This window comes from Acomys russatus, chromosome 21, assembly GCF_903995435.1.
Source record: "Acomys russatus chromosome 21, mAcoRus1.1, whole genome shotgun sequence".
NCBI lineage: Eukaryota > Metazoa > Chordata > Mammalia > Rodentia > Muridae > Acomys > Acomys russatus.
Window position 1 is genome coordinate 24,734,579 of NC_067157.1, and position 144,179 is coordinate 24,878,757.

General features: G+C 41.4%; 2 protein-coding genes across 3 annotated transcripts; both read left to right on the top strand.

Annotated features, from left to right (window-relative positions):
• The first annotated feature begins 1,091 nt into the window (after positions 1 to 1,091).
• Positions 1,092 to 10,546, top strand: Hint3 (histidine triad nucleotide binding protein 3). The gene is made up of 5 exons (XM_051164042.1): positions 1,092 to 1,394; positions 4,363 to 4,480; positions 6,926 to 6,995; positions 8,905 to 9,031; positions 9,829 to 10,546. The coding sequence occupies exons 1-5, from the start codon at positions 1,215 to 1,217 to the stop codon at positions 9,862 to 9,864; spliced, it is 531 nt and encodes a 176-aa protein (XP_051019999.1). The 5' UTR covers positions 1,092 to 1,214; the 3' UTR covers positions 9,865 to 10,546.
• A 5,069-nt stretch (positions 10,547 to 15,615) lies between these two features.
• Trmt11 (tRNA methyltransferase 11 homolog) lies at positions 15,616 to 59,825 on the top strand. 2 transcript variants are annotated; one of them, XM_051164041.1, is made up of 13 exons: positions 15,616 to 15,738; positions 18,098 to 18,163; positions 21,530 to 21,603; positions 23,673 to 23,754; positions 23,829 to 23,921; positions 24,167 to 24,301; positions 25,039 to 25,195; positions 32,952 to 33,032; positions 36,347 to 36,511; positions 38,096 to 38,168; positions 38,288 to 38,419; positions 46,552 to 46,672; positions 59,256 to 59,825. In XM_051164041.1, exons 1-13 carry the CDS (start codon positions 15,667 to 15,669, stop codon positions 59,385 to 59,387), a joined length of 1,383 nt encoding a protein of 460 aa, XP_051019998.1. In that variant the 5' UTR covers positions 15,616 to 15,666; the 3' UTR covers positions 59,388 to 59,825. The 2 variants fall into 2 exon arrangements, with proteins under 2 accessions (XP_051019998.1, XP_051019997.1); XM_051164040.1 differs by lacking the exons at positions 15,616 to 15,738; positions 18,098 to 18,163; positions 23,673 to 23,754 and having other exon boundaries at positions 21,520 to 21,603.
• Positions 59,826 to 144,179: the final 84,354 nt, after the last annotated feature.

Genomic DNA, 144,179 nt, shown 5'->3' on the forward strand with positions numbered 1-144,179 from the left:
AAGTCACATTAAGTAAGTGTTATTATTAAATCAGCAACGCCAATGTCACAACTATTATAATAAATGGTTCCATGTACAGTTTCAGCACTTTAAAAAAAAGCATGGCTGGCAGTGCTAGGAGGCTTGAGGCAATTCCCAGGTGAGGCTAACCTAGGGTACACAACAAGAATCCATCTCAAAACAAACCAGTGCAAACAAACAAACAAAAAACCAAAACCAAAAAAAAAAAAAAAAAAAAAAAAAAAAAAGCGCTATAAATTCTAGAGCTTGACATTTATTTAAACTTTGTCACCATTTAGGTGATTAGTAAGAAAAAAAAAGTCTAAATCTGTTTCTGTCGAGTTGTAATAAAAAAAAAATCAATCTTAGGTGGCTTCACAATTAGAGAAACATAAAGTGCGTATTTGGTGCTCAGCAAATGCCATGTATTGTAAAGAGCTGAGCTCAAATAATACCTAATTTAAGAACTGGTACTTTTTCCTCCGGCATGATTGTTCCCAAAGGGTAACCCCGGCCCCACCTCTCCCCAGTAGCAGGGAAAACAAGAGAAAATTGTTGCAATGAACCAGCTGAGACATTCCCAAGAGCTGGCAGGGAATGTCTCAAGCACTGTTTTTTCTTCGTATATGGCGTACTGTGATAGTAGAAACCATATTTTGATTCACATTGTTATTAACAACAAAAAGTATACAGTTTGGCCATTTTCTGTTTCAGACCCTAAAATCACTGAGGCTGAACAAGTACACAGAAAGCACGATAAATTCATTTTGCCAAACAAGCTCCATAAATAATTTTAGCCATCCTCTCAAACCCTTAAAAACTAAAACTTTTATACTTTTTTTTTATATATATATATAATGACATACACATAGAGAAGCAGATACAATGTCCTTCGTATTTTATACCAAGGTTAACAACAACTCCCTGCATTCAGGTCAGGAAACAGGCAGGAAACGCCGGTTTGAGCGGCGGGCTCCCGCGGCTGCGCAAACGTCATCACCGGCGCGACGCGCGGTGGGGGGCGGGGCAAAGCCCTTTGACGTCCTCGCTCGCCCTCTAACGGCCGCATTTTTCGAGCCCGCGCTTGGTAGCCTGGCTCCCTCTCCCGGAGTCTGGCGGTGCGCGTGCGCCAATTTGCTGTAGCAAGGAGGACGGATCAGGGGCGGTGACTCCTCGCGGAGCCCCGCTGATCCTGAGGTAGCCTCTCTGCCGCCATGGCTGAGAAAGTGGAGGGCTTCTCCCGAGAACCGGATCCCGACCTTGAGGCAGCCGCCAAAGTAGGACCTGAGGTGTCCTCCGCCGGGACCTCGGAGTCGAGGAACTATGACAGCAACTGCGTGTTCTGCCGCATCGCGGCGGGCCAGGAGCCCGACACTAAGCTTTTGCACTGCGAGGTGCGCGGCGACAGGCCGGGGTGGGTGGGGGACACGCTCTCCTGTCCCTGCTCGGGAGCCTGTTGCTGTGTGAGGACTAGCTGGACCTAGAGGGTGACAGACTTCTCTCCGGGACCCAGAGGTCTCCAGCGGCCCCCAGCGGCGCCTTTGCTGCTCGGTAGGGACAGATGGTCCCATAGAGCCAGGCACCCTCTGCGTGCGTATAGGACACAACAGCGCTCCTGGCCGTTGCTCTTTACGTAGGGGAATCTTGCTCTTTCCTAGGCAGTAATTTTAAATTCTGCATACTTCCGGTGTCGGTGGAGAGGGGACGACTGGTAGCAAACAGATCGTGGGCGTGGTGAAGTGTGAATTTGGTTGGAAGTGGGCTGGGTGGGGTTTCAGGACGAGGTCTGTTGCTTAACAGCTCTTTGGTTGGTGGCTTGTAAGTGGTTACACCGCTGAAGAAAATGTCTGCGCTCCTCCTCCATCACCTGTGAGGGCCTCGTGAACTCCTCGTTGCATTACAATATATCGACTGGTTCACTCCTGTGCAGATCAAGAGCAAGTCATCTTAGCTGCTGCGAGTTCGAGAGTGCAGCAGCCGTGCCATACTGGAAATCATTGCTCCACAAAACTCCGCCTTTCCCCTTGCACTATTAACATTCTTTATATCCCATCATCGCTCATAAAGAGTTAATCTTCTTAGAGGGATCAATCATCTTGCATTTAAAATTCTCATTACACACCTGTTTGTTGTAAATGCCTGAACCGATTGGACTTATATAAGGTGTGCTTTACTTATATAGTTAAGCGCAGTGGAAGTTATTTGATTTTGAATCATGAAGAATTTGAGGAACCTTTCCAACAAAAGGCAGAGAAAATTCTTTACCTCGCAGAGCTCTGTATAGTTTTCTTATTGTATTTTTCAGAATTCATTTAAGCAAAGGATATACCACATATTCTAAATATGGGACCAGTTCCAAGGGCAGTGTCTTATTTTTTGTGTATGAGGCACAGGTATACATAGGATACATGAATACCTTTGAAAATTATTTGTTAGAAAAAATATAGGAAGAACAGGATAAGCAGATTCTAGAATAGTCTTTAAGAATTACAACCAGAAGCACATGATAGAATGTTACACAAGATAGCATTTCTGCTCCTTGCTTTAAAAGGTTAGATGCTATCCTAGAAATACTTCCAGAGCTATGTGGAGATCCTTTACATCCCCTTTAAGGACTATTCAGCACTTTGTTGTGTGGTTTTACCAACATTGTCATTTAGTTATGGGCAATTAGCTCCTTTTCAGTTTTTTGCTCTGGGAAGTCATATTGTAAAAAAAGAACAACTGTAGCCTGCCAGAGGTGGCACACAGTTTTAGCCCCAGCACTTGGGAGACAGACAGTCGGAGCTCTGTGAGTCCAAGGCTAGCCTGGTGTACAGAGAGAGGGAGAAGGAGAAGAGGGGAGGGGAGGGGAGGGGAGGGGAGGAGAGGGGAGGGGAGGGGAGGGGAGGGGAGAAGGAGGTAGTTCCTAGTTCCAGGACAGCCAAGGCTACACAGAGAAATCTCGTCTTTAAAAAAAAAAAAAGAAAAGAAAAAAAGAAAAAGAAAGGAAAAAAAGAAAAAGAAAAAAAAAAAAAAACCCTGTGACTTAGTGGCAGAACTTGTCATGTGTGTAAACAGGTATGGCTGTGATTTGGTTACCAGTACTACAAAAAAGAAAAAGAATAAAAGTTCATGTCTGTATATAGATACACACATAATTTCATATTTTTGGCAACTCATCCTTACAATCAGATTTTTTTTTCAATAATGGTTGGTTCAGTAGTAGCAATTGAAGACTATTATGTGCAGAACTTATGTCAGTATTTTAAAAGCTTAGTGGAAATGCAATCAACAGCTAACTGAAATACCAAGTTTCTTTGCCTTTAAATTAAAAAAACAGTTCATCTGTCATGTTGGTATGTGGTATGCATGCACATGTATATTTCTAGAGGCCAGACAGGAGTGGCTATCTTTTCCTGTTGCTGTTCACTTGGTTGCCTGAGATAGTCTCTCACTGATCTGAGGCCTGTAGATTGCCTACACTCAGTGGCTGAGCAGAGCCCTCCCTGTGGAGCACTGCCGCACCTGTGGTGTTGGGGCTCTAAAGGAAGGTTTGCAGCCTGTGCAGCTGCTCTTTACCCACTGGCTCATCTCCCTAGCCCAGGGTTCGGTGGTTTTATCTTAACCTTTTAAAAACATTCTATCAACATTAATGTTTATATCTGCTGCTTAGAAAGGCTGTAATACAGTGGGTCAAAATGTAATGTTTGTGCTTGTAATCTTAGAAAACTAAGGCCCACAGTACGGGTATGCAGTTCTCGCGATACTGAATTCTGGATCTTGGGATAGAGAATTGAGGGATAACAGTGCATCCACAGAATTTTGCTGAGAAAACCTATGTTTATTGGTTTAACTGCTGATTTTGAGTGAAGAAAGCCTAAAGTAGGGAATGGTTAATATATAATGAAATTTAAAAGTGAGATTTCTTTTTCTTTTTTGGTTTTTTTCTTTGTAGGGTTTCCTTGTGTAGTGCTGGCTGTTCTGGAACTGTCTCTGTAGAACAGGCTGGCCTTGAACTCTCAGAGATCTGCCTGTCTCTGCCTTCCTAGTGTTGGGATTAAGGGTGTGCACACCCCCCCATCCCACCTAACTGCCACTCCCCCCCCATGCTGTTAAAACTGAGATTTCTGGTAAGAAAGTTTTAATGAGCTTTACTCATAATTGTTCCTTGAAATTGACTTAATATAATAAATAACTCATGACAGATGATAAAATTTTTTTGTGACTTTAAGTAAGGCAGTCATGAAATTTCTCATCAGGCCTAAATTGTAACATGAACACCATTCCCTTCCATAGATCTGTAGTGCTTACGTCACAGCCGAGCAGGATAATGTTGGGATTTTTTTTTTTTTTAACTAATAAATATGACTTTCCCTTTAGAATGAAGACCTAGTTTGTTTCAAAGATATCAAACCAGCCGCATTTCATCATTATCTTGTGGTACCAAAGAAGCATATTAGAAACTGCAAGGATCTAAGTAGAGATCACATAGAAATGGGTAAGAGAAGACAGTATCCCTGTGCTATATCACATTGAATTGCCTTTAAATATGGCAGTGACCACTAAAGAGGTCTAGTCAAATGATCAAAAAGAAAGTATGAATTCTTCAACCATTCTATTTTTTTTAAAACCAAATAGAAATATAAAAATAACAGTATAACGCCCATGTATTTGTCACACTAACTTTAATTTGTAACATGGCAATGTTATTTATTTATCTATTTATTTCATATATTAACCTGCCACAGTGGGTTTGAAGTAAATTTCAGATATGGTAATATTTAATTTTTAAAATCTTTTAAGAGATAATGGGATTCTTTTTTAAAAAAATGTTTTATGTACATTTGTTGTTTTGCCTTTGTGTATGTCTGTGTGAGGGTGTCAGATCTTGAAGTTACAGACATTTGTGAACTGCCATGTGGATGCTGGGAGTTAAACCTGGGTCCTCTGAAAGAGCAGTCAGTGCTCTTAACTGCTGAGCCATCTCTCCAGCCCTGATAATAGGGCTATTTATACTGGATTATGCTCTTTTTAAGACAAGCTGTCAGTATTTTGGTTTGAGCTGGCATTGAACTCACAGAGATTGCTTGCCTTTGCCTCGAGCATTCTGGAGTAAAGGCCTGCATGTGCCACCGTGTCAGGCTTCACTTTGTGCTTTTTTAAATGATGGTTTTCTTGACTTTGAATTGAAGATGGTATGAAAAATTATAAACAAGCTATGCTGTATTATGAGTTTATGTTGCTGATAGTTTCAGATGCAGATAAATCAGCACCAGAGTTCCCTTACGAGGTTTCGCTTTTGAACTTACAGCCTCTGAAAAGGAGATATGAATTCTGTTTGTTTCAGAATATCCCTGTATCAGAATATCAATGCTTTCTTTGACTTTTTAAAAAATGATAGTTTTCCTAAAACATTTTTCAGTTTGTTTCAAATCTTTTAGTAGCCTTTCTCACTAGGGTCTGGAACTATTTGGCTGTACTCTATGATAGCCTACCACACAGTTAACTCGGCAGACGTTTTAGAGGTGAGTGAGAAAACTCACAGGAAATCTTGGTGTAGTATTATTGTTCATGACCCTGTAGGTGACTGAATCTCCAGCTTGAAACTTGTTTCTAAATACTAGAAATACCTTAGTTATCTGCGGTTCTAACCATGCAGTTTAGAATATATATGATTTATTACCACAAGGTAACATTTTCACTTATAAATATATATTTAATTTATGGCTGATTGATTATGTATATGCTACTAAACATTTCTATTTCATTCTTTAGCTATTTCTTAGAGACCATATAACCTCTTAGGAAGTTTTGTTTTATCTTCCAGGTAGAGCTAACTTTATGGAGATTAGAAGCTGCTGTAGTTACTAGCTACTATTGCTGATGCATATCAGATATTGTAAATATTGAAGCTGATTGCATTTGGAATTTCATTATATTTCCCCTTCTCTACTTTTATTTGAATACTTTCATATTAGAATCTTAAAGTTGTTGCATTTAACTTTTATGTAATTTATAAAGTAAGAGAAATAATATGTACATGGAAGGATGTGGTAACAGTGTCAAGTCCACCTACTGTTCTTGATACTTGTAAAATTCCACTTACTTGCAGAGAGCATTGGGTTTTTTTGTTTGGTTTGATTTTTTTTGTTCCTCTTCCAGAGGATCCCAGTTCAATTCCCAGCACCCAACATGGCAGCTCACAACATATATGCAAGCAAAACACCAATGCATGTAAAATAAAAATAAACAGGTCATTTAAAAAATAAAAGTTGTAGACTATAGCTAAAGTGCCTAGAAGGAAATTCAAATGTTAATATTAGAAAATACATTTTAAGGAGCTGGAGTGGTAGCTCAGTACTTAACAGTGCTTCTTGCTCTTCCAGAGGGCTTGTTTTTTTCTAACATCAATTTTGGATGCTCACAATTACCTATAACTCTAGTTCCAGGGGGTTTGACACTCTTTTCTGGCCTCTGTGAGCATCTTCACTCATGTGGTATACACACACACACACACACACACACACACACACACACACACTAAACAAATCTTTTTTAAAAAGAAAAGAAAGTGAGTTTCAAAATCAGTAACTTCAGTTTCTGCTTTAAGATACTAGAGCACAGGGGGGCTGAAGAGATGGATCAGAGGCTGAGAACATTGACTGCTCTTCCAGAGAACCCTGGTTTGGTTCCCAGCACCTACATGGCAGCTCAGTTCCATGGTATCTGACACCTGTTCTGACCTCTGTAGGGTTTTACATGGTGCACAGACATACATTCACACACACACATACACACAAAGTAATTAACTAAAACAAACAAACAAACAAATGAAGGAACAGAAAAAGGTAAGTAAAGATAAAGTAAATGTCCAAAAAGAAGCAAACTTTTAGTGAGCTTACTGTGTATTGTAGTATAATATAATTTCTTTCCTGTCTTACAGTTGAGAGCATGGTAACTGTTGGAAAAGCCATTCTTCAAGAGAATAATTTCACCGATTTAACAGATGTGAGGTATGTATGTCTGGGGTAGAAAAGCTTTTTATGAAAGGTAAGCAGCAGTGGCAGTTTGTGCTTCAGGTGCAGTCTTCCTGGGAGTGAGGAATTGACCATATACATTTAAGTATGTCATCTAAATTTAATACATTTCATTATACTTCAGTAATTTCATTGATAATATAATTTTAGTAACCCTTCTTTTTATGCCTCAGCATCTTACAAAAAAAGCCTCCCATGTAGTTTGGACAGATAAGCATATATAACCAATAGGTAACTGAAAGAGTTATAGTCCTACCTTCTGTTAATTCCTATAAAACTGGGTAAAGCGAGTTTACTTATACAGATTTAATCTGTATGGTTTAAAAATACAATGTTGGGAATAAGGGGATGGTTTGGTGAGTGCTTGCAATACATGCCTAAGGGCTCCATTTGTGTTCCTGGAATTCAAGTCAAAAGGTAGGCATTGCTGTGTACTTACCCGCTGTCCACACAGGGCTGGGAGCAGGGCCAGAGCATCTGTGTTGGGGGATGATCTGATGTATTTTGATTTTTTATTAATAAAAAGCCATCCCACCTGGGCAGGCCAGATGAGATAGGTGTGGCTAAGGTTCCTGGGCTTGGAGAGAGAGAGGAATTCTGGGAAGAAGAAGGAGGAGGAGGAAAGACCCGAGGGTCCCGAGAAGGGAAGCAAAGAAGGCCATCATGGGTTAGATGGAAGAGAAGCACATGGCCGGCATGGGCCGGATGGGGATTAGGCCCAGAAGAAGAATATTAACAAGTATTTGGGATTAAGGATGGGAGGTAGCTTGTTAGAAATTATTAGGAGCAGATAGCATGGGATTGTAGTATACAAGATTAATGTCTGCCCTGTCCCAGGTTAACTAAGGCTATTTTAAAATATAACAAGTGCCCGTGTCTTAATTGATTGCTAGCAGACTGATAATATTGGTAAATTAAAAACAACACATCTGGGCTTGCTGGCTTCTGGTCTCGCTCCAGGTTCAGAGAAAAGTCCTGTCTCAAGACAGGTGGTAGATCATGATGCCCAGCCACACAAGTACACACATATGTACTATTACTAGGCTTCTTGCATAAAGTTAACTTTAATTTATTGCTTATTGAGCTGAACTCTAACATTTAACAAAGTTTTAACAAAAACCCATAGTGTTCACTTGATTTTTAAGAGTTAAAATAGAAGTTCTTTTCTATTTAAAAGAATGATCTTACATATCTTTTATAAGTTAAGAAATTAGGGACAAATATCATCTAAATTGTTTTTAGTATTTAACAAGAACCTTATCTGGTGACAAAAGATTGGGTTTTTTGTTGTTGTTATTTTTGTTTTTGCTAATAATGATTGATTGGTCTTACTACAGAAATGTTTTTTATTAAAAGCAAAAGCCTGCCATCTACTGGCTATGTCTTTATTTTATTTTATTTTTGGTTTTTTGAGACATTTCTCTGTGTAGCCTTGGCTGTCCTGGACTTGCTCTGTAGACCAGGCTGGCCTTGAACCTACAACAGTCTGCTTGCCTCTGCCTCCAGAGTGCTAGGATTAAAGGCATGCACCACCATACCAGGCTTACTGGCTATGTCTTAAAGGAACACTATCTGTGTCTAGTACATTTGCTTTGAGGTTCATTATAGGAGCATATCTTTGCAGGATGAAACTTGTTGTGAAGTCCTGAAGTGACTGGTAATAATGCAGCCTAACTTTCTAGAGGGTCTATGGGGCTTTGATAAATGGTGTGACTTGTCTATGAATTTCATCATGAAGGACTGTGGGACTACTCGAGCATAAAGAAAACAAGAAAAGATCTAGGGATGGGAATTTGCTCACCTTCGGATAATTTTAATGTTATATGATTTAAAAGTAATTTCAAATACTTAAGAAGTGACTTGTCAATAATCTCTTCCATTTCAGAATGGGTTTTCATGTGCCACCATTCTGTTCCATTTCCCATCTGCACCTTCATGTTATAGCACCAGTCAAAGAGTTTGGCTTCTTATCAAAACTGATTTACAGGCCAGGTTCTTATTGGTTTGTCACAGTAAGTAATACTGTTACACCAGCACATGCCAGTGTATTTAAAGTGTTTGTCCCTTTTGTTTTTCTTTTCCTGATAGCACTAGACAGATAGAAAGTTCTGTTTATCTTGACCATTTATTTTAACAAACTGCTCCCTAAAATGGTATATCCAAAAAAATGTATTTATTTATTTTGCATTGATGAGTATTGAACTAAGGACTTATGCTAACAGGCAACATTTTTTCTATTGATATATCTCAGTCACTGATCTTTTTAATGTCTCCAAAATGCAGAATTACCCTCCCCCCTCACCCCTTCTTTTTAGTTTGTTTTTTGACACAGGGTCTCACTATGGAGCTCTGGCTGACCTAGAATTTAAAACGAGCTGGCCTCAAACTCACAGAGATTACATGCCTCTACCTCGGAAGTGCTGGAGTTAAGATTTTTTCCACTCCACTGGGCCTTCAGATTTTCTTATAACTGGAATCTCACAGGATATAATCTTTTCAGAATAACCTATTCAATTTAGTAATGTGTACTTGTTTCTTATATATCTAATTTAAGAAATCTTTACTATTGCATTTATTTTTCTTTTCTCATAGAAACTTTTTAATATTTAATATCACTTCCAATCTGGCTGTTTTTCATAGAGTACCTTTACTGTAGCTTATAAAACTATTGTATTTTCTTTTGTGAGATAAAAAATATGTAGTTTCTTGCATGTTGTATCAAAGGGACAATTATCTAGCAGCAGCAGTGATAACTAGACTAACCATATATTCATGTTTGATCTTTATTTAATTGTTTATTTATTTACAGGTTGATCGTTTGCTTGAAAATCTAAGAAAGATGTGAACCATGGACAGGTTCCCTAACTTGCCCCAGGATGACCTACTGTTTTGCTCTTTTTGAAGGCTAATTACAGTGTGAAGGTTTGCTGGATTATAGCCAATGCTACCACTGATAGCCTTACATTTATTTCTCTCATCTGTCATATAGTTATCTGGGAACTTTTTCACTGACTTCTTTGTTTTAATGCTCATTTACGTAAGGTCTTATGCTAAGATACCATAGCCAAAAGTCCATTTAATACAAATTCTATTAATCAAGATACATCCTATATTTTTTTAAAGTTAAGGTTTCATTAATGGTCTTAATATTAATGATATTAATAATAATTTGTGATGAATAAACTGGCAATAAAAATTAGAACTTTTTTTACAGTAAAGGAGAAAAAGAAATTAGCCATTTTATAATAGTTTTACAGTCTTACACATAGAATTTCAAAATAAAGGGTGCCATGCTACCAGTATTCTCTGATCTTGATGATAGAAACAGTTATACGTGTCACTCTGTATTGGTTTCACACAACACACACACACACGTTTCCCCTTAGCCATAGGGAAGATATTCTCTGAATCTCTCAGTGATTACCTGAATTCCACAAATCCCATAATATATATCTTGTGCTTTTTCATTATGTACATACCTTAGGTAAATAGTTTATAACAGGCATAGCAAGAGATTAATGACAATGTGAATAAAACAGAACATTTTTACGGTATACAATTAAAGTACTGCCGATCTTCATGACTGTGCTTTGTTGCCATATTAAGTGGAAGACAACTGCTGTGATGCTATGACAGTTAATCTCATAACTGAGGTGGCTGCTATAAGTGGGTAGTATATACACACAGTGTGGATGATTCTTGCCCATGTGGGATAGAGTGGGATGGTGTGAGGTTTTATTTTGCTATGCAGCATTGCATGTAATTTAATATGTATGAATTGTTTATTTCTGGCAGTATTTGTTTTTTTCAAGACAGGGTTTCTCTGTGTAGCCTTGGCTGTCCTAGACTCACTTTGTAGACTAGGCTGGCCTCGAACTCACGGTGATCTGCCTGCCTCTGCCTCTGCCTCCCGAGAGCTGGGATTAAAGGCATGCACCACCATGCCTGGCTGGCACTTCCATTAGTAGTGTGGGTTAACCATAGGTAACTGACAGTATAAAGGATAGGTCATAGAAGGTGAAGCTTTAGATAAGAGGCAACTACTTTAATATAATTTTAAATGAATATTTATAGGAGCTAGCAATATGGTTATCTTAACAAAATTCTGTGCAATTTTACCTGCCAGGAGATAAGGAAGAAACACAAATTAGTAATGTATGAAAACTGACAGAAATTATTGTCATATGGTATGCTTTTCTATCAAAGGAAAATGAATGAAAATAGTGCTTAGACCCAGTCTTAATGTGAAAATGACTAGATTTGAAAGTAGACAGAGAAGTAGATAAAGAAGTTTTCTTGCTAACATAGTGCTAATGCTATTGGCTTATCATTTAGTAAAGAGTGTTTATTGGGTGTTGTCCTTTGGAGGTGTCTACACACACACACACACACACACACACACACACACACACACATGGGACTGAAGGGAGATGAGGTGTTAAAAGCTGACTCTACATGTGCCAGTGTCTAATAGTGTTATGAATGCAAGCAGCGAGAAAGAAACATAAGCGTTACTGCACTGTAGAAACGCGCTGAGATTTCCAGCTTTTGTTCCTTGTTTAGGGATGATACTGTGCAGTTTTACATAGCTGGCCACTTACTGCCGTGCATGCTCACATACCTGGAGTCAAGTGTTCTCTAGTATGATTAAAATTCATTAATCCAGCACATAATTTTTACTATTTAATGTACTAAACACCACTGGATCCAGAACTAAAGAAGTGATAGCCGCTAGTTTGCATTCAGCTGCCAATGCAATGGGAGTAAGACAGAATTGATTAGCTGGATGTTAGTGTGCTAAGTGTGGTAGAGTCTAGAGAAGAGGCCACAAAGGGAGCTCACTGACGAGAATAGGATGTAGGTAGCAAAGACTCTGTTAGGCAGATGATGGGAAAGCTGGGAGCCTTGAGTTCTGTTTCCAATGTTAATTTATACAAAGGTCTGAATTTTAGCATATTCACTAGAGATGGATGAAGGGATTTGCATGTAGGGGCTATGGGCTTTCAAATTTAGATTTATAGCACTGCCTGTGTAATAGCGTTCTGATTATTTGTGTACTTAATAACCACATTTTTTTTTTTTTTTTGTATACCAGTAAAACCATGAGAAACTTCAGGAAAAGTACAACCTTTGAATGTTTTATCCTGAACTTGCAGCGATGTAATTGACCACATTAATGATAGTACATGATCAGTGGTTAAGGCGTTTTTCAGATACCTTTAGGGACCTTTAAAATATCATTAGCTGGTTGATTCTGCTTGTATAGGTTTATATCCTCTCTCAGGGGCTCAGTGGATAACAGTGCTTACTGCCTGATGATAAAGCCCTGAGCACCTGTGTTGAATTCTGACCCTGTGTAAAAGTGGCAAAGAGAAGAGAGAACTCTACAGAGTTGTCTTCTGACCTGCACACATGACTTCTATGGCTCCCCCATCCTTTATAAATGCACCCATACAGTGATGATAACAAAATTAAATTAGTGTACACTTTATTTATAAAGATGAATAATCAAATTGCAATTACAATCTACTTAGCCTTTTTGGTAGTTTTCAGTTACTTGTTACCTATCCACAACATGAGTTCAAAGCAAAGCTAGTTAATAATGTCTTTTATTCACTGTTCTATTGCCATGAAGAGACACTGACTAAAGTAACCCTTATAAGAGAAAGCTTTTAATTGGGGGCTTTCCGTACAGTTTTAGAGGGTAGTTATTGGTGTGGTGGCATGCAGGCAGGCAGAGCAGTAGCTGAGAGCTGCATCCTGATCCACAGGCAGAAAGAGAGACAGTGGACCTGGTGGTCGGATTCTGAAACCTCAAAGCCCACACCCAGTGACACACTTCCACCAACAGGCCACACCTAATGTTACTAACCCTTCTCAAACAGTTCTAGTCCTTAATGACTAAGCTTTCAGAGACATGAGCCTATGGGCCATTTTTGTTCAAACCACCACATAATTTGTCTCTAAAATGTTTAAAATAAGGCAGATGGTGGTGGTACCCACCTTTAATCCCAGCACTTGTGAGACAGAGGCAGGCAGATCTCTGTGAGTTCTAGGACAGCCAGGGCTACACAGAGAACCATGTCTCGAGAGAAAAAAAACAAAGTTTAAAACAGTATTGAGAACATTATGCATGATGTGATACTAATGTATAAATGTGAAATTCTGATAAAGTAACTAGAAGCAAATGAAAATAAAAAAAGCAATATGTCAAATTTTGCTCCTCTGGACTCCCTTAATATCACTAAAATCCAGAATTCAAATTGAATATTTCCTATTAGTTTCATACCTAAAGTGGAATGTTATAATCACAACACAAAGCTGGGCATGGTGGCGCACCCCTGTAATCCCAGCACTCTTGGCGAGGAAGAGGTAGGCGGATCTCAGTGAGACTAGCCAAGGCTACACAAAGAAATGTTGTCTCAAAAAAAAAAAAAAAAAAAAAAAAAAAAATCAAAAAATAGCCTGGTGTGGTGGTACACGCCTTTAATCCTAGCACTCCGGAGGCAGAGGCTGGCAGATCTCTGAGTTCAAGGCCAGCCTGATCTACAAAGAAAGTTCCAGAACAGCCAGGCTGAGAAATCCTGTCTCAAAAAACCAAAACAAACAAACAAACAAACAAACCAAAACCAACAACAACCACAACACAAAATGCCTCTATCCAATTCCTGGCCTAAGCTTGCTTCCCAGAAATGGCCTCTGAGTGCTTAATAGGCAGTTGTGCCAGGATCATCACTACTTGTAGAATATCAATCTTGAAGAAGGAATCCAATTTCTAAGAGGCCTGCTGTATCATTCTGGTCTTAACTGGTTTAGGACACAAAGCCCTTGTGTAATAACTAATTTGGGACTTGAGACTGCCACCTTTTTCTAATCCTGATAACAGTCACGTAGCAGATTACGTATAACTACAACTCTGAGACAGGCAAGTGCCAGCCACCAGCTCTGGTCGAGAGGCCCTCATGATTCCTGATGGTCTGTGACTGATACTCTTAAGCACACCTCAACCTTCTAGTGAAAAGTGGACCAGAACAATGTGTCCTACACTGGAGTCCTGGCAAACCCAGGCAGAGTTGTATGATACTGGGGAAACCTGGGTCACCTCTTAAAGTTCTTGGCCTTGTTAATAAAAGAATTGAAGAACAGAGAAAAATGTAAAGAAGCACGATAATTTATTCAAGTTTCAAAGAAAACTCCGGACCAGGTAAACTGGAAGTCTTGAAGCTGGGCAGATGGGAAGGGAGGTCAGCCACACCGAGGCTGCCTGCTTGTGGAGGGGAGCATTAGGAAAAAGAGCAAGACCTGAAAGGGCGGGAGAGAACACTGAGGTCCTTCTGTGTCAGAACTTAGGAAGGCAGATAGACCCAGCAGAAGGTTCTTGTAGCTGGTTGGTAGGAACTGTACCAGTGAGTGGGGGTTCTGGGATGCTGAGTACATCTATCTCTTTGGCTACAGGTAATCCCTCATCCCTGCTGGGTAAAAGCTTTTCAGGTATAGCCTGTTGAGGTAGCAGCACCTGTAGCTATGTGCGTAAACCCTCACCCATACTTTGGAAGGAAACCCAATAAACTCACTAGTTCCTAAGAGTAAATTTTAGTGATACTGTGCCTTGGTTTGCTTTTGGGACTTTGTGAGACTGGATAGCTAGCTGTTGCTTACATCACACATGCATAGGCTATATACACTGAAGTGTGAATATTATTACACCTAGTCCTTGTAACAAGCGTCTGTAGGAGAGAATGTTCCAGTTTTTATAAAAAAAAAAACCTGAGGCTCCCAGATGGCACGTGTTCGCTGAGAGCATGGGTATAATGAGTGGTGGGACTGAGGTTTCAGTTATGAAGATTACCACTGTTTACATGCTGACTCTTGATCACGACCACAGGCTTCAGCCATGGTTCTGGCACACGGTGCTAGGGAGAAGGAGGCTCCCTTTATGTGTTGTGTAGTCTCAGGGTATAATGCAACTTCCCCAAGGGTTCAGTATAACTAATGACACTTGTAGAATCTATGTATAGGCAGCTGTGTATCTTATAAATTTTTATGGTATTAGGCCCATCTGTAATTAGGGCAATCCACAATGTTTCAAACCTACGATTGGCTGTGGATTGACTGTGTGCCTGTAACGACATAGCACTAATTACAGTGTGCTGGTCTGAGGAAGGTTTTAGTTGGCTTCTGTACGGAGCAAACCACGGTCACAGGTCCTTGGTGACTCTTGAAAAGTTTTTGAAAAATCACAAAACTACACTCAGTGTTACAGTCTGGTGTAAGTGCGGCCTGGAATCGTGGATGGTTAGGAGTCTACACCGAATACTGAACTTTTGGTCCAGTTTTGAGTTGAGCTGCGGCAGGAGTCGAAGTACCCTCCAACTGGAGTATCACTGGGCAACTCTGCGGGATTATTGCAGTGTGCCCCTTAAAACAACGCACCTCACAAGGGGCGCTTGCCGGGATAGCCATGGCCTCTGGGAACAACAGAGTCTCGCCTTGCTCCTCCCTCTTGCTTCCCAGGAGGTGTATCAGGCAGGAGCGCTCGAGGCCGAGCTTCCGTTTCCGCCCGAGATGAGCCTCAGCGGAAGCTTGTTTCCTGGGAGGAGAAAAGGACGGGACGCTGAGGTCGCGCAGGCGCACGGTAGCAGCCGCAATGGCGCTGCCGGGCTCCTTGAATCGGTATCTGCTGCTCATGGCACAGGAGCACCTGGAGTTCCGCCTGCCGGTGAGCCGTCCTGGGGTGCTTGACGCAGAGGCCCGCACTCCGCACGCGCCGGCTTGGGGGGCTCTGCGGGCAGCCGCGCTCGCCTGGACTGCGGCGCGGGGTGAGGCCGCTGGCGGGACGGAGATGTTTCTAGCAGCCCGTTCGCCAGGACCGAGCGAGCCTTGCCATTCAGCCTCAGCACGTGCGCCAGGTTCCGCAGTAAAGCAGGGGAACCTGACCAGGCCCTCCAGGACCCTGCGTCCATCGGAGGACAGTGACATCTACCGGGGCGCTCAGTGGAGTGTGTGAGAAGTGTCCAAATATGAGGTTTAGGCATGGTGGAAGGCTTGGGGGTGCTACTTGATGAAGTTGGGGAAAAGCGTTTTACTCAAGAAGCGTTTTCTACAATGTCTGTAATCGCGTGCACCCCACGCTGAGGATGCGCTGACAGCTAAGCTCTAGCAGACACATAAACATAGTCATAACGTTGTGACGTGCACTGGTGGGGTGCCTCACCAAGTATGGGAGCTTTAAAAAGAGAATTCTACTCATTGAGGGACGAGGGGTGCTGGCGTTCAAGGTGGCTTTTGTGTGTGGATAGCATATGAACATATTAGTTAGCTGGGCCAAAGAAATAAGTACATTAGAAGTATAAACAGTTGTTCATTGCTGGTCACCAATTATGTGGCCGAGGGTGGTAAGGACAGAGAAGTAGGCTGATGGACCAGAGAGAACAGACTTGAGGACTCTGTAGATTGGAAGAGGAATCACACAGTTTAGAAGTAAAGGCATACAAGTAGATTGTTTTTAATAGAAAGAGGAACGGAGGATGAACTTGAGAGGAATAAGCCCGGAGTTGAGAGTGTTTAAGAACTGGTTGGAATGTTAAATGAGTAAGAAACTAACCTAGTGTGAGCAGTAAGCGGATAGAGTGGCAGTGCAGCAGAAGAGAACGAATCGAGACCTGTGATGTGTTTATAATTGTCCTTCATAAGAAAACCAGGAAGAGATGAGATTTCTTCAAGTTTAAGTTCAAAAGGTGGTGAGCCAATGGGGCTGAAGAGATGGCTCACTGGTTAAGAGCACTCACTGCTCTTCCAGAGGCCTGCAGCACTCCTGTCAGGGAACTGTTACAACCCCTGCTCCTGGGGGACCCCACTCTCTGGCCTCCAGAGACACCAGGCCTCCCCCCCTTTTTTGAGTATACACACAGGTGTAAAAGAAAAGTGGGAGGCCAAATGCAGATGCTTGGAGGCATTGGTATCCAAGGAAAACAGAAGAGGAGACATACAACACATCAGACATGAGTGCCTCAGATGAGAGAGACAGAGGGAGGGCTGGGGGGAGGGAGAGGGGGTGGTTCAGCAAGCAGAAAGGAACAGTAGTGAATATGAGTGCTTTGTGGTTAAGATGAAGGCTACTCTCTGAGGAGATAAAAATGAGTAAGGGGCAAAAAGGTAGAGTCTTCTTAATCAGAACAGAAGGGAACAGAGAAGATCAGTTACAGTGAGGGGAGCAGACCTTAGGAGAGGACTGAGCCCCGGTCACACCACCTTGATTGCCATATGTCGCTGATCTTCGTATGTACAAATATCCTACCCCATCTGGGAGCTGTGATCGCTTATGTGTAAAGGAGTAGAGAGTCTTATTCACTAATCTGCAGCATCTGTAAAAGGTTTTTTGTTTTTGTTTTTGTTTTTTTTTTTACCTCTCCAATCAAGAGAGGACAGATTCTGGGGAAATCCCTTCACAGCCCCTGTATAAACTTTATCAGAGTTGCTTAATCATGGTTAGGATCATAGAACTCTCAGCACGCACACTGTAGCTGCCACCTAAGCGCCTCAGGCCGGTATCAGCCTACTCTTCTGTTTCTGTTATTAGACCCATTTTTTTTTTTTTTTTTTTATTAGCAGACGGAGTTTAAAGTGTTTAAAATGGCCCATTAGTCACTGCTCTTGTGGTGTGACAAAATAGGTGACAGACGTAAGGCAGGGGAGCAGAGCTTTGTGTCAGAGAGCGTAGTTGGAGGCGCAGTGGAGTGAGTGGCTTAGTCTGTGAATGGGTTATGAGGAAGCTGCGTGTTCACCTGACACACACCAAGAAACGGGTGTGGGAGGGCAGTTGGAATCCTGGGACTAATCCTCAAAACCCACCTCTCAGGGATGGGCTTAGCCAAGCCTCACCCCCTAAATGCTTCCCAGCTAAACACTGAAATGAAAAACATAAGGAGGAATGGGAGGATACAAGTGATGGGAAAACAATTGAGTTGTAATCTGAATAAATTAATTAAGTTAAAAAACATAAAAGAAAAACATGAGTCCTGGGGAACATTTCTGACTTAGACCATAACAAATTATATTTCTCTATATTTTCAATACAGGAAATAAAGTCTTTGCTATCACTGTTTGGAGGCCAGCTCACTTACAGCCAGGAAACTTATGGAAAGGTAAAATGACATATGTTCGTTCGTTCTTTCTTTCTTTCTTTCTGGAATAGGAGGTAGTTTATTTTGGAGCTGTTTTGAAAAACCGTGGCCTGGGAACACAGATTTAGGCTACCCCAAAATTCAGTGTTCCAGTGTGGCAGTTTCATGGTCATACACAACAAAATAAGTCATAAATCAAGGCAAGGTGAAATATTTTTGTCAGTCCATCAGAGAGGCGCTTACAGCAAGATGGAGTAGGTTTCTCTATAGGCCCAAGATGCTATCTGATGACATTCTTAGCTTTTACGTTGGTGGAAGCCAGGCTGCGAAGTTAAAGGATTTCTAAGGGTTTGTACCTATTAGTCAGCGGTGTTAGTCGTGACACAGGGGCAGGCAGGGGGCTAAAGCTAGCCAAGGTGCTGCAGGTCTAATCAGTCAGCTGGTCTCTGCAGACAGTAGCTTCTTTCTGGAGTTCTCCTTCGCACTTGCCCCTGTTGGCCAAGCCTCACATTTTGTGCATGTAGGGGTGGGTGGGTGGCGTGGGGGTGCAGATATGTTATTTATAAGGTCCTTTGTAGGTAGGAAGGCTTGTTCCTACTCTGTTACAGGGGAGTAGTGAGCAGGGCAGCAGTCTTCAAGAGAGAGGAATACATTAAGAAAGACACCTGTGGATTGTATCAGAACTATAAATCATCACGGTCTGGGTCTGAAGTGTTTTCTTTTAGTCGTTCTGCATCTCATACAACATTTACATGCAGCATATAGTAGGGTTTATATACCTAAAATTAAGTAATTAACAGCACAGTTTGGCCTAATGGAGTGAAGGTAACAGATGAAGGAAGATGTATTTAAAATACCTAGAATGTACATATTTTCAACAAGATTGACTATTTATAGTTATTTGTGCTCTATGAACTGTCTTGTATATATTTCAGTGGATAGAAATGGGACTTTGGAAGGAGTCACGGTAATAATGTACCCCCTTTTTATACAAATGTTGTATAACTAAATTTTAATCTCTGCTAAATGTAAGGTAGGGCATTTTGGAGAATAATGCAGTCAAGAACCAGCAGCCCTTGATATTCTTAGAGATCGGTGTCTTTTGTATAACTAGGCTATGAAGAGGTAGCCCAAGTTTTTAAATATTTCTAGCTAGAGTAAATGGAGTTAAAGTTAATAACTAGTTTTTTAAAAATCCAAATTATACTGAGTTATGTGAATTCATATGTATGTGTGTATGTGTATATGTGTGTGTTTATATACACATACACACATATAGTGGAAACACTTGAATCTTTTAAACACTAGTTTTAATAAGGTAAGGGGTTTGGGGTAAACTAAAATTCACCACAAAAAGACATGATCAAGTGAAAAGATATGATACTTATAGCTTCATAAAAACCAATATTTGCATTATTTTATCACTTAGAAAAATATACCAAGAGCCAGGCATGGTGGCACGCACCTTTAATCCCAGCACGTAGGAGACAAAGGCTGGAGAATTTCCGAGTTCAAGACCAGCCTGGTCTATATAGTGAATTTCAGAACAGCCACAGCTTGAAGCGTAGCCCTGTCTCACCCCTTTCCCCAAGGAAAGGGTGTGGGGTTAAATATCATAAACAATTTTTTTAAACTGGATATCTTAAAACCAAGTTCTAAAGAAACAGAACATGAGAGAAATGCTTAGTCACTCTGGCACTCCACTGTCAGTGGCATTCAAGATGAGTGTCACCCAGCATTTTGAAGGACACATGAATGTGCTCTCTCAGATGGTGTGGGGAAGTTCAGGTACAGTGAGTTTATATTAGACCGTACGTGGTTTGTAACCTCAACTTTTTGGTTGTGAGGCTAGTGTTTAATGACTGAGCCGTCTCGCCAGCCCTACATACACAACTGTAAAAGGCTAAGATGGTTTATTTTGTTTGCATTATTTTGGATTTTTCTGTGGTGTGGTATCATTAGCGGAAGAAGAGAGATGGAGTAGATGTCTTTCTCTGAAAGAAAAAGATGAGAGGGCACTGAAGCGCTTTGTTGTTGGCTTCTTGCTCCAAGGCGACTCACTGTGAGAGGAAGGGCAGAGGGGAGCATGTGGCTGTGGGGTGCGAGGTGAGCTGAGGGCACAACACTGCTGTGCCTGCCCAGATTCTGGCAAGGGGTTGTGTGGGTGGAGCTCAGGAGCCTGCTCTTCTTGGGTGCAAGGATAGATACATCTGAAGCTTTCTGCCCTAAATAAGATGCTAAAATAACTCAGGTTAACAGCAACGGCGCACACCATGGCTTTACATCATTGCTGATTCACAGGACGCCTCAGGCCACACGTATCCAGAGGGTGAGAGGCCTGGCTGGGCATGGTAACACACCCTTGTAATTCAGTCACTTGGGAACTTAAGAAAGGCAGATGGCACTGAGCCTAGCCTCGATGGTTTAGTGAGTGTATTTTTGAGGGGGTTGACACAGTGTGGTTTCTGTTGTGGTAGTACACACCAGAACCAAAAACAGTTTATGGAGGAAAGGATTTGTTTGGCTTGCATAGCCTGATCCTAGTCGGCCATGAAGGGCAGTCAGGGCAGGGACCTGGAGGCAGGAGCTGAGCCACATCGTGGGGGAGTGCTCCTTACTGGCTTGCTCAGGCCTGCCTGCCCAGGCAGGACACAACTCCCAGGGGGCAGGGCCTTCCATAGCAATCAGTTGTCAAGAGAATGTCCTGGAGACCTCCCCACGGGCCAATCTGAAGGAGGCTGGCCCTCCTCTAAGCCTGTCAAGTAACAACAACCCCCTATGGAGAGCAAGGAAAGAGAGGGAAGGGGGAGGGGGAAAAAGAAGAGGAGGGATTTAGTAATTTAAGAAATCAGTCGCAGTGTAGTACTTGGGAGTTAAACTAATGACATTACAAGAAATGGTGAGTAATAAAAATTCCAGGAATATATTGTCATATATGCATTAGCTTCCAGTCAAGCTTCATAAAGGCAAATGAAAAGTCATCTTGAAGTGGATGTGTTGTGCACAGGCCTATAGTCTCAGCACTTGGGCGGTGGGGAGAGGGGCATCTTGACACATTGACTTTGAGACCAGCCTGGACACCTGAAAACTAGTGGGTTTTTTTTATTTGTTTTGTTTCTTTTTTTTTTTTTAAGTAGCTTTAAAATGTACTTTCCTGTTATTTTCATTTATGGACTCATTTATGAAAGTGTTCTTACCTGTTAGTATATTATCCTATCAAGTTATCTATCACAACAATTTACCTTTTTATTATCAGAATGATTTTTATTTTGAATAGAGATCAGGCATGTTTACAAGGCAAATAAAAATTTCTTGGAGTTGACTTGAATCAAAGCACAGTAGACCTTGGAGCCTGTTAGCAGTAACTTTATGCCTTTTTCCTTTCAGTCTCCATTTTGGGTTCTGAGCATCCCGTCTGAAGATATTGCTAGAAGCTTAATGAAACGGACCGTGTGCGCCAAGTAAGAGACTCAGCATGTAGTGGGCAGGCATGCCCATGGTCTCATGACCACTGTGTGCTGCTTCTGCGGTGGAAGTTGGAGGCTGACAGGGTGGGAGCGGAGAGGAGGCGGCCACAGCGTTAGGTGGACTCACCATTGGATGGTGAGGAGCCGAGGGGACAGGCACTTCCGTGTTTGCAGGAGGATGGTATACAATGAAATGACACATTCCTACAGAGACAGAGTGCCTCATTGTGACCAAGTTTTACAAAACCTAATACTGCTTTTCTCGTTGTTGATTTTTAATTGAATAATCAGGTTAGTAAATATGTGGGAACTGTCAAACAGACAAAACGTCAGAGAAATGACTTCTAAGAAGTGTATTTTTGAATAAATTGTTCATCGCTTATTCTTGTTTCGAGATTTTTATCATTAACCTTCTTTTTCTTCTCTTTAATTTTTTTATTTATACTTAGTCACTTTTCCCTCTGAATAAATGGCAGATTATTGAAAATATTTTTTTCTTTACATATTGTTTTTAATAATGGAATGAAAATAAGGGAAAAATATACATATTTACTCTGGTTACCAGTATTTTGCAATGTGGTAAGACTGTCACCTTCTTATTTATCTAACTTGTGCTATTGAGAAAATATGTTCAATTCTGAATCTAATTTCTTAAGCTGCAGCTTGTCAGTGATCCTGCTATTAACTGCAAATGAGTAGAAAATGAGAACAACAAAAAAACGAAAACTACTCATTGTATAATTAATTTTCATGTTAAAATGTATGGCTATTTGAGGTGTTTGAATTCTATAAGTCAGGGATATTGGGTTTTAAATAGTCACTTGTGTACTCTGAACTTACATGTTAAAGTTTGTGTCTTGATACATATGGTTGATCAGGAGTAAAATTAATAACTATATAGTATTGGAAAAGCCAATGATTTGCTTCTGTTGTTTTTCATCTCTGTGGCCAGGGTATCCCAGCCTAATGAGAGCAATGCTAATGAGAGTAGCATTACTTACTCACTCTAAACTCAGTATAGGACCAGTTCACTTCCAAGGAGAGGATGTGCAACCTATAGATAATTAAAATCGACTTTAAGGACATACTGAAAAGTCACTCAGAATTTTCTGTGGTTGAAGTAGGCTTAAAATTAATTTAGTACAGTTTTAGTATGGAGTTCTAAAAGATTTACTTTTATATTTTTATTTTATATGCATATCCGTGTGCCTAAGTGTCAATATATGTACATGTGTGCAGATGTCCTCAGAGGCCAGCAGGTGGAGTCGGAATTTGTGGAACTGTTTTAATGGTGTTTGTCAGCTGCCTGGTATGGGTGCTGGGAACCAAATTGGATTCTCTGCAAGACTAGCAAGACCTCTTACCCACTGAGCAGTCTCTGTAGTTCCTTCAGTATGGATTTTTCCCCCTCTGGAGACAGGGTTTCTTCATATATCATTGGCTACCTTTGCAGACCAGGCTGGCCTTGAACTCTGTGTTGGGATTAAAGTTGTGCGCCACCACACCCAGTGGGATATTTTGTACAAACACAAACCTGGGTACTCAAGAGCTTAACATTTTAAACAGCTTAATACATTTTACCAAATAATAGCTATATAGTAATAATAGGGTTTCTGTCCTTTCCTCTTTTTAATGGGGAAGTAATTGAGGAAAAATTCGATTTTCTGCAGCTTTCCTTAAAATACCATGTGATTTTATTGCATTGTTGGATCTAGTGTAATGTGCAATAATAAGGTAATGAGGTATAGCCCCATAGTAGATAGGGTGCCCATTGGCACACATGCGACGCAGGACCAAGCTCTAGCCCCTTCAAATACATGCACACATATCTTTGCAGTTGTGTATGTACTCTACCTTAATATTGCATTTCCGACCTTTTATGTAAAGTTCTATTTCTCTGTGTGTTAATATTTGTTTCCAGTATACATATTTCTCAAAAGTAGATTAAAGCATAGCCAGTGACTGTTTTATTGGGGCAGGCATAAAGAACTAGTAAGTAGCTACTATGTATTGCTCTAAACTAAGTTCCTTACTGAGGTTAGTACCAATCATTTATCTCCTAGGTCTATATTTGAACTATGGGGTCATGGAAAATCTCCCGAGGAGCTGTATTCTTCTCTTAAAAATTACCCTGTGGAGAAGATGGTGCGTAGTGAACTGTGAGCCTACATATTTGGTGCAATTCATAAGCCTAAAAAACTTACCTGTTTCTGTTTTAGGTTCCGTTTCTACATTCAGACTCCACATATAAAATAAAGATCCACACGTTTAATAAAACACTGACTCAAGAAGAGAAAGTCAAGCGGATCGATGTAAGTGCCATTAGCTAAACCAAGGCCTGTAGGGTTGGTGCACGCCAGCTGTTGGTGTATATGGACCCACATGCTCGCTCAGCACTTCCTGGGCTTCTGTGTGTTGATCTGATTTAATTCTGACACCAAATTCCTCTCACAGTCCACATTACTAGAAGAGCAGTGGTTTCTATGAATCGTTTTGTAAACTTTTTAGTACATTGGAATTACATTTTTACTTTTTTAAAATTTTTTTATTTTTTTAGGCACTCGAATTTCTTCCATTTGAAGGAAAAGTGAATTTAAAGAAACCACAACATATATTCTCTGTTTTGGAGGACTATGGTTTGGACCCAAACCGCATTCCTGAGAATCCACATAATGTTTATTTTGGTAGATGGGTGAGCAAGTTCTTTCTACTTATCTCACTTTTTTTTTTAAATAGAAGGTAAATGCAGATGTAAGTCAGTGGTGGAGCACTGGCCGAGCGTTCAGGAGGCCAAGAGCAAACAAAGCAGCTGCAGCTGTGCTGTACTTGATGTTTTCATGTGTAAAAGCAACTTAAGAGGTAGAAGTGCTGTGTGGATTAGCATTGCCGAAAAGCATGGGATTATGGTTTGTATGTTTTAGAGATTCCTGTGAAACATCAGGACTTTGTTAGATGCAAGAGCTGGGAGAAAGGTCACGTGATAACGGGAAACAAGGTTTCCAGAGCGTCAGGGCAGTAGAGAGAGGGCGGGGTGCGGTGCCTCAGTGGTGGCCTCAAACCCCAGGCCTCCATTCTGAGAGGAAGTGGAATCATAGCGCGTTCTGCTCCCTTCCATGAGCTTGTAGTAGGTGGATGGGAGCCAAGACCCATGTTATAGAAATGAGAATACTCAAGGCCACTTCTTAGAACAATTCTACTTAAAATTGATTCCTACTGAGTTTGCAAGCACAGAGTTGGTGGGAAGGCATTAAAGAAGTAAAAATATTTGACTGTGCCAGTCTCAGTCCTGAGATTTTTAAGGGACTAAGCCTGGAGCAGTAATAAGTGGGAAGAGGTTCTCAGTATCAAGCTGCTATAATTTTATTGTGAATAATTATCTTGAATCGGCTCTATACAGCTAAACTAATTTGAAAAATATCTCTGCTCTAGATTGCAGATGGGCAAAGAGAGCTAATTGAGTCATACAGTGTCAAAAAGAGACACTTTATTGGGAATACAAGTATGGATGCTGGTTTATCATTCATCATGGCCAACCATGCGAGGGTGAAGGAAAACGATGTTGTCTTTGATCCATTTGTTGGAACAGGTATAATAAACTCACTTGTTGCATATTCATAGAAATTGCTTATTTGTAGCTATGATGGTCACAGTGTGTTTTGAATGTGAGTTTGAATTGACAAACTCATCTTTTCTTTCTTTCTTTTTGTTTTTGTTTTTTTCAAGACAAGGTTTCATTGTGTGGCCTTGGCTGTCTTGGACTCAGTTGGTAGACCAGGCTGGCCTTGAACCCGCAGCGGTCTGCCTGTCTCTGCCTCCCAAGTACTGGGACTAAAGGCATTCGCCACCATGCCTGGCTCCTAATCTTTTCTTGTATAATTATAACACAGTCACTTGATGGACTAGGATTTTGTGGGTTTTATTCCAAGTAAGCCACTGGGGGGAGCCTTAGTCTTATTTTTTCACAGATATTTTGTAGTATTTCATACATTGTAGAAATGTTATACAATTATATTATTTATTTAATTAGGAAAACTTGTATGGGAAGAATAAAAAAAAAAACCAAGAGAAAATATTCATGATTTTAAATAAATAGCCATATGTTTGAGTAGAGGAAAAACATATCTTTGGTTCTGTTTGTGGGAGTTTTTAAGTAAGCGTGAAACCGAAGGAGACCACATAGCTGTGGACTTGAGTCTGCCTGCTGATAGCACAGGTCTGTGTGACTTCCCTGCGACGCTCCCCTGATTAAGTCTGTGGAAAGCCTGGGATTCCAAGTTGACTTCATCTGGTTCTGACGTTTTTCTTTTCTCAGGTTGCTTTCTTGCTTGTTGGAGTCCTTGGTCAGGCAGTACTCTCATTTAATTTTTGTCTGACTAACTCTATTGTTCTTGTTTAGTGAGTGGCTCTGTAGTTTTCTGTCTAAGGAGCAGTGATGGTGCGAGGCAGTAGGTGTGTGAGCTACTATACTGGGCACTCCAGCTCTCATGACAACTAACAGGAAGATATTTACAAACCTTCCTGAAGAAATCACGGCACAAGGAGCATTAAGTGGCTTGGCCAGGGTTGCAGTCTGTCAGTTTGGCAGTTTCCAACGCCAGCAGTCTGACTGCAGTTCCCGTGTTCATTGCTTCCACGGAGCTTTCTCTCTGCTTAGGTTTTCCTGGCCGCTCCTTGCACCTGACTGAGCTTTCAGGAGTGTGACCAGCTGTGCGTGGGGAGAGGTAGCATCTGGCCCAGAATCCCCCGATGGCGAAGGGGTGTTTTGCATAGTGTTGAGCTAATTGCCAGTGAGCTTTCTGCTGGGTCTCCACGGATCGCGCTCTCAGCATACTAGCTTGTTCTTTCCTGTAATCATCATTTACCTAAACACTTTCTCTACATTTTGAGCTTGTTATTGGAACTAATATCAAGTTTATTTAAAAGTTCTGAATATCCACATATCCAATCCCAGAGTAAACCTTTGTTTACATTTGGCTTCCTTTACCATATCATTTTATTTATTTATTTCCCCTGAATCACCTGAGGATTATATCTATTACATTCTTCTCTCTAAAAAACATCAGTGTACATCTCTTAAGAATAAGTATACACACACACACACACACACACACACACACACACACATTTATATATATTTAGTTCTGTGCTTGGATGTTGTGTTTTACTGTTAATGCTGATTTGATTTGGAACATTACTGAAGCTTTTAAGTATATTGTTTGCACTTGAGTTGTCTGAGTCTTTCTCATTAGCAAAATGGGTTGTACCTTCCCAGCTGGACTTTGACACTAGAGGTGTTCCTTCTCAAGGCTTCCCTATCGCTTCTCTGCCGCTTGGTGTAATGCCAATCTGTATCAGCATGGTTCTAATATCACTCGGTTTTCCGCTGTGAGATGGTGCCTGCTCTGTTCTGTGTTCCTGCAGTGAGTATGAAGCACCTGTGGGGAGGCACACTAAGACTGTGACGTGTGCTGCTCCTACCCAGCTGTCTCCTCATCTGACAAGTCAAGGGTAGAGTCCACTGGCAGGGTTCTTGTTCCAGCCAGTCTTTCCTTTGATGATGTTTCCACTCTAGCACTTCTGTCCCTGATCTACATTCATTTGAGTTAGAAACCTTCACTTCCTGTGACTAGTCTCACTTAGTCTTAGCATGAACTACTAAGTTCCCTGTGTTCTCTGCTGATGTATCAGTCCTGTTAGGCCTTAGTTAGTCTCTTCTTCAAATTAGTGCAGTTTAACTAGGCCTTTCACATTGAAACTGTCTTTGTGATCCATCATTCTTTTTTTTTTCCTTAGAGAAATTTTCAAGGTTCTGGGTTATCTTTTACATGCCAAAGCCCTGGCAGCAATCATCGTTTCTCCCAGTAACCCTTGTTTCTTTTAGTGGGGAGACAGTATCAGAAACCAAGATCTGGGTTCTAAAACTTCTCAGAGGGTAGGCAGGGAAATATACATGTGCATACACACAACATCCATGTGAGGGAAATGGAAATCCTCATGCATATACACACAAACCTACCCAGACTTAATTAGAAATCATGGGTTTACACGTGGACCAGCGGTTGATTATCACAGATTTATTCCCTCCCTGTGTCATCTTTGTTCTGGTGTTCTGTATACCTTTCTCTGCACTGAGGACCCTGGTTCTTAGGTTCAGCGTGTTTGCTCTTTTGCTCAGTTCTAGAATTACTCCAAATAGTCAAAATTGCTTTGCCTGTGCTGTGGGGGGGGGGGTGGGGGGAGACTCCTAATGTATTAGTTTTCTGTTGCTGTGATAAAGGTATCATGACCAAGGCAAATTATAGAAGAGGGTTTGTTTGCACCTGCGGTTCTAGAGGGATAGGAGTCTATAATGTTGGAGTAGCGTGGCAGGAACAGAGATGCTGAGAGTTCATGCCTTTTACTACACACACCAGGCAAAAGAACAAACTAGATATTGGCAAGACCTTTCCCCCCAAACTCTGGGCCCAGTGACATCCTTCCTTAAAGAAACTGCTCCTCCTAAACATCCCCAGACATCACCACCAACTGGGGACCAAGTGCTCAGTATCTGAGCCTGTTGTCATTCAAGCCACCATACCTCTATAAATAAGTTAAGACTTACTTTTAATTCTGCCCCTGCTTAAGGAGCAACACCGGCAAATGCTGGGCTTGCTTTCCTCTCCATTTGAAAATCCTATGGTCTCATTTGCTGTAGTTCACTCAGCTTTAGATTTCTGTCCTCTGCCATCATTTATTGTTTATTATGTTAACTTTGCATATGCAGAAGGTTAGCTCCCATCCATGCGTCACAGACACAGTGAGGTGCTCTCCCTTTTGTCCACTCCATTGGTGGCCAACCTTGTTTCTAGTTGATTTTTCTAGTAATAGGCTCAGTTTCCTGGTTTGATACTCTGTATGGTGTGTGTGTGTGTGTGTGTGTGTGTGTGTGTGTGTGTGTGTGTGTGTGTGTTTCCAGTTAACAATATTTCTGAGAAGTGTCTTCCTGTTCCGAGATTGTCCTCGTTCTTCTGTTGTTGTTTTGGTGCTGGAGTTAACCCAGGTACTCCGTCACTGAGATGCAGTCCAGCCTCTCTTCATTCTCCTCTGTAGACTTAATCCATAATGCATTACATAGTTTGTTCAAATAGTTCCTATACATGGATGGTACTGGTAGTTTCCAGTTATCATACTTAAAAAAGTTAGTGCTTACAGTGGACAGTCGTATGAGTAGATGCCTATGTAACCCTGGCAGTAGAGCACTGGTATGGATCCCTGGAAGTAGCATAGCTACATTAAAGAGAATATGGAGTTTTGCTAGACGCTGCTAAATAAATTCTCCTGTCTTATTCAGCTTTGCATTTCTGCAGCCATCTAAGGGAGTTTTTGCTCTGCAGTTTTACTAAAAATATATTGTCAAGCCTTTGAAGTTTTCCTGATTTGTTCAGTGAAAATGGTATCTAAATCTAGTGTTAATTTATATCTGACTATAGGTCAAGTCTTGGCTCTTTTTTTTAAAGGGCCATCATACGGCATATTTTTAAATAGACGCTCATGTCTTTTTTTCACCTGCCTCTTACAAAAATGCTTTCGTAGCGATATTAGCACATCCCCTTCTAGTGTTTCTGTAGTAAGTGGCAAATATTTCCTTTCTAGTTATCAGTTATCATTTGACTTTGATAGTATTTGCTTTCTTGCCACTTAAAAGTTTTTCTTATACTGAAATTATAAGGGACATGTCTATATTTTCTTTAGAACTCTCATCCTTTGGAGTTTATTCTCTTGGATGATGTGATGAATGGCTATTATTTATCTTTCTCTAGAAGGTCAGCTCTTCCTGTTTAATATTGTTCTTAAGCTTTAAAAATGCATTGTGATGCATGCATGCGCGGTGCCTGTGACTGGGTACAGGCTTGCCGCTGTAGATGTGCGGAAATCAGGGGACAGCTCTGCGGAGTTCGTTCTCCTTACGCCTTTATTGGCTCTAGGGACTCAACTCAGGCCACCAGCCTTCTACCACCAGCACTTCACCCACTAAGACATCCGCTCGGTTCATCCTTAACCTTAAAAACAAACAAGCAGGCAAACAAAACCCTTCTATGAAGTTCAAACAGTTCTTTGGAATTATGTAATATTCATGTACAAAGTGACGAGTGTGCACACTTAGGTTAGACCTCAGAGTTTAAAACTAGCATTGTCATAATAGGGCAGGAAAGGAAGTATGCTGCCCTTGGTGCAGTTGAGCCTAGGCATATGGTGAGGTTCCAGGCTCACAGCAGTTGCGGTGCTGACTGCCTTATGCATGGTGAGGGGTAAGATAGCTGAGTGTGTTTGTTGTGGTGGCTCCCTGCAACTGACAGCCTTGATCATCTCACAGTTCACATAGAAGAGTGAGGTCAAGTGACTGGTGAATCTTTGCAGGAGATGCCACTAAAATATAGTCTCATAATTTGTGTTTGTGGTGTAAGTTTGGCTTTAGGATGTATGTCAGTTTTTGACACTTTGAAACTGGTTGTAACCCCTAAAGTTGTTCAGGGTGATAGGTCTTCTCACTGCGCTCCTGTTTCAGAGGCAGCTCGTTCCTTGGAAAGGACTAGAGAAGGAAGTTGGCCACGCCTTCTCCATGGCCGTAGGTTTTCACGTCTTGGTTGATGATGTTTTCACCCTTGACTTCGGTATATTGTGGTTTTCCTTAGTTCAGGTGCATCCCTTTTAATGATCCAAACTGAAATGGAGAAAGTTCCCAAATACCTTAGCACTGACCTAGTGACGACTTGTGGTTTTTTCAAGGTCGCAGAGTAGGTTGAGATCTTTTCTTGTATAAACATCTTTTTTTTTTTTTTAAAAGATATTTTGCTGCCACTTAGAATTATTTTATACTTTCCTTGCAGTTTTGGCAAATATGTTCTCATTTTAATCACTTTTAAAAATACTGCTTTTTTTTTTTTTCTTCTCACTTTCCAAGTAGGGAAGAAACATCCTGTTGGGTCAACTCTCAACAGTGAGGACGCATTACTGCTGAGGTTTAGCATGAACATAAACACCTGTGTTGATGTGACCTCTTGGTAACTGGGTGCAGAGTTTTACTTAATTTACTTAGTAACAGAATTTGCTCCTATTTTACCGAGTTGGTATGCTAGTAAACTTTCTGCTCTTATGCAAAATTCACAAAATAATTGACAAAAAAAAAAGGGGGTTTATTTTAAGTTTCACAGTTTTAAGCCCTTGGTTAGATGTTAGAAGACAATGACAAGAGCACAGGTAGAATTAACTGCTTACCTCATAGCCAGGAGGACGAAAAAGGAAGCTCTGGGCGTCCATGGTCCTCTTTATTAGAATAGCCCTGTTGATCAAAGGACCTCCTTCTAAGCCTCACACTCTAGGCATGCTGTCCCTTTGTGATGGAGCCACCATGAGGACCAGTGTCCCAACATAGTCATCGGTGAAAGGCATTTGACATCTAGAACAATACCAGCAAGTTAGTGTGGTAGATGCTGATTTTCTTTTTTTAAAACTTCAATTGGCATTGACCTCAGAGGAAGTACTATAGTACAAAGGAAAAAGTACATGCTATATAGTATATATACTTTTCTAAAAAGATGACTTTGGAAAAAAAATTCTTGTCTAGATTGCAGTTCCACCATTTATAAGTTGGCCATAGTAAATAGGTTGTAAAGTTTAAGGGCAATATAGTGTTGGAATGTTATTTGAAATGTGGTAGACATTCAGTGGAATGCTATGCTACTGTTATTTTTTAACTGTTACTTTCTTATGGACTTAGATGCTCATTAGTGAAGATGTTAGCTATACTGAATACTAAATGATGATGAGAACTCACTTTTTAGTCCCCTCTTTGGCCAATTTCCAAAATACTCATAAATTGCGTTACTGGAGCAGCAAGGGAATTGAGGCTTAAATTCGTATATGTCTAATTCTTTGTTGATAGTTACAGTGATTGAGATGAGTGTGTGCTCATTGTTTGATGTAGCATAGAACTCTGAAGCTATAGTGTTGATGCCTTATCATACCTTCGCCCAGGTAAGTCAGCTCTAGTAATAGTCCACCAAAGAGACACATACACTTCTTGGCCATCTCTGTCTGTGGATGACTTGTAGGTCTCAGCTCCTTTTGAATTTTGTTGTTTTAGAATAATAGACGTAGGATTCAGGTGAGGACATGGACTCCGTCCTGAAAGAAAACTGCAGGACAAAAAAGAGGACCGGGAAGCAGACCTGGTAGATCATGTTGTCTGCAGTTAGTCCAGTTGTGGTGCTGCTCTTGGCTCAGTCTTGCCCGTAGCTGCTGGTTGGTCTAGAGCTCCTTTTTCAGAGGGTCGGAGCAGATACAGTAACAACAGTGGCAGCAGGCTCACCAGCTGCTTTTCCTTTTCTCTCTTAGCAAAACCAAAGCCTGGTCTCATATATCCTCACAGTTTCAAGCTTTCCCCTAGCTCTCTGGAGACAAACGCATTATAGTGTGGAGTCAATTCTGCTTACTTCTATTTCACTGACATCTGCTATATTATAATTAGGGATTGATCAAACCACAGAAAACACTCTTAACTTGATTACATATAGTGTGCAGTTTAATGAAAAATACAATTTAATATTTTACTTAACTTGGATTTTTTTTTCTTAAAATTTTAAAAAGACTTGTTTTTTTTTTTAAGGTGTTTCATTTATTAATTGTTTGACTTCCACTCGCTTTTGAGCTGGCCACATCTGTCCTAGTCCTTCGTCTGGTCGGTTTATAGTGCGATGTGGCTCTTACTTTAGCCGCAGCACTATTTAATAGAAAAATGATACTACTAATTAGAAAAGCTACTCAGAAGTTTGTATTTATAGTTTATACCAAGAGATAATTACATACAATTAAAATTTTTTACATACAATATTTTAAAAGGCCATATTTTAACCTGTAAAAACTAATACTACACATGTGAAATATGCCTACTTTAGTTCTGAGAGACTCAAGCCCAGTTTTTAGATTATTTTAGATCCTTGTGTTTGTAGACCTGCATGTTCACTTTTTAAAAAGGAAGAAAATATTTTTTAATAATCTTAGATAAGCTGAAAATGTCTAAATATACATTTTTTTTTTTTTAAACAAAAACCTAGTGTTCCCTAGGTCGTGCTGTGAAGTAGCAATGCCGTGATATGCATTGATTCTCTGCCTTTTGGCCAACGTAGTGAGTTCAGTTTAGGGTTTGTTTGTTCAGTTCTGAGCCTTGCTAAATTTAACTAGGCTTGATGTCATTCCAGGGTACTGTGCCCGCAGCTAGTTTGTAAGACTGGATCGAATTAGATGAGGAAAGGAACACTGGTGTGGGACTTTGTGCTTAACAGTCATGACTGTGTGGTTTCCAGGTGGCCTCCTGATAGCATCTGCTCACTTCGGTGCATATGTGTGCGGGACAGACATAGACTACAACACGGTGCACGGCTTGGGTGAGTAGGACTTCAGACAGTGTTAAAGTCTTTGTTGTTAAGCCACATGGGCCTTTAAAATAGTAAAGTAGTTTTATGTGATATTTTAGTGTTTAAAGCTCACATTTCAAATGTAATTTTACCACAGAACTTCGTTGAGTATCTACGTTTGACGACATGATCACTCAGTGTACGCAACATGAACTAGAAGAATATTAAGATGAAAGAGATGGAGTGGCCATTTTGTAGTCAGCTGGGCATGGTGGAGCACGCCTTTAATCAGCCCTCAGGGAAGCAGAGGCAGGTGGATCACTGTGAGTTCGAGGCCAGTCTGGTTTACAAAGGGAGTCCAGGATATCCAAGGCTACACAGAACCCTTTCTCAGAAAAACAAACAAACAAACACAAATAAAAAAATGTATATACAGGGATGGGGAGGGAGAGATGGCTCAGTGGTCAAGAGCACTAATTTTTCCCCAGGACCTGGGTTCAATTCCCAGCATCTATGTGGCAGCTCACACTTGTCTGTAACTCCAGTTCATATAGTCACATGCTGGCAGAACATCTGTGACCATAAAAGTAAATTAAAAAGAAAATAAAAGTATGTAGTCTCTGTTTAATATGATTATCATTGACTTACTTGATAATCATGCATTGAATATAGTTTAGATCAATATTTAGTCTTTGAGTAACATTTAAACATTAACATTTTTGTGACTAGAATATACTTGAAACACTTGAGGTGTCTATAAATTTAAAGATTCTGTCCTTAAATGAAACATTAATCTACTTTTATTTTGTAGCAATTATGGAAACTTATCTAAAAACTTGAAAGCATCACAACTGGTGTGTGACTGAGTGGAATTAGAGTAAAAAGGTTTATTTCTCATAATGAAATAGTAATAAAAATACCAAGTTAAATTCATGCTTTTGAAATTGTTTGCCTGTATGCTAGTATTCCTCTATTGTAGGTTGGATTAGTTCTTAAAAACACTCTTCTTCACTCAGCATAGATTAATTTAAGGCTGAGGTGTAATTATACTTTCTGTTGCTGTAGCCCTTGTTTGTAGCACTAATAACCTGTCCTTCTACCTTGTCCCTTAAAACAAAAAAAGTGTGTGTGTGTGTGTGTGTGAAATTTCATCCCAGTCCCACACATGTCTTTGTCCCACCATATCCATATCTGCCCTCTGCCCTTGCAACACCCACCCGTCCCCAAAAGAAAACAAATCTCTCCATGGAAGCTGTGGTATATCTCACAGTATGCCCTTTGCCCAAAAAGATTTTCTTGCAAATGTTCATTGCAATGAGTCATTTGGTTTGGTTTGAGGCCTCTGGCTGTTGCTATACTGTCAGTCCTGGGTCCTCACTGGGCCTCCTCTCAGATGTCCTGTTGTTGGCCTGTATCATACAGATCCTGCAGCTTTGGGTCTGGAGGACTAGCCCTCCTTCATGTGCTCCTGCAGTTCATAGATAAGGTAGATGTTGCGGGGGGGGGGGGGCAGGGGGGGCAGGGGCGCACAACTTAAAGCCTTGGATCTGGGCCTGGGTGGGAGCTGAGTTGGCCAGCCTGCCCCCTCTCCTGTTCTCACTGGTCAGGCAAGGGGCAGGGCCATCTCACTTGAGTGCTTTTTGCTGGGAAGGGGTGGGGCTAGCTCTCCCTCCTGCTGAAGGGGGCGTGTTTTCTGAGTGGCCTCTGGAGGAGGCTGTCTCAGGCAACATGCTGTGTATTATATCTGTACTGGAGACTCAACTCTAGTTTATTGCGAGTAGAAGCTGTACATTTGTTTTAAGGAAATTAGCCAACAGGTTTAAGACATTTTTATTTTATTTTATTTACTTATTAAAGCTTTGAAACATTATATCATAGCCTCTGTCTACTGGGAGTAGATTTGTATTTGAGAAGAGTTTTTAGAAGTTTCTCCAGTTGCTAGGTGTGCCCTCTGCTCTCTGTTTCTGATCTCCTAGTTCCTACTGTCCAGTGCCCTCATGTTTTTCCCAGTTGGAAAGTCAAAAGCTTTCTGTGAGACCTGGAGGGTTCTTAGCTGCATTTTGGTTTCCTCTTCCTCTTGCCCAGATGCTGCCTGAACAGCTGTTATCTCCTTCTGACCTCACTCTGTCACTGCTCTGATCTTGTAGCACCAGTGCCGACTGCTCAGTGGATGCAGCCGCTGTGGGCAGAGCTACAGCTCCACCGTGTTGACCTTTATAAGCCTCCCTGTGTTGTGGGGGGACCGTCTTACTGCTGCTGCTTTTACTCTTTTGACACTTTGATTTCAGTCTCTTTAAGGCTTTCTAGTTTTCCTTTTAAATCTCTGTTTCTATCACATTGAGCGTTTGGGGCTTTTTAGCCTTTTGATTTTTTTTTTTTTTTTTTTTTTAAGTTTTGCTTTACTGTGAAGTCAATCATAATGCAGAAGTGTATAATTATATAAGAATAACTGCTGGGCATGGTGGTACATGGCTGTACTACCCACACTCAGGAAGTAGAGGCAGGAGGGTCTCAATGTTTGAGTCCCTGCCTGAAGAATAAGAATAGCTCTAGAGCAAGCCCTTGTGAAGCTGGCACCTAGATAAGCATTGTACTCCTCCTCACCAGCTCCACTTTGTGTGTGTGTGTGTGTGTGTGTGTGTGTGTGTGTGTGTGTGTGTGAGAGAGAGAGAGAGAGAGAGAGAGAGAGATATGGTGTGTGTGTTTATGTGTGAGATGGTTTGTGTATCTGTGAGATGGTGTGTGTGTGTGTGTGTGTGTGTGTGTGTGTGTGTGTGTGTGTGTGTATGTGTGTGTGCTGGCTATACATCTCAAAATTTACCAGTGAGCTGTTTTTCTTCTGGTTTCTCTAATTTTTATCCTGACATTATTATTGTCCGCTTGGGTCTCCGAGATGCTGAGCTTCTGAACTTCGTCTACTTTCTTTCTACATAGCTGACCAAACTCCTGTAATATTTCTGTCTTGTCTGCCTTCTTCAGGGTTCAGCTGCCGTGGTTTACAAGTTAGCATTCTTGCTTTCCGTTTCATTTATCTGATCACTCATCCAACATGGACCTCTTCACTGCTGTCGGAAAGCTCCATGTTCTACTCAGTTACGTGTCTTGCTGTTGAATAAGGCTTCATGCTTATAACATAGTGGCCGTGTTAACAAAGCACAGTTTACTGTTCAAAATAATAAAGTAAAACGATAGTTGCCTAATTGTATGTATACAACTGGGATTAGATATGAACACATTTATGTGGGTAAATATGGGTTTGCATGATCATAAAAGTATTTTTGGATAAACTTCTGAATTTTCTGTTTGATGGAATAATGTTCTACCTTTGTTTTTGTTCTTTTTAGGAAAGGCTAGTAGAAAGAACCAGAAGTGGCGAGGACCAGATGAAAACATCAGGGCAAATCTTCGTCAATATGGCTTAGAGAAGTTTTATCTTGATGTCTTGGTTTCCGATGCGTCTAAGCCTTCCTGGAGGAAGGGAGCCTATTTTGATGCAGTCATCACAGATCGTGAGTTTGTTTTTGTACAGAGTGGGACGGGCTGGTGTTGAAGCACAAAGCGCACCAACACATCAAGAAGTGTGCACTGTCTCAGCGTTCTTCCTGCTCTTCCTTACGTAGAAACAACACAGACAATTACGACTAGACAGCAGGTTGTTAATTTAAGTAGTTAAGAGTTTGTGGCTTCATTTTAGTAGATATATTTATTTCCTGTGTGTATTTATAGCCATACATGCTTTGCCACCCGTTTTCCCTTTCATTCACTTTTTTGAAGCATGTACTTTTTTATTGACTGATTGGTCATTAGTGTAGCAACTAGAGCTAGAGTGTTATTTATGTCACTGTGTCAGCCTCATGGGGTTTCAGCACTCCCACCATTTCTCCAAGGTCAGTAAAGCCTCTGTAGAGTCACTCCACAGGCATTGCCGTCTCAGACTCAGGGAGATACGGGGCAGTCTGAGCCACTGGGCTGGTGAATCAGGTCATTTTGGAACACTGCACAAAAACCTAGATTCTGCACCTCAGGAATCTTGAACCGTTGAGGCAGTCTGTCTAAACAGATGTGCCTTTGCTGTAGGATCGGCAAATAGATAAACAGGGCAAGGTTGAGACCCTTTTACCCAGCCAGCTTCTGTTCTTAGATGACTTAGAGGGTTTCAGGTCTAACAAAAGAAAGTGCTTATGGCGTTAAGAAGTCATTGTGAATATGAAACGTGGGCTACCTTTTCTTATTTACTATTTGTTCTCCCGCTGTGACATTTTTTTCCTATACTTTAGTGTGTATTTCCTGAGACCAAAGGTGGTATTTTAGGCACAGTATAGCAATCAATTTTAGTGAATTGATATAATGATTTAATCTACAGTTTGTTTGCCAATTTTGTCAGTTGAACCACTAATATTATGGACTGTTCCTTTCCTTGAGCACAGGATCTGCTTCCGAGTCAGGCATTGCATTTAGTAATTTGGGCCTCTGTTGCTTACAGTATGTCCACACCTTACATAGTTGTCCTTTGCTGAGCATTTTATGTTGAATCAGTATTTTTGGGTGGAGTGCTGCATAGGTGATGGTCTTCCTTCTCTGATGTCTTAGTTAGCGTCTCTTTTGCTGCGGGAAAACCACCATGACAAAAAAGCAAGCTGGGGAGTAAAGGGTTTATTCGACTTCCAGATCAGAATCCATCATAGGAGGAAGCCAGAACAGGAAGTCAAGCAGGTCAGGAACCTGGAGGCAAGAGCTGATGGAGAGGCTGTGGAGGGATGCTGCTTATTGGCTTGTTTCTCATGGCTTGCTCAGCCTGTTTTCTTAATAGAACCCAGGACCATCAGCCCAGGGATGGCCCCACCCACAATGGGCTGAACCCTCCCCCACTGATCACTGATAGAGAAAATGCTTTACAGCTGGATCTCATGGAGGCATTTTCTCAACTGAGGCTCCTTTCTCTCTGATGACTCTAGTTTGTGTGTACATTCCAAAGAAAAACCAGCCAGTACACCTGGATATCGATCAGATCTGCCTGCACACCCAGTGTATCTGCCCGTCATTGGTGACTGGCTGACTTGATCATTCCATTGCTGTTTTTGTTCTTTGTGTAGCTCCATATGGTATCAGAGAATCTACAAGAAGATCAGGTTCACAGAAGGAAATACCAAAGGGAACAGAAAAATGGTAAATGAAATTTAAATATAACAAGTTATTACTTTGAAAAACTTGTTTATTTTTTTATAATTATTATGAGCAATAATTGTAAACTTTTTACTGATTTTGAAATATTTTGTTTTTGTTAGTCCAGAAAGCCACGTTCCTGTCTCTTTGAGTTATCACCTGAGTGACATGTTTTTTGACCTATTAAACTTTGCTGCTGAGACCCTCGTACTGGGTGGAAGACTAGTCTATTGGTTACCAGTATATACACCAGAGTATGTACTCTTTGTTTTTAATGTCATTTTCTATGATATTTGCATGTTTTAAGGATTCTTGTTTCTTCATCTCTAATTTTGCTTATATTTTTATATTTAATATTTATCAATAGCCTTGGTTTACTTCTCTTCAAGAAAAAATAGTTCCCTCCCCTTAAATGGATTTTTAAAAAATCTTTTAAAATAAGGTATTGCCAAACTATAGCCTTTGGGCCACATACTTTTCATACTGTTTTTATAAGGTGATTGAACTAGGACCACCTTTTACATTTCTTTTAAAAAAATGTTAGAAAGCTCACAATAGACCATTTGAAAGAAAATCTGAGCATGGTAATACCAGTGGTAATGCCGGCATTTGGAAGGTATAGTAGGATGGTTAGAATTAAGGTCATCTGCAGCTACCTCCTGAGTTTGAGATTACGCTGGGCTCCATAAAACCCTGTAGAATAGTTGGAAGAAATACATGTACCCACAAAATCTAAAATATTTGCATTCTGGCTATACATGAAAAGCTAACCAAACCTTGTTGTATACCTCTTAGATCAGTGCCTGCTGATAAGTATATAAGCACAAGTGATTTTAAATGCAGTAAACCTTTCTGACAAGCTCAGACCAAAATAAAATTTATGCATATATTTAAAGCTCTGTTTTATGTTGAACAGGATTGCCTTCGGTAGTCAGTAACTGGTAATTACTGAATGGAGCCATGTACATCAGTGCTAGAACATAAGGTGTTTGAGTAAAATAAGGTATTAAAGAGGCCTAGAGAGAAGCTTAGCGGGCAAACTTTGTGCTGTCATGCCTGATGAGTTGAGTTTAGTTATTGGGATCTACATGGTAGAGAGAGAGGACTGACTCCCAAGAGTCCCTCTCAGTCTCTGTCTCTGTCTCTCTTTCCCTCCCTCCGTCCCTCTCTCCTTCCCTCTCTTTCTCTCCCTCTCTCACTCTTCCCCTGCCCCTCTCCCATTTAAAAGGATAAGGCCTTAGGTTTGAAAGACAGAATTAAGATTATAGTTTAGTTAGTTCTTCAATCTGCCATAGAAATCTTTTAAAAATATTTAATTTCTGTCTTTGCTGTATATACTTGTTCAAAAGCACTTGAATGTAGTGGTAGCAGAGGTGGGTTAGGTACTTCAAGATTTGGAAACTTTTTGTTTATTTTATAGACATTATATTTGGAATGTCTTTGGCTTTGATTTGGTCGTGCATTTTTTAATTGATAAGTACATATCTCCAGATTACTGACCAGTGGCGTTATGAGCACTTGTCACTGGCTTAGAGCACTTGTTACTCTTCCGCAATACTCGGGTTCAAGTTCCAGCACCTCACCTGGGTGGCTCACAGCTGTTCATACCTCTAATTCTAGGGGACCTGGTGATCTCTTTTGGCCTTTGAGCTGCTAGGCACAGACATGGGTGCACATACAGACATGCAGGCAAAACACTCACATTATAAAATAAATAAATCTTAAAAAAATTAAATCTAATTTGGTCGACTTATTTTAGAGAATGAGGAAAACTGTTTTCCAGAAGTAGCATCCACTACCTGAAGCGCAGGGCTACCCAGCTATCTGCTCCTCTTACCCATTGGCGGGCCCTGCTCTCTGCTCTGTGCAGCGGTAGCTAGAGATTTATTAATATTTTCAGAGAGGAAACCATTTGCACATTTATATGTGAAATGGTTGTTACTAAACAGCGCATTCTAACTTTCTATCCTTACATTTCTCCCTTGGAAAGTTTAAAGCCTTTGCTAGCAGTCTGCTGAGGTGCTCTACCTTCCTTTTTGTTTTCCTCTTCTTTTTCAATATTCTGCTTGAAAAGCTAATATTTACTTCCTGTGTCTTAGCTCTTTCGCTTCTACTTGTGACAGAAGGAAGCTACTCTTTGTTTCAACTCAAGTTGCAGACCTAAAAAATATTTCTGAAAGACATTTCAAAATTATAACAAAGTTTGCTGCTGTCCTCCCTCATGCACATGTTAACATACTACCATAGATGGGCTTTCCTCTGTACTGATACAGCGTATCACTAATCTCTTGTTTGTTTTACTTTGCTTTTGAGACAAGGTCTCCTGTAGCCCAGGATGGCCTTGAACTCCTATTCTCCTACGTCTGCCAGCCAAGTGCCAGGGCGGTGTGCACCTTTATATCTGGCTGTATTCATCTCTTCTGATGGGTTCAGAGCTATGAGTAAATGCTCTCTTTCTACCCCTGTGCCCACCATTTTGCCTTCTAGTCTGCGACCAGTTCTGCAGTGAGCTGGAAACCAGTGTTGGAACTGCAGTGCTGTTTGGTCCTTTCAGATCTCACCTGCTTCGGTTCCTCCAGGACACTGTGCTGTCTTACCTCTGATCTAGGATATCTCTCAGCCTTGCTTTATCTTTGACAGTTTCACAGTGTCCATAACGAATATTTTTTGGGGTTGACTCTTGTTTTTGTTATCTTTCTATCACTGTGATGAGACACTATGACCAAGGCAGTTTATTAAAGAAAGCATTTGATTTGTGGCTTCATGATTCCTGAGGATTAGAGTTCCTGATTATCAAGGTGGGGAGCATGGCAAAGGCAGGCAAGGCATTGTACTAGAGCAGTAGCTGAGAGCTTACATTTGCTGCTCAAAGCATAGGCAGAGACAGACAGACAGACAGACAGACAGACAGACAGACACACACAAACACACACACACACACACACACACACACACACACACACACACACACACACACACACACACACACTATTCTAACTAGGACTGGTGTGGGTTTTGAAACTTCAGAGCCTGTTCCTAGTGACACCTCATCTTCCAGTCTTTTCCAAATTGTTTGACTAACTGTGAACCAAACGCTCAAATTATGAGCTACGGGACCACTCTGTTTAAATCACCACAGCCCTCAGCAGGGCTCACATGATGTTTTCCTCTGTGACTCGACTGAGTCAATGTTTTCTTTGTGGAAGAATCATAAAACTGATCTTGTTATTTGTCACCTTTATACATCATTTTAATTTTGATCATCTGGCCATTTTGTTTTGTCTCTATTCTGAGCCATCATTTTCTATTTTATGGGAGATTTCTGAAGACTGCAAAGTCCTACTCAACATTAATGACTTGTTTTTTGCTTGTTGCATTGTATTACAAACACCACTGCTCTGCTGTTGTGGTGGCAAATGATAAGTTATTTGTCATTCCATGTGTATTTGTAAATTCTCATTCTTCAGGAGTCTTCCCTTCATTTATTCATATATATTTAGTGGTATGGAATCATGGGCCCCTGTGCTCATCAGACTTTAACTGTCTCAGAGGGAGTTCTTTGTGTACTGCAGCTGGCGCATCCAGTGTGATATCTTCAGCAAAGACTCCTACAGCCCAGCTCTGGCATGCAGTCAGTGGCAGTGACAGAAGCCTGTCTTGTGAGGGGGCCCCGGGGTCAGCAGTGATAGGAGAGCGTCCTGCCCCTGGCACTAGGGCTCTGTTTGGTGACCCGAGGGCTTCCAGGAATATGCTTTCTCTACTCGTGCTAGAGTAGAGACTCATCAACCATAGTTTGATGTTCATGGGCATGGATTGTTGTAGGATTTTCTCAGTTCCTCATTAGATAGCCTCTGTATCTTGTCCATCTGTAAAACACCCAAGAATGCCATCACAGGGCTGACCACGGCACCCTGTCCCAGTTAGTTCCCATCCTTGCTCCTTACAGATGTGCTGTCATGTCTTTCAGATGCCTCTTTACATCTGTCAAACACTCAGGTTAGCACTATATAATGAGACATTTCTACATAATATGGGCAGAATCTCTTAGGGCCCTTTGCAGTCCATTCCAAGCACATGCCAACTGTATACAATAGCTAAAAGGTTAGTGAAAAATAGTTTACAAGGTCCAATAGCTCAGAAAGGCCCCATTACTTCTATCAGCTCTTTTCTCAGAAGAGCATGCATGAATGGGTGGGAAACATTACCATAAGGTCTTTAAAATCTGTAATCATTCTCTGTGAGCCATCCCGGCTCCTCAGTCTGGAGTGCTGCTTTTAATGCACATTTTACCCCCTAAAAGAGGCACTGGCTTATCATCCTGGCCTGGGGCTAAGGGTCTTTTCCTTTTCTGTGATTCTCAAGCAGCTGGCTTCCAGAGTCTCCCTGGCTCTGGGCTTGTGCTGCTTGCTCCCTTCTGCTGCCTTTCTGTTGGCCACAGCTGGCTGCTGACTGAATCCAGGGTTGGCTGATCAAGCTCCATCCTGAGGGGATCATGTGCAAATCGTACTCCCAGGGCGGGGGAGGGTTGCCCACTCCTAGTGCTTCTGGGCTCCAACAGAAACAGTATGTACCTGCACCATCATCCAAGCCCGAATAGTCTGCAGTCCAGCATGGGACCTCCAGGCATTCCCTTCTACAGGCTGCAGTGTTTCCCACTCCACAGACTCTTCTGAACAGCAGCTGCTGTAGTGGGAACCACTGGTATTTCCCTGTTATCAACCCCTTTGGTAAACTGCTGTTGAGGCTTTAGGGACTTGGAAAGATTGCTAAGCACATTTGGCTTTCTGTTAGTTTTCCCCCTGGGAACTCCTAAGTGACACAAATACTGCTAAGTTTGCTTTTGAGTGACCTGGATAGAACCTAGCATTTGCTCTCTTCTAATCCATCTTGATTGATGCAGCAAGTAAGACAGCCTAAGTCACTAAGACACCCCCCCCCCCAGAGTCTCTCCTTCATGAAGATATGATAGCTGTGCGCCTCAGCAAACCAGTGTTCCAGTGTCTTTGCTTGATGGATTAACATGTTAGCTTCCAGTGGTGCAGCCCTATTCATTGATCTGAACAGAACACAGTACTCCTGTCACGCCTAGCTGTCTTACCATTTTGATCTTAGTGTCTCTGCCACTGATTGACTCTTCCCATGGGTTCCAAGGTTCTGGATCTGTGTAACGGGTATAACGGTTACTCCCTACTGCTGACCCTTCCCTCTCAGCCATAAGAAATGGCGAGGAAGTATCTCCATTTCATCTTCTTCATCCAGTTTACTAACCAAATCAAAGATGCTGGACCATCTTGCCATTTTCCCTTGTAAATCTCCGTTTTCTGGAAGCAGTGCAGCTTCTCCCACACTCATCTTTGGATCTGTTGTGTTTCTCTCAGAGCGGCAAGGCTCCTGAGTTAGCACCATTGTTCGTTCAGGTTCCATAAATCCACAGGACTTTGTCACCTAGCTTCATTTTGCCAGCCAACTCTTAAGCTGGCTAGAAACTCTTTGTGGAAGATAAAATCCAACGGCTGGTGTTGCTGATAAACCTGATGGTGGTGTGGCCAGCAAGGTGGTTCAGTTGGTTGCTTGTTACACAGGCCTGGTGACCGCAGAACCCTAGGAGAAAATTCCTGCAAGTTGTTCTCTGAGCTCTATGGGTGTGCTGTGGCACTCGCATGTACACACTCATGGAATACATAAAAATAAAGAATATGATGACATACACACATCAAGATAATATTATATCTCATAACCAATGTTGACATTGTCAGTTAAAATAAAGTACGGAGCTGGAGACATGGGCTTAGCAGTCGGGTCTGCTTGCTGTTCTTCCAGAGGACCAGAGGTTAGTTCCTAGAGCCTCCGTTGGGCTGCTTGTCACTGGCTTGTACCCCCAGCTCTAGGCCTTCTGTGGAACCCACATACAGCTGGCGTAATCCACACACAGATGCATAAAAAAATAAATGATGTCCAGGAAGCTTAGTGACATGTCTCAAGTTAGGATTTTGGGGATAAGTGTTAATGTAGTCGGTGAAGTTTATGATGGTTTATATCAGTGAGGACAACGTGTTTTCTTCTTTATTAAGGAAACAGGAAAGAATGATTCCTTAAATAGTTCGTAATTCAAAAAATTCAGTCTATTTTTTAAGTGGCAGGTGAAATTGATAACATTTAGAAATTAAACAGTTTGACAAGGGTAAAAATGAAAAGTGATTCATGAAAAAGCTAGGGCTTATGGACATAACTATTTTTGCTTTTTAAAAAGCTGGGATGTAATTTGTATTCATGAAATTGCCACTTTACACTTTTCTCTCTTGTGGGTTGTATGATTTCCACAAAGCTGTGCAACCATCCCCACTATAAATACAACCGCCACGACTGTAAACATTTTCATTGTCTCCTGAAGAAAACCCGATGTGGAACCGCCCTTCCTCCAGCCTTTGGCAGCCACTGATTCAAATCTGTGTGGATTTGCCTGCTTGGGCCGATTCCACTTTTAAATGGGTAACTTAAATTATAGAGAAATAGTAATGAAAACAGAATTAGGTATTGTTATAATTGTCTAGGCAAAGTACAGATTTAGCAGTTTGCAAACAGTCTACTGATAGGAAATAGATTATTTAGTGTACACTGAAGATATTTTTAAGCTGCTATTTAGCTTTTTTCAGTATGTTATTTTGGAAGTATGTTTCCCATTGATTTGGTTATTCATATATAGAGTTTGTTCTCCATACCTGTGGTTTCCACATCTGGATTCAGCCAGTATTCCATGAGAAACAGAGGTTGTGCTATAATAGTTTTACATGTACTGAACTCAGACTTTTTATTCTTGCCATGCCCAAAGTAGTGTGCTATAGCAAGGAGCATTTATATTTGTGTTAGGCATTCTGAGTCATCTAGAGATGATTTAAAGAATATAGGAAATGATGCATAGGTTACTGCAGATATCTCCTGGTTTGAATGACTCTCTGGATTGCGGTACATGGAGGGAGATGTCCCTACAACTAGTCTACAGATCCAGAGGACTTAAGAGGGTAGTGATGGTGGGCTCCCTCAGTGATGTTGGCAGTCCACACAATGTTCCTTATGGTAAACAAACGAACAAGCAAGCAAGCAAGCAATATCTTTGTATGCCTTTAAAGCAAATGTTGTTGTTTGTGCCTGCCAAGCCCCACTCAAAGAAGAAAACTAGCTACTGGCAACTCTGTTGGAGAAATATTAGCATTTTTCATACCATAAATATTACTCAAAATTATTTTTTACAGAGGATTTGATTTATACATTTGCATTTTCTATTTTATAGTTATATAAGAGGCTTAAGTATAAGGAATTTGTATTTGTGCATATTTAAGTGGCATTTTCAAAACATGAGACAGTGGTAATAGAAGGTTTACATTTTCTTTAAAAAGCAGAAGGGTTGGAATATGAGGCCAACTTGCACTACATAGTGAGAAGTATGGTTCTACCTCGAAAGAAAGTGTACATCCTGAAGTATGACGCTTAAGTGCAAAGTCATATTTTCTTTCTATTTTTAAATTTAGTCTCAGTTATGATGTAGAACATATTTATTCATATCATAAATATTTTCTATGGAGATTCTAAATTTGATATGGACTAGTTTTATACAAAGTACATGACTTCACGCTATAGAGCAAGTATTAGACTTTTCAGATGAGGAAAACTAATGGAAATGAGTTCCCCAAGGAACAGCAAAGACTGACTTGAGGAGAATCCTTCCCTGAGAGTGAACTGCAGTGCAGCCTTAATGCTGCTCGGGGAGTGAGTGTTGAGGGGCTTGAGCGTGAGATTCAAGCCATGAGGGGAGGTGTTGAAGGTCAGAGAAACATAGAAAAGGCCCCAAGAGGGGTGGTCAGGGTGATGTTGACACACTGGAACAGCTAACTGGGTCTAAGGTTCTTAGCTTATTTTCCTATCTAAGAGAGGTCTCAAGATGTCATTAACGTGCTTTAAGGATGCTTCATTTGCAGCATAAAGTATATGCTGTTGTGGGCTTCATAAAAATCTTCAGGTGAGTCAGCCCTCTTGACTGTCAAGGGCTTGCTGTGGAGTGCACTTCCGTCTAATCAGCTTCCGAGAGCCCTTTCGGGTGCAATCATCTTGTGCTTTTGTGGTTTGCTTGATAATCGTCATTAAAGCATATGTCTAGATCCTCCCTCCTCTCCTCTCCCTGCATCTGTCTCCCTTTCATTGTCTGTCTTTTTATTCTTCTCTTCAAGGGATAAAATACTGAACTACATTTTTTTTGGCACTGGTACTTATATAATATTTTTAAAGTGCAAGTAGATCATTTATAGACTGTATGGCACCACACTTGACCTCCACAATGACTGTGTGACAGCTGCCTGTATGATTGTCCCTAACCATCACCTTTCTGTCTCAGGTACTCTGAGGAGATGGTGCCTGGGCACCCCTGCTTGCAGCTCATTAGCAACTGTGAGCAGAAGCTTTCCAGCCACACAGCAAGGCGCCTGATCACGATGCAAAAGGTGAAGGAATTTGAGGTAAGTCGCCTTTGTGTTTTCAGTAGAAATTCTGGAAGAGTCAGAATCAGATCTTTCTAAATAGTTTTCCTGGAGTGGGATGTGGAGATGTTGGTCTTGAATTTGGTAATGTAGTGTAGTGTAGTACAGCACAGCATAACACAGCATAGTATAGCAGGTGAGTTGAGAAGAAACAGAAGCTGAACTCTGCATCTCGCTGTGGCTGTGGTAGAGGGTGGAGAGTTGATTTAGTTGACGTGAGCACGAATGCACATACCACAGCATGTATGAAGGTCACACGACACCTGAGGCACTTGGTTCTCGCATTGTACCATGTTGATTCTAGGGACTGAACACCGGCCATCAGGGTTGGTGGCAAACACCTGCTGAGCCACCTCACCAGCAACTGGCAAATTTTCGTCGAGACAATTCTTTATGTAAGGAAGAAAGTAAAATTTCCTCATCTATTAGGTACAGGGTCAGTGGTCATATTCATCCGTTCTCGTATTTTCTGTCTCTATCTCTCACACTATGTTGAAGTTTGAGAAAGAAAAGGCTTAGTAACATTTGTTACTGCTTTCTGTCAAGGCTAGAAGCGAAGTGACTGGTCGGTCATTTAATGAGGCTTCAGTAACAGAGTGGCCTTTGCGCTGTCCTCTGGGCTGACCGGCTCTCCCAGTGCACTGGCTGTTTAGACAAGCCCTGTCTTTTTGTAGAGCGTGTAGAACAGGGTAGTTGTGTCTGAGTATTCTGTAAGACCCATCTCTACTCTCCGTTTGATAGATTATCATCTAATTTATATCTCATGGGTCTTTCCCAGCAGTAACTTGATTTAACGCTGCCTTTTGTGTCTGTCATCCCCTTCCCATTTGTTGTCTCCTTTAATCCAGAGCCTCATTACTAGATGATTGGTTTACGCTGACAGATCCACATCTCTTTCCAGATCTTATTCATATCTGTTAAATAGATTTTTCTAAAATACTGCATTTATGTTTTAGTTAGCCATTTTTATTACTCGATAGTGTTTATGAGGTTTTTAGCATGGTGTAAATCATCCTCAATAATCAGGCTCCAGTATCAAGACTTTTTGGAAACTAAGTGATCTAGATATGTAGTTGTTGGTTGTCTACTAAATGTGTGGGGTTTTATGTGCATGGATGTATAGCTGGCTCTATGTGGGATGATGAGAATTCATGGCTGCTGCCATTCATGTTTAGAAAGAACCAACCTCCTGTTCCTAGTCCAGCCTCACCCATCCAAGTTCATGTTCAGATGATAGAATCTGTGGAATGTACATGATCTTCAGTGTTTTCTTGAAAATTTATCTTATGTCCTTAAGGTTTAGCAAAATATGTCATTACTAAACAATTATTTTATAGTAACAGCGTCTCCTTCCTCAAATAATGTTATGGAGATTAGTAATCTAGTCACATACTTGTTAGACAAGTGGGTGCAAGAGTAGAGTCAGTATTTCCATAGCAAGTAACTCGAGCGCTTTAGAAGACAAGATAAAGGGGGTTTTTAAGGAAGGTTTGAGGACTATTAGATAGCTCAGTGAGTGAGGGAACTGGCCACAGAGTCTGATGACCTAACTTTGATTCCTGAAACCCACATGGAGGGAGAGAACCGACGTTCACAAGTAGTCCTTGGACCTGAGTCACACGCACCCACTGCCGGTGAAATAAGTAAATCAATGCGGCTTTTAAAATACTTAAGCTGGGAATAGAAAACGGTCACAGTTCAAGTTTATTGACTCAGTTTGCTTTGTAAGACACTTAAGTTCTTGGTTCTCTTGGTGCAAGACAGGCCTATGGCTCTACATGTTAGATTCTAGAAAGACTGGCAAATCGCTGTATATATCAGTATTTATATGCAGATAGGGGCATCTTTTTTGTTTGTTTTTGGAGACAGGATTCTCTGTGTTAGCCTTGGCTGTCCTGGACTTGCTTTGTAGACCAGGCTAGTCTAGAACTCACAGCGATCCGTCTGCTGCTGCCTCCGGAGTGTGAGGGAGTGCTGGGATTAAAGGTGTGCACGACCATGCCCAGCCCCAAATAGGAGTATCTTAAATTTCAAAAATTTCTCACATTTGTGGAAGTGGAATGTACAAAAAAGTTGGTTTCCTGTGAGACCACTCTTCCTGGCTTCTCAGTCTCAACTTTGTAGCTGTGTCTCACACGGCCTTTGTGGTTCAGCATGCCAGTGTTGTCTTTTCCTCATTTCACTAAGATACCAGTTGCAGTGGACTAAGACCCACCATTATGGCTTCTTTTCCCTTAATTACTGTTTCAGATGCCCTGTGGCTGTTGCTAACCAGTTAGATTTTGAAGTAGGGTTGGTTTAAGCATCAGTGGGGAGCTATAAGTTAGTCCCAAATGCTAACCGTTATCAACTTGACAGGCCGCATAAAGCTGGTTGTTTAGAGCAGCCTTCCCTTTTCCAGTTAGTGCAGTGTCATGCAGGAGGTGTGGGTCATTCAATCGTAGTTCTACAACTTATATAAACTGTAGAATTTAGTATAATCATGTGAGTTAGTAACAATGTTAGTAGCTGACATGTTATATGCCGGACGCAAGAGAGATACACAAAACAGGGATATTACTTGTAGATGTTACAGTTTTAATTCTTATAAGCAAAATGCAGAGTACATGACATTAGCTCTCTTTATGACCTCGATTAAGGCAATATTTCTACATTAATTGTTTTCCAAAGAATTTCTCAGACCTGGAGAAGATTCTCATTCATTTCTGATTTACAGAAATGAAAACAAACAATAAGCTAGCATCTTCATATATGCTTTCTCTTGATTGTAGTTTAAAAACTGTTTTTCTTCAAAATTTATGTTTCTATAAGTTAATTAATTTTAAAGTCAAGGGAGAGTTAGCTCTTGAGGGTTCTTATTGGATATTAAAAGGATGCATAAGCTCACTCTCCTTTGCTGTTTTTCAACCCTATGAAACTGCTAGTTATGGCCCGGCTTTTTGTTTTCATCGTATTTTTGTTCTTGTTCTTGTTCTTGTTCTTGTTCTTGTTCTTGTTCTTGTTCTTGTTCTTGTTCTTGTATGAGACTGGTATGTGCATGTGAGCTTGTGTGTATGTGTGTGTGTGTGTGTGTGTGTGTGTGTGTGTGTGTGTGTGTGTGTGTGTGTGTGTACACATGAATGCACAAATCTGTGTGTGAGTATGCCCGGATTGGGTGAGACAAGGTCTCACTGTATAGCCCTGGCTGTCCTGAAAGTCATGTATAGATGAGTCTGGCCTCCAACTCAAGAAGTCAGCCTGCCTCTGCTTTCCAGTGCTGTCCTACCACACCTGGCTGAAACTGATTTTTTTTTTTTAAATAAGAAAAAACCCTCCTAATGGTCACATTAATATAAGCTAGGCTCACATTAGTAAGTCTTAACGAGTGTGGAATTTACTTTTAATGTGATACTCTGTTGTGTTTGTTTTTAATTCATTGCTTCATTTCTGCCTTCTGTTTCCTGCTAAGGAACACTTGCGATTACATCAGGATTCTAGCCCTTTATAGAACAGGCGGACACAGGACCGTCAAACAGTTCTCACATGTCTGACAAATTGTTCTCAGACTTCTTCAGGGCTGTTGATTTTGGCAGTAGAAGAATATTAAATTTAGATTTTTACACTTCATTTACTGTGACCTTTGCTTTTGACTTGCCACTTGTTAGGTCTAACTTCAGTTTGAAGTCTGGCTTACTTGATACACTGTTAAAGTGTTCTGCCCCCACTTAAAATATAGAAATAAGATATAAAGATTGTCTAATTTATATGAATACTTGTATCTTTACATTATTAGCTACAATTTAGATTTGTTTATTTTGTGTGCATAGTGAAGGGGTTCTTGATAACCATGACTATCCATGATATTCATGGTGATGCCTGATAGGACCTTTTTTTATTATTAGTATTCTTCATTAATATATTCTAGACATTAAATGAATAAAGCGCCATGTTGTTTCGGAGCTTGTTTATAAACATTCTTATTCCTGTGAGTTTATTTCCCCATCTCCAAGATGAAGGGCCTTCTTAAGCCCACTTTTGACTAAGTAGTGAACAGCAGAGTTGAAAACAAACTCATCTAAGTCCTTGAAATCTTACACTTAGCTACATCACACTGGCTTTTACTTGGACATATTTCTACCTTCAGAGCATGCTGAGGTAAGAGGTCTGGGTCTGCCATGGAGGGGCAGGGTACTTGCCCATCGCATGCCAGACCTGAGGAGTAATTTCTTCTAACACGAAAGTAAGAAAGAAGCAAATGGTCTTGAGCATCGCATTCTTAGCTTCTTTTAAACACCTCTTTTTGTTTGCCCTTTTGGCTTTAACCAGGTGCTCAGGGTGCTATGACAGAGTGCAGTAGGTCTTGCTAGGTCAGTTTTCCTTTTCTGATTGACACACAGTTAACGGTGCTGTGTACAGTTGTGGAAACTCCATGAAACATTTTTCTTGCATAAAATACATTGAATAAAGATACTGATCTCCAAAGAAGAAAAGGATGCTAATCTTTAGATAGCTTTAGGTCAGAAGAGATTTCTTACAGTGGTTATGTGTTCAGTGCTGGCTACCCAACAGCAGTGTGCTCTTAGTAGCCTCTGCCAGAATCTGCTGTGACCAGACGGAATCCCTAGAGTAGCTGCTTCACAGATATTTCTTGGACAGGTTTATTTTTATTCATAATCTTGTGCATACATGCATGCATGTGTTTGTGTGTGTGCACGTGTGTGTGTATATGCCATGTATGTGCAGGGATCCATGGGGCCAGAAGAGGGCATCAGATCCCTTCTAGCTGAGTTTCAAGCAGTTGGGAGCCACCCAATGTAGGTGCTGGGAAGCAAACTCTAGTCCTCAGCAAGAACGATGTGCTCTCGTAACCAGGAGGCCACATGCCTCTGGACCCTTGAGATGAAAAAGACAAACCAATGCAACCTTTCAGGTCTCCTCTGCAAGAGATTGTTGTTTAAATATAAGGGCATCCTCGTCACTTAGTAGAGCTTTATGTACCTCCTTTGTTTTACAGTTTGCTCATTTGTAGAGATAACTCACTTACTGTTTAATAACATTGGGTAGAATTACCCTATATAAGAACATAACAATTGAACACAAACTCAGGCTAGGCCTAATTGTCAATATTCATTACTGTCAAAATATGATATATGAGGGAGAAAAAGATAACCCTTCAAATATTTTGCATGGGAAGTCAGAATATATATATATATATATAAATTTTCTTTTGGCGTGAAGTATTTGCAGAAGTCTCAAGAAGGCAGATAGGGATGTGGTGATGCCCCATGCCATGCATTTTGAATTCAGCTCCAGAACAGTTCGGTTTTATTGTTAATGTCACTTATTCTTGGTTTAAATCTTAGAGAGTTGTCATTTTTTTCTTTGATTCCTCTTCAGTTAAGTGATTTTGCTAAGCAAACTAATAGACCAAGAAAACGTGAGTCAGTCCTTCGCCAGCTCCAGCACAGGCGATGCAGGTTAAGAGATGGAATCTCACTGTGCAGAGGCAAGCAGCTCGCTGAAGTCAGGGTGCACGGTGATGCCGCCTCTGACGCTCAGGTTCTAGAGCGCCAATAGGAAAAGTCCATGTAATGGAGTTATGGGCGTGGCTCACTTGAAGATGTGTGATCTGGTGTTCCAGAGCACGTGGTTTTGGGGGACATGGGACTCAGGATAGAGTCCTCAGGAGTTTCCTTTGTGACTCTTGTATGAGTGATAGGAGTTCTACTTGGTTTTTCTTTATTCTCATAGATAGTCACTTAAACTTATCTTTCTAGGTGTTTCCAATTAAAATATGAATTAACATCCTCTTTCTGCTTTATGACACCTATAATCCAGGGTTGTGATTTTATATGTATTTTTTCCTCTACAAGTAAATGTACAGCTTAGTGAGTACTTATGAAATGCATATCCATGTAGTCACTTTATGGTCAAGATTACAGAGCAGTGCACTGCTCCAAATATATCCTAATGTTGTGGCCATTACAAAAATATATATATTGTTACAAACAGGACCTTCCTGCAGGTAAAAACACTGTTCTGACCTTTGCTTTCCTTTGAATTTACCTGTAAACAAAAAAAGTTTTGCCTGGTTTTAATCTTTATTTATACACATATACATAGGTCTTTATTAATTCTTTAAATGGATTGTGGAAACGTTACAGAGCCACCAAGGATCAACATTGCTTCAGAGTCAAAGTGAAGGTGTTTATTGGTTTACAGGTACATGCTTCTGTATGCTGTTCATTCTGTGCTCTTTAAGAAGACACAACTTTTGTCCAATTAAATATAAAATACATTGTTGTTAAAACTTTTATCTTGTCTTTTGACAATTTTAATATCTGACGTTCAGTTTTACATTTACAAAGATGTAAACTTTAATATCCACACATGGAAAATGCTCATATTTGCATGTCATCATGCGAAGCGTGGACACCCACAATGCTCTTTTACACTTAAACAGACGTTATGTTGAGTGTTAAATACCCAAAGTGCGTTTAGTAATGATCAGTCATTTTGAGGCTCTAGATAAAATATAATATATTTTCATAGACTTCAGGCAGCTTAATACCTTGAAATTTAATTTTATAAGGAACCGAATAAATGTGAATACATAACATTGGCATAAAGGTTTTCACCTTTACTGGGCTCCCATTAAGAATAACACTACAGATTTAATGGTATTGGATACCAGACTTTTGACCTGCTTGTCCTTGGTTTGGAAATGGCCCAGTGCTGTTTATAGTTGTATAACTTTAGCACAAGTGGTTTCTATGGCTACTGTCCAGTACCAGATGTAGAACAGTGGGAAGCTTTGATAAGGGGACAGGATTTTTAAACAAAAGCCGGACGTGGGTAATTACCCTGAAGCTGAACTGAGGCCCGTTAGACTCAGCGCTGTCATTCACATCTCATCCCACTCGCTTTGCTGCCTTTCTCCTCCATCTCTTGCCCTTCTTCCTCACACTGGATTAAGGATCTGTATCAGCACTTGACCTTCTTTCACCAGCCTTGGAGTCTTTGCTGACAAAATGAGATGGACACTCCTAGCTTGGCAGTGTTTATTTTGACACTATTGGTTTTTCATTTACCATGGAATAAGTTTTACAAGTCATTTGTACTCAAATATTTGCTATGAAATTGCTTTGTATACACCCCTGTCACTTTGGTAATGCCCGTGACTTAACGTTAGCGACGTAGAACAAGTTGTCTTACCACCAGGGGCTGTCACTTTCTAAGACAACTTAACTCTGACCAGCAATTAAAATAGAAACATTTGGGTTTCGGTTAAATGACTCCACGGTCCCATATGGATGGGGAACTCTGGAAGCTTATAGAACAAGCAGTTTGTAAGTTAAGCTAATGCTTGCCCTTGGGTATCTGACTGGTGATTTGGAGGGTCTGTAAAGTTAGCTCTTAGCAGTGAGAATTCCTATGAAGCAAAATGTCTTTAGTCAGCGTGGGTATTCAGTCATGAGGGAGGCTAGAACTGAGCAAGCAGGAGCATGAAGGGCGGGTGTCCGGTGAAGAAGGCAGCTCAGGGAATGCGCCTGATGACTGAGTTTTTGCTGAGAGGATGAACTTGCCCTGATGCCTTCTATCACAGTCTCCGGTGTGGTTGGAGCCACTTCATCTTTTGTTCACTAAGCGTTAACCTTCAGTCTCCTTTCAGGTTCCAATGGGACTCACATTGCTCTATTCTCAGTTTCTTTTTCTTTCTTTCTTTCTTTCTTTTTTTTTTTTTTGAGACAGGGCTTCTCTGCTTCTCTGTGTAGCCTTGGCTGTCCTAGACTCACTCTGTAGACCAGGTTGGCCTTGAAGTCACAGAACTCACAGCTATCTGCCTGCCTCTGCCTCCCAAGTGCTGGGATTAGAGGCATGCTCCACCATGCCCAGCTATTTTCAATTTCTTTACATTGAATTTTGTCTTTGAATGCTTCCTCCTCTTTCTGTGATAAAGTTATTCTGTGGCTCTTGAATAAGTGTCCTTTGCATAGAGAAGCCATTCCTGTCCTTCCCTGTATAGTCCCATGGTTGCTGTTTCATCCCACTATTTAATACCAGTGTGTAATTCTGTGTTTGGAGGTATGTCATTTTATATCTGTCTCCTGCCAGGATCTGTAAACCCATGGAATTCTGTTCTCTTCCTCACCATATACAAGTGGATGTGGGAAAAAAAATCATAACTTTTTAGTGATTATTTGGGCCCCCTCATCTAAAATACAACAATCATACTGAAAAATATTTAAATCATTTTAAAGAGGAATAGGTAATTAGGGATACCTAGAAATTTCCTGTTTGGAATAAACCAAAATTTACCATTACTTTACTCTAAATAACTGAGACACACCATTTAATTGTAAAATATCTAGTAGGCTTTACTTCCTGTGTAAAACAAACCAGAAGCAGCTGCAGTGGGAAACGTAACACCTTCGCTTGGTTTAAGAGGAGGTGATGGAAAAGAAGGGCACACTTGCAAGGGAAGGCAAGAATTAGGAAAACAGTTTGACCTAAACAGGGTTCTCAGTGAACAATCTTTAGTTCCTTTTCAGTCTACACAGTGTGCCCTATTTTCTGAGATGCACTATTAAAACTATATTCTTTTTATAACCCAGATGTCATCAGTTCTCCTTAAAATGGCAATTTCAAGTGTTAATGCAAGACGTGCGGTTTCTTTTCTTAACAGCTCACCTCTAAATTCAAGTGCAGGACTATAAATGGCTGAAACACTTTTCTTTTAATCTCCTTTAAATTCTTCTTACGGCTGCCTTTTTATGTAGAGTTAAGTTGTACAAAATTTAGAATTACATATGTGTGATGATGTGTGGCTGTCATCCCTGCATTCTGGAGGCAGAGGCAGGAAAATGAAGAGGCCAAGGGCAGTCTGGGCTGTAAATAGTGACATGGTAACTCAAAACTGAAAACAATACAACACACAGTTAACCTGAAAACAGGCTACTTTGTTTCTTTGTCATTCCACAGAATGACTTGCAGTTGTCAAACAGATGAATGGTACCATTTTAGTCTCTGAAGTGCATGTGTGTTTTCCTAGCTGTGCGTTATCCTTTGTGGATGAAACAGTGCTCACAAATGATAATGCTGTCTAACAAGGTCATCTGGGCATATGAGGGTAGGTGCTTTGCACAGTCAGAACTTGCAAACAGCAAATGAAGCGGAGTGCCCCTGAAAGTCAGGTGGTCTTCACATGGAAACTGGTTCAGTCGATCAAGAAATTTCAGGAAGGACTATCTGCATCAGCCAGCAGAGGGCAGTGTACACATAAAATTGAACCACTGACTTTGGAGGCTCCTTTGGCTATGTTTAGAATTAGTAGTACTGATAGGACAGTAAGTAGTTCAAGGGTTCTGTCTAAATGTTGAGATCTGAAGTGTGTGCTACCATAATGTTGCTGTTCCAGGAGTGTAGTGGAATGCTTTGGTGTCTTTAAAACCTGTTATGTCATGTGAACATGTTTTTGTTTTAATCCCAGGTGTGGAATCAGGGGCTCATTCAGAGTGTCCACAGCAGCAAGCTATTTGCCTCCTGTGGGCTCTGAGAGGGGCTCTTTGCCAGGTGCAGATAGTTTAATTCTGAGGACTCTGAGAGGGAATAAATGCTATAGCCAGGAGAGAGACAGGGGGCTCTGAGAAAGAAGGAAGGTGCTACCCACCCCCTCCCCTGCTGCTCCTGGCTGCTGCTGCTGTACTTTGACAAGAAGCAGTTGGAGATGCCCTGAGATGAAGCCTGAGCCTTCCCAAGGAACTACGCTCCTAACCACAGGAAGTAATAAAGCGACCTCAGCCCCTGCTTCCCACTAACCTTTCTCTCTTACCTGGTGCTGGGGTGTTGGAAGGATTGGGATGGAGAAGGGAGGAAGAGATATCAAAAAAGTAAAATAAAATAGACTAAAAAAATAGCGACAGCACAGGAGGAATGGCCTCTAAATGTCAAACTCCATTTCGAAGGACCCACTAATCTATAATGTGGGGAACTGACTCAGTCATCGGTATGTGTTCATATAACTTCTAGTTCTGAAAAAGGACAGGAGTATAATGAAAAAAGCATGAGCTTTTGATGTCTGACTTAGGCAGCAGGCTGACGGTGCTGCGCTCCAGCTGTATGGCTTGTGGCAGATTGTGAAAACTCTTTCAATCTCTGTTTCTCTATCTCCAAACCGTACATGAGAAGAATGCAGAAAATTAGATCATTACCATAGACAAGATAGTAGTTTGTTTTTGAGTGAACTTGTCTATTTCTTGTTCATTTACAATTGCTGATTGAGTTTGAATGGTGAGAGGTCTGAGAGCTGCTGGTTTCTGATGGTTTCTGTATTCTCCTGCTGAAACTTAGTTAGTGGTCAAGAAATGACAGGAGGCAATAGTGTAGTTGGATGTAAATATTATTCAAGGAAGAGGCCATAACACAAGAAGAGCAAGCTTCCCCAGGGAGGGCAGTTGTTCCTTTCTGTTTGACTCTGTCTATTAAGATCAACACCATGACTACTAATTTGGGCAAAAACGTCCTTTAATCTTCATCACCACAGCTTTTACTTTCGGTGTTTCATATTTGTAATTTTTTACTTCATATGCATTTCATGTTCATTAAAAATTTACAGAATGGAGGTGATACATAAATGTTACGATGATTGATGGCTGTAGATGGTTTTGGAACTGTTGGAAAAACCAACCGCCAAACACTAGACAAGCTTGAGTAAGTGAAGGAGATGAAAGACTGTGCTTGGGAATACCCTTGCTTTCTCAAAGAAACACGCTGGCCTTCAAGGTACTGGGTTTAAAAAAGAAAAACAAGACAACAAAACAAACTCACCCTGCGGATGCTGCTGGTGGCGCTGCGCAGGCAGTGTGAACAGGGAAAAGTGAGGTGTGACCTATGCAGAATTGAATATTGTCTTCTCAAGTATGCGCCTTGGAAAAGGAACCAAAGATTGGTGGGCGTGGAGAGAAAGAGAAGACAGAAATCGGATTTGCTCTCTGTTTTGAGTTGTGGTGATGTCATTCTGTGTGAGGACAGATGTTCCATGAGGGACATTTCTCAGGACATTCCCACATAGGTGGAAATTTTAGCCGTGGTCCCTGAACTCCCTGGCTTACCTTGCGGCAAGACTTACTGCTGCCAGATCCCTGGTTGCTCAAGGAATTTGAAGCTTTAGGGTTCTAGGAGTTTCTGTAATGTTCTGTTTCACAGTTGGGGGGCAGTTCATCTTGAAAGTGGACATTTGAGCACATGACTCATACATTTACCCAACACAGACCTCCTCTGCTTCCTGGGATATGAGAGAATGCGCTTTTCCCTGAGCAAGGTACCTTTCTGTGGCTAATGATCCTAGCTTTCTGGTAGTGAGATATTTTTGCTGTCCTGTCTCTGTGGCACGGAGGAAAATACATTTGCCCCTTTAGAGTTTGTCTTCCCTTACTGCTCAGAGGTTATTTTTTGTTTTTATTTTTCCTTATGAGTCTATATTGATTGCTGTCATTTTCATCCATGCCCATGCTCACTTCGGCCATCTCCGTTCCGTATCACCAGCTTCCCTTGGGCCTCTCAGCTTAGTGATAGTCTATTTCCCAAACTATCTCTTTGGCCCATTAAGGAAGCCTGTGTTCCACTGTACTTGGCTTGTATCTTCTCCCTCCTCGATGACTTCATATTAGATGCTTAGGTCAGAGAGGGATACTGCGTGGCGCTGTGGCATTCTGCACTTCTGCCCTACCCAGTCCTCTTCACTGGTGCCCACTATTCAGGAAGTTAGCCATGGCATATTTTGAGAGGTCATATGTGACTATAGGAGCCGTAAGGGGAATAGCGGACAGGAAGACAGAGCTGGGAGATGCTTGCTGCCAGTGTTGGATTCTTGTTCCAGGGAAGGAAGCAAGATGTCCTTCAGTGACATGATATGTAAATTTAAACTAAACTCCCAAAGTGTGCGGGCAATTGGATATGAAGTTAAAGAATTACAAAGCAAATGGAACTTTATTTCTACTTAAGTTTGCTTCGTAACTTGAAATTGTTTGTGAAGCTGAGCGAGAAACTGATGTTTCATGGTGTCCCTCAGTCCTTTCTCATCTAAACTAGGAAGTGTTGGGGCATTCAAACCCAGGCTGACTTTCTAACACCCAATCTTTGAGCACCAGCCCTTACTGTCTGTGAAGTCTGTGGTTATGGAACTCCCTCTCAGCCTGTGCCTGCATCTGCTGTGGTGGAGTCCTTCGCTGCACTAAGGGAAGTTTGAAGTGCTGTGTGACTTTATGATACCACACAGTCAGATACCTGGTATTTCCCTTTCTTCTCGCACAGAAGCTTCTTTGGTATTATGCATAGCCCGGACGATTTCCGTGCGTGTTGAACCAGGAATGACAAGGTAGTTGTAGTCTGACCATGTTTTTGGTATTTTCTGTTTCCCAGTGAGGTGAGGGGACAACACTGGACTTGCAGATGTAGAGTGTGTTTTCACACGGCAAGTGTACCGTGGAGTGCAGCTTTGCTGAGAATGAGCGACTGCCATGGTTACAAGCTAACTAAAGAAACAACTTCATGTCTTTATATTTTGTATTTTCCATCCTACCAGAACCGGGACCAGTATTCACACCTGCTGAGTGATCATTTTCTGCTATACCAAGGTCATAATTCCTTTCGTGAGAAATATTTTAGTGGTGTAACAAAAAGGATTGCCAAAGAAGAAAAGTCTGGCCAGGAGTGAAATCAATGATGTTGACAATCAAGAAAGCATAAGAATTTTATGGAAAAGGCCTTTGGATGTGAATTTGTGTATATGATCTAGAAAACCTATGCTGTTTTAAAAATTTTATATAAATATTATTAATCTGAATTCAATAATTTCAAAATGGTCTTTGCTTTAGAGACTATTTTGATGTTATGTGTCTTTTGAACCTGGTAAAGTGTCAGGGGCTGATAAGTAAATAAATGAATGAATGAATAAATAAATAAATGTATAGACAGGCTCAGTGTTTATATTTTTTACAAAGAAAATATTGTTAACTTTTAATCTGTATCTACCAGATATAGGTAAGCAGTTAATAGTGATTTAGACTTTACTCATTTTGTAAATTTGCTTGGATTGCTTTTGTCGTAACCTTTTTTATTGCCACCAATAAACTGTACTGGAAGTTTCTAAAAATTGTGCATTACTCAGTATTTTTCATTTCATCTCATGGAGAACTTTGAGGAAAATGAATGTTTAGCCATAAATCCCACACTAGTCGTAACAGCAGTGGCCACGCTGATGTCAGGAAGGCCAAGGCCTGAGAACCATGGAGATTCTAAGCCCAAGACTCCCATGGGCCCGGGTGCATCTGAAGGTGTCTGCACACTGGATTTGCTCTTGTATCATAAAGCTCAGCTGTTGATCAGGTTAACAACATACCCTCAGTTTTGGTTTAGAAAGTAACTGACAGTTAAAGCAGGAACACTGGCTCGAGCCCCTGATGGCTCCATGATGGTATGCGTTCTAATCGGTGTTCTTTGAACAGAAGCAGTACTTTTCTTGATGGGGAAACTTTGCTGAGTCTATGGTGTGTCCATCATGGTAGTGCCTTCTTTGAAAACCACCGTGCCCATTAATTCTAGATGCTAATAGCTCTCTGTTTTTGGTGGTCAAATGTACCTCAGCGGGCCGGCTCTAGCCAGAGCCTATTTTTATTTGTGCTATTATTATTATTCTTTTCCTGTGACGGTTGAGTTTTATGAACTCACAGTATTAACTTACATGGCTTAGGAGTTGCAAAAGGCCAGTGCTACTGACCAGGGAACAGGCGTCCTGTGTTCTGCTTGTCTTGTCATGCGACACTTGATTTCAGCACGTCTAAACCTTTCCTGGTTTGTCTCCGTTTCTGGATGTTATTTGTGGTACACTGGGGGAAATCTAAAAGTATTCATGGGTGATTTATTTGCAGTATTTCTGTTATACACCGTTTTATTTTAAAATTTTTGAGGTTATATGGGGGATAGGTATGAAACTTTGTAGCTGACTCAACTGGAATATGAGATTTTTTTTTTTTTTTTTTTTAGTTTAACCCCTTTTTGTGCACTGTCTCAAAACCAAGTAAGTTCTAGAAATCCACAATATTCATTTTAGTCTTTTAAAAGTGAATTCACAGTAAAAAAAAATCAAATTATTTATATTACTATTAATTGAACTGTTCTGAACATCAGTTCTAACTATGAGGTTTGTTCATATTTATTAGCAGGTTCAGCTTCCCACTTTCTAAGTGTCACTCAGTTTAAGCATATGTGGTAGCTTTAAAGTTGAAACTTGTAAGTGATGAAGAAACTTGGTGACTTTCGATCAATTTTTAAGATATAGGTCTTAAGTGGTCCCTCTTTTTTAAAAAAAATGTGATGTTAAGGTGGACGGTGGTGGCACATGCCTTTAACCCCAGCACCTGGGAAGCAGAGACAGGGTATCACTGTGAGTTTGAGGCCAGCCTGGTCTACAGAGTAAGTTCTAGGATAGCCAGGGCTACATGGAGAAACCCTCTCTCAAAGACAACAACAACAAAAGTTTACTATGATGATGATTTGTGTGTGTGTGTGTTTGTGTCTGTGTGTGTGCGCACGCGCACATGCGCGCTCGAGTGTGCATGCACACCTACCCAGCCATCAAGCCATCTTGCTGGCCTTCAAGCTCTCTTACTCTGAAAACAGCCTTTATTTTCTGCATAAGTTACAGATTATTTCTTGTTTGGTGAATGAGGTCTTCCTCATGCATTTGCCAGTAGGAATATCTCCTATCATCTTGCCAGCATTCATAAAGACCTGTAGTTTGAGTTTGCAGTATATTCTGGAAGAGGAACCGTAGGTGGTCTGTGAACTGGCCTACTTAATGTTTATAATATGACAAAGTATATAATTTTATTTCTGGCATACATTAAATAACCATAAAATCCAGATGGCTACTTCGGTGGTGTCTCATCAGAAGCATCCTGGCCATTTTTGCTGAGTAATTATTTTCCTGTGATAGCTGCGGGGAAATAGTGGAGTAGGTGGTCTTGGGTTTGTTTAGCCAAAGTGGCTAGAAGATTTTTTTTTTTTTCAAGTTAAAAATCTGGTAAAATTTTCTGGACCTCTTCCTGGCCAACAAGAGTCTGTTTGGAGCCAGTTTGCCACCAGTTTCCTTATGACTAACTCTTTAAATCCATGGACTGAGCAATAAAACCGTTTGAGACTCTCAGCTCTGGGAGGTACCTTGCAGTTGCCACTGCTTCCCTTTTGAGAAAACTCACTCCAGTATTCAGATCACCTACAGATGCATGTAAGAAAAATAATGGTTCTAACTAAAAACTGTTAAATTTGAGGCCAGAAGAATAGAATGAGTTAATGTCTCTGAGTGTTGTACCAGGTGTGATACATGATTGGATTGAAAATCTGAGTTTAGGTTAAGGTACTATAATCTATATATACTCAATGCACATTAAAAACAGTGGGTAGGCTTTCTTCTATCACCAGTACATGAGGTGTTAGTGTTGTGTTACCTAGATGCCAATGTAAGCAACACTTGTCTTTTGAATAAGATGCCTTTGATGTTAGGTTAACTTCTAGCATGCTGTGCTGGAAATACCACATCCTTTTATCCAAAGAGATATGAAATAAGTCATAATGTTCATTTAAAATTGGAGATGACTGAGAATTCTTCGTGTGTGTGTGTGTGTGTGTGTGTGTGTGTGTGTGTGTGTGTATGCCAAGCTGGCTCTCCTTGGAGCTCCCCAGGAGTCTTGTTTTCTTTCTGCCATCTTGCATTAGGAGAACTGGGCTTACAAACTACTACTAGCTCCACCTGTATGTGTGTCCTGTGTATTTGAACTCTGGTCTTGAGACTTCTATAGAAACACTTTCACCCACAGAGCCATCTCTTCAAACTTCTAGAAGTTCTTACCATTAAAACAAAATAAAATTCAATACAGTGTAAAGAGGTGGGTGTCAAGGAAACTGTTGACCTGATTACTGACCCTTTTGACGAAAAGAGAATAAATTACACCAAAATGAAAACCTTGCCACTTTTTTTTTTGGGAGGGGGGCAAGAATATGGTTTTGCTCCATTTCAAAGATACTTAGAAAACTAAACACTTGCAAGAAGCATTTTCCCCCTTAGGATTGTATTCACAGAGTAAGTGAAGTTCACATTCATTTCCAACTCACCCACTCCCGTTTTTCTCAGATATTTATCAAGTAATGTGGTTTGTAATCCAAACAACAACAAAAAAAAGGGCTTTAATCCAGAACATACACATGACCACAATAACACTAGACTGATGGTGTTTGTACTTTCCTAAAACATTGAGATCTTCTCTAAAACGGAGCAGTGTGCACACATAAAGTCTAGAGTGTAAAGAATTATAGTGGAATGATAAACATATCTGTGAGTCTATCTAGCCATAGAATCAGAGAAACAGCACATTCCTGTCTGTCCTTTGGGGTGAACAGACTTACAGAGAACCTGACTTTCCCTTAAAAGAGGTCTGCCTCGGGACGTGCATATGTTTCCTCGTGTGGGAAAAGCACATTGACATTTACACATAATTGAAGCCAACCTAGAATCTGGCTCTTATCCCTTCCTTTGCAAGCCTTTGTGGACAGGCTCTTAGGAGGATGGAGTTTAGTCGTTAGGGCAGTCTCTTAAGAAGCGTGAGTCTTACATAGAACAAAATGGAGCTTACTATATGAACGTTACAATACACCAGCTTCCTTTATGTAACTGCTACCCCAGTTTCTTGGCATATTGGGGGTGTGCTTAGTGTATTTTTGATGTAGATTTTGAATGTTCTTCCTTAATCATGTTTTGTCAGGCTGAACTGAATCGCCTGAAAGGGAACTGCATTGACATTATAATCTGTAACTTAAGAATCTCTCCTTTACTCAAGCCTCCTCAACCTTTCCAAGGGTTTATCAGAAAAGTGAGGCAAGTTAAAAGGTTGGGGGCAGGGAGAAGAAAAGTGGCGATGTCAATAGTCCTCGTGATATTAGAGTTGTGCTTTGATGGCCATTCAAGATGTAAATTATTTGAAATGGGTCAACATGGTCAGAATTGGACTGAGCGAAGGCTAAAATCTGTGAGCCCCTTAAGATTTGTGTATAACTCACGGAACCCACATAGCTACACATAGCTGGGCCAGAAGGATAGTGGCTTTGAGGCCAGCTTGGGGTCAACGTGAAATGAAACAACAGTCAGTCAATCCTAGACTGAGTGTGTCTCTGCCAATCAGAGTGCATTTAGTACAGCAGCAAGTTGGTGTGTAGGGTTGGGCGCCAGGGTTGGTTTTGTTGTTATTTGTATCTCTCTGTAACATAGGCTTATGGAGGAGCCATTCTCCATGGAACTCCTGCATTCTCAGTGTCTTTCTCAGTGAGGCACAGAGTGCCTGAACCACAGTGACCTGGGTCTTTTTAAGGAAGTTATTAGGGGCGGGACTAACATTTTCTTGTGGGAAGGGAGGCCATATATGCCATATATGCTAAAGACTGTATGTACTCAAACAAGGAGCCCTGGAAAGAAAGGAGAAGCCTCTTCAATAGGCTGAACTCAGGACTGCTCTCCCAGCCCTGCCTAGTGCCCTCCTCAATAATTAGTTGTGCTCTGATGTAGTGTCTGGGTGCTGCTGTGAGGGATGGCTCGATCTGCCATTCAGGAAGCTATCCTGTCAGATTAATGGCATCCATGAGGCTTCCAACAGGAGGACCAAACATAGATGCTGGCAGAACTGCCTCAGTCATTCTACAGAAAGCCATTCTCTGAAGTAGCTTACTAGACTCAATATGTAGATTCGGCTGTAACCACCCAAACGTATTCACCCTATAACCAGTACTCATTCCTCTGGACCAGTTATGGCAATACACGGTTACAGACAGGGCACAAAGCTGATCTTGTGTTTCTGATGAAACAGTTATCATTTGATAGCAGACTTGGGAGTCCTGGTTGCTTTGCGGTGAGCGACACCACACTGCATGGAGAGTGTTTCTGTCTTGCTCCTGATGACTGACTACTTCTAAATGTTACTTCCTCCTCAGAGCTATTGGTCTGTGTCATTGCTACTGACACCGTCTCAGATTACAGTGGCGGTGTTCCAGTCAGATCAGCCATACCACCTTGGCTTTTGAAACTAGTTAATTTCATGTGTTTGGCCCTCTGGACCATTTGGTATGACAGTGGTATACGTTTTTATTGCAACATGGTTACTCAACCATGGGCAGATAGTCAAGGCATTTGATGGACCTCTCATGTTCTCTGCTGTCCGCAGGCATCTGGAATTGCTGAGCTTTGTGAGTTTGCTCTGTTGTGTGTTTTCCGTGGCACCGCCCTTTCCCACACCTTCTCATCAAGGTTCAACCCGTTTCCCCAAAGTTAGTTTTGAATAATGTAGTGCTTTGTCTTTTGGCAGGCACTTGTCTCTCAACTTGATGTGTGGTTTATAGCTTGAGTTCCAAGCTGAAGGCTTCCCCCAAAGCCATGGCCTAAGATGGAATAGTGACAGCCTGCTAGAAGAGACTTTTCTTTCTCTGAACGCTTCATTACTGCTGCTGAAGCAAGAAAATCAACAGTCCAGTTGTTCCACCATTAAAAACAATTCTTTTAATTTATCTTAATGGGGTTATTCTTTCCCTGAGTCAATAGTATGTACAACTCTAGTGGTTTTATTTGTTGCTTTTTTCTTTTCTTTTTTGTTTATTTAAATTTTTTAGTTCATTCACTTATTCCTTTAGTATATTTGATGCAATTTGTAGCCACAGGAAGCCTACTGTGTGCCAGCACTGGGCCAGATGGAGGAGGAAGCTAAGCCCTGCTTCCTGTAGTGTGTCTTCCTTTCATTTAAAGACAGGGTCTCACTTTGTACCTCAGGGTGGCCTTGATTCAATTTTGTAGCCCAAGATGCCTTAAACTTATCCTCCTGCCCCACCTTCCCAAGTGCTAGAGCTACTGTCATGTGCCAGCACAGCTGGCCCCAGCTTTTCTTTAATACCGCCTCTGAAGCTGGTGTGCTGCTGATGGGTTAGTGCCTGGTGGAGGGCCACAGGTGGGTTCAAATCACTCCCAATGACTATGCAGTCTCCTCGGAGAGATGGAGCTTACATAGAAACACAAAGCAAAACCAGGTGTCCATGAAGCTTCAGCTGACCACTCTGATTGCAGTAGTTTAGGAAGACTGGAGACAAGAACAGAGACAGGAATGCCGAGGCAAAGAGTGTAGCTTGGTTGTTGGAGCTTCTGGGTATTCTGTCTCTGTAAAAGAACTTTTATTCTCCTGGCTCAGTTGTTGGCTGGGAGGCTTTCTGCCTCCTTCTGCTGGCCTAGGCCTAGTCCTGGAAGCTTTTAGCCTCTGAACAATCTAACCTAGAATGTTTCCAGCCTCTGAGACTTAGTGTGTAATAAGCCCACCATTATTTGTTCTTTCTGGGCTCTGAGCTGGCTGGTTCAAACTCTTCTCCCAGCTGACTTATTCAATCTGGATTTTTTTTTCCCTCAGCCTGGAATTGCTCTGCTTGGCCCCCAACTAACTCAACAATCTGTTCTAATCTTCTGGCTTTCTTATTTTCTGGCCTCTTCCATCTTCACCTGAGTTCTCTCTCTCTGCAACCCATTTCTATATTATTGTCCTGGTAAGAACTGCCCCCTCTCTTTGAAAAACTGCCTCTTAAGTAGCTTCCCTTTCCTCTCTCTTCTCATGAGACTTGGGCATATCCTATTCTGTCAAGTCTCTGATTCGTCACCTTTTCTGCCATTTTAAAACATGGGTGCTTCTTTCTACAAACTAACTACTTTTGTTTGGGATTAAAGACATGCATCACCATGCCTGGATCTACACGAAGCTACATAAAGCTTCTCTTTACCTGATACTTGAACTCAGATCTGTTTGCCTCTGTCTCCTGGATTAAAGGCATGTTTGTATTCCAGCTCAGTCCCTAGAAGGTCTTTGGCTGTAATCTTTTGCCAAAAGAGCCATGTTCTGAATGAACATTTTTCTAGACATCTTCAGGACCACACATGAAGAACAGTGGAAGGTAGAGGATGAGGTAGAGGAGGAAGAGGTAGGAGACAAGAAGAGAATTCTGTCTAAAGGTTGATGAAGTCTCTGGGCTATCTGAGTTAGACAGCAATAGAAGGGCTTGGGTGAAGATGTGCTTAGAAGGGACCAAGTTACTCTAGGACCAGGGCATGGCAGTGCATCATGGCAGGCCATGCATGACCAAGGGAACCTGTTCATCTCACAGGAGCCCAGAAGCAGCTTCCAGTATCTCCAGTGAGTACGCCCTGTAGCTTAAATGTCCAACCACTTCCTCTAGAGTGTCACACACAAGTAATACAATCTGGAGCACATGCGCTGTGGGGGAGCGTTCTGTATCAGAGCAAAGAGCAGAGTCACATGGTGAGCGCTTAGCGTGAGGAGTGGAAACATCTTGTGTGGATGCTTCTCTGTAACCCGTAAGATTCACTCTGTGGCATTTCTCTTCCTACATGATATGTGTGTTTGGCAAAGGGACTTGACATGAGTCAGTCCTCATGGGACCGGATCAGGAGATTCCAAGCTCGTTACAAGAAATTTATGCTCAAATTACCACTGAGGCGAAACTTCACTGTAGCACTTAAAGTTGCTGAGAAGGCTAGCTTCAGGGCAATGTGTTTCTGCCTGAACTGGATGGTGGGCATGCTCTATTGTAGAAGTGATTGTGTTCTCTCATGGAGTCAGGAAGTTCTAAAGTGTTGCTGTGTCTAAGAGAAATCTGCTACTGAAATACACAGGAGACCACAGTTTGGACTAGGGATATAGGGTTTTTTTTTTTTCTTTTTTTATTCTTTTAAAATTATAAATATAACATCTTTCCTTCTTCTACTTAAAGTACTACATAATAGGTTCTGGGCAGCAATGTAAAAATATAGAGTCAGTCAGAATATGGGGGCATTTTTAATTAAATCTGAGGTTGCATCTTTTTATTTATTAAAATGTTGGGCCAAAAACAATCTTAGTTCTTCTTTTCTGATTTGTATATCCATGTGCGTTTGGCAGCGTTCATGACAACGCTAGTCCAGCCGTGGACTAGCCCAAAGCCTTTTCTGAACCCCCTACTAACTTGGATTAAAACTGACTAGTTAAAAGCTACACGTAGAACCATTGCCAGGAAAGTCACAAGGTCCCTTGACATTTAATTCTGCAGTCTTATCTTTGGGGGAAAAAATAAACGAATAAAAATGTTTCTGATCTAGCATTTGTGAGCTTGCTTTCTTGCTTAGCTTTTGAGAAATATATCAAGAACTTTAAAACAGCTAGATCTTGTTTTTTGCCTGAAATCTGGCTTTCAGAACTAAAAGAAAAGACGCTTCATGGTGATAAGTGGGTCCCCAGGGGAAGGAGGAGGAAAGAGACTGGTGCCGTGCAATGTTGGGGATAAGACGTGACCCACTTCCACTGGGCTCCTGTGGCCCAGGAGGCTCAGTCTTACAGGAAGGAATGTCAGCTCACACAGTGGGTCCTAAGATTAGCCCTGGAAGTCTACCAAGTTGATCTCGCAGCAATGAATAAAGCAAGACAGTCTCTGTCCTCAGAGAGGTTATGGCCTAAAAACTAGAAGTGGGAAACAAAGTAAAATAGTGTGGTGACCCCTTCCAATAGGGCAAATCCAAGGTGACCGAAAGTCACAGCTAACTACGTTCAACTGCAGTAGACTGCAATGCCATTTTTTTTTTCTGACATGTGGTGTCGAGGCCTGTGCTAACCTTACTGATATGACTCCCCTTGAGGCTAGCCAGTTCCTAGAGATTAGCTTTACCTTCTTTGCTGTGTGTTTCATATGTACTGTACAGCATTCCACTGCCTTTAACCCTCCGGACCACTATTTCCCTGGCTTTATCACTCTACAGCCAAAGACAAGGGAACTAAGGAAAGTGCATACATCTCACAACCTGCTAAAATGCTTTAAAAATTGTGTGTGTGTGTGTGTGTGTGTGTGTGTGTGTGTGTGTTCCCACGTGTGTGGGAACCTGCATATATGGATGTGTATGTGAAGTCCTGAAGTGTTTTCCTTGATCACTTTCACTTTATTTGTTAAGGCAAGTCTCTCTAGAGAGTCTAGCTAGCCAGCCTGCCAGGAGGATCACCTGTCTCTGCCGCCAGGGTGCTAGGGTTACAGGTGGTTGCCACACCTGCTAGGTTTTTACATGTGTTCTGGGAATATAAACTCTAGTCTTCACACTTGCATGTCAAGTTCTTTCTCCATTGAGCCCTCTAGCCAATCCCCAAATTCTAAAACCTAGCTAAATTCTGCACACCAGCTAATGCTATGCCGATTTATTTTGCTTTGCTTGTACTTTTACATGGAAACCACAATACTTTCTTTCTTTCTTTCTTTTTCTTTCTTCTTTCCCGTCTCCCTTTCTTTTTCTTATTTTCTCTTCTAGGCTGTTTGCTTCTGTGTGGCAACATGGTCCATCTCACAAGACCTGTATAGAATAGACTGTCTTTTCCAATGAACTTCTTTCTGGTCAGTTGGTACCCCATACATGATGAAGAATAAAGTGGTGTGGGGGAGGATTAGGAAGTGAAGTTACCAGATGGTGTGCGACAGTGAAACCAGGAACGAAGGGGTTCTAGCCATAAGGGACAAATGGTGTCTGGAAAAGTACATTTAGTTAATGGTTAAGCAGTTGTGTGTTAGAAATCAAATGTGGTGATGAAGAGAAGAAATGAAGCCAGAGAAGTTGAGCTGCCTGGGTCATAAAGGGTGTGTGTGTGTGTGTGTGTGTGTGTGTGTGTGTGTGTGTGTATGCTGTCTGATGGTTTAGTGGTGTTGACCTGACAGAATATAAAATCTCCAGGGGACACTAGCCTGAGAGGATGCCTGTAGGGGTTTGCCGTTAAGGGTTGAGGTGAGAATACTCATCTACCATGGGCGGCAGCATCCCCTGGCTCGGGTCTCAGACTGTGTAAGGGAAGAAAGGAGTTGGATAGCAGCGTTTATTTGTTCACCTCTTGACAATGGCTGCAATATAACCAGCTACCTCAAGCTCCTGCAGCTTTCCCCACCATCACAGACTGTACGCTCCAGCTGTGAACTGCTGCTTCTGTCAGGATGTTTCTATCACAGCGACAGAGAAGTAACTAAGAGATCCTGTTACAAGAAAATGTGTTCTTAATCAGGGAGGTTCACTGCTCCCTTGGCATTCCTGCCCCGTGGTGTTGTCACAGCTCTTACGGGAACTTTTTCAAAATGGAGTCCTCGGCTGAAGTGCTTGACTTCCATACTAAAGGCCTTTTGCTGGTCTTGAGTCTGTTTCCCCTTCTGTTTCGTACGTGCCATATACTGAAAGCTGCTTGATGCTGCAAAGTTCTTCTTCATGCCCACTTAGAATGTGTAAGAGATTTAACCTCCCTGCCCCTGACTCACAGATACTTGTTCCAGAGCCAAGAAACTCGCTTGAGTCGGCCTCCTGCAAAGGAAGAAGGTGAATTCTATTGATTTCGCTCTTCCCACAGAGCCGCCAGTGTGGGCCTGCCGAGGAGCAAGCTGATAAAAACAAAGATTGTGGTTTGCCAGCTCATGTTTGTCTTTCTCTCTCAGGAAGATCACAAACACTGTCTCGGCTGGGTGGGGGGCGGGGATGCTTCAAGACAGACGAGCTGTTGAAGCATCATGCTTTGGAAATCCTGCTGATAGACATAAAGGGTATTTTACTGATCAACCTCGAGTGGTTTGCCATAAAGGAAAAGCAGTTTGTATTGCCCATTTTAGAACATGGCCGTGGGGCCCGTTGTGCTGGCTTCAGGGGCACAGAGTTTTTCCTGAAAGAAAAAAATAAAAGTGCCCCTGTGACTCTCAGCCTTTCCTTTTCCTAGATCCTTCAAGGAGCCTATCAAGAGCAGCCAGCCTGTTTCCTGTCACCACATTTGGGAAAAAATTTCAACACCTTCACTGATGAGGCTAAGAGGGGCAGGGCAGAATCTTCTAGTCCTTGCTTGTCCTGGTATATCTCTGTCACCTTCTTCGTCCCCTCTTCCTCGCCTGGCTGTTCTCGTTACTGTAGTGCCACCATACGCCGACTCCCAAACCTTAGACCTCAAAGTAAATGAGACATGTGTTTCTTAAACTAAAAAGTTACACATAGCCCTTGACTAAATTGTGTTCCATTTTGAAAGATATAATTACTCTGCATCCAACTAGTGACGCTTAAAAAAAACGAACAAGAAACTTAAAGAGATGGCTCAGTGGTTCTGAGTACTTCCTGTTCATGCGGAGGACCTACGTTCAGTTCCCAGCACTCACATCAGACAATTCACAATTTACTGTAACTCTAGTTCCAGATTCCCACACTTTCTGCCCCCTGAAGGAACCTGTATGTATGTGGTGAACACAAATGCACAAAGGCACACACATATAAAACTACATTATACTAAGTACATCTTTTAAAAAGAAAAAAAAAAAAAAAAAGATTTCCTGCATACTGTTCTCTGAATGGTGCACTGAGTGGGTGCGGGGATGGTAAAGGAAGTTTAATGTAAAAATTTCTTCTTTTGTGTATGTTACTTCTCTTTAGGCCTAAATTCTTGCCTTTTAATGTTCATTCAGTGCCTGTAAAGTTCCACTGCCACCTCTTCACGCTTCCTGGGGGGTTCCATAAAGTTCTATAATCTCTTTGGAAATTTTAACCTAAAATTTTTGAATAGGCAATAGATTTACATGGCTTAGACTTCAAAACAGCTCAAAAGTGGTCCTAGAATTAAAAAAAAAAAAAAAACAAAAACAAACAAACAAACAAAAAAAACTCGCCGCTTTGCACCTCTCTGACCCAGTGGGCTGGCCACCCTGCTTCTCTCGTCTAAAGAGAACCACTGTCATAGCTCGATGCCAGATAATATCTAACCCAAGCATGAAACTGCACTTGCAGCCTCATGTGGAGCAATGGCAAGAACAAGATCAAGGACTGCACCGGTGCATCCATCCCAGTGCTAGCAGGACACTCTCAACGCATCTGTGGCCTTATTCCCAGCAGCCAACATAATAACACCCTTCTTTTGCTATCTTCTTTGGAATAAGAATCTGTAGAGAGCTGAGCATGGTGCTGTACTCCTGGGAGGCAGAGGCAGAGGCAGAGGCAGAGGCAGAGGCAAGGCAGAGGCAGAGGCAGAGGCAGAGGCAGAGGCAGAAGGGTCTCTGTGAGTTCGAGGCCAGCCTGGTCTATAAAGGATGGCCAGGATGACACAGAGAAACCCTATCTTGAAAGGAAAAATCTGTGGAGAGGATATGGATGAATGTGGTTTGAAAAGTCATGACACCAAGGATGGGAAGCCCAAGCCATGACATAACCCCACTAGGCAGAGAATCGTGGTGAGGAGGTGAATTGTTCAAAATGTTTCCGGAGAAGCCTTATCTTTTGATTTTAACGTTTCTGCTGCTGGAAGAGGCCGTTGGTTTCAATAGGGAAAGAGAAACTGTTTGTTTTCTGTAAGTTTTCAGATCTCTTCTGGGTCCTCCACCCCCGCCACACACCCCCCCCCCCACCCCATGCTTGAAGTGGAGGCTAGGTGCTTGTCTAAGCGAAGAATGGGACCTCTTTCCCCTAATCTGTCACCTCTGGGGTCAGCAGACGTTGCTCCCTTCCACAGAGGCCGCTTGGTGCCTCTGTGGCTTGTTAGAGTGGTTCCCCATCGACTAAAGATAGGGTCAAGGCGTGTGAGCTGGGAGAAAATATAGACCATTGCAGGGCTGAAGTCACAGTGTCCTTGGGCAGAGCTGCTCATCGACTTCAGAGGATGTTGTACTTGGGGAAGGAATGCAGACCCTGTAGTGCTGTGAAACGTGCACGTGTGAAGCGAACTGGCCTGATAGCCATGGGCTGGAGCCCTGTTTATCCATCCGAGATAGGAAGCAAGGGATGATGATAACAGAGACTCAGAAAAACTGCTAGGGAGGCAGGGGCTTGGAGTCTGGTGCGTTTTCACATTTTATCTTTCATGATACAGTAATTACGGAAGGGACCGGTGCTTTTTTATCAATGAATTCTTGTGCAATTTTTATCAAAGGAACCTTGAACTTGTGAGAATTCCAGTGGACATCTTTTCAAAAATGACATTGTCGTTATTACTGCTGAGAATCAATAAATAAACGTATTTTGTGCACTGTTTTCCCCTTACCAAACAGCCTTAAGCACAGGCCAGGATTTCTGGGAGAGGTCCCCCGGTTCACAAGCCTTTGCAGTTCTCTTCTCTCCTTTCCTGTCTTAACCCCTGTCCTGGTGGCAAAGAAAAACTAGCTCTTCACAGGTAACTGTCTGAGCATGGTGAGCACTCAGCCCTAAGTCTTGGATGATGCTTGAGCTCACTTGTCTTCAGTCGTAGAAAACCAGATGCTCTCCAGAGAGGTGAAGTGCATACCTGCTGGGACACTGATTCTGTTAGGACTCTCAGGAGACACTTGATTGAATGAGATTCAGGCAGTTTTTTTGTTTGTTTTTTTTTTGTTTGTTTTTGTTTATGTTTTACTTTTTTTTTGGGACAAATGTTGAATTAAATCAGAGTTCATTTGAACACTGTAGTTCTGAAAGCAATCACACTGACCAAAGAACCAAACAGGCTGGTTGGGTGTTTGGTTTATCGAAGCACTGCTATCCTTCTCATCTTTGAGTCCTCAACAGGGAGACAGGATGTGCTGACAAAGTGTGCAAGGAGCCCCTCCACCCTTCGATTTATTCTCCAGGAGAATGTAAGACTAAGCTCCAGGGGCCTGGAGAGATGGCCCAGTCAGTAAAATGCCTGCTACACAAGCATGGAGACTTGAGCTTAGATTCCCTAGGCAACTTCTCTCCAGAGAGCAAAAAACATTTACAAGGTCTTTCCCACCCTTCAGTGCTGCCATGACAGAGTACAGACCAAGCAATGGCATGGCATGGCATCCACAGAGATGGGGTAGCCCTGCTCACAGGGCGTGGCTAGTCATCACTGGAGGTGGCAATAAAGTCAAGTTCCATCCGGAAGACACACAGTCAACGAGTCAGACTTTTTTCTTCTTTTGATTGAGAAATGTCTGCCTGCCACCTTCAACGCGACAAACAGTGCCCCCTGCGGAGGCCTGGGGGAAAGTCAGTTTAGCAGTTTGAGAAGGAGATGGAAAGCGCTGTCTAAGTAGTGGCTTTGCTCAGAGACATGGCACTCAGATAAATGAAATACACTCTGCACTGTAGGGAATGACTTCAATCTCCTTGCCCACCAAGTGTTTCTAAAAGCAGCCACGAGGCTAACAGCTTTTTCTTGCTGGAAATATTGAAGAATAATGTAATGTAATGAAGGATGGCTCCATGTAAGTGAAAAGGAAGAGTCACAGATACGCACAGTGGGGTGTGTGTGTGTGTGTGTGTGTGTGTGTGTGTGTGTGTGTATGTGTGTGTGGTGGGGGCTCAGTCCATTGGTATTTGCTATTCACAGGATCCTCTGTGCACCAACATCAGCAACCACCTTAGTTTGTAGAAATGAAGAGTCATGGGCCCCTTGCCAGGCAAACCCATCAGAACCTGGCTTTTAACACCATCTCCCACCCCGCCCCCAGATCAGATTTATATGGACATTAAAATCTGAGAGGCGAGGTTCTGAACTCAAGTGGACATGTGTTGCTTATCTGCTAGCAGAGGGAAAAGATGACTCAGGTCATCAGCAGGGTTCTTAAAGTCTGTTACCAGGGTTAATCATTTGTTTATTTTAGCTAACATGGCCTGCTTCCTCCAGAATCGTTTACTGTGCTTCTCAGTAAACCCCTGCCTTTGGCTCAGGCACAGCCTCCTTCCCCACTGTCTCGACAGTTCTCAGAATGAGCCAAGTACCAGCTCGTCTACTCTTTTAGCTGTTGCTTTTGTCTGCCATTTGGAAATACCACTGACATCCTTAGAAGCCTGGGGGCCATAGGCCTGTCAGCTAATGTCTGTTTCCCGCACCCCACCCCGGTGGCTGGAGTGGCCGTATCAGTGAAGTGTCGCTGTCCGAATGCGACGAAGCTCACTTATTCTATCAAAATAACTGAAAGGACCAATAGCTGCATGGATCCACTGTAAGGGGGTGTAAGGCAGAGGCAGGAGGATCAGGAGTTCAAGGTCAGTCTGATCCAACATAGTAGAGACCCTGTCTCAGACAAACAAAGCCCAAACCAACAAAGAGCCTCAGGTGAACAAAGGAGTAAATAAATGTGATAAATAAATAAGTGTGACTCCTGTTTGGGAACCTGGCCATTTTCCTATCAGTGAGGAAGAGCAGTGTTATCAGCTTTACAGGTTGCCTCGGCTTGGATTACTATGAGCAATGTGAACGTTGCTTCAGTTTGCTTTTAATCAGTCCATAGTCCCATGATAACTTACACTTAACCTTGTCAAGTCTGTGTTTTAATTTTAGCTTTTATACTTGTTACTGGTCGCCTTCAGGCACTCGCTGGGCTTTCTAAGAGAGTTATAAGTTAGCTGCAGGACCACAGTGAGCATATACAGCTATTAGTCTATTATATAAAAAAAAGTGACGTTTGCGTAGGCCGGGCCACCATCAAGTGACCATCAAAGGAGATTACTTAATTGACAGGTTCTACTTTATTATTCATCTAGCTGCATAAAATTTAAAAAAAATTCCCCACAAATATATTTCTTTATAAATAACTGATTGAATTGACCCCCCCCCCAAACTGACAAATACATTCCTCCCATCACATATGTAAAATGCCATGGGGAGCAGGGAGAAATGGATTCTGGTGACTTAGTGGCTGACCAAATACCCTAAGTAATGGGTGCTCATGACTCATTAAGTACATTGTGGGTTAATTTTATTGTTCATGTATTTACTATGGATAAATAAAGTAGAGTGTATATATATCCTGTGTGATGTTAGGATTAAAATAAGATGCCAGGCAACAAATATGATGTGGAGAAGTTTATTGTAGAAGTGTAGGGAGAGCAGGAAAGACAGAGATGCGCTTCAGAGGGAGAGAGACAGAGACAGAGAGACAGAGAACAAAGAGCAAGAGGGTAAGAGAGCAAGAGCAAGAGAGACGATGTGGGTTTGTCCTTTCATATCCTGGGCACCTGGTACACCTAGTGACGAACAGGTAATGATATCATAGGTTGCTAGGCAGCCTAGAGGCAGGTATGCTAGATAACAGTGTGCATTAGTGACTTTTCTCCTTGTTCTGATAAAAGACTTGACAGAAGCAGCCGCTGGACAGGAGGGCTCATTGTTGGAGGCCCCATCAAGGTGGTAAAGGCTAGTGTGAGAGAGGCTCCAGCTGTGGCAGCAGCAGTGTGAGGCAGCCGATTCCGTTGCACCCACACTCAGGAAGCAGGAACAAAGATGCTGTATTCGCTTTCTTCTTTTTGTTCAGCCTGGGATTCCTTCGCAGTTGAACTCACAGAGATCTTCGTGCCTCTGCCTCCCAGAGTGCTAGGATTGCAGCCTTCCTTGAGCAGGGTTAGTTTAAAAAAAGACAATGAACTGTAATTACCTAATGCCACACACTGCTTTTCCTTAGAGGTAAGAGGAGCTACCGCTAGGTAGATTGCTGTGCTGGTTTGAGTTAAGGCGCATTGAGATTCATAGCTCAGGCCTGGGGAGTGGCTCTGCACTAGAGCATTTGCTGAGCATATTGGCTGCCAAGGGTTCATTCTCAGTCTTGCCATGACGGGGGAGGGCGGCAGCACTAGCTAGGTCCTCAGCCCTAGGGGTACTACTTGCAGCACAGCTACTCCGCAAGGCCTCCCTGTATGCTTTTTCTACCGAGACTAGCATGCTCCAGAGACATCCGGAGATTCCACATTTATTCCCCCAAATTACTCATCCTTTCATTCTAGGCCAAAGTTTAAGAAACCTCCCCTTCAATCCTACATTCTCAGTTCACCTTGATGCCTTTAGCAAAGTACTGGTGTCTTAGTCACTCGGCTTTCTCAAGGATGAAATGAGACTGCTCAACGTACCTGTTGTATATATAGGTCGTTGGAAGGTTTAGAAAATGAACACACTCACGTAAAGTGCTTAGACCAGTGCTGAGTGCGTAGTAAGTAACGCGTGGGTTACACGTACCTGAAATTACGTTGCTGTTAGCCCTGAGCTGTGTGGTTGTGTGCAATTTGCTTTGGTTCTCTGGGGTTGCTCTGTATTTGGGAACTTGGCGTAGTGGTGCCTATTTCGTGATGTAACATGACAGACGCTAAGGCAGGTGCTCAGACTCCACAGAGCTTGGATGCTCACGAGCAAAGCTAGCAAAGCCTGAGTTCGCCCACATCCTCTTACGTTTACCTGGAAACAGGATCCGTACGCCACCAGGTTCGCGCTGGCTAATTCTTTGTCTCCTGGACACAAGCTAGGAGAATCTAGAATGAGGATCCTTAACAGAAAAAAAAAAAAAATGGCTCCAGCCATGGGGAGTAAACCATTAAGCAGTCTCCCTTCATGGCCTCAGCTTCTGCTGCAGCTGCCTTGACTTCTAGCCCCCGACTTTCCTCCATGAGGGACATCTGTGATGTGAAGGAACCCTTTCTTCCACAAGCTGCCACTGGTCCTGAGTTTATCACGGCAGCAGAAGGCAAACTAAAACAGTCCTCTCCTTCTGCTTCATTGCTGGAAGGAGTTACCTGGAAACAGCTTTGATAGACACGTGAAGTAGAATCCAGAACTAGCCTCTTGATTGGCGGCTGGCATGATCTGTGATTGAGGCTAACCTAAGAAAGCAGCTAAGCCAGAAAGCTCGCTCAAAGAAACTCACACAGCAAACGGGCACGGACTAACTTGGCCAATGACTCAGCACTTGGGATTCTTTTTTTATTTTTCCATTGTCTTTTTTATTAATTTATTCATATTACATCTCAATGGTTATCTCATCCCTTGTATCCTCCCATTCCTCCCTCCCTCCCATTTTCCCCCTACTCCCCTCCTCTATGACTGTGACTGAGGGAGACTTCCTCCCCCTGTATATGCTCATAGGGTATCAAGTCTCTTCTTGGTAGCCTGCTATCCTTCTTCTGAGTGCTACCAGGCCTCCTCATCCAGGGGACATGGTCAAATATGGGGCACCAGAGTTCATGTGAAAGTCAGACCCCACTCTCTACTCAACTGTGGAGAATGTCCTGTCCATTGGCTAGATCTGGGTATGTGCACTTGGGATTCTTAGACACGTGAAAGGGTATCCCTGAGAGTGAGGGATGGTTGTAATAGGGTGTCAGTGAAATGTAATGTTGCCTAAAAGAAGTAAGGGTTTCTATGAGCCCCCAAGAATGCTAAGCAAAGATCTTGTTCCCTCTCTTCCTTCCTGCCTTCCATTGGTTTGCTCTAACTAGCTCTAAGGAAATCCTTGACTAAGCCCTCAGCTGATTGAGGGCGTTAACAGAAGCTATCAAGCTACAGTGGCCTCTGTTTTTGAAGAAGCAACTAGTGGGGGTAGACTATGGCTAGTCCCTGCTGACCTCTTGGCAAGGAGTCTGGCAGTTAAAGGAAACTGCAAAAACAGAATCACATGAGTAAAAACCAAAGCAAACACGCCGATGACACATGGCACAGCGGCCATGGGCTACTTTGATTCTTCTGACTTCTCTGGATGGAGGGTAAATACAGGAAAGAGAGATTAATGTCTGAGGAGGGTGATCCAGATGTGCGTCCCCTAAGAGAGCCAAGGACCCAGCCATTTTCTGCTTTGTCTCTAGGATCTCCACAGCAAGAGCAAGGTTCAGATTGGTTTCCAGTTTGCTGTGAGTGGTCAGAGCTCAGAGGATGCTGGAGGACTGCCATGCTGTCTGCTGCACAGACACACTCTCCTCTGCTTTCTTTCTGCCCATGCCCATTTGCCTAAAACCCTCACACATTTTCTATCTGCAAATCTGAGTAAAACTGACTTTCAGGTATTCCAGTATTCCTGAGGCAGAAGTTTTTGAAAAAAACAAAAACAAAAACAAAAAACAAAACCAAAAACCAAATCAAATTGGCTCGTAAGAACAGAAACCTAAGTAAAGGGTGAAGTTCCGCGGAACTTAATTGATGAGGAAGTTTTGAATTTTTTTCTTTCATTTTTCCCTTCTTCATTTTGTTTCCTATATATTAAATAAAATATTTCTTACTATCTAAGGAATTGCATGCTGGCTAGTGACATCATCAAACATGAACCCGATGCCAACATTAATGATATGATTGCATAAGGACACCATTTTATAGGCATTTATTTAAACATGAGATTAAATATTTTTTATTCTGTGATCTCACATATTTTTTAAAACAAAATAATATGCTAACAGTATTCTTTGTATTCTTAGGGACAAGAAAATTGAGGTTTAGAGAGATGAAACTGTGCAGCACTGAGTCTTTTTATTTTATTTTTTACCACAAATGATTCAGATTTGCTCCACCACAGCCATGAGGTGCCCTAGTTACCTTTGCAGGCCTTGGTGACTATATGGAGAAGGAAAGTAACCCTTGCTCAGGAGGTTTGGGAAGCAGATCAGAGCTGAGCTTGGAGTTGAAGGCTGTCCGGAAGACAGAGAGAGATGGCTAGCATGTGGGGTCCTGTCCCGTCCTCTGCCTGATGCCTCTGCTCTCAAGACATTGGTCCTTCTTCATGCACGAGCAGTTGCAGTGTGGTAGTTTTCCACACTGTGTGGAAACTGGTTATCATTAATCACTGCGTGCAGCCCTGTTTCCTCCAGGGGGCTCCTTTTGGATGCTGATAAATCTTTCTAATTAGCTGGAAAACTCATGAAAACGGGACGTCATGTTTTAATCATGAGACGCTTGGGCCACTGGCATTTTGTGTCCTAGTTGAATTCTTATTTTTGTTTAGCCAAATCGGCTTGAGCTTATAGCGTTTTTTAGTAGATCTTGTAAGTCCACAGACCTTGGAGTTACAAAGGCCATGTATTATTTTTCAGTAATGTGATCACAGAAATGCAAAAGCGGGAGTTGAGGGGGGAGAGGGGGCACGACACATTGTGAGTGCTTGATTTCCCTGAGGGGGGAGGAGGGCTCGACACATTGTGAGTGCTTGATTTCCCCATGTAGTGGTGGAATAGTAAAAGATATCTGAGATCTTCTCAGATAATCCGGGGCAGGCTGAGTTCTAACGATAAAAATCCAGCATCCTGGACAAGAGAGAACATGGGCTCGCTTTCTGTTTTCATCTTGGACATCAGAGTGAACTCTCACAAGAGTTGCAGAGAAGAATCAGGATTAGAAGCAGAGTTAATAGAGAGACTCCCAGATGACCAAAATGAATGAGTGTCTATGGAGGATTCTGCCACAAACGGGACTTCTATAGCCCAGCCCAGCCCTTCACGGCTCAGGAATCACCCAGGAGAGAGGGGCTATTGTAAGTGCTAGAGGTCACGGAGGATCAGAGAAAACAGTGTCTTCTGGATGTGACAGGAACACCATAGTAGTGAACTCACAGTGGCTGCCCTTGCCTGCACAAGACCTACACAGACCAAGCTAGTCATCACTCAACACAGAAGGAGGAAGAGCCCATGAGCCTGCCCCTAGCTGAGGAGCTGTTGGTGGTCAATGGTTTCTGAGGGGTGTGGCCCCTGATGGGTACACCACACTCTCCTGGATGGCCCCACACCAATGGGCATCACCACAAACTGCAGCCAGGCGGCTAGAAAAGTAAAAAGAGAGAGAGAGCATGAAGTTGGAAGGGGTTGCGGTAGATCTAAGAGGAGGGGCAGTGAGCCTCAGTATCCATGTGTGACATTCTCAAAGAAATTAATATAAATATTATACTAAAATAATAAATAAGATGTAAAAATTGTAGCAACAATAGCAAAGAGAATTTGGCTTTCAGGTGGGGGATTGGAACTTGGTCAGAAGATCATGTCTCGGCTGAAATGTTCTCCGTATTGTGATGTCTGATGTCTCTAAAACTTTAGCGCATCTCAGCATTGTGTGGAAACCATAGCACAGCACAGATTTCTGGGACCTGCCCTCCACCCTTGCAGTCCTCAGCCTGGAAGATCTTGAGTACAGCCAGGTGTTTTTATGTTTGATGACTTCTCAGTTGGTGCTAGTTTTGTTGCCACCAAAATGTGAGAGTCTGCCTTCCATCTTGGCTCAGCATTAACTGCCCACACGATCTGAGCACATCTTCCTATCTTCCTCCTGCTGTGCTGAAGTCAGCATGGTCTTAGGTGCCTGAGAACCATCAAAGCATGGACTGGGATCTGGCTGATAAGACCATTCGGTTCATTTCCTCTTTCTTTTTGAGTCAGATCCACTTAGCTGAACAGCGTTGGGAGGTTTTGTTCTGAAGCACTCGGGACATTAGCTAACACTACCTGTGTTAGTTTAGAAACTCTTTCAGTGACCTGTGGCCTGGTCTCTCTCTCTCTTTTTTTTCCCCTTGCTTTCCTTCCCTTTGCTTCTTTATGATTTCTTTCAGCATCGGTGTTTAAAAAACAAACCACTGTTGCTTCTGTATGATCTATGTCTGTGCAGATGGTGTTTTGTGGCACCATGCTAGGTGCTCACCACCATATAGCTGAACCCCCAGGCCCGCTGTATTATTTGCTTGTCTTCATACACCCCACAGCACATAACAGATAGTCTGAGGATGGAAAGTCTTCACAAAGCACATTTCTTCCTGAGTTGAAACTCTGGATTTTAAATTACAATGTGTTGCCAAAAGTTTACATGGAAAACAGTATCTTTTGAGATGATCAAAATAGTCACAATTATCCTTCACACGTGGATCTTGATTTGGTTCAGGTTCCTACAGCTGAATCCCACAGTGGGAAGGACTTGACCAATATAAATTTATTCCTCACAGTTGGAGAGTCTGGCAGATTGTGGAGGCACTGGCAGGCTTGGGACCTGGCTAGGCTCTTGTTTTGCAAAAGGCTGTTTTCCCGTTGTGCCCTCTCATCACAGAGAGCAGAACTGCAGAATTCGTCTCCTCCCTCTCCGGCTCCCCCACCTCTCTCAAGTTCTTTATGTGTGTGGCTCAGGCTCACCTTGAGTTTACAGGCCTCTTGCTTTTGTCTCCTGAGCATCAATATTACAGTCCTCTACCACCAGGTACAGCTTGCATCTCTTCTGGGGATGAATTTAAGGAGAAAGCAAACATTCAGTCCGTGGAAATGGGACTTAGAATTTCAAAAGAGTTGGAAAGCAAACAATGCTATCTTGGTCTGTCTTCATGAAAATTGCACTTAGTGATAGAGCCTTCTGGGCTAAAGTCTTGGGGGAATATACCACATAAGATTGTGTAGTGTTTCTCTACTAGGATTCCTGGGAGCACCTTTCGAGCTCTATGTCTTGAGAGAGGCATTTTCCTGGCAGTCCTGGATAGCTAGGCCCCAGAGCTGATATAGTGTTCTGTAAATACAGGCACACTGAGAGGCCCAGGTCCTCTGAGGGGACTTTGCCTACTCTGAGACCAGTAGGTTCTTTTCCTCTCTCTTGCCTCAGGCAAACAAATCACTGGTCATGTGTGTGTGTGTGTGTGTGTGTGTGTGTGTGTGTTTGTGTGTGTGTGTTAGCTTCAATTTCAGTTACTGAACTCTGCAGACTACCCTTATCTTGATGTTTCCTTTGTTCTTTGATTTTGAGATAGGATCTTGCTATGCAGTTCAGGCTGGCCTGGGAGTTAATTCTGCTCCTGTTTCCCTCGTGCTGCGATTAGACACACCCAACACCATTCCTAGTGACAACACCATTTTTAATTGCTCAAGAAATTCCTTTTTAAAGTTTTAGCTAATAAATGAACTCCTTTTAGTGGGAAACTGTGACTTTCTCTTGTTTATTCATTCTCAAATAGGAACATGAATCACAAAGTCACAACACAAAACCACTTTGGAAATAGTTACTCACCTACTTTCCTAGTAACTGAACATTTCATGTGATAGGAAGAGAAAAATGTAGTATTCCTTTGGTGCCTGTGACTTGGGGGAGGATTGCTTCCAGAACCCATCTCCTTGGATGCCAGTCTCCACAGATGTTCTAGCCTCTTATAAAAAATGGCATAACACTGCAGATAATCTATATGCATCTTTGTGTGTATATTAAATAATGCTGAAAGGTTACTTGAGATACCTAGTGCAGCATAATGCTGTGTGAACAGTTGCTATAACTGCATTGTTTAGTGACTAGCAACAAAGGCAGTAAAACAACATACATTGTGCAAAGTCACAACTATTTGTTTCATAAAATATTTTTGATCTGTTGAAGTTATTTTCATAAAAGTGTGTTTGTTTCTCTTAGTTTATTTCTTAACCCAGCTACCATACACATAATTGAGACTCTTTTATATTTGTTTATAAAGCTTTACAACACAATCTTGAACAGTTTAAGTCTGTTCTTAACCCTTTATATTATCCTGACTCCATCTTTCTCAAAATCCCTGAGTTACTTGCTTTTTTTTTTAGCTCTTTCTGTGCCCAACTGAATCATCTTCATGTCTTCTGCACTACCCCAGTGAGGGGCAGGACCAGCTTTGTGCAGCAGCCCTTGACCATCAATATGGCCCCAGGTGTCAGGGCATTCCCATGGCCTTTGGTAGTAATATAGGCAATATATGGGCACAAACCCCTGCTTTCTCAATGATTAACCCGTTTCTGAGATTAAGCGCCCCCATTCAGGTGGATCCTGTTAGGCCTAATCATCTCCAAAAATGTCCCACACCCAATAATATCTTGGTGGTGTGTTTCATGAGTTTTGCTTCAAAGCACAGCACAGCTCCCTGTGCTGCTAATGTTAGTGAGAAGGGGGAGGAAGGGAAAAGCATACGTTGTGGTCTATCACTCTCATTGGTTGCAGAGCCCACATTTCCTTTTCAGAACCGTCTGATCCCCTCCGTTCATTCCAGGGCTCGGCATGTGCCTTATTTTGACCAACTTGACCCACCTAACTATGTGACTGAGGATGGCTTCCTTCAGCTTTAGGAGCTATGCATGCCTACCATACCTTAGCTATGACAATGCAGTGCCACGAGCAGCACATGTGTATTCTTGAGAAATGAAGTGCAGAGACTGACATACAAGACAAGGAAGACAGAATCTGGATTCAGAGGTAGATCTCAGCATCAAGCAATACCTCTTCCTGTCTGGACTTTCTTAGTTACGCCAGCCAGGCATTTTCATGGTCGGAGTGGGGCTTAGTTGAGTTTGTTACTTGCAGCTAAAAAAGAAAAGAAAAGCTGCCACTTCTGCCTTATTGTTAAAAAACAAAAACAAAAGAACAAAAGAACAAAAAACAATCCAAGTAGCAATTGCTTAACAAGGCATTGATGATTATAGCACACACACACACACACACACACACACACACACACATATATACACACACACACATATATGTATATATACTAATTACATAATTGTTGCTTTGTACATGTACATGCATGGGGATATGTGTGTGTGTGTGTATACATGTGCACATGCACATATGTGTATCTGTGCATGTAGAGGCCAGAGGACAACCTAAGGTGTTGCACTGATGGGGGCATCAGGGCATCCACCTGGGTTTTTTCTTGTGGGTTTTGTGTGTGTGTGTTTATTTGTTTGTTCAAGATAGGCTTTTTGATTGGGACCTGGGGCCCCTGATCTTTGCTAGCCTGACTGGCCAGTGAGCCACAGAGCCATTTTGTCTCTGCCTTCTGGGTGGTGGGATTAAAAGTAGCCCTCCCTCCAGATGGATCAGCACAAAATTCTAACAGACCTTCAAGAAGTGCTCCTACCAATTCTCTTCAAACTATTCCACAAAATAGAAACAGAAGGAACATTACCAAACTCATTCTATGAGGCCACAGTCACCTTGATACCTAAACCACACAAAGACTCAACAAAGAAAATTTCTGACCAAATTCTCTTATGAGGAGGTCCCCCCACCCCTGTCAGAGGTCTAGGGGAGGGGGATAGGGCAGAAGAAGAAGGGAGCGTGGGAAGATAAGGTCAAGGAGATAACAATCAGGATGTAATATGAGTAAATTATAATTTTAAAAAAGTAGTCCTCCTTTGTACAAATGGTAAATGGGCTGAGAAAGAAATTAGAGAAACTACACCCTTCACAGTAGCCACAAATAATATAAAATATCTTGATGTAACTCTAACCAAGCAAGTGAAAGACTTGTATCACAAGAACTTCAAGTCTTTGAAGAAAGAAATTAAAGAAGATATCAGAAGATGGAAGATCTCCCATGCTCCTGGGTTGATAGAATTAACAGAGTAAAAATGTCAGTCTTACTCTTACCAGAAGCAACCTACAAATTCAATGAAATTCCCATCAAAATTCAAGTATAATTCTTTACAGACCTCGAAAGAGCAATCCTCAACTTCATATGGAAAAAAACCAAAACAAAACAGGATAGTGAAAACATCCCTGTACAATAAAATAACCTCTGGAGGTATCACCAGCCATGATTTCAAGGTGTACTACAAAACTATAGTAATAAAAGACACATGGTATTGGCATAAAAACAGAAAAGTTGATCAGTAGAATCGAACTGAAGATCCAGAAAATAAATCCACACACCTATGAACACTTGATTTTTGACAATGAAGCCAAAACCGTACAATGGAAAAAACAAAGCATCTTCAACAAATGGTGCTGGTCTAAATGGATGCCTGCACATAGAAGAATGCAAATAGATGAATATCTATCACCCTGCACAAAACTCAAGTCCGTGTGGATCAAAGACTTCAACTTAAAACCAGATACACTAAACGTAGAAGGAGGAGGAGGAGGAGGAAGAGGAGGAGGAGGAGGAGGAGGAGGGAATATCCTTGAAGGTACTGGTACAGAAGATTACTTCCTGAATAGAACACCAATAGTTCAGGCTCTAACATCAACAATTAATAAGTAAATGAGACCTCATGAAACTAAAAAGCTTCTTCTGCAAAGCAAAGGACAAAACTTATAGGACAATATAAACACCAAATAAGGTCTCGGTCATAGACCTACGGGATGGGAATAGGGTGAAAGCAGGAGGGAAGGAGGAATGGGAGGATACAAGTGATGGGATAACCATTGAGTTGTAATCTGAATAAATTAATTAAAGAAAAATAAAAAAACACCAAAAATCTTAAATAACACAGAGAATTCTCAACTGAAGAATCTTCAATTGCCAATTGCCAAGAAGCACTTAAAGAGATACTCAAACATCCTTTGTCATCAAGGGAAATGCAAATCAAAACAACTCTGAGATTCCATCTTACATCTATCAGAATGGCTAAGATCAAAAACTCAAGTGACAGCACATGCTGGCGAGGATGTGGGGAAAGGTGTACAACTCCCCCAGTGTTGGTGGGAGTGCAAACCTGTACAGCCACTTTGCAAATCAATTTGGCAGTTTGTTGCAGGGTATTTGATCCCATTGTGAACCTCAACATTGTGAGCTGTAGGAACCTGTCTTTTGTTTGGTGTGGCTCAGTCCTAACACACACCTTTAATCCAAGAACTTTCTGTTTATTGTAAAAAGGTGAATATGGTGTGGTTCAGCCAGTCCTAAAGCAGACCTTTAGTTCAAGAGCTTTCTGTACACAGGATTTAATAAAGTTAACATGAGGTCAAGAGGCAGAGCAAGAAACCAGCTGACAGGGCTTAAAGAGTAGGAGGGATTTTGAGTTGAAGGGTATTTAAGACTGGACAAGAAGAAAGGGCTTTTTGAGCTTTGAGCTAGCAAAATCTTTGGCTCTTGAGGTCTTTATCTCTTTAGTTCTTTGGCTCTGGGGCTTTTGGCTTTCTCCTCCTGGGCTGTCAGCTGACCTAGCAAGCTTTTAGTCTTGAGCTTTTGGCTTTTAGGTTTTGGCTTTTTCCTCTGAGACATAAGCTGAGTAAGAAGGTCAGTTGGGTGCTTTCTCTGCCTTTCTGAGCTAGCAGGTTTTCATCCCAGCATCTGGCTTCTGAGTCTTCTTTGGTAAAATAGAACGATTTGGGATTTACATTCTTTAAAACAACAGTGGTTTCTCAGAAAATTGGGAATAGATCTAACCTCAAGACCCAGCTATACCACTACTGGCTGTATACCCAGAGATGCTCCACCATACCAGCTATGTTTATTGCAGCCTTATTCATAATAGTTAGACTCTGGAAACAAACTAGATGTCCCTCAAGCAAAGAATGGATAAAAAATGTAATACTATGTACAATGTAATACTATTCAGCTATTAAAAATACCGACGTTATGTAATTTGCAGGCAAATGAATGCAACTAGAAAATATCATCCTGAGTAAGGAAACCCAGACCCAGAAAGACATGCATGGTATGTACTCACTTATAAGTGGATATTAGCCATAACGTACAGGATTACCATACTACAATCCACAGAGCCAAAGAAGCTAAGTAACAAGGAGGACCCAAGGGAGGATGCTTGAATCTCAGTTAGAAGGGGAAATAAAATAAACATATGAAGTAGATGGAAGGAAGGAACTGGGTGGGAGGGGGTGGGGACCAGATGTAGGGAGGGTGGAGGACTAGGAGAGAATAGGGAAATTGAGGGGGCATCTCTGGAACAGGGGAAGCTCCTGGGAGTCTATAGGGGTGACACCCCAGCTGAGACTCCTAGCAGCAGAGGATATGGAGCCTGAAGTGGCCACTTCCTGTAGCCAGGTGGGACTTCCAGTGGTGGGAGAGGGACACCGACACACCCATAAAACCTTTGACCCAAGATTTGTTCTGCCTATAAGAAGTGTAGTGATAAAGATGGAGCAGAGATTGAGGGAATGGCCAACCAATGGCTGGCCCAACTTGAGACTCACCTCATGGAGAGAGAGCCAATCCCTGTCACTATTAAAGATACTTTGCTTTGTTTGCAAGAGGCTAGCATAACTGTCTTCTGAGAGGCTTCATCCAGCAGCTGATGGAAACAAATTTAGAGACCCAAAGCCAAACAATAGACAGAGCTAGAGGAATCTTGTGGAAGAGTGGGAGGAATGATGGAGGGAGCCAGAGGGGTCAAGGACACTACAAGGAGACCTACAGAGTAAAGAAAACTAGGCCCATGTAGGCTCACAGAGACTGAACCACTAACCAAAGAGCATATGTAGCAGATGTACAGCTTGGTCATCATATGGATCCCTTAACAAATGGAGTAGGGGCTGTCTCTTTACTCTGTTGCATTTGGATCCCTTTTCCCTAGCCGGGCTGCCTTGTCTGGCTTCAGTGAGAGAGGATGTGCTTAGTCCTGCTGTGACTTGATATGCCAGGGTGGGTTGGTACCTATGATTGGCCTTCCCTTCTTCCCAGAGAAGGGGAGGAGGTGATGGGGGGAGTTGGTGAGATGGTGCAACATGAAGGAGAGGAGAGAGAGAGACTGTGATCAGGCTGTAAAGTGATGAAATAAATTAATTAATGAGGAAAACATATTACGGAGCTAAACTTTGTGTCTATCTGGGTTCTGGGGATCTAACTCAGTTTCTTACACTTGTTTTATGGACTGAGATATGACATAGGTGCCATATAAATGGTGAATACGTGTCCTATATATGTCACTTCTAATTCTAGAATCTTCACAATTTTAATTATAATTAGTGGTTGGCTGATTATTATCTTCATCAAGTGAACTCAACAGTTCACAATAATTAACAGTTAATTATTTCCACCTGTAAGGAGCAAAGTATAAAAACTGGGCTCTATAATTATTAAGGGAGAAACTACCCTTCATTCCTACTACCTCAGCTAAATGTCCTACATGATGGGAATCAACCTCACCCTTCTGGCTCCTGGGTCTAAAGTCATGCTGATCCCAGCAGGGTGGGCACTCTATAGGAATCAAGTTTCCTTTCCCACCAGGAAGTGTTTGTAGTACATTTGTTTTCTTTCTTTTTTTCTAGAATGTGGTGGTTAGAGAAGGCCAGGGTTTAGGTTTTAGGTCAGGGCATTTCTGAGGTAGAAAGAGGCTATCGTTAACATCTTCCTCTTAACACGGTTAGCACAGTCCCATCTTCCCTAAAGAATACCCCCATAAGCTTCAGCTAGTTGATTGTCTCAGTTGAGTTTTAGCATAGATCCCTTGAGCAAACACAATCTTGGCAAGCAGTCACCAACTAGTTGTTGATAGTCTACAAGCAGGTGTGTCCACTGTGGCTGTTGGGCCGCATGCACAGCAGGACTACTATGAACGCAATGCGATGCATTTGTAGGTGGTAACTATGCTGCAATGTCAGAAGTCTGCATGCCCACATGGTGTAAAGCGAATAGGGGCTAAAGATAACTCCATCCTTATGCTAGACAATCCTAGCACAGATTAAACAATGAGTTGTTTTTAGGGAAAGGCTGCACACTGTTAATGCTAAGTTGTGAAGTTTAAGTTTAGTTCTAGACCACCGCCATTGCTGGAACTCAGAGAAGAGGCTGCAGTCATGCCCCAGGACCATGACTATGAGAAATATTGTTGTGAGATTTAGTGAAGAGGCATTTGTGCCTGTGGTGTATGTCTCTGTACACGAAAGTGTGCAGGTCCACGTACCCTCAATGTGATTGTATGGAAGCCAGAGGAGGAAATCGATTTCCTTTCCTGTTACTCTCTGCCTTACTCCCTTAGCACAGGAACTCTTGAAGACCCTGGGGCTTACCACTGTTCTTTTGGATAGACTGATGGTTAGCAAGCCCCATAGATCTTTCTGCCCAGTACTGGGGTTACAGGCACATGTGACCATTACTGTTTTTTTTAATGTGAGTGTTGGGGGGGGCGTCAAACTTAGGCCCCTACACTTGCACAGCAAGGTTCTTACCCACGGGTCCATCTTTCTAGCCAAAAAGCAAAGGTTGACTCAAAGGCTGTTCATCTCTCTCACTCCTACATGTGCCTGAAAATATATGTGTTTTGTCACAATGGACTCTATTTAGGTATGTGGATACCTCTGTGCTGATGTGTAATTTGCATTGAGGAAACAGTGTTCATATTCTACCTGTTATGGCTTTCTTATAGAAGGACTTTTATCCATAATCTAGCTCATCCTTCTTTATTCTTAAAAAAGAGAGTTTTGCAAAGTCATAAAGTCACCTTCCTGAGGGAAATACAGGGATTACAGTAGTGTGGGCATGCGAAGATCAGGACAATTGCATGTGAAATCTAATTTAGGTATAAAGATAGCACAGCAGCCATATGTAAATGGTTCCCTTATGCAGAAACAATAGTTTTCACTGGGAAATTCAATAGAAAACATTAGCCATTTATCATCCTTAATTATCATTCATCTCAAACTGCATCTGGTTTGCATTTTTTATTAGAAAGCTTTTTTTTTTAAAGTTGAACCAGGACATTTTTTTTCTTCCATTCCTGATTTCATTTTGTTATTCTTTTTAAAATTCCATCACTAATTCCCATGATGCGAGGAGGTTTGTATTTCATAAGACACAATAAATCAAACAGCTGTAAGATCGTCCTTGCTGTGTGTTTATCACAGGCCTCCTGTTGCTGAGTTTACTCAAGGTTAGGAAGTCACGCTGCTTTGAGGACGAACTTGGGCAGCGCTGTGGGTATGCACGTAGCCCTGCAGAGCAGGGGAGGGTACCAATCCTCCGTCGGCTTGAGTGGGTGCAGCTGCTTCTGTACGTCAACTGGCAAAAGCTGACCCCCAGGACATGGTGGAATTTGAAAGCTCTCATCCTGTTATTCTGGACAGTGTATGGTGTGTGTGTTCGACTTTCTCATGCATAACTTATGGCATGTAATGTCATTCTCTTGTGAGATGGTAGCAGTAATATTTATTAAGTATTTCCTGGGGCTGGAGAGATGGCTCCATGGTTGGGAGCACTTCTTGCTCTTGCAGTAGACGCACGTTTGCTTCCCAGCAAGTGCGTTGGATCGTGTAGAAGCACCTGTTACTCCAGCTCTGGGGGGATCAAACAGGGACACACGTGCATATAACCAAGCACACCGCATACTTTTTTAAAATGAAGAAATTCCTGTGTGCTTTGCATTGTGTGATGTACTTTTGCACATTATCACGGTCACTTCACACAGCAGTTATTTGAGAGAGCTAACTATTATTTGTGTCTCTTTGATGAGCAAACCAGAACCCTAAAGATAATGCTGCTTTCCCATCTAACAAGCTTCTGTGTGTAAATATGAAATAATAAATCAAACCCACAAATCTGCATGAGGCAGACCTGTGTTATGTCTCTGAGGAGAATCATTTTAACAGTTTAAATACCAAGAAAGCCCAGGAAAGTAGTGTTTTGTGTCTGTGCTTGGAAGTTTCCTTTTCATGTAGGCTTAAAGTTCTTTAGTTTTCAAGTAATAGTTTGCTTAACAATTGGTTCAAAACTTTCTGAAAAACATATAACCCTGGTCTTTTGAGCACATACCATGAGCTTTGTGTATCGCAGGCTGATATACCACAGTTTCCAGGAACAATGAGAGAACTCAAAGGCTTAGGAAAATAGGTGTAGGGGAATGCACAAACATCATACATGTTCTGAACTGAACACTCTGGAACACTTTCGAAATCACGGACACCTCCTTCACTATGATTCAGAGTAAAATGTCAATGAGAGGAACACTTGTGTTCTTGCGACATTCACCTATTTGTAGGCCAGGTACATGGGACAGGCAGCCTGCTTTCAAGCTGTGCCTGGCTGTTCTGTGGGTAGCACCGGTACAGCAGCAGCACCTGCCCACCAAGGACATAGTGAGTTCACAGGGCAGCAGACACACCCCATGGACCAGAATGCATCAGGTTTCTGAGTTCCATGGAGGTTTCTAACAGACCACAGCATCCCACGCAAAGAAAACAGATTGGCAGTCCACTAGATTATTAATCTACCTAAATAAGAAAGAGACTTCAAATTATGGAATCCAAAACTGTAACCCGAGTTGACACACTGGGGAGCTAAGGCCACTCCCCAAGGGCCCATACCTAAGCCAATTTATTGCCACTGGAGTTGTAGGTCTCTTTAAAGAAAGGTCTGGGCGTTATTACGAGAGAACACCATATGTTTGTCTCTGGAAGTCTAAAAGCTATTTCTGCATTGTGGAAAATGTAACAGCCAGCACTATGGTGGCTCGGTGATAGGGTACTTGCTTTGCATGCATGGGGCTCTGGGTTTGAGCCATAGCTCAAAGAAAATATGAAAAAGGGAAGAATGAGAAGAAAAGAAAAATAAATAAATAAAAAAGAAAAGAAAATCCAGACTTCTAGATCTTCCAGGAATTAGTAAATACCTACTCTTAATTACATTAATTACCATGCCCTGGCCCACAGTAGCCTAGCAGATAGTTACAAGGAGAGCGTTCAGTGGTTGAGGACACACAGACATCTTGGCTTTGTTTAAGCTACTGTAGACGCAGTGTTGTAACTCTAGTGTGTAACTGAAATAGATGTTCTTGGTCACTGCCAGAGCCCTCATATTTGCTCTTTGACCTCTAGAATGAGAATCATTATCGTTAGATGGGCGTCCTGGAAACCAAAGGAATTTGTCATTCCCACAAAGGTATTAAACAACAACAAAAAAATAGTATCATGTGGGATGGCACAGATTAATGCCACTGCCCAATATTTCAAATTCACAGAGTGATGCCTATAATATTTCCATTTAATCCAGTCACTTGGTCTATGAAGACTTTTAGTGGATCTTGGAAAATAACTACGAATCACACATTTATCATGGTGGCAATCCTATTTTCATCCGCTGTCCCATACATTTATTGAAACAAATAACCTGCACAGGCAGAATTCAGCTTTAAGCTCTTGAGACAGGGTTGTGCCAGTGTTACCCCGCATTCCAACAGTTGCTTCTACATTAGAACAATATATCAAGCACAAGAAAGCAAAATATATACCTTGGAAGTATATAAACTGAGTGATAGGACAAACCACAAAAATGTAAAAGTCTTCCCCTTTAGTGACATGTATAAGGGTTCAGGTCACTTAGAAGCAAAGATGGGAAATCAGTTCATTAAAATGGAAAGAACAACAACAACAAATAAAGCTTTGAAGTTTTCCCCCCTCCCAAATGATCAGCTAAATGTACAGCTAAAACCAGGAAATGATTAAAAGAAACAATGGAGTGAAGTGTGGATGCTATCTTACAGGGTGTTAATATGGATCTTCTCTCCTTCTTCTCTGCTTCCTCTTGGTCTTCTTCCTTCCATTGTGCTTCAGTCAGGGTCTTGTTATCTACCCCAGCTGGTCTGGTACTTCCTGTGAAGCTTAGCTTGTCCTTGAACTCTGAGCCCTACTCTTCCCTTAGCCTCTCAAGTACCAGGATTATAAGATATGCCCCACCAGACCCAGTTGTGCTGATTGTGCACGTGTGCATGCACTTGTCTGTGTGTGTGTGTGTGTGTGTGTGATGATTAGAATTTTAAATACTCATGTCTGCACAGCCAAGTGCTTTTACCCGATGAATTGTCTCTAGACCCATGTCCTCATTATTTATATTGTCTGGTGTCTTTTCATACACTCATTGACTATTTTTATGTATTCACTGGAGAGGTAGGTATATATTCAGGTTATCTGCCTAGTTTTCAATCAAGTTTTGTCTCTCTACTCTTGAGTTCTATGTAGATTTTGCATATAAACATCTTATTAAACACATACTTTGTAAATATTTTCTCCAGTGCATAAGCTGTTGTTTCATTTTGTTTCCTTTGCTGTGCACAAGTGGTATGGTGTAATATAGAGCTATGTATTGTTGCTTTTGTGACCAGAGCTCTGAGTGTGATATCTAAAAATCATTACCAAGACCGATGTCTATAGCAGCTCCCCCCACCCCACCCCCACCTGTGTTTAAGAATCCATTTTGAGTTGATGTTTCTTTCTTAGGTTTAGTTTGTTACCTGAACTGCTTTTGTGAGCAAATACCTGACAGGAAGCCATGTAAGGAAATAAGGAGTTATTGTGGCTCATAGTTTGAAGGGATACAGGCTCTCATGGTGGGAACTGCACAGGCTATCATGTTGCATCTTCAGCCACGGGGCAGAGGTGGATGAATACCAGTGCTTTTCAGGTCTTCTCCTTTACCCTCTATTATTCAAGGTGTCATCATCCATGTTTAGGGTGGGCCTTCCTGGCTCAATTATCACTCCTGGGAAAGGCCTTCCAGGCATGCCCATAGACTCTTCTTCTAGATTGTAAATCCAGTCAAACTGACATTGAAGATTAACTATCACATGATCCGTTATGAGAATAACTATGTCTTTCTTTTAGTCATAAAAAAAGAGGTAAAACTGCATGAAAGAACACAAAGGGCAACACACTGGGTGAAGCAAGCCAAAGAAGATGATCTCATCTATATATGAAATATAAAAATCGTCAATCTAATAGAGGCAAAGGTACAGGGAATGCAGAGTGTGCATGTTCTCTAGCCTACATATCTCCAAGGGCAGGGGTCTGCCTTGGTTCCTCATATGCAGTGTCAGTTAACATGTAATTGGCCATTTGTTTATTTGATAATTTGGATATTTGATATTTATAGGATCGTAAGTTTTTATGTTGGCTTCTTGTTATTTCAAAGTCCTTCATGTTGTAACCGTGACAAGCATTTGAAAATGATTGATAAGCATGACAGTGCACAAAGTGTTTTAAGCTAGGAAAGTCGGTCCTTCTGTCCTGAATGTGCATTAATGTTTTTTAAGAACTCAGGAAGTGTTGGTAAGCCACACTGGACTAGTCCCTTAGACTATGGGGTTCTGAGCCAGTTGCCATCCTCGCTGAATGTAAGGCAGTACCTGCCTGCTGTCTCTTTTCTACATCCAGGCATTAAAATAAGTGAAGTACTTAGAGTGGTAAATATATTTTGTAAGATGCTACAGTGATGGAGAAATGTTAGTACACATCTGCATACACGTGAAGAACGTAGAGCCTTAAAAGAATGTAGAGTTTGAGTGGTAATGATATGTCAGTGCAGGTTCATCAATTGACACAAATGTATATCTGGGGGCATAATAATACAGGAGCTATCACAAGTGTAGAAGGGGCGCGCACTTGAGAATTCATCCTATCTTTCCTACACTCGTGCTATGAACCTAAAACTGCCCCCAAAACAAAACCTAAAAACAAACAAACAAACAAAAATAATAATGAGACAAAATGTGGTTGAAAAATGTTATCAAATGTCTATAATTTCAAAATAGGAAGAACCTGTTCTCACACAATACATTTAAAATGATAAATTTTCTCATTGATATTTTTTGTGCCAGTTGGTTAAAAAGCAATAGATTAAAAAGAAAAAGTACTCAATTCAGATATCTTGTGAATATAAGTGCAAATATAAATTTGTGCGTTGAGTAAAGGTACATGGATGGGTTGCCTAAGTTTCCATTACTAGTTAAACATACGTGTTCAATCAAGTTCTGGGCAAAGTCTACTAATGCACCGATGACTGTGAGGAAAGAGTGCTTAGCTACGGAAATTACACCCAGCAGTTGCCCAAACTAAACACCTCGCTCGGCCTCACCTTTGTCTGCTCCCCTTCTAGTCTCATACCCATCCTCAAACCATCCCCCCACACACCCATCACGTCCTGTCAGCTCTGCTTTCTATCATCTTTCAAGTCCCGCGTCTGAATCTTGACTACTCTGCTCATGGCCTCATTACTTTTGAGCAGGTCATTGCTTCTTCTTCCGGCTCTCAAGTCCTCACCCTGCTTTCCAAGCCATGTGACAATAAGCCAGATAATGGATCTCCTTGCTAACGTACTTGAAGGAGCTCATGCTATCTATAGTGCTGACTTCACACTTTTTGGCTCACATGCTAGACCCTTCATATTGAGGTGAGGTGCATGCCCACCTCTTACGTTTTTGAGTCATTTTCTCCACTGTCTTGAAGATTCATGATATCTCATGCCTCAGGTCCTCTGAAGACCCGGGATTATATTATCCCTTCCTTTTATGGAGCTTAAGCTTTTGCTTTGCCTCTTTCAGAGGGCTCCCTCTGAGATGGGGACCTCCTTCTGACCGCCCCATGGCTTCCTGTGTTTACCTTTGTATTCATATTATATTTTCACTCCTCATTTTTCTTCTCCCCCTCCACAACTCCACAGAGAATTATAAACTATTTGGTTCAGGAGCTTAACCTTCTTTGTTCCTTGAGCTTGGCACAGAGATGGCATTTCAGTAAATACTTGGTTGAATGAATGAAACATTAATAGATAAAAGAGAAAGAATAAATATGCAAAGTTTCCTACTCCCTTTATTGGCTCACAAACATAGTGAAGTTAATCTTCACCAATTATAAAGTATCTCAGGCTCTATGAAGGAACTCACTTTTGTTCTAACCAAAGACACGACTCTTCAAAGACACAAATGACATTAAATGTTTTGTAAATGAACCCACTGGAGTGCAAGAAGGAATATTATATTGGAAAACATTAAACAACCTGAAACAAAAGCAGATCATTTCCCAACCACAAATTGTAAATTAAAGAAGCAAAAATTTCAACCAGTATTAAGTAAATGCTGCTAACATGTCAACGGCAGGAGACAGCCAAATCAAAGGGAACGGGACTGCGGAATGAAGACAAATGGTAAAAGAAAGCCCATTAGCCAAGAGGCTAAAATGCCAGGAAGCCCATTTGGACAATGGGAGAAAATAAAACAAATTCAAGAGTTGTACGAATGTCTGATTTCTATAGGATCGCCTTATTGTATTTGCTTCTTTTTCTTTCTAAGCTCATCTTAGAGACTTTTCATTGCCAAGGAGAGGCTGTGGCTGTCATTTTATCATGGTATGTGTTTGCTTCCATGCCACACAGGCAATGAATCATGAGGAAAGGAGAGCCTTGTAGGAGGCACAGAAAGTTGGGCATGCCTTTAAAGAACAAGTGAGGGCCAGCTAGAAAGAGGACGTGAAAGCCAGAGTCTTTGCAATGTACACCCCAAAAGAAATGCCGAAATCCTTTCCTCTTGTTTGTTATGATTCTTCAAATCTTACCACTTCCAAACTGGTCTCAGTTTCCCCAGAGTCTAGCTACTCTGGCTATTCCTCCTGGCCTCCCTGAGTGCTTTGGAACTGGCTGATCTAATTGTCCGTATTATTGTGTTATAGTTATCTATCATTATGTTTTTGTGTGTAAACATTGTCTCTATAATTGGGTTATTCCCTCTACCAAGAATTATGTTACTGACTTTAAAGACTATTCCTACAGTTATTAGGACAACATGCAACATATACAGTAAACATTTGTCAAATGTTAAAAACCAATTGGATTAAGTTAAACAAATGCCATTTTATGAGGAAGATTATTTTCCCTCCTTCAAATTTATTAATACAAACAACAACAACAAAAAAAACACTAAATGACCATCCTCACTCTTTCTTTATGTAGTAAATACTGTTTATCTCCTTTTCTTTTGTAGAATGTAAGTCTATGGTCTACCACACCACTATTTCTCAACCATGGACATACATTTGAATTGCCTGAGAATTACAATCTTCTTCTTAGTCCAACCTCAACTTGAAGATGTAGGGTATTTTAAAAAGCAAAATCCCAGGGATTGAGAGATGGGTCAGTGGCTAAAAGCACTAGCTATACAAACAAGGGAAACAGAGTGTGGACCCACAGAATGAACATAACAGCTGTATGCATAGTTCACACAATCTTAGCATGCCTATCATCCAATAGGGGGCCGAGACTGTAGAATCCCTGGAGCCAGGCATGTCAGCTAATCTGGTAAATAGGGCAGAAAAACAGCAAATAGATCCTGTCTTAAGGAAGGCAGTAAACCTATACACACCTGAAGTTGTCCTCTGACCTCCACACATGTACTGTGGCATGCAAGTATGTATGCCACACACATTCACAATCATGAATGTGCACATGTATACATGCACACACACACACACACACACACATACACACGAGGCATTCTAGTCCACTGTGATTCTATTCTGTAGATATGATGGGAAAACACCATGTTATGTCATCATTAATGAATTAGTCAATGAACAGCATTCACTGAAGACCAGCACTAATGTATTCAAGTTTACTATGCTAGCTGCTCCTGTGGGCTTCCACTGGGTATTCACCTGAAGTGTACAAAGTGACATCAGACTTTTCAGATATCCAGATACCTGCTGCTTTAGCTTGTTAGTACATTTCTTCTAGAAGTACAGTATTTAGCTTAAATATTTTGAAGATTATTTATTTTAAATTATGTATATGCATGTATTTGTGTGGAAGTGTGTGCATGTAGGGGTAGTTTCCTATGGAGGCCAGAAGAGGGCGTTGGATCTCTTTTAGCTGGAGTTACAGGTTCAGCTGTCCTATATGGGTTCTGAGACCCAAACTTGGGTCCTTTGTAAGCGTTGTATGTGTTCTCAACCACAGAGCCATCTCTCCAGCCAAGGTAAAACAATTTTTAAATAATGGAGTAAAAATGGAAGGATGCAAGTCTAAAGAACCAGTTTTGATTGGTTCTATACTTAAAGAGAAAGGGATGGAAGAGAACCAGTTCATTTTACCAGGAGGCAGAGGAATCCAATCCATGTTAATCTGAAACTAATTTTTCTTGTGATATCTACACTGTATAGTTATTGACCAAGAGAAAGATTTTCAATTATTTAATTACGATAGGTCTTTGTATTTTACAGACTTTCATTTCACCATCTCATTTTGTTCTTCTTTTAAGTTATTCACTGAGCTCTAACTACATATCAAACTCTCTACAAAGCTCCTTACACATATGTACTTTACAGGCTCCTTGAGCGACACAGTACTGTAGCTTTTGATTTACATACAAGGAAACTGAGGTAGAGATCACAACCCCCCCCCCCACCAGGGTCAAATGGTTCCTGTGAAATGAAGGCAGGAATGAAAGCTGAGTCTGCCCTGTGCTCGAGTTCTTGACCCTGTGCTGAGCTCCAGAGAGTGACTTCCACCACCTGGTGCTGCTGAAGGAAAACAGTGGACAAAATGCTTAACCCAAAATTCAAGGGTGATGGAAAAGAAATAAATTGTGGGGGCTTTCCTTTTCATTTAAGTTCAACTGTAAGTCATTCATGAATTTATGTCTATTGAAATTGTGTTTGTAACTTTCCACTAAAATGTGTTTTGGATGATCTTGTAAAATTTCAAAGAAAATTCATAGAGCTCTCCGCTAGTATTAAATGACGAGACCAAGCAGCAGTGTGGCTGTAATGCATGGTTTATTTAATATGAAAGTTATAGAATGTGTTAATGAAACTGTTTAGATCAACGAAAGCTCAGCTACTGGTTCCTGAACATCTGGTGCTATTACACACGTGATATTGGCTCCGTCCAGCCATGTGCCTTCCTCACCTTAGCTAGCTCTCCATGTCTTTTTCCAGGCACTTTTCCAAGATGCTCAAGTACCTTTGCTCTTGGTGAACTCTTCCGTTTCCCTGCCCGTGGGATGAAATAAATTTTCCTTTGTGGCCCTTTCTCCATCTGTTCCTTATCAACTGGTTTTGTAGGTCTCATCAAAACACTTTCTCATGTATCTTACTGATGAGGTAGGATGGCCATTGATTAGATAACGGTCCACCCAAGGCCCAAGAAAGGTCCACAGCCTGTGATAGTACTGGGAGGTGATAGAAGTTTTAAGAGGTCTACCACCATGGGAGGAAATTGGGTTGTCATGGTGTGTCCCTGAAGGAGATGAGATCTTAGCTGCTTTGCTCCTGTTTTCAGCCACCGTGAGGTGAAGGCTTCCTTCATCCCATGCTTCCACCATGATGCCCAACAGCAGTGGCCAACAGGCTATGGGCTGAAACCTCTGAAGCCGTGAGCCCAAATAAACTTCTCATCTCTTCAAACTGCCTTCTGCCAATATTGGGTAAACAGAAGCCAGGTCATGATTGTCATATCCCTAGCACATAGTATTTGCTTGATAAAAGATTGTTAAAATATTGAACAGATTAAGATTCAGAGAGATTGGGATTTACCTGAGACTTTATTGTGGAGATTGAGCATGGCATTTATCCTTAGAGGGTTAAATTTCTTCTTCATTTCTAAACCTTCCACATAGAAATAAAATTTGAAATAACATTGTTACTGATATCAATATATTAATGCATATATATATATATAATGCAATGCTTTATAAAAATAAACCCTTCTCTAAAAGCAATTATTTATGTCAGTGGGAATATATGAAAGTAAATTTTGTATCATATGGTCAGTTTAGCGTTCGAAAAGTTAACTTATGAAATATTAAATTGTACTATGTTGAGTCATCCTTATGCCACCGTCTGCCCTATAATGTAAGACTGCCTCATCCTGATATTCATCTGTGAAGTTTCCGTGACTGAATTAACTGCTTTGGGAAGCAATTCTTACATGTGTGGTGTGGTGTTAGTTTGTTATATGGGAAATGGCATCTGAATCCAGTCATGTTCTTCAAAGCTTTTCTTTGAAACAGATGTGTTCTCTTCTACTGAGGAGAGAGATTTGGGGCAACGCCTTTTGGCAGCTCTGGCTTGGCACCTACCCCCTACCCCCAGCTGCCATCTTCAACGCCATGCAGCACAGCCATGTAGAGTGGTGCTGGTGGTGTTTACAAGGAAGTCTCAACAGTGTTAGCTGCACCCTTTTGCTTTGGAATAATAAAGCTCAGTTATCAGGCTAGTGTACAACTAGCTCAGTGGTAGAACTCTTGTTTACTATGTAGAAGCTATGATGTAAGGCCCATCTCTAAGAACAAAGCAGAAAGTAGTTACTTCCAAGTCTAAAGACTGCCATTCATCGCCAAGCCACAGAGATGGCTCTCTTTTACTATTTCTCAGTCTAAAAACTGCCACATGGACATTGATTTTTTTATACCTTAAAAGTTTTGCAGTTCGCTCAAGTTCTGGCTCTGTAAAGTGTTAATCTATGTGCCATGCGTTAGAATTGTCCAGATGGAGGTGTTAACAATGCCCCATCACCTACATCTCTGAGCCCCAATGAATGCCCGAGTTGTCTGACTTCAGGAAGCCATGCAAAGAAATATGGAATGGCCAGTTCTGACAGTTACTCAGATGATTCAGAGTAAAAATAGCCTTATAAAACTTTGTCTGGTATGATTAGTCATGATTGCTTACTCATGGCGGTTGCGGTCTCTCAGTAAGTTTACTTTCAATTTTAGTTCAAGGACCACAGCTGGTTTTTCTAAGTCCCTTAGGAGGAAGTGGACAACACCATGGATGCTGCCCGACCTTCCCCTTCCTTCCAATGATGGGACTGTTGTTTCTGGTTCGTTTGTTTGTTTGTTTGTTTAGTTTGTTAGGATATTTAGAGTCCATGGCAACTGCAAATTGAATTTGTCCTGGGGATTTCTAGAATTGAGAGGAATGCTTACCAATCCAGTGATGCTCTTCCTGAAGATTGATTGCTGGATGATCAATAGTTGCTGGAATTGGTAATTCTCACAAGTGAGTGGAAAATGATACACTGTCCACTGCACAGCTCTGAAGATGTCCAAGTTTACTTCAATATGTCCTGGACTTCTTGCTTAAGTCTTGTAGCTTTTCCATGTGGGAAAAAAAGCATACATTTTAACCTGACCCAGGAGCTATTGATTGTTTCTGAAATATTTTCCACACTACTTATTTAATGGGGGCTAGAAAGAGGGAGATAGTTTCCTGAGAAGTTATGTTATTTCCTTAGAAGTCTAAATGCAATTTTGAGAGCTCTATGGGTTATCTCCACATCTGGCCTATCATAAATCTGAGTTAGCTGTGTAAAATTAAAATGCAAAATTAATATTTTCTCTGCTTAATTTGAACCACGGACACCAAAGAGGCAGAAATAGGAACTGTTGGCTTTTCCTGTGGACTTGTTTTTATCCTGTTGTCATATTGTCTACTCTGCAGTGTATATGGAGTACTAAGATTAATAGACGATAAAGAAACACAACTCATTGCAATGTAAATACGTGGGACAAGACCAGTAAGCACTTGGAACCAGTTTCTTACTATTAAGGTTGAGTTTTTTGACCCAACCACAATAACAAAGAAACTAGTATTTCAACAACAACAATAATAAACTTGGAGTGATGCCTTTAAAAAAAAAAAAAAAAAACCATGAACAAGTCTGTGTCAATTGTGTGATTGTTGATGCTGTGAGCCACTCAAGAACTTACACATGGAGAATAAGGTTAATTCTTAGAGATGAATTACAAAATTTAACACGCTAGGTGAAGAGTACCATTAGTTTGAGGCCTGTTATACATGTGAAATCCTTAAGACTAGTGCACTGATTTAGCACATTCCCCAGATGAAGAAGGTCAATGAATAAAGGTTACCTTTTTGAGAAATTAGAAAGCAACAACAGAACATTTTCCCCAACTGTTGACTTATATGGAACACTACACTCAGTTCATTGTCCAAGTGCAATAGAACCAGCAGGAGGAGGAGGAAGCTCTGAACCCACATTCTTGAGCTCTCCTTTTTCCATTCTCTCTCCTCCCCCTTTCTTTTCTCTTTTGACTTTCTTTTTCCCAAACAGGACACTGTTCTGTAGGCCAGGATGGCCTTGTACTTGGAATTCTTCTGCCTCAGCCTACCAAATACTGCAATTGTAGGCCCGTGACACTCTACCCAGAGATCTGTGTATTCTTGAGCTATTGGCCCATGACAATTGAATGAAAGGAGATTTTATATAGAGAGGCAATCACTAAACAAATAGAACCATTTTATTGATCTAAGATGTGACTTTGATTTGGAGAAATATGCATAGGAGTGGTGTCCTCAGTGTTGAAAACTATGCAAAAGTATTGAACATGTGTTTCGTGAGTGTGGCGGTTTCACCAAATCCTGTGTGGTCCTAGGAACAGTAAAAGAAGCACATACATCTAGGAGGGAAAAGAAGGGTGCTTGACTATGGCATGAAAGGAAGGGAATTTTCCTCTTTGCCTATTGTTAAATGGAACAACTCGCAGGTAGCCTGACAGGATAGAACAATTATAAATATATGATCTAATGGCAGATTTATGCATCAGTGTCAATGTGGTCTCAAAGAGCTTTAGAAATCCCTGGTCACATGGTTTTAATGCTCCTGGTCTTGTCAAAGGGAAGCCAAGAACCTCTGAGTTGTGGCTTTGAGGCTTTGTGCTCCAACCAGAGCCACAGTGGGCACACTTTTACATTTCTTGCAGTGTCTCAGAGGAAGCATTTCCTCTTGGCTGAAAACGGAGCTCACCTAGGCATGTCCTGCTTCTGGATGGAGAAAGAACAGAGCTGATTGGTTCTTTATGTATTTCTTAAGTAATGAAGTGTGTGTATGGATGTTCTGGAACATTCATAGGGCAGCCACTGCAGGTGACATTACCTATGTCCTGTTCGGCACATAGTTAACACAAGTACATTGCGTAGACTTTTCAAAGAGCTTCTGCATGTGTTACCTGACAGCGCATGCTGACTTACTGTACCTTCTCCATGACTTCAGTGAATAGATGCATGCCTGCAGTTTGAAACAAGGAAGGGCTCCTAGACTGAAAGTTAGTTTTACCAGTGACTACCTTTATGGCTTCAATTTTTATCTTCAAGCAAGGTGCTTCTAGGCTTCATTGCTTTCATTCCATAAGCAAATAAATTGATGAGGCAGAGAGGCTATTTCTTATATTTTGGGTTGTGAGCCTAGCCTTTAATGGCTGAACCATCTCTCCAGCCCGAGAGGCTAGTTCTTTAAGATTGTACTTTTCTATGTAGTCAGGGATCTCTTGAAGCTTATAATGCCACGTCTTTCCAGTATTTATGGATACCATTCTTGAAATGGTGAGTGCCAGTGATGTTTGAAAACAGATATCAGCACAAGGTGGATAAGAAAATAATCCTGCATGGTGTGTAAGCATCAAGTCATCTCCAAGGAGGCAGGTAATCCGAGGAGTGCAATCCTGGAAAGTAAGTTCTTGGATGCTATTGCCTACTGATGGGTGATGAGGAGCCGAGTTGTTGAGAGGAATCTGTCAGGTTGTACATAGTCTAAGAGACAGAGAGCTATGGCCACCCTGGTCTGTGTGGAGCAGGTGGAGTGGATCATACAGTGCTGGATTTACTGGGTGACCTGCTCATTAGGAAGAATTAATGCATTTACTCTTCTTGGGAACATCCTCTGGTTCCAACTTACTTTTCAGTACAGGTTCATTTGGTTCTCGGCAAACTTTTTGGGGTGTGTTTTCCAAGAGCTAGTTATAGAGTGGCGTCTTCTGAACTGAAAATTTCCATCCTAGAGACCGAATCCTTAAGATTCAGAGAGAAAACAACCCACCAGCCCCAGGAAGTCCCTGATACCAGTTTCACAAGACTCCTCTCTCCCAAGACTATGTAAGCAGTGAGCACTGCTGAGGGGAGAGGAGACTCTCCATCCTGTCAGGCTACCTGCGAGTTGTGCAGAGAGCTCTGGTATCAAAGCACCAATGAGTCATCATTCATACTGGAGTAGGCTTTTCTGTGATGCAGCTTCCATTGAGTGGTCCATGGTCCTGTAAATAATCTCACACCCAGACTTCTGCAAGTAACCTAAATGAACTCATTGCCTTGACAAACTGGAGTTTGGTAAAATGCTTTCTTTGGCCTTTTATCAGTTCCCAAGCTGGCATGAGAAGATAGTTGTTCACATCCCTGAAAAGGTCACAAAAGAGGCCTGTATGTTCAGAGTTCAGAAAACATGGCCCTCTGTCTTTGTTCCTGTGGGTCTTATGGTCTATTTTGGTTACCATATGTATGTATGTATGTATGTATGTATGTATGTATGTATGTATGCATATATGTATGTATATATGTATGATACCACATAAGTATGATATATATCATATGAACACCATATATGATGCATAGCAAGTATCTGCATATATATGTCCATGTATATATACCTATAATCTATAGCATACAGAGTGCTAAAGCAAGTAGTATCATGATTCTGAGGCCAGCCCAGGCTGCATATAGCATATTGTCTCAAAAGAAAAGAAATTCAGTAATTATTTTAGAGTGAGATATTCTACTGTAAAAAAGTCTGAGCAGAAATTGATAGGAACAAGTAAGAAACACTGAGAAAATTCTTTAAAAAGCAGCACTGTCTCTTACAGTGTGAACAGAGATAAATTTCCTGTGGAACTCCATGAGAAAATAATGCCAGGTTTTGTGTGATTGGGGTTAAATTTTGGAAGTATGTATGGGCAGGCATGGAGGAAAAAAAAAAAAAAGAAAAAGAAAAAGAGAGAGATAAAATAAGTCAAGTTAGCTTCAGACACAGTGGCTTGTTTCCCAATCAAGGTTTTGGGTTTCTGCAGAAGTTGGTTGGCCCGTGCTTTCATGTGGGAAAAACACAGGTTCCTTCAGAGCATATGTACTGAATGAAGGGCATTTGGATTTTAAGTACAGTAGTTCTTTTTTCTCTTTCTTTTTTTGTTTGTTTTGTTTTTCCCCAGCCAGTGGATGCACACATTTCCTGGCTCATTGGCAACCATGGCAACTGTGATGCCCGGTTTTAATAGTTAACATGATGAGATTGAAAAGCAAATAAAGGAGATGTGCCTCTGTAGGGGCCACGTTTGTGTATGTGTGTGGGGTGTCAGAGGACCAGCTACAGAGAAGACCAGGCCTTAATGTGGGCAGCATCTTTCACTGTGTAGCCCAGATGCAAAGAGGTCTAAGAAGTCCTTGCTGCCTACCTGCACTCACTGTATCCTAAGAAGGTGGATCTATTGATGTTGATGCCACTGTCCACTGATGCTGGACTCCAGGTTCTCCAGCCCCCTAATGTGGACCAAATATCCATGGACTCTCCAGGGGCCTTCTAAGTATTCCAAACTAGATTGCGACTACTGAGACGTCCACCTTTATGGACCTTTATATTTTATAACAATTCCATTCATTCTGTTCCTGTAAAGAACTCTGATCTAAACAAATCAACTCAGTTTATCAGTGTAACTTGGGCATGCTCTAGTTTGCAACCCAATCAGTGACAGGGCATACATTTCTCCAGAGAGCTTGGTTTTCTGCCTGTGTGCAATGAAAGACCCTTCTGGGGCCCACACTTCTGCGACCCGTCTTGCTCCCTAAAGCTCTGCCACTGCAGCTTTCAGTCAGGACCATACTGAGGCTTGACTCCTGACCACCTGTCCTAGCACAACACTTGGCTATGCCTCCCTCATTTAAGAAGCAGAAAATCATTATCTTTTAGTCTCTTTCTCAGGTAAATAAGATGCTTGTAGCTGTGACAGGATTGTGACTAATGGAGCCTTCTCTGTATAGATATAGATATATAGAGCCTCTATAACAGGAGTGTGACTTAACATGTGACCACATTATTGCAGGGGACAATCCCTGGGCACATCGGGTCACTGCAACAATTCACCAAAGAGTGACTCTACAGCCATTTGTCCTATAAACTTTGAATTCAATCAGAAATGTGTTTACGAACATTTGGTATAATCGACATAAATCGATCTCAATGGATTCAGCATTGTTGGAGACTTTGTTGGGGAAAATGGACATCTGTACCAGGAAAGTGAAAGCTTGAAAGTAGAGAACTTCAGGGATGAGTCAGTGCCCCAGACATAAACAAGGATTTATAACCACAGTCAATGGCTGCAATCATTTGTAATTGTAGGAAGCATTGGTCGCACCAGGCTGTTCCAGATTGCCAAGATTTCCTCCCAAATACTCTTTGATATTTGTGTATCAAATTTTGATATTAGTGTATCAAATTAAGCATGACTAGGTCAAGGAGTGAGTGGGTATGCATCGTCCCCATATGTGACGTAAGGGCAGAGTCTATGAGATAGAAGACTATTCTAATGTTATTGCCAGGAGAGAAGGTGTCCCCTTCAGGTTTTTAATAGAATACTTTGGGTAGAAAATGTCAAGGCTGCCACAATGTCTCAACGGGTCGAAACACTTGTTGACAACCTGAGTTTGATTCTTGGAACTTACATAAAACTGAAGGGAGAGAACAGACACCACAAAAATTGCCCACTACCTTCCTGTATTAGTCAGGGTTTTCTTTATATATAAAACGGAGATTTATTAGAGTGGCTTACAGGATGTGGCCCAGCTAGTACAGCCATGGCTGTCTACTGAGGAAAAGGCCAAGAGTCCAGTAGCTGTTCGGTCCATGACACCGATGTCTCAGCTGGTCTTCAGCATAGGCTTGAATCCTGCAGAAGTAGGCTCTGATGCTGGGCAGGAATGCAGGTGCCATGGAGAACGAGGGCAAGTAGGCACAGGGAGCAAGCTTCCTTCTTCCTTGTCTTTTATACAGGCTGCCACCAGAAGGTGTGGCCCAGATGGAAGGTGGGTTTTCCTACCTCAAAAGATTCGATTAACAACAACAAAAACTCTCACAGGTGTGCCCAGTGGCTGGGGTTTTTAGTTAATTCCAGATGTAATTGAGTTAACAAGTTGATAACCAAGAACATTTATATGAATGCCATTTCATGATCACTCACACATCATCATCATCATCATCATCATCATCTTCATAATAATTTTAGAAAAGAAAGGAAATGTGTCTCCTTCTTGGGAAAGTAATCTTGCTGCTTCAGCATCTCATTATCATATCATATGTGATAATATATATATGGTTTGTCGAGACAGGGTCTCTCTGTGTAGCCTTGGCTGTCCTGGACTCACTTTGTAGATCAGGCTGGCCTCAAACTCACAGAGATCCACCTGCCTCTACTTCCCAAGTGCTGGGATTAAAGGCGTGCGCCACCACCACCCGGCTTCATTATTATATTATATTTAGGGCTAAAAATGCAACAGCAAGTAATGCTTCTGCCATAGGGCCTACATTCTGTATCTAAGTGTCTATATATTATAATACTATATTGCTATATTATATAATATACTACTATAACATAGTAATATATGGTAATCATTTTAAATAATCATCAAGTGTATTCCAGAGAATACATTTTCAAAGTGTCAAGGTGCATTTTATATGATTTTATATCTCCTATGATCACTGGGTGAGAAACATGCTCTGAGTTCTAGCACACTACATATATGGCAAGCATGAAAAGATCCTAAGTGATTTCTGGATCACGAACCTATTTATTGTTATTATTGTTGTAGTTGTTTTATTGGTATTACTTTGAAACAGGGTCTCAGTCTTTCTCATAGACTGGCCTGAAACTCATTGTGTAGTCCAGGCTAGCCTAAATTCATTGTCATCCTCTTGCTTCAGTCTCCCAAGTGCTCTGACTCTATGCATGTGGCACTGCGCCTAAAAGAATACACACACACACACACACACACACACACACACACACACACAGACATACTGTATATTTATATGTATATATACATATACACACACATGTATATATATTCAATCATTGGTTTTCACTCTTGAAGTTTATTGATCAGTTGAAATAAAATCCCATCTTAAATAAAGATTTTATTCATCTTTACTTGTTTGCCTTAGAGCTGAAGTTGGTTAATAAAGCTACTTAAGCTCTTTATTTCTCAACTTGTGTGTGTTCTTGGGTCAAGGGTAGGAGGTGTGGTCATTAGTAGAGGAAGACGAGAACAGCACTTAAAAATGCCTCTTAGCCTTTTAAAGGAACATCTCCAAATGCTCGTGTTTATTCTTCTGGTAAGTGGTTTTATAAAGTGCTGGGTAGGACAATTTCCCTAAAATTTCCTGTGGCCTTTAATGACCAGAAGAATTATTCAAAATTTCTTCCAGAACGCTGACTGGAAGGGTGTGTGGTCTGGTCTTGAGTTCCCCAGTGTTTTTCTGGACAGGTCAGTCTCCAGACGTAGCAGGCCACCCTGGCTGAGCTGTCCTTTGAACAGTCAGCTTTCTTCCTTGACACCTCCCTGCCCACTAGGGCCTGAGCATGCGTCTGTGCTTGGTGCCCACTGCTGCTCTGCACCCTGCTTTCCTTGGCCAGGTGCAGGGGTTCCCTTGGACAGGTGTCAGTCCTGTCATCCACACCACAGATTCTCATTAGGATTTATCTTCTCTGTGTTTTCAGTACCTTTCTGGTGCTCTCTCCCTGTAAAGTCCTGATGCTATGTCTTAAAAGTATAAGTTTTCCATTATCATATTTGATGATCTCTCCTTGGAGGGGAGCCTTGGTGGCACTCAAAGAAATAGGCAGACTACCAAGATAAGACTTGTTAGCCTGCGACCATCAAGTGGGGGAGGAGATGCCCCTCAGACGTAGACCTAAGGGAGGGTAATAGGGTGGGGGTGGGAGGGTAGGAGGAACGGAAGGATATGAGTGATGGGAGAACAATTGAGTTGTAATCTGAAAAAATTAATTTAAAAAGTAGAATTTTTAAAATTAGTTTTAAATCATGTGTATATGTGTCTGGGGGCATTTTGGTCACATTATTATAATGCAATAAATGAACGATCATCATTTCTGGTTCTACAAATGTTTGAATTTTTTTCTTTCTCCTTTTTATTAAATCAGAGAGTCCATGACACTGAGGAGAAGTGACAAGCACCTATGGAAGTTGCTGCCCATATTCAGGATGGCTCTTCATCTTCAGTTAAATCTTTTTTATATTAATTTATTTAGATTACATCTCAATTGTTATCCCCTCACTTGTATCCTCCCGTTCCTCCCTTCCTCCTTCTTTCACCCTATTCCCCTTCCCTAGGTCTTTGACAGAAGGGGACCTCCTCCCCCATGGTATGGTCACAACCTATCAAGCTTCATCCTGGTAGCCTGCTTATCCTTTCTCTGAGTGTCACTAGGCTTCCCCACCAAGGGGAAGTGGTCAAATATGGGGCAGCAGAGTTCATGTCAGAGTCAGTCTCTGCTCTCCACTCATCTGTGCAGAATGGCCTGTCCATTTGCTAGATCTGAATAGGACTTCAGTATTTACTGCATGTATTGTCCTTGGTTGGTGCAGTAGGTTGAGCAGACTCCCCTGAGTCCAGATCTGCCTGTCATGATGTTCTTCTTGTGGGTTTCTAGGAACCTCTGGATCCTTCTATTTCCCCATTCTCCAATGTTTTCCTTACCTAGAGTCCCGATAGGAAGTCCCCACATCCAACATGATCTCTTGGTAAGTGAAGACTTTCATGCAACATCCCTTTTGGGCTACTGTCCAATTATGAGTATATACCATGAGTCTTTAGGGGTCTGGGTTAACTCACTCAGGATTATCATTTCTAGTTCTATCCATTTGCCAACAAATTTCAGGATTTCCTTGTTTTTAATAGCTGATTAGTATTCCATAGTATAAATGTTTCCTTATCCATTCTTTGACTGAGGGACGTTTAGGTTGTTTCCAGTTTCTGACTATTACAAATAAGACTGCTATGAACATTACGCATATGTCCTTGTTGTGTGGTGGAACATCTTCTGGGTATATGCCAAGGAGTGGAATAGCTGGGTCTTGAGGTAGCCCTATTCCCAGTTTTCTGAGAAAGCACCAGATAGATTTCCAAATTGGTTGTACAAGTTTGTACTCACACCAGCAATGAAGGAGTGTTCCCTTTCTCCTCATGCTCGTCAGCAAGTGCTGTCATTTGAGTTTTTTATCTTAGCCATTCTGATGGGTGTAAGATGGAATCTCAGTCATGTTGATTTGCATTTCTCTGATGACTAAGGATGATGAGCATTTTTCATGATGATGAGTGTTTCTCATCCATTTGATGTTCCTTTATTGAGAATTCTCTGTTTAATTCTGAGCCCATTTCTTAATTGGGTTATTTGGTTTGGTGGAGTTTAATTTCTTGAGCCCTTTATATATTTTGGACATTAGACCTTTGTCAGATATAGGGTTGGTGAAGATCTTTTCGCAGTCTGTAGGCTGTTGTTTTGTTCTGTTGATAGTGTCTTCTGCCTTACAGAAGCTTCTCAGCATCATGAGGTCCCATTCATTAATTGTTGACCTTAGACCCTGGGCTGTTGGAGTTCTGTTCAGGAAGACTTCTCCTGTGCCAATGAGTCCCAGGATCTTCCCTACTTTTTCTTCTAACAAATTTAGTATGTCTGGTTTTATGTTGAGGTCTTTAATCTACTTGGACTTGCATGGTGATAAATATGGATCTATTTGCATCTTTCTACATGTAGACATGAAGACCAGCATCGTTTGTTGAAGATGCTATCCTTTCTCCATTGAATAGATTTGGCTTCTTTGTCAAAAATCAAGCGTTCAAATGTGTGTGGATTTATTTCTGAGTCTTCAATTAGATCCCACTGGTCAACCAGCCTGTTGCTATGCCAGTACCATGCTGTTTTAATTACTGTTGCTCTATAGTACAGCTTGAGATCAGGAATGAATCTTTTATTGTACAGGATTGCTTTAGCTATTCTGGTTTTTTTGTTTTTCCATATGAAATTGAGAATTAATCTTTCAAAATTGTGTAGGTATTTTGATAGGGATTGCGTTGAATCTGTAAATTGCCTTTGGTAAGATGGCCATTTTTACTATGTTAATTCTACCAATCTATGGACAAGGGAGATCTATCCATCTTCTGATTTCTTCTTCAATCTTCTTCTTCAGAGATTTGAAGTTTTTCAAACAAGTCTTTAATTTGCTTGGTTAGAGTTATTCCTAGATACCTTATATTAGGTATCTAGCTTGTGGCTATCATGAAGTTTGTAGTTTCCCTAATTTCTTTCTCAGCATATTTGTTGTTTGTATTCAGGAAGGCTATTGATTTTTTTGAGTTAATTTTATATTCAGCCACTTTGCTAAAGAGGTGATTCTCAGTTGTAGAAGTTCTCTGGTGGAATTTTGTGGGTTACTTATGTACACTATCATATCATCTGCAAATAGGGATAATTTGACTTCCTCCTTTCCCATTTGTATCTCCCTTTATCTCCTTTTGTTGTCTTATTGCTCTGGCTAGAACTTCAAGAACTATATTGAAAAGATATGGAGAAAACAACAGCCTTATCTGGTTCCTGATTTTAGAGGGATTTCCTTGAGTTTCTCTCCACTTAATTTGATGTTGACTATTGGCTTGATGTATATAGCCTTTATTATGTTTAGGTATATGCCTTGTATTCCTAATCTTTCCAAAACTTGAACCGTGAATGGGTGTTGGATTTTATTGAATGTTTTTCGTCATCTAAGGAAATGATAAAGTGGTTTTTTTCTTTCAGTTTGTTTATATGGTGGATTACATTGATAGATTTCTGTATATTGAACCATCCCTGCATGCCTGGAATGAAGTCTACTTGGTCATGGTGAATGATACTTTGATGTGTTTTTCGATTTGGTTCACTAGTATTTTATTGAGTATTTTTGCATTGATGTTCATAAAAGAAATTGGTTTGAAATTCTCTTTCTTTGTTGGGTCTTTATGAGGTTTAGGTATCAAAGTAACTGTGGCCTCATAGAAGGAGTTTGACAATGTTCTATCCATTTATATTTTGTAGAGTAGCTTTAAGAGTATCAGTATTAGCTGTTCTTTGAAGGTCTGATAGAATTCTGTGCTGAAACCATCTGGCCCTGAGCTTTTTTTTGGTTGGGAGACTATTAATAACCACTTATATTTCTATGGGAAAAATAGGACTATTTAATTTGTTTATCTGTTCTTGATTCAACATTGGCAAGTGGACATGATCAAGAAAGTTGTCCATTTCCCTTAGGTTTTCAAATTTTGTGTACAAGCCTTTGAAGTAGGACCTTATGATTCTTTGTGTTTCTTCAGTGTCTTTTGTTATCTCTCCCTTTTCATTTCTGATTTTGTTGATTTGAATAGTATATCTCTGCCTTTTAGTTAGTTTGGCAAATGGTTTATCTATCTTGTTGATTTTCCTCAAAGAACCAGCTCCTGGTTTTGTTGATTCTTTTAATTGTTCTCTTTGTTTCTACTTTACTGATTTCAGTCCTGAGTTTGGTTACTTCCAGCCATCTACTCCTCTTGGGTGCTTCTGCTTCTTTTTTCTAGGGCTTCCAGATGTGTCATTAAGTTGCCTATATGAGATACTTCCAGTTTCTTTTTTGAGGCACTTAGTGCTATGAATTTTCCTCTTAGCACTGCTTTCAATGTGTCCCACAAATCTGGGTACGTTGTTCCTTCTTTTTCATTGAATTTCAGGAAGTCCTTAATTTCTTTCTTATTTCTTCTCTGACCCAGTTGTCATTAAGTAGAGAGTTGTTTAGTTTCCATGGGTGTGTAAGTTTTCTGTTATTTCTGTTGTTGTTGAAGTCCAGCTTTCGTCCTTGGTGATCTGATAGAATACAAGGCATTATTTCAATCTTCTTGAATCTGTTGAGGTTTGTTTTGTGACCTATTATATGAACAATTTTGGAGAAGGTTCCATGAGGTGCTGAGAAGAAGGTATAATCTTTTGTATTTGGGTGAAAAGTTCTGTAGATATCTGTTAGATTCATTTGATTCACAATATTGGTTAATATCATTCTTTCTCAATTTAGTTTCTGTTTCATTGACCTATCCTTTGATGAAAGTGGGGTGTTGAAGAAGTCTCCCACTATCAATGTATGGAGTCAATGTGTTGAGTAAGCTTTGTTAATATTTCTCTTACAAATGTGGGTGCCCTTATATTGGGAGTGTAGATGTTCAGAATTATGATGCCTTCTTGGTTGACTTTACCTTTGATGAGTAGGAAGTGTCCTTCCTCATCTCTTTTGATTAATTTTGGTTTAAAGTCTATTTTATTAGATATTAAAATGGCTTCACCAGCTTGTTTCCTGTGTCCGTTTGCTTGGAATACTTTTTTCCATCCTTTTACCCTGAGGTAATGTCTATCCTTGTGGCTGAGATGCATTTCTTGGATGCAGAAGAATGTTGGGTCTTGTTTATGCACCCATTCTGTTAGTCTGTGTCTTTTTATTGGAGAATTGAGAGCATTGATGTTGAGAGATATTAATGACCAGTGACTGTTAAGTCCCTTGATTTTGATGTTGGTTGCAGTAGAGTGTGGTTATATTTTTGTGACAGTGTACTTATCTATTTCCCATGTAATTTTCATTGTAGTTTGTTACTTTGGGTTCGAATTTTCCTTGTAGTAACTTATGTAAAACCAGATTTGTGGTTAGGTACTATTTGAATTTGTTTTTTATCAAGGCATATCCTGCTTTCTCCATCAATGGTTATTGAATGTTTTACTGCATAGAGTAGTCTTGACTGGCATCTGTGGTCTCTTCGGGTTTGCATGACCTCTGTCCAGGCCCTTTTGGTTTTTATGGTCTCTGCTGAGAAGTTGGGTATAATTCTGATAGGTTTGACATTATATGTTATTTGGCCCTTTTCCCTTGCGGCTTTTAATGTTTTTTCTTTATTCTGTCTGTATATTTTGTGTTTTGATTATTATGTGGTGGGAGGATTTTCTTTTCGGGCCTCTTGCATGTTTATATGCATCTCCTTCCTTAAGTTGGGGAAATTTTCTTCTAGGAGTTTATTGAAGATATTTTCTGGGCCTTGGAGCCGGGCATCTTCCCTTTTCTCAATTCTTATCCTCAGATTTTATCTTTTCATGGTGTCCTTGATTTCTTGGATGTTTTGTGTCAAGAATTTTTCAGATTTAGCATTTTCTTTGATGGTTGTTTAAGTCCTACCATAGTATCTTCTGCTGCCAAGATTCATTCCTCCATCTCTTGATTTCTGTTAGAGAAGCTTAGGTCTGCATTACTTGCTTGCTTCTCTGAGTTCTCTTGTTCTCGGCTTTCTTCTCTCTGTGTTTTTATCATTGTTTCCATTTTCATCTTCAGATCTTGAACTGTTTTTATTGATTTCCTTCATCTGATTCTTTGTCTTTTCCTGAATTTCTTCCAGTGCCTCTATATAGGCCTCTTTAATTTCTTCAATCTGTTGGCTGCATCTTCCTGCATTTGTTTACACATTTTATTAGTTTTCTCCATTATCATCTTCATTACTATGGATCTGAGGTCATTTTCTTGTGTTTCAGTTGTGTTTGAGTTCTCAAGGTTGATTTCTTTGGGATAAGTGGGGTCTAGAGATGCCATACTGCTTTGGTTCTTGTTGTTTATGTTTTTTATGCTGTCCTCTAGTCATCATGCTGTCTCTGATGTTGGGACCCTGATCCACACTCCCCATTACCCCTAGGCCAGCAGGCCCACAGATAGGTCAGAGAGGGAGACAGAAGGCACAGAAGAGGCAAGTTTGCTTCGCGCTGGGCTTTGGTTTTGTGCCTGTATGGTCACCTGTCCTTGGGGTTTCTCAGGACTTGTGGGTCAGTCTGAGGTCAGAACCACCTGTTTTCCTGTGTTTTTTCTGGGCCAGCAGCTCTAGGCTGGAGTTACACTGCCCACAGTTCAGTCTCAGGTACCAAGCTCCCGATTATCACTGGCTTTAGAGCTGTGACTGGAGGGTGTGTCCACAGCTCCCTGGGTCCCTCCGGACTGGCAGCCCCATCCTCTCTCTTCAGTCCACCAGGGCTAGTGGACCGACAGATCCATTAGGGAGGGAGACAGAGAGCTTAGAGGAGGAAAGCATGCTCAGTGCTGGGCTTTGGTTTTGTGCCCATGTGGTTGCCCACCACTGGGGCTTTCTCAGGACTTGCGGATTAGTCTGAGGACAGAACAACTTGTTTTCCTGCATTTTCCCCGGGGCCCACAGATTCAGGATGCTGGGGCCAGTCGCAAGACTCCTGCCTGGTCCCATTCAGAGCACAGGCAGCTGTGTCTGTAATAAGGTGTCCACAGTCGCCTGGGCCCCTATGTGTCACCTGAGGCTTTCTGTGGACTAACGCAGGGCGGGTGGGGGGTGGTCTGAGGACCGATCCACCCATTTTTCTGGGATTTCCCCAGGGAAGCATCTCTGATGCTTCACTGCTCAAAGTTCCATCCCATATACCGAGTTCTTGCAATAAAGTGCAGCTGCAGTTCACAGTTGTCAGGCAAGTTCCAGTTCCGACGCTGGGAACTGGGCTCCCATGCTCGGTGGGCTGTTGGATGATCAGAGGCCAGACCTGCCTGTGGTCTGCACTGTGTGGGCCCCTTTCACCTAGTGATCTCCTGGTCTTGTGGTCTGTGGCTTCCTGTAGATCCTTCCTGTAGATCAGATACAGTGCATCGTCAGCGCCACCATCTTAGAAAAGCCTCTTTGAATTTTTAATAATAAATTTCTATTCATTTTAAGGTATTTCTTTTCTTTCTTTCTTTCTTTCTTTCTTTCTTTCTTTCTTTCTTTCTTTCTTTCGTTTTTTGAGACAGAGTTTCTCTGTGTACCCTTGGCTGTCCTGGACTCACTTTGTAGACCAGGCTGGCCTCAAACTCACAGCAATCTATCTGTTTCTGCCTCACAAGTGCTGGGATTACAAGTGTGTGCCACTATGCCTGGCTTTTTAAAAATATATATTTATTTATTTATTATTATGTACACAGTGTTCTGCCTGCATGTATACCTGCAGGCCAGAAGAGGGCATGAGATCACATTATAGATGGTTGTGAGCCACCATGTGGTTGCTGGGAATTGAAATCATGACCTCTGGAAGAGCAGTCAGTGCCCTTAACCTCTGAGCCATCTCTCCAGCCCTCCCCCCATTTTAAAGTATTTCTTAATGGACATGAAATTTCAGATATTTGTTATGTGTGCGCTCTCTGTCTCTCTCTCTCTCTCTCTCTCTCTCTCCATATATATATATATATATATATATATATATATATATATATATATATATATATTTTTTTTTTTTTTTTTTTTTTTTTTTTTAGTTTTATTTTAAGTGCATTGGTATATAGGTGTCAGATCCCTCAGAACTGGAGTTACAGAGAGTTGTGAGCTGCCATGTAGGTGCTGGAGATTGAACCCAGTTCCTTTGGAAGAGTAAAGATGCTCTTAACCACTGAGCCATCTCTCCAGCACCCCTGCTATATTGTTTTGAAACATAAATTTACAAAATTAAGCTAGCATACAAAGTAGTGTGTTTCATTATGACTTTTAAATTTTTATTTTTAATTAATTTTTCAAAATTTAAAAAGTAAAATGTAATTATATCATTTCTCCTTTTCTTTTCCTCCCTCCAACTCCTTCCATGTACTCCTAGCTCATTTCTTTTCTCTTCATTATCTCTCTTTTTCCTCTTCTTCCCTCCAAACTCTCCTGTATAACTGCCCCTCATACTCTTTCAAGTTCATGGCCTTTATTTTCTTTAATTGTTGTTACACACATACACACACACACACACACACACACACACACACACAATCTGTTCCATCTGTACAATGTTACTTAAATGTTTATGCTGTCAGGACTGACCATTTGTTATTGGATAGCCAGTTGGTCTGCTTTTCCCTTGGGAAGACTGTTTCTCCCTTTCTCAGCATTTCTTAGTTGCCTGTAGTTCTTTGCCTAGGGCTAAGACATCACAAGCTTTCTGCCTTCCTCATTGACATGTCTCTTTGTTCAGGTCCTATTTAGGCTGCTATGCTGGTGACACTTTATGTGTGTAGCTTCTCACTTTACTAGGAGACAGTCTCTCAGCAAACTTCCTGACCCCCTGGCTCTTGCAATTTTTCTGTTCCCCTCTACTGCAACGATCCGTGAACCTTAGGTGCAGGAGTTGTGGTGCAAATCTATCGGTTGGGACTGGGCTCCACTAGTCTCTGCAGTTTGGTTGGTTGTGGTTTTCTGTAATGGTCTCTGTTTGTGGCAAAGAGACGTTTCCTTGATGAGGGGTGAGAACTACAATTTGTGCATCTAAGGACATATTTAGAATGTAGTTAGGAATTGTGCTTTTTTAGTAAGGTGGTGGTTGTTGATTCGCCTCCAAGATCCATGACTTCATTAGCCTTGCGTAGTTTGGCTAGGTTTCCTGTAACAGGCATGGTTTCCCTCTTGTTGAGTGGGCTTATTATGGGGTATTCATAATACTTTGTTCTTACCCATCCTCTTTTCCTCTGCCCTTGCCCATCACCCCTGCTGCCCCTTTGATGGTCTCTTTGCTCAGTTCCCCCTTTTTGTTTTATATCAGATGCACACCACAGCTTTTCTTCCCTGCTTAAGATATTGTTTCTCTCCTCCTTCTCTTGTGTTCCCCAGACATCTTGACCTATGTTCTATATAGGAGAGAAAATGCTGTGGTTTGAATGTGACATGATCCCCATGTTTCTTGGGACACATCTGGTGGTGCTATTTGGTAAGGTGTGACGCCTTTAGGAGTTGGAACATTGATGGAGGAAGTCGGTCACCAGAGGATGTCCTTTGAGGTTTTACATGCTGTCTTCATTTCCTGTGTCTTGCCTCCTGACTGTGGATATAATGTGATCACTGCCTCATGTTCCTGCTTTCATACTTTCCTCATCATAATGAGCTGCATCTCCTCAAACTGTAAACCCAAAGAAATACTTTCTTGTCTTCAAAGAGTGCCTGTCAGGAACTTGCTCATAGCAATGAGAAAAGGAACCAATACAGGAAATACTGTCTTTCTGAATCAAGCTTATTTCACTTGACAGAATGATACACTAGGTATATGTGGTGCAGGTAAGTCATGCTACCAGGGGAATTGGTTCAGAGCAAGAGTGAGGACAAGATGTGTCTAAATCCCCAAAATCTCATCCTGAGACCTGCAGGAGTAGGACTGCTTTCTCCATTCTCTGGGCCTACCTGTCCCAGTGCACATATCCTTGTGACCCCCATCTCTGCCACCCTTGAGGCAGCCACCTAGTTTAGTGGCTAGGTTTTAGGTTAAAACTTCCTGTCTTCCTATGAGGACATGTCCACCTAGCACCTGGAATTTCTCTTCATGCAAACGAAGCATCCCCAGAACCCCAGCCCCCGCCACTGATGTATACTCACCCCAAAGCCTCTCCCATTCCCCAAAGTTTATATAGCCCTTCTTCACCCCTGATAAAGAGCTACATCACTGAAACATGACTGGAGAAGGCTGTTTCTCCCATCCTCAATGTTGACCGAGATCCCGTATAATCCATTTGCTCAGCTAAGTTTCATTCCCTCGAATCCAGCCCGGTGTGCAGCCGGTGCCTGGATACTCTGAGGGGAAAAGCAGAACCAAGGTGGCAGATGTGCATGGTTAAAGGCTGTCTAGTGTAGTGAAAATCAGCCTACACAAGGCGCAGCTGCAGGTCTGCCCGGATCTGCTTTTTCCCTCCACTACTCACCTTGTCTTTCCCATCTGGTATGATGGCAAGGGCTTCTTTTATTTGTCTTTTTGGCCAGGGGGTTGTGAAGTGAAAGCTTTGATAACTTGGCAAAGTGTGTAGCTAACAGGAGAGTGATAAGGAGCATTGACATTTATATTCCAGCCTCCCACTGTAATGATCACTGAGGATCAGTTTTCCTATCTCTCACACCAGTTTAAAGAAACAAATGGTTATACTACTTTGTTCTTTTATGTTTCAATGATTTGAGAATTTTCTAAAAGAAATTGAAAGCAAAAAAGAAATAGGAAAGAAACTACGGGTTCAATCTACAAATCTATCCATACATAGACACACTGAGTCTTGGTTGTATGCCAGGCATGGCTAGTAGATAGCTGTGTAATCCATTCACCTTCTCTCATAGTATTTAATCTACCTGTGAGTACTTTTCCACCTCCTTCTTTTGAAGTGGCTTTCATACTGTGAACTTGGTGATATACTTAAATTGTTGTTAGTTTCTTATAACTTAAGTTATAAGAAGGCATTGTGTGCTTGTAAAATTGCATGCTGTTTTGAATGTGTTGTGTTCTGAATTCAAGAGGGAAAACATACCTGGAATTCATTTGCCAGATCGTAGAAACTCTATGCCTAATAATCATGTTCTTCATATTACTGCCAAAATGAAGATGAACTTTGAATAGCTTAAAAATTGACTATGTGTCCTGGAGTTGATAGAACTGATGTGTGGCAAGCAATTTGCTTTCTGTTTAATAGTGACTTAATATTGAGCTTTTCCAGATGAGTCTACCAATTTCTTGAATGGCATGGTATTCAGTAAATGTGGCAGTTATCATGGATAACTGTCATTTGGCCTGGGCTATGTGTATAAATCTTATGTGGTCCCATGCCAATTCTGGGGGGATATCTCTATTTGTTTTCTTTTTATGCCTGTTAGTAAATATATACTTTGGAGTAATAATTTAGCATATAGGTTTGAGAGTGTTAAAAAAAAATAGATTTTTTCCCTTACCATTTGAAACAAATGTGCAACAAAATATTATTTTCCTGAATACATTTAAAGGAGAAAAAGCCTGAAGAACTCTAAAAGTTGTGATATATCTATATCTATCTATCTTTGAAAAACTGAATGTAAAAACCAGAAACATTAGACTAGAAAAATTGATACTATTAAATATCGATTAAGATTTTTTTAATGAAGTGTATGTGCCTTAATGTGAAGTAGACAAAGTACTAGATTATTTTTCCTTGCTGAGAGGGTAATTAACATGGTTTTGTGACTAATTTTAATACAAAAACTACAAGAGCTTTTTTAAAAACCTATTTTAAGAAATCAGCTGTTTCTGGTGATTTTTATAATACTGCCAAATATAAATTTATCAATGTTACCTTGTTGTTCAAACTAAAACAACTCAGAAAATACCTTTTGGCAGTGGGCATGGGGCCTCAATGCATTCTGAGGAGGATGATTATGTTCCAGAGCTACACAGTAATGTTCACTCCTGAGAGTGGCCTGATTGGGAGGAAACACTTAGCACAATGTATTAGAAATACCCAAGCCGAGATCATCCGAGATGGCACACTGTGTCTGATTCGTGGAACAGCAGTGACTGCACAGCCACCAAAGGACCATACTGAGAGCTCCAAAACACAGGGCTGGTGTTTCCCAGAAAGAAGGAAATCCTGTCATGTGGATCATCCATGCCCTCCTGACACAGGGCCATGGGACCACGCTCAGGTAAGCTCCCAGGGACCCTGGGCTGCAGCTGCTGCAGCTGCCACTGCTTTTTAAGTTGTGGTCCAGTATGGTGCGGGCCAAGGAGATGATGTTTGAGGACAGGGTGCTGTTTGAGTCAAGCCCAAGCAAGGACTTCACCATCCACACCATAGGCCTCATAGGCCTCCTCTCATGGGCCTGGGATGTGCTCAGTACCAAGACCTGGACCATGCAGAGGTGGATACTAGGGTCAGCAATGAGAGGGTCCCATGGCGGATAGAGTACTTGATGTAACCAGAGACTCGGGAGGCACAAATCAACAGAGCCACAAGTTCCCTTGGACATGAAGCTGAGCTGGGCCAAACGTCAATGGTTTCTGTGAACAACTCAATGAAGACTTTGAGGGGCCTCCACTTGCCACCTGCTTGATGGACCACAAGATCCAGTACCCACAGGAGTAGGAGGGCATCCAGCCCTTGACACTCAGAGCTGACTTTTCATCTTAAGTCTCTCTCTCCCTCTCCCTCTCTCTCTCTCTCTCTCTCTCTCTCTCTCTCTCTCTCTCTTTCTCTCTCTCTCTCTCCTCTTTTCTCTCTCCTTCTTTTTTTTTATTGTTCAAAGTATTTTTAAAAAATGATTTCAGTTCTCTTAGTTGTGTTTGGTTTTGATGAGAGTGCCAGTTTATTTTGGGATGAATGAGGCATTACTCCATATAAATATTAAACAAATTCATTTGAATATTAACAAGAAGATAAAACTAAACTTAGTATTGCTACCTTTTTACACAAACTACTTCATCACTGTAAGGTAACATGGGTTCCTGTTTCTTTATCTCCAAAACAAATACAAACAAATGTTGTATAGATAATATCAGTCTGTCCAGAAAATGGAGGAGGCGAGGAACTCAGGTGCAATCATGTCACAGTCAATGCATGCCTGTTTTCAATACATTCAAAGACAATTAAAATGGAGAAAAAAAATAGTTAAAATAGGCCTTTTGCAGTCTTCAGAATTCAAGATCTTTAAAAAATATTTGTAAATACACATACATGCAAGTTCTCCAAATTTACAAATCTCACAGAATTAAGAAATTGCAGAGAAAAGGTAAGTAGTGTGGTGAATCTGATACACTACATTTAAATGCTTTTCCACTGTCGCATTCCCGAATATAGCAGTCCTAGTAGTTTTAATAAATTTTCTATATGGCCTTTAAAAAAAAGTTATTCACTGGAATTCTTTAAGAATTCAAGATGTTCTCAACTCACTACTCATTACTTAAGGCCACTTTGGTAAAGGCGTTGAAGCAAGAACACAAAGACAATGGCATATTTCCTAGCATTTATTTTCTTCACCTGCGAACTGTAGCAAAACATGATCAGCTTTATTCCGCAGACAGGTGCCCTCTACATCTTTAAAGATGTTAGCCATGTATAAATAGAAGAGCTCTTTAGAAAGAAAAATTCAAGAATGAATAACATCCTCTGATTTTGAGTTTGACCTTTCCAGAGGCAATGCTTCAAATGATTTAAATCATTCATTCCAAGACATATGACAGCACCTTAAAAGTGCTTCTCTTTCTCTCGTCTCTCTCTATCCTCTCTTCTCTCTCTTGTCTCTCTCTTCTCCCTTCTCCTTCTCCCTTCTCCCTTCTCTCTTCTCTCTTCTCTCTTCTCTCTTCTCCCTTCTCCTTCTCTCTTCTCCCTTCTCCCCTCTCTCTCTCTCTCTCTCTCTCTCTCTCTCTCTCTCTCTCTCTCTCTCTCTCTCTCTCTCTCTCTCCCTCTGTTAGTGTTACTACCAAGGTAAGATGTCAACAGTTCCATGATTAAGAGCACTAGATACAATAGGTAAAAAGAACAGAGAAGTTCTTTTGGCTTCGAAACCATGCAGGACATGGACAGAGGTCTTCATGCAAGTTTGTTCTACACTCTCTATTTTATGAACTCTTGTTCTTGCCTGAGGCCACAGCATAATGCAAGGATTGACTCTCTGTGGTCAACAAAAGGCCTGATCTCCATCCCTGAAGAATGGTTCCTGCTAAGGTAGGAAATGGAATACCAGAGTCTGTTAGCCTCTTTGGTTACAACATCTTCTACTTTATATTTTGTAAACATTTTAGGAGGCGATGAGGCTCTTGCCACTTCACTGTGGAGTGTCAGTGTGTATGCCAGTGATGCTGATGGAGATTATTGACACAAACAAAAACTAAAGTACCCTCCTAGTTTTCAAGAGTCTGTGGTCTAGAAGCAGAATAGATTTAACATCTATTAGGAGAGGGGTTTTCATGGCTATCATTTCAGAAAGGGGAAGGGAGGTCAGTCAGGCTTACAGTTTAAGGTGGAGGTGATTCTCGGGGACAAATCAGGCCAGGTGGCTGAAAAAGATGAGGCTCAAGTGTTCTCTGCTAGCACTAGAAGTTGAGAAAGACATTGTTACTATTTTTCAGTTTCAGAGACTGAAAGGAAAACAAGGCTTGTGAAGCTGTCCTTGGTGGTGGAGAAAGAGAAGTCATTGTGGGCTAGAAGAGAGGGGCACCTGCAACTGCCTGGGAGGCAGTGGCCACTGTGGTGAGCAGTGGCTGAGTGTGTGCCTGGCGGGTTGACCAGCCTGGCAAAGTGGGGTGCCAAGGGCGTAGTCCTATTGGCATCAGCCCCTTTCCAGAGACCTTGCCAAAGAGAATAATCTGTGTGCGTTCCATTAAAAGCTAGGTGGCTCCCCTCTCAGGGTCATTTAAGCCCTGTGGGGTCCTTAAGGCAAAGTGCAGCGCCAGGCTGGTGTGAGATCCTTCAGTTGCTTTCAGTTAACAATCAATGAAATAACAAGCAGGATCCTTTCTGCATCACCAGCACTATGAGCATTTCAAACCAATTCTTTTTTATATAGATGATGTTAACCACTATGGCTTGTGCTCTTCTTGATGGTGTGTGGTCGCACCAATACTGAGATTTCAACAGCTCTACACAGCTGTCTCTCAGGCAGCCTTACCTCCTTTCTGTTATTTTTCCATTTGCAGTATTATTCCTCTCATTTTATTTTGTTATTAACTTTGGTTTAGAGGTCTTCATTGTAGGGGATAGAAACTGGTCTTGAATAAAATCTTTCCCTCTGCTGTGATTTCTATTTTCAACCCGAATATTGCTGAATTTGAACTTACTTAGTTAAAGGTGGAGACTAATTTTCCTCCAATGCAATCCATCCTATTGTTGTTTCAATCTTTATTATCTTGAATAAAAAGTAGCAAATTGATTTTAAAATACAACAGAAAAATTGCTGTGGGTAATTTGTTGCTTTTGTCTGGATCTGTTGTTATTATTTACACTGAGGACAGAAATGTGGCCCAGCCTTAGGAAAGCTGCCTTTATGATCTGGGTCTGGCTAGAATCATGCTGGCTTGGGGTGGGGAAGGTAAAATATTGTGAGAACCATTTCTAGGTTCTCAGATAAAAAAAAAAAAATGTCTACTGCTGTTAATAGCAATGATCTCAAAATTGAGGATGATGTCACAACGCTTACAAAGCAGCTCAGTGAAGCTAATAAAATGATGTAGCCTGAGACTACACAGGCTACATTGTCTCACTCATTATCATAATTGCTGAACACATACAGCCTTAAGTGTGTCTGTTCCCATTTTATAGATGAGAAAACCAATGGGCACAGAGGTTCTGCAATTTGCCCAAGGACACACAGCTGGTGACTTACAGAGATGAAATATGAGGCTTTTCTACCACATCCTCCTCCTAGAGGCTTAGATTCTCAAAACAAATCAGCTTTGCTGCTCAGGTCTTTTTCGTTTATTTTAAGGAAACAACATTCTGGTTTAATTTGAAGTAACAGTACCCTGAAGGCACACAGGATTTTCAGAGTTGGACAAGTGGTCATCTGATGGAGTTGTAGCATTTCCCGTTCGGTTGGAAGAAAGGCCATTCTCCATGCTCCCCCTTTGATTTCTTACTGGCATCTTTTCCCCTCCATACTTCTAGACATTCAAGCCAGATGCCAATTGTCTGTGCGAAAACACATTGAATCTCAAGTGTATCAAGATGCCAAGTGTATGTGTAATATTGGACCATATGTGAATGTTCCAGTAAACTCCTGGGGACTTACGTTCCACTGTCAGCACTACATAACAGGAAGACTGTAAATTCCACCAGCTAACCAGAAGTCTTACATATGCCTTATATTTATTAGTAACCCAGAGATACGATGCATGCGAAAGTTTTGTGGGTATCAGAGGTAGGCACACCTCAATAGAAGCTTGCGAAAAACTATACATCAGTGCAAGTTCCTTGCCTTATTGTTGCAGCAATTGGTTGTTGTGGAGAAATGTATGAGCAAGACACATTTCTCACAAAAAAGAAGAAAAGAACGTGTGATAACCAATTCACAAACGATCAGGTTGAACTAGATAAACTCGGCCGGGAAAGTTCTGAATCTGGACAGGGTGGGATGGAATATGGAACCATAAGCAAATATTGCAATTGGCCTGAGATGTAGGCTGGAATCTTGAATGGTGTCTTTATCTCTCACTTTCCTCCACACTCTTGGGATGCGGGTCTAATTCCCATTAAATGAAAGTACAAAACAAAGTCATTGCACGGGGATGTGCTGCTTGCCCAGCTTTGCTCTGGCTGTGGTGGGTGTTGAGAAGATGAAATGAAGGTGGCCTTTGCTCTTGAAGTCCTCATGGTTTTAGAACCAGCACTGAACACTGCTGTAAGAGGGTCAACAATGCAAAGCAAAGGGCTGGAACTGAGGGACGGTCTCCATCCCACCCACCATGGCTTGAGAGGTGTTGGACTCCCAGTCAACTTGTGAGCTGGCTTAGGTCTGACTGAAAGGTAACCTTCTTCCTTAAGGGTGCTCTTCTAGAAAGCATGGAGACTCTTCTGGAAATAAGCACAGCACAGATTCTTACACATGCTGTGCATTATTAACTCTTGTTGTAAATGCCTTTAAAAACAGCCAAGACACCCTGGTGATTCATATAATATAGCCAAGGAAACTGAGGTTGAGATAGAAAAAAATAGCTTGCACAAAGTCATGTGCTTTTGAGACTGTGTAATTCTTCCTTCCACAGAGAAATTAATTTTTTTTTCCCATTTACAAAGACCAGGGTGTAGTTGGACGATGTGGTTCATTTTTGTAATCTATTAAATGGGAGTTAAGGCCAACCTGGGCTACAGAGAAAGACCTTATCTCACAAACAAACAAACAAACAAAAAACACAACAAAACAAAACCAAAAAAACCAGTGACACCAACAAAACAAGAAGTTGGGGTGTTATAAAGGCGATGTCTTATTTGTCTCACCATTTTACTCTTCATCTCTGCCCAATCAACCCACACTTTCTCCTCCTACTATTCTGGGTCTCTCTCTGCTCTATTGTCTTAGTCGGGGTTTCTGCTGCTGCCACAAAACACCATGGCCAAAAAGCAAGTAGGGAAGGAAAGGGTTTGTTTGGTCTACACTTCCACATTTCCATTCATCAGTAAAGGAAGCCAGGGCAGGACTTAGGCAGAGCAGGAACCTGGAGGCAGGAGCTAAAGCAGAGGCCATGGAGGCATGCTGCTTACTGGATTGCTCTCTATGACTTGCTCCGCCTGCTTTCTTATAGAACCCAGGACCACCAGCCCAGGGTGACATGACCCACGATGGGATGGACTCTCCTCCATTGATCACTAATTGATAAAATGCCTTACAGCTGCATCTCATGAAGGCATTTCCTCAACTGAGGCTCCTTCCTCTCTGATGACTATAGCTTGTGTCATGTTGACACACAAAACCAGCCAGTACATCTATCATAAGATCTTTCTGGTACTGTGGCACTTCTTTCTTGATGGTGCACTTAGAAATTGAGGCTATTTTCATTTACTTAGCAAATCATCATGAACTCACTGTCATACACTAACCCTCGTTATCATCGTCGTCCACACTGTCGTCATCATCATCATCATCATCTTGCTTACTACTGTGTATTGTTTCTATCCATATGGTACATTGCCTCATGTTGGTGACTTGATCTTAGGGAGTAAAAATAAGTCTTCATAAATCTGCTGCAGTGTACATGATAATTAGCTTACATTGATTTGAACAGAAATTCAATTGTTTATGCATTGTGGCTTAATAACTTACCACACGTGTAGTAAAACATTTAGACTACATAGATGTAGTGTCTTACACGTCCTGCCCGCCAAGTGTTTGGCATGCATCCTAACTGCACCTCTGCAGTGATGCTGAACTCTGTTGTTACCTAGGGGCTTATGGGGCAACAGATCTGTGTTCCTGATAACGCCTACAATTATACTGCGTGATTTTGGCCAAAGTAATTTCCTTGTGGTTGCAGAACTGAAAACTTTGTGTACCACCAGTTCTGTGCTATGTACATCTCTCATTGCCTCTTAAAAAATGGAGCTTTCTTTCTCTAAAGCCAGAACCTGAGACAAGTCTCAGCTGTTTGCTAGTAAGATAGTCTTAAATAATGTTGTGCAGTTTTTGGAGATGGCACGCACCTCTTGTTGTACCCCAATGGTTCTAGGAAAATCACAGGACTTAACCCATTCTCAAAGAAATGGGAATACACAGGGAGTGATCTGCAAGAACTGGGGACCATGGCAGGATCACCCTAAAATTCTCCTGTAAAAGGGAGACTTGAATTTAAGTAGAAAAATCATTAACAGTGAGTGATGTAAGATTAAAAGCCAGATGTAGACCATTTTGTTCCAGTGACTAACACATCCCTGTGGAAATTCAGGTGGTTTTGGTTAAACATCAGGTTCTAGCTTACCAAGACAGAGTGTAAGAGTTTGTGTGTGCATGCTTCCATGCTTGCTACGTATGTACATGTGTGTATGTGTGTGTGTATGTGTGTGTGAGAGAGAGAGATAGGGGGAGAGAGGGAGAGAGAGAGAGAGAGAGAGAAGAGAGAGAGAGAGAGAGAGAGAGAGAGAGAGAGAGAGAGAGAGAGAGAGAGAGAGAGAGAAGAGAGAGAGAACTCTAGCTGGATCTGAGGTACAGGGTCAAATATTCAGGAGGGTTAAGCAGGAAACCGGGCCAATTAGAACTGAGGTACGTTTAATCTCTCAGGGAGTGACATTAGGAAGGTTCACGTGGTTTATCAGGACCTCCTGAAAGGACAGGGGCAGAATCATCAGGGATAGCAAGCTGCTAGCAGGAAGCTGAGGCTGAGTCAAGGCCAAGAAGAGTGGACCAATGTGCAGGCGGGAGTGACATTGATTGTGACTCAGTGGACCTACCCTCACTCAAAGGCCAGTATTGGTTTTATCAATGGGTAGAAGGCAGTTTTCTTACTGAAGAAAGGGGCTAAGAATTGTCTCACAGGATCCAGGCTCTGATTCTACGTTAGCTAAACTTGCAAGAAGCAACAGATATTTATACTTTTCCTGAATATGAGGCACATAACTTGTTGTTGTTGTTTTTAATCTCTAAAATCATCCTTATTTTACTTTATCTTTCTGAATACAATACTTGTTCTTAATGATTTTTCTTTTTTGTTTCTTTTCTGTTCCCTACCATTTAATTAAAACTCTTAAATTTTTGTCCAGTTTTTCATTATTTTCACTGAAATCCAATGACAAAGATGTAATCCTATCAATTGAACAAATTGGATGGATGTGCTTCTTGACATATTTCTTATTTATTTTACAACTTCATGCCTTTTTAGCTAGCACGTGTTTTATGGGTCTTTCTCCTGTGACTCATTTTTGGAGGTGATCCGAGAAGGAGTTATTCTCCAGGCATGGCACCAGTGACCCTCATTTTGAACTACATTTTTAACTTATTTTTAAAAAGATATTTCATTCACAGAATCCCCACTGAGCTTTTTATTGTGGAAAATTAGAGCCGGTAAATCATCCCCCTCAGAAAACCATAAATTTTATACAATTGAAACATTCCAAGGACTGAGCTTGGCACTTTGATGAAATCACTTCTTGGCTTCTCATAATTTATGAGGTCCCCCCACTTTCCTCCCTCTAGCTCCTTCATCATCTTGCCCTCCCAGCATGAGCAGGGGTGGGACCTCAAATTTAAATTGCTCATCGGGGTTTATTGAGTATAATATGTGAGTGAATTTATATGAACCTGTGATATTGCAACCTATCCAAAATTATATCAATAAAATGTTTCATTTTCTCTGCCTGGTAGGCAGAAGGACATCGGTTGTTCATGCTGAAAGTATCCCTGTGTGGTGTGCTGGGGGAAGAACACTATTCCTGGAAGCCAAACAACAGGTGTTGGAGCCAGGAGTCTTCCAACTTTTTCACATGAGATGGCCTTCAGTTTCATTACCTGGACGCTGAGAGCAAGAGTGGTTGTAATGGTCCTTCTCAGCCCTCATACAATCTGAAACTTGGGGTTAAATGGTTCTTTGTTGCTTCTTAAAGGGTGACAGTCAAAGCCAATATCTCAAGGATTTAATTATAGATGGAGATTGTTAACTATCACTGTGTGTGTGTGTGTGTGTGTGTGTGTGTGTGTGTGTGTGTGTGTTTGGCTACAGTTTGCTCCACATCCCAGGCTTACCCCAACAAACTTGAGCTTCCTGCCTCATCTTCCTAAGTTTTATGTTTATGGCATGTTCAATCACACATAGAAATTCTTGCTCCTTAGGAGAAAGGCAACAGTCGGAGATTTACAATAGTACCAAAGAGCAAGTCACTTCTGACTTTGGTTTACCAGGTGGCTGCTGGGTTCTGAGGTCCTGTGATGGCTGTGCCCCTGTAGAGAGCCTCAAGCTTGAACAAGAATACAGATGATCCGTTGAATTACGTGTGATAGTTGAGATTGCAGACAGATAGCAAAGAATGTGAGAATTTGAGTCCAGCGCTATGTAAAGCAGCAAGTCTAATATCTGTTATTTTCTGCACGATGGAAAAGTTTTATCCTGACAGTTGTCAGTTATACCTGTCTACATGTAGCTAAAATGAGACACACTATTTGTTTAAGAAGAACATTGCTAGAGACAGAACGAACCAACACAGTCTAAGCCTCTTGAAACTCAAAGGGAAGGCTTCCCCTCTCTTTGATTTGCTCGTAGGGTATTTAGACAAAGTGCAAACTTGAATATAGGTCTTGGAACTATTTACTCCCTACATATTAAAAATGTAAATAAGTGAGGCAGCTCAGGAGATGGAGCACTAAAGCAATGGCCACCCAGCTCTTGCAAATAAAATACAACTCACTTAATGACATTTCAGTCCTAAATCACCGCACTGCAGGCGAGTTGTGGCTGAGGGGGCTGCACAAAAACATTCCATCAGGACCACTGAGAGAGGCTGAATAAGCAAAGAATGGTGTGTGACAACACTCCGCAAATCAAAGGGAGGGCTCTAGGTATACATATTATTGCCAGTGGCTCCAGGCCCAATAACCTTTTCCTCACGAGGATGGATGCTCTGCACGGAAAACAAGCCTCCTTCCAAGTTACAGAGCATTTATTAAATTTATCTCTCACTGTCAGATCAGCATTCAGGAAACAAATGAAGTCTGCTACGTGGTTCAGGTTGAAAGGAGAGCAATTTACACTGTCCACTGGCTTCTTGTAAGCTTTATTGATTCTGCTGGACAGTCATGTCTGCTTAGCTTCTCCCAACTAGTCCCGGCACAGGTCAGACAATGGCTGTTGAGCATCTCGAGAACAGGAAGTAAGAAAGTTGCATGATCAAATATTCTTCCCTGTCTTTTTAAGTCTTCCATTCGGAGACTAAATATTGTTACTTGGTTTCATTTTTCCTTAAGCTGTGGCCTATATTTTCCACTTTGTTTTAAATTTGTCACGGCTCTAAAGTGGAATTAAGTTGCTTATATATGCTCATGTCTCCTGTTATTTTGGATCTGGGCATTTCCTAATTCGGTCATGGCTATACAACTGCTGGACTCCACATTTCCCTTTGAGCCCTGGCGTTGTGTTCTACTGACGTGATCTTGTTATGTAAAGTGCAAATCTATTTGTTACTTTCATAGTTTATTCTTCCAGTAAGAAATTGATTATTTAATATTTATTTATTATTGATATAATAACACAGAGTGACATTTGTTGGAAACTTACTCTAAGCCAGCCGCCGTTGTCACACACATTTATATATCATTTAAGCATCAGTAAAATGTTCTGAAGTAAGCATGGTCGGTACATGGAAACATGGTTACCAGGAACAAACAGCTATCGGATTCATTGGATGAGCAGGGAGTGACATCCTGGCAGCTCTTCACAAAACTTCACTTTCCAGAACGTTATTCTACAGTTAATAGAATAGAAGGTCTAGAAAATATGAGCACATCACACAGGTGGAGGATGGAGGAGAGAGGCTGCGTGCAAGAGACACAGTGTGAGCATCCCAGGAGATGGAGTGGGAAATAATGTGCAATCAGCTCTTGCTGAGATGAATTAGCTCCAGCAGTAATGAACAGGGGCACAGTTATATCCCCAGTCTGGAAGAGTTTTTATTCAACATGCTATGTCCTTTCACTCAGAAGTTTCTGACTGTCAACCTTTTGACAAATTTATTGGTATAATTTTCTTTTTCTGTAGATACTTCTATGGAGCAGTTGGCGGTAAGTTGTAGACATGCTATCCTTTTGTCCCTGAATACTTGGGTGTATGTTTCTCAAGAATAAGTAAGTTGGTTTGTATAGCCACATTGTAACTATTACACTCAAAATCTGTGTTTTCTTCTTCCTGATCCTGAGATGTTCATTTAATGACCAATGTCTTCTTGGAGAAGCATTTTCCACTCATTCAGGGATCCTGTAGTCCAACCCCTCGTTTTTTTTCTTGTTGAATTCCTGTTTTAATTAGCTTACAAAATAAGTTAATTTCCGTAAAGTTTTAGATACATCCTTAGTTTTGGTTAAACCACTTCCCTCCCCTTTTCTCCCCTGATGATGTTTAGTTTCTAATGAGTCTAAATTGTTCAGTAAAGTGATATTCTTGCCATACTTTAAGTTGCAAATAAATGATGGCTCTTAGTTCCTTTCCTGTCCACTTCAACCACTTTTTAAAGGTCTAATTCAGCAAATCATAAAAAGGGGTGTACTATATCTTAAATGCATAGTGCAAGCTGAGGACCCAAGTGTCATCACCAGAACCCACATGAAAAAGCCACATGTGGTGATTTACACTTGTAATTCTAGCACTGGGGACATGGAGACAGGTGCATCCCAGAAGTTGATAGGTAAGCGAGCCTAGTCTACTGATCCCCAGGTCAGCAAGAGAGCCTATCTCAAAGAAAGGTGGAGAGCAATTAATGAGCAATGACAGCTACATCATCTTGTGGTCTCCACACATACACAAGTGCATATGCAACCACACACACAACGAAACATGTATGTGCACATGAAAGAGATGGGGGCAGGGAGAGAAAGGAAAGGAGGGAGGAGGGGAGGGAGGGAGAGGGAGAGGGAGAGGGAGCAAACTAAGGTGGATCCTGATGGAGGATTTGCTCTCTTACCTCAGTTACTCAGTTCAACGGTCACTCCTCCCTTCCTTCCCTGGGCGGTGATTGATGCTGCTAGGGGATGAGTTTATTTGTTCAGTGGTAATCATCTTTGCACCTCAGTGCAGAACTTGAATAACAACTCCCAACTGACCAACCCTTTACTGTTGCCTGCTAGGGATGGCTCTGCCTCTTAAGATCTGTGCAATAATTCCTGTGGCTGCATCAAATGCTTGAGTCTTTGGATGATGTATTTATAATTTTTTTCCTGTCTCTTCTTTTTAGAGAGCGGGGGCGGGGGGCGGGTCTCTGAATGCTGTTTCTTCTCATTTGGTCAGTTAAATTCTGACACAGTGGAGATACCACGCTTTCCTCCCTCGAAAAAACCTGGCTGGAAGCCAGCTGAGAATACCTCCAGCACACTTTCCAGTAGTTACAGATTATCCAGTCCTGCCATCTGCAATGATCAATTGTTACAGAGATAATAAACATTGCGTGTACAATGGGTTGTTGGAAAATGTGGGCCTTATTAATTCTCTTGTATTTTGGCAACCATGTCAACCATATCTAGACTCCATTACTCAGCATTTCCTCATCTGTTGTTTCCAGAATTCTCTGCTTAGCTAACTGCTTGCTTCTCCTTCACTGTCTATTTTCAGTCACTGGGTTTACAATCACACCACCACCCCACCCCTCCACTTAACCAAGGCTCCTTAAAGCCATTTCTTACCGCTGCTTTCTGTTTTTTAAGTCTGGTGTAGCCTAGAGAGCCTCATGCAATTTTCAAATGACCAAATGAATCAACATATCCTGTTGAATCTCAAGTGGTTACATCCTCAGTGTCCCTGGAGAGACTGTGAAACTGACACCCAGCTCTTACTCAGGCTTTTACATTCCAGCTGAGCAGTTAGGTATTTAAATAAGCAGTCACTATTAATGTGCCAAAAGCCATAATTAAAGTACAAATGAAGTGATTTGCAGAGTACAGTTGTCATCTCCATGTTGGCTGGAAGCCAGTTATAGTATTTTGACATCTAAAGAAATTCTATGTCTTGGTGTCTGGTCAGTCTAAGTTGTTAACAGGCCTGTCTTTTACTCTTGGGGGTCTTCCCGGAGATGGTGTCTTAGTTAAGGTTTCTATTTCTGTGATAAAACACTAAGACCAACATCAACTTGTGGAGGAAAGGGTTTAATCCAGCTTCCAACTGTGAGCACACACTCCATCACCAAAGGAAATCAAGGTGGGAATTCAGGCAGGGTAGTAGCTTTCAGGCAGGAATTCATATTGAGGCTATGGGGTAGAGCTGTCTTGATCCCCATGGCTAGCTCAGCCTGCTTTCCTATATACCCCAGGACCAGCTTCTCAGGGGTAGCACCACGCACAATGGGCTGGGCCATCTCACATCAATCACTAATTGAGGAAACCTATCACAAGCTTGCCCACAATCCATTCTAATTTGGACATTTTTACCCTTGAGCTTCACTCACTTGTGTCAAGTTGACATAAAACTGGCCAACGCCAAGGACAAATTATATGGTAACTTCTATTTATAAGCCAAACACCACATATAAGATGAATTTAAGTTGGTAGGGCAGTCCCATGTTTGTATCTGAGGAATTCTTGAGTTGTCTGGCTTGTGTGATACAGTAGGTTCTTGATGTGGATTGCCCTTTTCACTAACAGTGGTACTTGTGTTTTTCTCATTAGAGCAAATATATGAGAACTGTGAAGTGTCCTACGTAAATAGGTTCAATGGCCGAAATCTTTGTAAGTACTTTTTAAAAAAAAATTGACACTTTGTGTATTTTTTTCAATTTTATTTATTAATTATGTATACATGTTCTGCCTGCGTGTATTCCTGCAGGCCAGAAGAGGGCATCAGATTGCATTACAGATGGTTGTGAACCACCATGTGGTTGCTGAGAATTGAACTCAGTACCTTTGGAAGAGCAGGCAGTGCCCTTAGCCACTGAGCCATCTCTCCAGCCCCCATAAGTACTTTTTAAAAAATCAACCTTTTTAGTTTTAAAATAAATCCTTTCCCCCCTCTGAGTCTAACCTTGTTTTCTCTCTGAATAAGACTAACTTATAACTTATACCCAACTCCCAATGAAAATAAACATCGATAGCCCAGGAAAGCAACCAAAAACCTACCCAATCCCCTTATGGCAAATGGGGCATTTTTCTCTTAAAGTTTCTTTTGGCTAATTTGGGATGAATAATACCTTTGTAGGGGCCCAAATACAATTGGGGAAAATGGTTAAACAAGCTAGGAATAGTATTTGTGGTCCAGTTTCTAAATGTTGAGGAATTATGGGCTTAATTAAAGAAAGTCCTGTGCAGGACCGTCTAAATTACTGGACCAATTGGCATCAGAAGCTAAGAAATTGACTAATATCAGCATCTGGAAAAATATTGAAGACTAAGTTTTACTGTCATAGATCCCCTGTCCGCTTTCTTAGGGTAGCGGTTTATAAAATGATTTGCTTGAATTTATCATTCACAGTGTAACTTCAATGTGAAAATGAAAGCCATTGTTGGTCATGGAGCAGTCTAGGTCTGGAGTCTGTAAGTTTGGGAGACTGTATCTATTCCTTAGGACTCTCTAGGCCAATGGGACAGACACAGTGTTTAGGATTAACTTAATTTAGGGGTTCAACTCCAGTTCATAGTTAAAACTGGTATACCAATTATATAAGTGGATTTGGGGGGTTATTAATTAACAAGTAACAAATTATAAATCCTAAAGTGACGTATTAACTACTTGCCTTTGAGATCCTGTGTTGCATTTTAAATCTTTGTTAAGAAGATTTGGGATATTTAGAGACGTTTATACACCTGGATTCCCTATGGTAAGCCCTACAGCTCTTGTTTCTCCCAAGAGCTCCTTAGTTCTTTACAGTTTACCACCGAATTTAGAGAAATTTTAGCTTTAGCGTCTGTGAGTCTGACAGAGCTAGGCTACAATTCTCTTTTTTGTAGTTCAGAGTTTTTCATCTCAGGTGTGGAGAGATGGCTCAGTGGGTAAGAGCACGGTTGCTCATGTGGAGGACCTGGGTTTGGTTACAAGCACCAGTGTGATGACTCACAACCATCTGTTGCTACAGTTTCAGGGGATCCGATGCCATCTTCTGACATCTTCAGACATCAGGCACACATGTAGTACAGGTCTCCACACATAGGAAAAACACTCATATAAATAAATTAAAAGTTAAAAATCTAAAAAGACATTTATAAACCCATTAAGTTTCTTGTGTGTTTTTAAAAAAAAATATTTTCCCTTTGGTTGGGTAGGGGTGTCAACATTAATTTGTTGAGATGGTTTTTGCACTTTCTGTCTGAGAGCCACTTTCTGTTTGTCACCTTGAAATGGCTTTCTTGTCACAAGAGGAAAAATCACCTTTCTCCACATTACCAGGATTGCCTAGCCCTGCCCTCAGGTGATTACGTTGGAGTGTCTTTGTGTCATCCTTCCTTGTGATCCCTAGGCTCCCACATGCACCTACCAACACAAAAGGAATAAGAATCCTTAGCTGTTAACTCTGCTATCTGATTGGGACAGCAAAACAAATAAGGCAATAAACCCTTTAACATATATGCCACACCCTTTAACATATATGCCACCAGAAGGCACGGAGCCCAGGAATGTCACTGCAAATGAAACCAGGACACGTGGCCTGTAGTAAAAGCATCACTACTTATTAACTGTGTGGCCAGAGTCATGTCACTTGGGTTGTCTGAAGATTGGTTGCCTCTTGTACATTCAAAGCACAGGCAGCTGTGCATTAAGCCACTATTCCCATGTGGGAAAGTCCTCCTACTCTTCTGTTTAGGTTGATTTTCTGGAGAAGTGCTTCATCCTCTGTGGGTTTGATTACTGACTCATTTCCCTACTCTTGTGCTGTCAGTAGATTTGCCATAAATGCTTCCTGAGAGGCTCTCTTGAAGAGATTCAGGCCCCATGTTAAGTTCATCCCAATAAAAATAGAAGCACGAGACGCAGCAGCTGTGGTACCTCTTAAATCTCTTCAAATAACACCGGGCGATTAAGTGCCGGCCACTGTACAGATAGTGCCCACAAAACCAGCAGCAGGACCCTCTCAGAACACGATAACTCTAAGTGGCTGTCGGGCCTTGGTCATTTCCAGTAGTTCAGGGGATGTCGCCTTATCTACTGAGAATTCTAAAAGTTCCCTGGAGAAAACGAATCATATACTCTCTCACCAGGACAACAACATCCACTAAACAAAACCAAACAAATAGGCCGGTGACCTCCTGTCATCTGAATGGGTTGGAGGACCCTCTTTCCTCTTCTATCTGTCAGGTGCAGCATAACGCGCTGATAAAGCGGTAATTTAGAAAGTGAGCCCGTTGGTTTATTTTCTTGCACCTCTTAAGTAAGTGATTAGCTTTATTTTTTCATGTTTTCTTAATTTTTATTAATTCATTCATATTACATCTCATTGTTATCTCATCCCTTGTATCCTCCCATTCCTCCCTCCCTCCTGCTTTCAAGTGATTAGCTTTAAAAGACATGAACAAAGAATTGATTTAATTCCAATGTGCTGTTTTCTGCATTTGTTTTTATTTATGCATATTTAAATATATACATGCACATTCACATCTATTTCTTAATTCTTTAAGGACAGTCTGAAAACCAAGTTACCTCTCCCTCTGTAGTAATTCCTTTTATTTAAGGAAGTTACCAGTGAGGAATTACAGAAAGTGTGTTGTTTATGAGACTAAACTCAGAGGGAAAGCCTCTTCATCAAACCTTAACAGCTATTCACTGTGGAAACATATTTCCCTTTTTCTTAAAGCTAGATTGCACACATCTTTTTGTCAGTGACCAGTGTGACCAATGTGACAACTATTTAAGGTGCCAAGTGTCTTTTATAAACACTTCCTTACATAAGTAGGGTTTTCACACTCTTTCCCCAAGGGCCAAGTTGGCACACATGGGTTTCAGCTGGATTCCCACAGAACAATAGCTCTAAATCCCCAGGGCAAAATATGGGCCACTCATTTCCCAGATTTAGCCCTGTTCTCTCCGAAGGCTGGACCCAAAGAATCCTGCAGAGACGGTCAGCATGGCATTAGTTACTAGGTAAGCCTGTGAATGCCAAAGACTGCACAGCACAAGCCTCTCAAGCGAGACTTGTCCCTTATAAGAGGAGCAGATTGACTTTCCTTTAAAACGACATGGCTGGCCATTTGGCTTAATTCAAGATACTTTGGACATTCTGTGTCAAGCATTCTTTTTCTATTGGAGTTCTCTATCCCACAGCTCACCGCTCCCACTGTGTTACAGAAAAGCATCTCTTCCCTCCCTTCTGGGAAAGGTTCTGATATTGTGTGTGTGTGGTTGTATCGTACCATTGTGGTTCTGACAGAGAAAATAGAAAAGAAGATGCCTGGCTGGGAGATGTGTTGAAAGAAGCAAAATGATGCCCAGAGAGGAAGGGAAAGCACCAAGGAGGTGGAGTGAGTCAGCCCATTGGAAGTCCTGAGTTGACCCGTGAGGATTCGGTATACCTGGGGTCCTGTGTTAATTTTTCGGACTCACGTTGCATTGGCTAAGTGTATACCGAGAATACCTTTCTAGAAAGACAAATTTGAAATAGTTATCAAGGGGATAAAGAACATCTGCATATTTAGCAATGATACTTATAATTGTAGAGCTTTACCCCAAAATAATAATGAATAAATTTTAGCCCAAAGATGTTCACTAGGATATTACTTATAATAGTAAAAGTATTAGAACAACTCAGATATAGTTGTCATAGGAAACAGATGCCATGGAAATGAACTTACGCAGTAAAAGTGACTAAATCAGTTCATGAAATATGTTAATTCTGTGATCTCAAGCATATAAAACACATGTGTATAGATAAGGGAATTTTAATAACGGTTGTTCATGGACACTGGTTGTATCTCTTTATTTCCTTTTATATTTTTAAAATTTCCCAAAATGGTCATTTATTACTTTTATATACAGTAACACATGATATAAAAAATTCATCCAAGAGCAAGTGTTTGTGTCAAAGTTATAAACCTAAAATACGGGTGTCCTCTGAGGGGGCCAACTATAGCTGGATAGCAAATTCCCAGAGGATAACTGAAGAGCTCTCAGACCCTCTCTTATGTATGGGTCCTTTCTGTTCATAGACTGTAAGTCTATATAAAACATCAGCCATATAGTATGACATCTGCCACCAGGTGTATGATTTTTGGATTAATGTTGTAGTTCACTGTGAACAAATCTGAAATAAAAAACCAATTTGCATGGGGATCAATCTTAGGAAATATTTCTAAGCTTTTCTCTTAGAACTGGATAAGGAGAAAAATGTGAAAGAAATCAAGAAGGCATCTAGATTAGATCCTTCTGGGCTCAAATGTACAGGTAGCAGTTTTACTCTTTGGTAGATGTGGGTGTGGGCTCTGTCAGGTTTTGTTCGTTCCTAAGGTGAGTCTGTGTCCTGTGTTTTGAATATATCTGTCTTATGCAGAGCGCAAGCCTGGCCTCACGGTCCTTTCTCTACCTGGCATGCATCTCATACCACTCTTTGCTCAGGGTGTTTTGTCCCATGTTAAGTAATAGTTCTTCTCTGAAAAGCTCTTCAATTATCCCAAAGGAAGATGATCTTTTATTCCTTGGAATGTTCAGGACACACTTTTGGTGTTTTTTCCTAAAGACTGTGTATTACATTGGTAAGTTTCTAAGCATAAGTTCTCATCTTTGACCCCTTGTGCCAGGCCCACCTAGATATGATTTTTCCCCCATAGAAATCTGGTAGCTTGGCTGTCCCAGAGGTCCACTTCACTACTTCATGCAATTTATATCTGATCCAATCTGTTGGCTTTCAAAAATCACAAGAAAGGTTTCAAATTTTCCTAATTAAGTACCTTTCTAGAATAAATAAACTTGGGGATGAAAAGACTGAGTATGGAACTATCGAATTTACTTAGGACTCTGAATAATTTATTGTCCTTATGGAGATATGGAGAGCAGACTGGCCTTTAACCATGAGAAATAGAACCTTAGCTCCCTATCTGGGCACAGAGAAGGTCTTTTGGCTTGGGTAGACAGAGGATCCATCACATCTAAAGCAATCTGTATTCTTTTGTTTTTCTTTTCGAGATAAAATCTCTCCTACAGCACACTGGCTTTGTATTTGAGACCTCTCTTAGCCTCCGCAGTGCTGGGATTACAGGAATTCATCTTTATGTCTGATTGACTATATTCTTTGAGATTATAGGCTTTCATCATATCTGACTGGCCATACTCACAATCAATACTATGCTCCCTAGACTTTTCAGGGCAACTAATTTCTGGATCCACTCCTCTTTCATCACAAATGTATTCCTCTTGCACAAAAGTGCCCCACCTGCAGAGTTTCCTTGAAAATGTTAGAGGAATACTAAACTAGAAACTCCACAGTTGAGTGGAGAGTGGGGTCTGACTTTCACACAAACTCTGGTGCCCCATATTTGACCATGTCTCCTGGATGGGGAGGCCTAGTGGCACTCAGAAGAAGGATAGCAGGCTACCAAGAAGAGACTTGATAACTTATGAGCATATACAGGGAGAGGAAATCCCCCTCATTCACAGTCATAGGGGAGGGGAGTAAGGGGAAAATGGGAGGGAGGGAGGAATGGAAGGATACAAGGCTTGGGATAACCATTGAGATGTAATATGGATTCATTAATAAAATATATTTTTTAAAAAAGAAAATTCACTGTTTGCAACAAGAGTCTATTTCCCCCTAAGTATATAATCTGTGAATCTTAGATAAAATACCCCCAAGGATGAATCTTTAGTGGTTCTAAGACTGGTGACTTGGATTGTTTGTCCCAAGGCTGTACCTTGCCTTTCTGTTGCTGGTGTTCTGAATCCATCATGAAGGATTAGAAGAAGAATAACATATCCTGGAGCCCAGCTTTGAGGGTAAGATGAGCTAATGTCACCTGCCCGACATAGAGCTTGGTGCAGATAGAGCAAGCAGTAAGCCAGAGGACCAGGAAGTTGGTTGAAAAGCTTGAGTTCTTAAAGCACTTTGTAGAGTCAGCTCATTCAAGCAAGTCAATGGAATGACCTTTGTAGAGCATGGCCGTCTTTGGAGGGAGGAAGAGTGTGCACAATTTGGAGACTTGTGTCTCGCAGTGAACTCGATTTGTACATAGCATTAGTCAAGGGACACAAGGGCTTTAAAGAAGATCCCAGATGCCAGTGAGACAGAGTGCTGTATGAGCAGAGACAGACTTTAACCCTCTCAGCAGACAGACAAAGGATGGGATGGATCTGCCTAAGAAAGTACATCCTGCAACCTCGATAGCCCAGGACGACACCCACCCAACAATGTTGTTGTTTATACAAATAAAGAGGAGAACTCGGTGGTAGAGAACAGCCTTGCTCTCATGGAATTGCCGCCCCGGCTACATGAATGTGCTGTGCTATAGAAATGGAGGTGTAACCTTGCCCAGACACTGAAAACTAGCTTTTGTTGTATGAAGAATGAAAGCAACTTATACTTTGTTTTGTTTGTCTAATATAGGTATTATGGCTAAACTATTTTCACCATTCATGGAGTTCTTTCTTGTTTTCCTGCCTTGGCTCTCTCATTCCCTATCAGTTTTATTGCTTTTTCATTCTTTGTTTGCCACTTCCTATCTCTTGTTCATTTACATTTCAGTCCTTTAATCCTTTGGCCATGCATTTCTTCTGCAATTATTTTAAAATTCACATTTTAAAAGATGATTTACTTAAGTTTTAACTTTATCTGTATCCTCATGTGCGATTCTTTGTAAGTCACCTTCTCTTTGTATTTTGTGGTTCCTATGGTGGGGTTTCCTTGAATATCTGCTGAACCAAGATTGTCCATCCATACTTGTATGTGATGAACTAAAAAGATGTAAGCAACACGCCTCCCAGGTGGCTAACAACAGAAAAAGTTAGGTTGTTCCTGGAGGGTTCCTCAAAATAATCTGAACCTTGAAATCTTTATCTTGAGTCTCTCAGCTTCTGTGGAGCAGAGTACCATTCTTTCTAGGAAGTGTGGAATTAGACTGCACTGTGGCCGCAGGGTGGGGATTTCACTCTTCATTGCTCCATTGAAGATTTTCAATGTTAAGTATCCTTCTCCAGGCTTCTTCTATCCTGTCCTCCCCTCCCCCGCCCCAGTCACCCTTCCTGTCTCATTGTTTTCCCTTCTCCTTCTAACCTTAGTTTGTAGTGTCATGTGAGTTGCTTAAGCAAATAGATATCTTGACATTTAAAAATCAAGATTTCTCTCTTCTCTCCAATACACATATACGCACATATTCTGACTTCTAGTTTCTTGTGAAAACTCAGGAGACACTGGAACATTGCCCCGCACAGCAGCATTCAGGAGAAATCATCCTGTTAGGATGCTATGATAAATGCTATTTCCCAAGGACCCCACTACTTCATTCTGCAGAGTACCTGCCTATTTTATACTTTACACTGTCTTCCTGGCCTTGAGGCATTGCGGGTTTTCACCTCTGACCCCGTGACCCTGTCTGTGGAGCTCCATGTTCTTCTGTTAGAAACAGCCTTTGTGTTCTCTCCCTGGCACCTGGGCTGTGGGCATCCGGTAGTGACCCCCATCTTACTTCATCCTTCTAGTCTCTAGAGCATCCCATTGACTTTAGTGCTTCACGAGACCGTGCCCTTCCCCTGTACCTCAGCTGGGTTTTGGTGGGTCCAGCTCTGGTTACCCTCTCCCTTCTCAAGATTAAAAGAAAGAAGTTCAGATACCATATAACCCCAGAGTCCTGTGGTAGTTATCTGGCTAAGTGAAGCACTCTGGAGATATTAAGTATGACCCAAGCAGTTGAGCTTTTTTTCATGAAAAGCCCATGAAGAAAGTGTGTGTGTGTGTGTGTGTGTGTGTGTGTGTGTGTGTGCGCGCGCGCACGCGCATGTGCGTGTGTGTGTGTTGCGTGTGCGTGTGTGTGCGCGTGCGTGTGTGTGTGTGTGTGTGTGTGTGTATTCTTCAGATACAACATAGCCCTTATACTTTGTTTAATTTCTTCAGCACATATGCTTTTTAAAATGCATAGTAGAAGGAGAATCTAATAAGGAGAGCACTGGCAATTTTCTGGGAGGTTCTGTAAACTCACTGAGCATGGTGTTGGTCACCACCAAAGAACAGGTATATATCTGTGTCTGTATGTATTAGAGGCTATTCTGAAGAGAGCCTCCAGTGTTAAAAAAAAAATCACGTAAATAAGGACTAAGAAATCTGAGACAAGTAAGCTTGTAAAAGGCAGGATTAGGGAGTGTTTGAGTGTGGTTGAGGGGGCACAGGCACTATCAGAACCAGCAACTATTCATGGCAAAGAGAATGAGAGAGTACATGACTCTGAAGACCTAAATCTGATGTAAGGGGTTAGGAATCCACCTAGGGAAAGACTTTTTAATAATTGGGGTGTTTTTTTTTTTTTTTTTTTTTTGTCTTCCTATTTCACTGCTGTTCTCCTATTTACATAAAGGAGAATAATTTGAAGCTGAAATTTTCCGTCCATGGACAACATTCTGGACCGCCAGGCAACCAAGAATAAAACAGATGACCACTTGGTGGGGGTGTTGTAGAAGGGATAGGTTCCCCTGATGGCCTAATTATACCAGATGATGAGGGAGATTTCCCTCTATTCAGAGACTGAGTACTTGAATCTGCCCTCCAGGAGGTTCTTGCACATTTGAAAATCAAAGTTACAGGGTGGTGAGTGTTTTTAGATACCCTAGGAGTGTATTTTACTCTTTTTTCCAGTTGTAATAATGAAATGATAATATGCAAGTAAATCTTGGGTTTAAGTATTATTCACACAGGAAAGTGACCCCTCCTTACCAGATCACAGTGCTACTATATATTACTTGAATAAATTTTACTTCTTGTTGTATAAATTAATCACACAGAGGTCATTTATCCTAAATCTCCTAAAGAATTCATCCCTAATCCTTGTTCCCAGTTCTGGGGTGAAGACCCAAACATATTTGTTTTTTTTCTATCCTGCTAAATTCACAGTGGAAGCTATAAATACTCCCTATTGTCACTTAAAATCATGAATATGCTAACTCTGGAAAATTCAGCTAAGAGGAGCTGTAATTAAATGATTTAGCCTCATTTCTTTCATATGGGATGAAATTGAGCTTTATTAATTTTTCTCCCCAAAGCCTTTTCTAATGTCTTCCATCTGAGCTCTGTTCATTTTCTCCCCAATCCCCAGACCACTCACTGTGTTTTGACTAGAGCATGGTTATTTGTGAACATGTCTGTTTCCCCCACTGAATGGGATGTCTGCGCTTTGACATGACTTTTTATCACAGACTCATTTGGTTACGCACTGTGCGTTCAGCCCAGCCCTGACTAGGAGAGTGAGGATCAAATGTCCTCTGTAAGATTAGGGTATTCTTGACTTAGCTGTTATGGATCAGCACCGTTAGATGAAAAGGTGTGATCACGTGGCTCTGAATATACAGGATCATGGTGGGAAGGAGAGATGCGTAATGTGCCGCCCACATCCATGCATTTATGTTTGTGGTCTGTGACAACCGTGTCGAGGGCTTACCTGCAATTGTAAAAACAGGAAATTTGGTTCTGGCATTAGTTTTATCACCTACTACAGTGTTGTGTTAGTGAAAACCCCAGCCTTTCTGATCTCATGTTCCTCATCCAGGGGGAGCCTTATAGCACCTGCTCACTCTAAGAATCTTTGACTTTACTAAGCTGAGAGAGAGTTCCACCCTCTATGTCATTGTCCTTTTTCTGTGTACTCCTTACAATGTGTAGTACAACTTCAGACAAGCAGCTTAATCCTTGTGTGGCTCAGCTTCCTAACGTAGAAAATGGGAGATATATCTACTCTGGAGGGTTGTGATCAGTGTTAAATAAATATGGAGTGTTGATGCGAGAAGAAGCATTGATGAAAACGTTAATGCATTTCTTTAGTTACTTTGCTCAAAATACATTAGTTCATCTCCAATTAAAATTTCAAACAGTTCTTTGACATGGTGCTTGGTACAGGTAATGCATCAGATAAAGGTTTCTGGCCTACTATTTTTTTAAAAAATACTTGTTTCAAGTAGTAAATATTAAATTGCATTTTTATTAGGTCATAGAATACTTCTGATCATCCACTTAGTCCACAATGTGCCACCATTATGCCTTACTCTGTGTTTGTTTTCACATGACTAACCTTCAAGTTCTGCCTTGTCGTCTTGTGTTGTGGGAGTGTAGAGAAACTTCCCGTCTTTATGGCCACCCAGCTCATAAGTAAACAGGCAGACAAGGCCAAATCACACACACAGAGATGTTGTCTTTCAGATATCCAGATCTCATAGTCTGATGAAAGGTGCAGTTAAGGACGGGTCATCTTTATGCACTTCACCTTGCTCAGGATATATGTATGCTGATGATAGAACTGAGAAGCCATGCTGTTTACATGCTCAGTTCTGTGTTTGTTT

Bases quoted from the DNA above. Each gene is read 5' to 3' on its own strand.
- Hint3 (XM_051164042.1), top strand. From the start codon at position 1,215: ATGGCTGAGAAAGTGGAGGGCTTCTCCCGAGAACCGGATCCCGACCTT. The intron at 1,395-4,362 runs GTGCGCGGCGAC...CTTTCCCTTTAG, and splicing joins CTAAGCTTTTGCACTGCGAG to AATGAAGACCTAGTTTGTTT. The intron at 6,996-8,904 runs GTATGTATGTCT...CTTCCATTTCAG, and splicing joins ACCGATTTAACAGATGTGAG to AATGGGTTTTCATGTGCCAC.
- Trmt11 (XM_051164041.1), top strand. From the start codon at position 15,667: ATGGCGCTGCCGGGCTCCTTGAATCGGTATCTGCTGCTCATGGCACAG. The intron at 21,604-23,672 runs GTAAGAGACTCA...TTTATCTCCTAG, and splicing joins AAACGGACCGTGTGCGCCAA to GTCTATATTTGAACTATGGG. The intron at 38,169-38,287 runs GTAAATGAAATT...TGTTTTTGTTAG, and splicing joins CCAAAGGGAACAGAAAAATG to TCCAGAAAGCCACGTTCCTG.